Raw genomic sequence first — 111037 nt, 5'->3', positions numbered from 1 at the left:
ATGGATTAAAAAGTTGATATGATTTGTACTTAAGGCCTAATATTATAAATATATCACTGTTACAAATTAAGATACAAGTGAATTTGTAATACTAATGGGGGAGCAACAGTTACACTGAAATATTTGCCGTGTTTGGCATGAACTCCAATTTCACTGTTGAAAATGAAAAATAAATAGAGTTTTAACGAAAAACTCATGTTACTGTTTACTTTAATGAAAAACCATATTTTTATACTAAAAAGTCAATTCTGGTACCATTTACTTTATTCTTTATTTTGTCCTTATCATTAAAACTCAAAGTTTTCAAACCCTTTTAATTAGTTTTCTTAAAAATAAATGTTTTTTCTGGGCAGTCAAGCAAGTCACAGATGCGGATGAAATAAAAGTGCCATGTTATGAATTAAAGGAAATGGAATCTAATACTTGCAGCAATTCAGTCAACTCTAGATGGAAAGTCCTTTTCCAAAAAGCAACAAAGGCCGAAAAAGAATGGCATATGAATGAGCTTAAAAGAAGAAAAGGGGAGATACGCAAAAATAAAACGCGATTTACAGCTTGCGTTTGATTGGAATTTACTCAAACTTGCTTTTGCGTTTGGAGAAGCATCATGTCAAAAAACGCGCTTCTCAGCTTATTGGTATTGGGGTGCCTACTTATTAGGATTATCTTTCATCTTCTTTCCATCTCCTTTCATTCCTTCATCTTACATTCTTTATTTTATCTTTTCTCTTTCTATAAAAAATTTATATAGGATATTAACATGACTTAACCTTGACTATTCAAATAAAAAAAAATAAAAAAAAGAAAGAGAATCTTAGTCCACATAATATTTGCATGTCGTTATTGAATCTGTTGGCTACAGTATAGATCTATTAATTATGCCGTCGCATGCACGTTGGATCTATTTGAATGTCATTATCTCTTGAAGTTTCTTTCTGACAAGAAATTATTTTTTAAAACAAATTTCTCTCTAATTGTATAATAACATATGATTATTTATTTATATTTCGAGTACATTAGAAAATCTCTCATTTCTGATGTATCTTAGTACTTAAGTTTAAGGATCGATGTGATTAATGCCTTTGTATCATAGTTTTCAATTCAGTGTCATACATATAATTGTTTTTAGGATTCGAAACTAGCATAATAATTTAAGAAAGAGAAGAGATTCGAACTCGAAACGCATGGACAAAAACTCAACACCATATCAAAACTAGCATATTGGACCACATGCTTGTTAGTCCTAAAATTGACTTGGGTTATGAATAAAAGTACCTAGTAGAGGTCCAAGTTTCCAAACTTTCATGCGTATTAAGAATTGTATGTATTAGGAAGGTAGATTTATTATGTCCCGATCATTGAATTTGTGAACAAAAAGACGGTGTAGGGCGTGTCATGCCGACCGGCCAATAGACTTGATGCACAATGTAGGCTACCATGTTCCGTATTCCTCACAACTTTCATGTGCAATAAACTGTTGGCTAATAAAGTTATCAAGGAAGAACAACTGTATATGATATGGAGGTGGGGGTGGGGGCCGCACTACAGGTTCACTAGAGATTTTTTAAATATTACTGTCACAAGAGTACATTAAGTATAATAATACGATTAGTTAAAAATTTAAAAAGAAAAATTTTCAACCAATTATATTATGATACTTGATGTATAAAATTGGTTTTTGGCACACTGAAAAATTTCTCCATCTCAGCTGCTAAATCAATCGACTTTGGGATTGTTGGTTGAATGTTTATGGAGAGAATCTTTGCTTTCTCTTTTATGCAATTTGTCGGATCATCTTTGGAATTGCAATATTGCGCTTTCGTGTTTTGAAGCCAACAAGCTGAAATTTCTGCGCATTCTAGTACTATTCCTTTCCTGTCCTCCTACGTCTCTTTAATAATGTAGCTGAATAGCGAACTGATCAAATTATTTGATGGATTTAGATGATCCCAATAGGTTTTGAGACTGAAAATATATTGTTTTTCTTGTCTTTCGATAAACGAGGTTCGAACTTATTGACTTCTTTTAATTTTTTTTTATTTTTAAAAAAGGACCTTTATGGTACAAGCTCGTTAGTAAAGAAAATCATTACCTGAAGATTTTAAGTCGTCTTATATCCACTTCATTCATCTCATATCATTTGAACCGAGACTACTAGTCTCCTTCGAGTTCAAAATATAAAATAGGACTAGTATATGCCCACATATAAAGTGTGTGTGATTTTTTTTTTAATTAGAAATGATAAAATCACCTGTAGGTGAAACTTAAACAAAAACATCAAAATTTTGTTTTGTGAAATTACGTTACTGTCCTTAACTTTTTGTTGTGGTAGAAGACAAAAATTTATGTTCACCCTCTTTTGGTTGACAAAAAGAGTTCATTAATATGTAGTTTAGATACGTAATGGCTGTCCCTGACCTAAAATTTTATTAGGGTCTTTCTTTCTTTGCAATCTCGACATAGACTGTTTAGGTTTTAGGATTTACACTTCCTCACTTACTCTTTCCCTCTGCACTTTTTTATTCTAACCGTTGTATTGAATAAATCAAAGAATAAAATAAAAAAGGGAGTCCAGAGAGAAAAAACAAGATTGCAAACCAAAATCATTTCCCCATAATATGTGATTGGGTATTTGGGTGAGTTGAGAGGTGGTGGGTTCTAGGTTCCAAGCCCATATCTGCAACATTTTGTCCACAAGCATATGGAATCAAGATCCGAATTATCATTCTTTGTCTTTCCTGACAATTGCCAAAGATCGACTGTCCCGACTTGAAATTTGACGCGCTGCTGCCGGAGCGAGCCTGTCTGGTATCACTCCGGCGCAAGGGAGCAGAGATTTGAACGGAAGCGTTTGATACCAATTATGCGACAGGGCTCCTTGATCAGATCAAATACTTGAGTTCTTCATGAATGCTATGTGATTATCCAACTGAGCCGGTTATGGTGTCGGGTTCAAACGAACTTGACCAAACTGTAATGCCGTACAAATTTGTGCAACAAAATTCAGAAACATCCGATTCATAACTTCAATGCAGTGTGTAGGCATTTTCATGGTTGTCAAAAGCAAAACATTAGGGCTAGAACAAAATCCGACATCTCCGTCTTTCTACCATTGACAGCAGCAGCAGTAATGGCGAATACAAAACTACTAGCAAACCTAAAGAACAATGCAAGGTCACAAATAAATAATGGAAAATTTTGGATTATTCGAGAATTTTCGACATCATCCATATTTACAGCTTGGGAATTTTCCTTTTACCCTATTCTCCTCTAAATGAATAATAAGGAGAAAAAGGAGAAGAAACCAAGCCCTATCCAGAAGTGGGGGTAATGATATCATCACTTCTCACAATTGTCCTACTAAAACTTACACCGGACAACCCTATTTGGTCCGGTCACCAAAGAATAGAGATCATCAACGATATTTTCTGTAGCATCCTTCTGATGCACTCCATGTTCTCAACATACCTTGACAAATTGGCGGCCAATCTTGTAACGGGTTGTAAGAAAAACTATGAATTTATGCTATTTATTGTCATCAGCTGCTTCTCGACTTCTTCCCAGTTATGAACCTTGGTGACCAGGGGGTGTTGATCAATAGACTCGGTCTTGCACCAAGGATATGAGTTCTCATAATCAAAAAGTAGAACTCTGATCCCCACCTCGGCACATTCGAGTGCATATCTTGGATTGTCATCAATTAGAACCTTTGCTCCCAGGGACCTGACAAGTACACGTCATCAGAACAGAGATCGGCTATACTATGTATAGTATAGGGTCCTATGAGGAAGATAGTAGTCAACAAAACCAACAAGCAGGTAAACATGAATCATTACCGGAACAGGAAACTTGAAAAGCGGATTTGTAGGTTCTAAAAACTGAAGGAAAAAAAAGCTTTGAAAGTTGCATACTGAAATGTTTCAAATACATAACATGTTCAAAACCAGCTGAAGTAGTTCATGGGCAAACCTGCATATTTCTGACTTAGGCCTGGACTCTCCATTTAAAGCAAAGTGGTTGCCAAAGTGAATCTCCTGAAACAGCCCTGGAAAATGTTGTTCGATCCATTGAATGGTGTGGTCCTTAATTGCATTCTGCCGAGACCTGATAATGCACATAGATGCCAAAATATCAAGTTACTGAATGCTCTGGTAAAAATAATAATAAAATGAACTCAGCTAATTGTACATACGTCACAACTGACAGGTCACAAAAATCTGACAACTTATGAATGGTCTCCTGAGCACCTGGAAGTGGGTGGATCCCGGCCTTGAAATATGATGTTTTAAAGAACTCATGAACACGAATATCGGCTGCCAAAACAAAGTAATTATTACCACTGCTTTAAAGAAGGGAAAAAGGTATGGCAGGGAAAGAAGTGCAGGTAAAATTTAAGCAAAAATCTCAAAACGTATATCAATTGGAGCATACGTTTCTAATAAATGCTATCTTGCATCCAACGAATGACATAAAAATTAAAAAATAATCAAATTGTTAGCAAAACTGAGACAAATTAATTCTAAGGGTCGGTTGTTCATTCAAATGTCTGAATTAATAGAGGTGCAATAAAAAATTTGACCATGAAACCAAACAAATCCGGTGATTTAGGGCAGAGATGGACACATTTGTAGTACCTTCATCACGTGAACAGTTCCATATCTGCAACAAAAAATATGATACGTCAGAACATGTCCAAGAAAATGTAAATATTTTCCGAAGAATGCATGTTAATGAAAAGGGCAACAGAAAATGTATAATATATATTCGTAAAGCCTGCTACCAAACAGAATTGGCACCTTATACTGTAAGAACTCGGATTTCTGGAGTAACAACTCAATTCAAATAAACTCAATCAAACAGGCTAGGAGGAATGTACGAGGGAAAGCAATATTACTACACAATATTGAAGTATAAATGAAAGATCATGATGTATTATAGACTCTGTGTTGAGAATACAACGTAAACCGCCAACTACCACCAGCATACTAAACCATAAAATGCCAGCATAGTCATTTGCAACATAGCACACTCAGTCCTCAAAACAACTCATAGGTTCACTATTCCGAGATATGGCACACAAGGATGCAAACCAACAACCACACTGCATGACCGTAAGAAGTCCAAAATCATGACCCAACTAGTTGGCACTTGGCAGGCAATACCTTGAAGAACTCGTACACATGGTAATCTGAAACTGAATGGTGGGAAGAGTAACGATCAGCAATAAACCGGTTGAGAGCCGAGACAAAGTTTCCCAATACTGCTCACCAAAAACAGCATTCAAACAAAAACAACCATATATCAGCTAATACACAACTCCCAAACTCTCTCATATTGTTAAATCAAGACAAACCCTAGTTGGCAATTATGGAAGACAACACAAAGATCATAACAGAGAATGAGACTCAATGCACATAAATTTATACCCTCGTCCACATCGACGGCGACAATGATTTTATCACCGGGCAAAGGATGGTGTGGGATTCTGGACCGGCCTCCGTGCTCCTGGCAACCATTTGAGGAGGCCAATCCAACAGCATCCGGGCTGCGGAGTTCCAGTTCATGATCACGAACCAACTGAGCATTGGGATGACGCTTAATGCTATTGCCATGAGACTGATGGTGGGGATGATGCTGAGATTGCAAGCACCCCTTCACAGCAAAATTGCATCCAATGCTTGTATTCCTCAGATTCCCAGGAAAAGTACCAGCTTTCCCCGGAAAATTGGCAAACTTGCAAGAATGGTCCGCGGAAAAATGGGACGGCGGCCATTGAGCTTGGGAATGAAACCCACTGCAACCACTATGGCTACCCGTAAAAGCAGCCGCCATGGCCCCTGTAAGGTGCTGGCGGCGATGGAGGAGCAAAGGTCGGTGCTTTGAACTTGCGAAGAGGAAGCGATCGACGCCTTGCCTTCTCAACAACAACATAACGATCCCCAAATGCCCCTCACACCCAAGACCCCAACATTCACACAGATTGCAGCATAAACCCTAGAAATTGCCGATTTGGGAAATTCCCAACTCCCAAAACGTAGGGGGAAGATTCCTGTGAGTCGCCCACGAGATCCACGAGGTTGGGAAGGTGATATCCAAAGAATATTCACGTAATTTCATATAAAGCACGGAAATTGGAAGCTATCTCCGCCTTGTTTGTTTCACAGGAGCTGCGATTCAATCCTATAAATTTGGCAAATAATCTAATTTTTCTTTGTTTAGTTTTATAGTAATTTTCAATTTAAGAGGATTAATTAGTGGTTAAAGCGGAAACTCGGCCTTGATTTCCGATTTTCTTTTTTATAATTCAATTTGTGGAAGTAGAAGTAGATTCCTTCCCTCCCCCTTGTAACTTTATTTGTTCATATCTGTGTTTATCGAGCATGGGACCCACACGAATGTGATCTGACGGTTCTGATTGTGTCTCCATGTTTTCTGCTGGTGGTGGGCCATCTCTATCTTTTCTTTTCGTTTCCTCTTATTGCTTCATTTTTGTTTTCTTGGCCATTGAAGGGAAAAGGAGTCTTATTTTGGCTTTTGCTTCGGATATGAAAATTGATGTTATTTCGTGTTTTTTTAGAGTAACCCTAACCAGCTACTAGATTAGTAACTTTGTAATTGTCATTACCTCTCTGTTTACACACCCTCGCAAGAATCTTGTTAGCTTGAGGTCAATTTTTTTTATTTGTTCATTTGTTAAAGTAATGTAATAACTAGCATGTACTTTTTTAGAGAATAAGTTTTGTAATCAAGTGAATCACCTTATATCTACAATTGAGAGAAAGTCTTGGGTCTAGACGCTTGTACAGTGCAGCAAACACAATAGAGTTAGCGAGTGTTTAGCGTGTGCGGTCAGACAGTCATGTTATCTAGACACATAAGCAAAATATAAGATTTTCTCATCTAACTAAAGATGGTTAAGATTTTCTCGTACTTGTTCAATCAGGAAGTCAACTTTTAGTTGAACCGTCATATAATGTAATTAGCTAATCTGATTTATAAAACAACATCAATTCAATAGAAAGGGGATTTATATTGGCAAGAACACAAATCAAGGAAAAAAATCAACATTGATGTAATGCAAAGCAACCCTTAAAATATACAAGTGGTGGGGAAAAATTAGACGATCAATGTGGACACTAGAACAAGTACAAGTAACCCCATCATAACTTTGTAGGAGCTCTGCTCTCTCAACCCGGCAGCCGGCAAAGCAGGAGACCGTCGAGCCGGTTCGTGCTTCCTGAGATCAATCATGATCTTGAACCGGCACGAACTCCTTTGACCATTCTGAGTCGGAGTTGGATCCACATTTGTAGTGACCGAAAGACCAGAGAAGTTGCAAGCACCTTTGCGCTGGTCCATGGTTTGAAAGTACATATTGAAAGCATAAGAGGCATTACTTTTAGCATCAAGCATTCCACATGAAGATCCATATCCAAGACTTGTGCAATCTGCGTAAGTGCAAGCGTAGTTGACACTTTGAGCTAAATTTGGATCGGAAGTGCTCGCGTCGGGCGACATTACACACCATTGTCTGGCCAAATATCGCACCCCTTTCGCCGGAACCAAAGATTTTCCGCTACCAATGTCCAACGGGTATTTGATTGATCCGTCATAATTGAACATCCCCCAATGCCTCTCGAAATTCCCGGGCAGAACGCTCTTGGCATCTTCATCTATGAGTGCAAATATGTAAATTTCAGGCGCGGTTGACCTCTTTGGGGTGCCTTGTCCCGCAAGAATTCGGTTTACAAGGCCTTGATTGAACCGCCGGGCGTCTTTTATGTTGGCGTTAGGGTCACCATCCGTTGGCCATCCGATTTCTCCAACAATGACAGGCAATGAGGAGAAGCCGTTCTTTTCAAGGGCGGCAATGCAGGTGTCAAAGTTGGCATCAAGCAAGTTGGTGTAGGAGATAGAGCCATCGACAACAGGCTTCGCAGTGTTGTTGAAGAAGGCGAATTCTTTCGGGAAGTCAGGGTCGGCTTGGAGGCTGAGGAAAGGGTAGATGTTGATGGTGAGCACACCATTGTTGTCCCTTAGAAACTTCATGATGGACATCATGAGGGCGTGGATGTCGGACCGGAAGTTGCCTCCGGAGGGAAGGCCGCTGTCAGTCTGGTAAACGTCGGCGTTTAGGGGAATCGTCACCTTCACTTGTCTCGCTAGCCCTGCTTTTATGAGGGCTGCTTGAATGTTTTGGAGTGCTGGAAACGTGGTATGCAAGAAAGTGTCTTTGTAGTTTTGGAGGAAAGGTTCATTGCCTACAGCCACATACCTGCATAGATTCACATGTGAAAAATAATTCAATTTCAAATAAGAGAGGATGTTCCTTTTAGTGGTTAGGTGTGAGTATTTTCTTTTGCAGTTATTCCGTATATAACATAGGAGAAATTCTTGTGTCCGGCAGGTGGACCACACTCGCAAAAAATGCAACTCTATGATATTAGGTGGGCCAGCATAGAATCGTGTGGAACCCTTGTATAAGAGCATTTAACCTCACACTCATGACAAGAGTTTGGAATTTCAGTATATGAAAAAACGAGCACGAATATTTTGAGTCATTACCTTATATCAACGCCGTTTTTGGATATGTAGGAAGACACATTTTGAGACACCCATTTCTCAGCAACAGTAACACTACTAGCGAGTGGTGCCAAGAACTCATTAGGTATCCCTACCATAACCTGGATGCCAGACCTTCCTAGAGCTTGCAATGCCCCGACATCAGCTTCGAACAGCTTCACCTTGCTGAAGCCATTGTCCTTCAAAAGCTTGACGACAATGCTAGGCGGCAACTGATGTGTCGAACGGGTTCCCCAGTTGCATGCCAAGCCGCCAGCACTCTGCAACGCTCTCACCAACCCTTCGCCGGTTAAGCAGAGCAACAAAACCCACAAGCACTGGAAATGGAAACCCATGTTTTCTTACGCCCCCTTACCCTCAATCTTCGTGTTTTCGAGCATATTTCTACCGGCTCGAAAATGTCCTTTTATGAGAGGAAGGGGAAGGAATCAGATGAACGTTTAACTGGAAAACTGGATTCTGGGAGGGAAAGGAATAGAGTGAACTTGTTGTAAACCTACATTTTTTGTGCGAAGTACTTCCCGGATGGGAATCGAAAAACCCATATGGAAGGAATGCCTTTTTCCCAACTGGCATGTCTGTCCAATGCATTTTTCCCAACTGCATGGGGAAAAGTCCCTTTCGTATTATTCTCGCTTTGTGAAAACTGAAAAGATATAAAAAAATATAAAATTAAAAAAAGTGTTTTTTTTTGGTTGTAGGGTCGTCTTAAAACGCTTATGTAAAAAACACTTATGCTCATAAGCGATTTAGTTGTAAATGCTTTTGTTAGAAGCATGTCAAACAAATTTAAAATTTAAATGATTTTTGAAAAAGTGCTTGCAGGTGCTTCTCCAAAAAGCACTTTAAACAACGTAAACAAATGATGTTTGTAATTAATCTACTAATCATTTGTTACTTTAAATTACACCACAACCAAAAAAGGAGGAGATGATTTGGAACAATAAGAGGCCGATGCAAAACAAATATGTTTACTCTCTTTTTTTTACTTTCCTATTAACTCTACATTATACCGTTACGACAAATTTACCGGGTAAAATGAAAATTATACAGGCCCAGGTGAAAGAATATCAGCTGAACAAAATTAGACCTTCAGCGTATGGAGCAGTGATGTCGAAAATCACTTCTATTGGGTCTCTCGTGAAAGTGGCAACACGGGGAAAGTAGCTTATGGCAGAAGTGCTTTCAATTGTGCCCTGAAGAGATCACCAAGAGCTCCGCGAACGTCCATCTGAATGAATCAAGCAAATATAAGTTTTCCCGTAACATATCATAATCTCTAATTAGTAATGAAATGATGTAAGAACATGGAATGTCAAATTTAGTTACCTGGTCACAGCATACGAGTTTTGTAAGCAACGGATAGAAGTCTCTAAGATGCCGTCTGAAAATCTGTTGGTTCATAAAGCACATGCCTTTAATCACCTGAAACCAAAACAGCGAGGAAATATTCACCTGTTAATACTGCAAATATTCAAAACTCACGGGCACCTGATCCCGTAAAATATTGTCCATTAAACAAGCACAATGAGGTGAATTCACTAAACCACGAAAATTTTGTGGCTTCTAGATTTTAACAGTACGTTTAAATAGTCCAAATGGCTCTTTATACCTTGATAATTATTGGAGATCGTAATTCCAGAACCCGATGAATATCCATATTAGTAGTCTCCCCAGGACTGGACTGCAAATCAGATGCCTCCCTGAGTACCTGTTCACAGAAAGACACCAGCTTCTCTTCGGCTAATCCTTCGACTTTCTCTTCACCATTAGTTTCTCCCTCTTTGTCAGCACTAAACCCGGAGGTTGCTTTCTGTAAGATCTCCAGATATATACAAGTTCCTGCTAATTCTTGGCGGAGAAGATTCAGAGGTGGCCTGTCCAAAAGATGAAATCGTCACAAACTATGTTCTTTTGTCCAACAAACTATCGTCCTCAAGAAGAAAATTCCATAGCAAAAGAAAATAATTTGCCTACAAGATTTAATCCTACCTCTCATCATGAACTTGGTGCATGCGTGTTCTGAGATTGGTATATGAATTGTACGAAGCTGCGAACTCTAATGCAGACAGCAAAATATCCATAATAGCAATCTTTTGTGGTGTTTTCAAGTTGCTCCAGTATTTCTTCTGCAAATTGCAAGCGATTTTATTAGGCAAACAGTTCTCGAAGACTTTCTTTACAGAAACCAATGACAAAAATGAGATCCAAAAAAAAAATCCAAAATGCAAACCTGAATACCATCAATGGCACCAAGAAGTAAAAGTTGAGTGATGCATTTGCCCCTACAAGTTCCCAACAGTGAACTTTCCTCCTCATCTCTGATATCAGGTTCGACAGCCTCAGGCACCTAATGCAGCAGAAGAATCAAACACATCATAAAGGCATGGAAATCCGGAAGCATATATACACATCAAATAGCCACTAAATCTGGATGCTCTGTGGCCTAACAGCATGAACTATAAATCCTGCAGAAATTAATATCATGCTACATCATATGATCATACCCTAATTGGAGAAGATGGTACTGAAACCTCGGATGGAATAGCCTTAGGCTTAGAAGTAAGATTTCTACGAAAGAGATTGTCCATAATCCTTTGACCTATTGTTTGACTCCGTTGGAGGCTTCGACCTTCAGCAGATTTTGAAGCACTTCCTGATGGTGATGGAAGGCCTACAGTAGAACTTATCTCCATCAATCATAGTTTTAGTACAAATATTGATTCTCTAGGTTCTATTAATAGAGGAAATAAATTGTAGTAATCAGTAATTAGAGAGTTCTGTGAAGCATATTTTTTTATAAATGCAAACTACCGTAAACACATCTTAAAACCTGACCTTCAGATCCATCCGTGTTCATTTGCACCCCCGAGTTTTGTTTAACCGATACTGGATTTCTTCCATTATCACTGAATTCAAATTGACGGCTATCCACTCCCTCATAATCAGACTTTATGGAAGGGCTATCACCTGAATTGACCTCTAAATCTCCGGTTAGCACCCTATTATTGTTCTTCAGATTCTCAAATCCCAAAGCGTTTAGCAGTTCAAGTGGTTGCGTTGTGTACAAAGCATCTCTGATTGTCATAATAACATGAATAGTATTAGAAGTTAGAACAACCACGAAATATACAAGACAATAAGTAATTCAGACCTTATGCTTTTCAACAATGTATCCCAGTCGCTCTCACTAAATTGATGTCCTCCAACTTCAATGAGATGCACAAGTGCACCCAGAGATAATGAAACAACTGCTTGATCAGTCTTTTTGGCACAATCCAAAAGTAGACTGAGTAGGGGTGGCAACATGAAACATACTTCCTGCACAAACGAAATATTTCCACATTTACACGATAAATCTTTGGAACACCAACTTCAAAATGCACTAAAGATTTTTAATATTTTTTACCACCAGAACCGAGATATGATAATACAGTCTGCATTATTATTATTATTTTTTACCAATGGTCTAATACAACTTATACATCTAGTATTTAGCTCAAACTACCTTATAAAACGTGTTGAAAAGGTTGCAAAGCAACTGCAGCGAGTGAATGCTTGTTTCACGGAACCATACATCATCAGAGGAAACCGAGCTTTCCTTTCCAACATGTCTCACATGATCAAATATGGGAAACAAGACCCGATGAAAAATGCTCTCCCAAAATGCTGATGAGAATTTGCTACCTCTCTCATTCAGTAGATCAAACAAAACTTCAAGCGCACAGCTTCTGACCTCTGGTCTTGGATCTGATGTCAGATCAGACAGACCAGCCAGCATTGGGAACCAGTAATGTTCAGTCACATCAAAGGTTGTATCCACATTTACGTCAATAGGCCTCAAAGCACCACCAGGTATAAGACCCTGAAATAAATTGACCAGCGTTAAACGAAGAGATCTCAATAGCAACGTGACAAGCTATCAATACAAGCAAGTTGGAAGACACCATCGAACCACAGATCTCAACCCAACCCACAACCACCACCACCATCCACAGAAAAGAAACCCAAGAACAGTGCTGAGTGTTTTTTTTCTTCTTCTTTTTGCTAAATAGCCAGTCACCAGACTATCAATAAAGTAAATTAAAAAGCTAAGTAACCCTTTTTCTTTCTTCTTTTTTTCTTAACCACCTGCTGTGTCATGTCGTACTGACAACCTAACAAAGCTAATTGGAATATTCTATAAGATAAATTGTCAAACCCAATCATTTCAATTTATAAATTTCACCTGAACTTTTATGGATTCAATTTACTTCTAACATAGTTCAGGAATTATTTACAGTATCTGGCAAACACAAATACTGAAGGAAATATGTGAAAGCAACATGCAATGAATGAAAAGGCATTCACACAGAGGAAATGTTACTATGTTAATATACAAATGATAGGTTCAACATGCAGTAAACCAAAAAAACTAACAAACCTCTGCCAGACGATCCTCACATATGCGCAATAGTGCAATAGCCTTCAAACTTATACGGTGTGAAGTTCTATTATTAGCAAACCTGATAAGACAGTTGACACAGTCCATGAAACAATCTCCAACTACTTGATCGAAGTGTTCCAAGATAACTGCAAATTTCACCGTATCATATATACCACAATTGTGAAGATGAGAAAAAACATCAAATATGCAATGAAAAAATGTAAGAGAAATTGTTACCCTGTTCTACATTTTCAAATGCACTCTCAACAATTGATTCCAATTCATCATCTGCAGCAGCTGTAAAAATCATGAAAACGTTACGCCATCCAGACTTGATGCTCCCTATTTTGGATTTTATCATCTGAAAAAGGCAACAGAATCAATTTTGTTTGTAGCAGTCTAGCAGGATAGTTGTATACTGAAAAGGTTAATAAGAAGAAAGGAGTGCAATCAGGAAAGTAAATTATGTACACATACTTGAACAATGCAGTCAACTATTAAGCTCCTTATGGTTTCACTTCGACTATTGCTCATAAGAACAACAAAAGGTTTAAGAATGTCATTTTGGAATGTGAAATTGGCAAGTTCCGCCCGCTCCAGATACTTCATACCAAGCTGCCTCAGGGAATCTATTGCATACATAGCAATTTTTTCATCATGATGACTCCCAGCTGAAATAAAGTGGTTTGCCAAAACAGACCATATTCTAGCCCAGACCTGTAAGGCATTAATAGACATTCAAAATATGGAGACATTAAAAATAACCAAAGCACAAAACAAAATAACACTTCATGACATGCGGTTAATGATGGTCATCTTCATGCTAACAAACACCTTATGCTAAGTCACACTTCACACGTCATGAATCAATTTCCTTAGCGAACAACTTCAAGAATGAACTGAGCTATTCATGCCAACATAGAAATGCTTGAAGTGACCAAATCAAGGTGTGAGGCTTAATCTATGGACCAATCAAATAATACAAAACCCAATCAAAGGGTAAATTAGGGTTATCCAATGAAAAGAACCAATCAAATATCCAAGATAGTAGGCTGGGGTTCATATATTGATGTGAAACTAAACTAAATGAAATAAAGGACAAAGAATATCCTGATTTTCCTTAAGCTTGCCATAGTAGCCGATAAGTTTTAGATTTTTAATAAGCAAGTGGCCCACAGTTTACATTTAAAAACATTGACCCATGGTGCCAGCTTTTTCCGTTGCAAAAAGAAACTGATTGTGCAAGAAACAAAGGATATTATCCAACCCCCAAGAGGAATGGGGGATTTCATGAGATGAGACAGGGCTAACTTCATTGTTTAATCCAAAGGTGCAAAGGGCATCCAACGGTCAATAAAGGACATTAGTCAATTTACTATAGATCATCACATGACTACCAGCAACAGACTTCTCAAGATTCACCATCCAACTTACAAGTAAAATGGAGGTTTCGATAGATAAAAACATACCATGCGTATACGAGCCATGTTGTAGTAGCTGATCTCAACAAGTTTTTGCAAGCTAAACACACGAGCTGGAGTTTGTTTTAGTTCTTCAGCTGATACACCACAGAGTGCAGTGAAGAACTCCACTACAGAATCACTAGGAAGCTGAACGCTATTCACAAATACTTGTTCAGAAGGTTTTCCAGCCAACTCCCTTAAAGATTGAAGAAGAGCATCTTTGGAGATTTGGTTTGATCCTTGCATGACTGTTGCTGCTATAGAGGGATTTGAAGTAATGAACTCAAGCCGAGAAACACATTCTAAAACTGCATTCCATGTATCTCGAAGGGAGCCAGTCCCTGAGTCACAAAGAGATAGTAGAGTTCGCAGTGCTTCCACATTTTTACTACGCATTTCCTTCGGAGCATGCAAGAAAGTAAATCTGAGATCCAAAATCCAAAGCTCAATTAGCACTAGATGAAGTTTGCTTCAATTTCAAAAGTGTGATACACAACACAATTCTTTCCACGTTAAATACATATTTTTCACAATACATAAATATAATATACACATGCACACTCTTAGAATGGCAACAGAAACAACAAAATAAATAGATGCAAATATGTGGAAACATTTGGCAGAAGAAAATACAAGACTGTTTTACCTGACCAGAGATGTTAAAAAGGCATATCGCATGGTATTCATTCCGAGAACATGTGTAATGTGTATTCCAGCTTTCAATCCCTCCATACAGAGAACAACCCTCGACTTATTCTCACCCTCCTCCATTGTAACAGAAAAAGTAGCGAGCAAAGGCCAACCTACAGCTTCAACCATAGGCCTTACTAGCTCTAACTGCTGTGCAGTATAGAAGACCCCTCTTTTTGGTCCTTGGTTCCGAAATATAGCTTGTGTTTTCTTAATGATGGCTTCACTTTCAGACTTAGTATCAACGGACAGCGCACTTGTGGGAAGAGCCAGATTAAGGATACTGACAAGGCGACCTCTCTCTTCACCTTCTCGCTTATATTTTCCACTTTTCTCAAGACCAGCAGTCTCATTTTTCATCTTTATCTCTTCTTTAACAATTGAAAAATAGATTTCTTCCAGAAGTTCAGTTGGAGCACACTCTTCTGCATCATCCACAGCATTCATGAGTATAAAATCTGACTTGGACATTTTTGGCCACACCATTGGATTATGCGCATCAGTATTCAATATTATAACCGCGTATGCTAAAATGTATGCAGTGTCTGCATTTTTGAAAAGACCTGGATTATCTGCACAATATCTGCACATGCAACACATTAAACATGGCAAGCAATAAAAATGGCATATAATCTCAGTACAATGTGGATGCCTGAATCACATTCAGTCAGAAATTAGATTTTACACATTTACAAGGGATACATGAATTACATATGTTAGAATCATATACATGGGCATGCAAGCATACTCAGTATCCATTTATATACAAAATTAAGGAAACTGACAGCAACAAAACATTCAGACACCCCCAATACCTTTCTGCAAATTTCTCCATGATGCGATCTATCTTTTGAGCTTCCCCTGGAAGTCTGAATCCTTTAAGAAGTTCACGAATTGCAGTGTCAAACTTCATTCCTGAAAACTTCATGGAATCTACATAAGCATGCATCACAGCAAGGGGAAATTCTTCATGGTGACCCAAATATTCCCCAATCATAGCCTGAAAAAAAAAAAAAAAAAAAAAAAAAAAAAAAAAAAATCATTCAACTACTAAGAAGTCTGTATCTTTGTAGAAAAAGCAACATATATAAGAACAGAGCTTCCACCTTGTCCAGACTGGGAGTACTTCTCAAAAATTGGGCAACTGAACTGGGTGTATTTTCCACCAATTTATTTGATTTCAGATACTCTACACCCTTTACTGGTTGCCTATTGAACTGCATTATTATTCATGTTCTAAATCAGTTCCAGAGTGGCAACAAATCAGTTCTCAGAAAAAACATAATAATTATATGAAAATATATATTATCCAGGTTAATCAAGCTAAGAAATTTGATACAGATTAATTACCTCAGAGATGGCAGCTTCCAATGTAGATTTATGAGCTTTAGCCTTCTCAAAGTTACTAGTTACATCAACAGATTCTTTAGCTTCACCATCTAGAGACCGAGTCTTATTACTCTGGTTTTCTGATTCTACACGCGACTCTTGCCAATCAACTAGTGATTTAAGCACATTCACGAGACACTGGCAAGGTCAAGGAAAAAGGGGTCATCCAGCAACCTCTGGTACCATCAATGAATATCTAGCAGGAATAAACTTATGATAAATCTGGGAAGAGAGTAAATTGCTAAACCTACCTGAAGAGATGAACCTTTAATTGAGGTTGCCTGTGATACAGCAACCACATTTGGATCTGCGTTTTGAGTCCCTTGAGAAATTCTGGATAGAGTTGTAACCTATAGTAACAATCAGAAAACATTGCAGATGTATTAGATGAACAAGAAAAAAAAAATGGATGGAAAAAGATTGTGAAACAGTATGTAAAATTGTACCATACGCTCAAACAGGTTTGGTGCCTCAAGATCACAATCATAGTTCACAAATATGTCAACAAGCATCTGAGGATCCTTGCAAACTTTTTCAACCATCCTGCAAAGCAAAACCTTGTTAGAAGACCAGATAAGGAATAAGGAATCATGAGGTTCTCCTAAGACGTGTTGAAAGTGAATGCCATTGCCACCAAATATAAATGAGAATAACATGTGCATAATACTACAAATGTAACAACCAGAGAAGACAATATACCTAAGAACGCTTAATTTCTGGTTAATTGGAAAATCCAAGCCATCCAGTGATCGTAGAACTATCAAGGGAAAGAAGATGCCTATTTCACCCTGAACAAAACTTGTTGGTGTAAGGAACTGAAGATTTCAAGGTAAGCTTTGCATCTATTTGTCAAAATCATACACCCACCTTGAGGCTTTCTCTGAAGCGCAACAATAGCACTAAAAAAATTCCAGTTGCATACTGCAGGAAGGAAACGCGTAATCAGAAGCACTAATCTCATAGCATACTCCACTAAAATTGCATGGAAGAAAGATATTATGTAAACCTGAAATATGACAGGAGACTGTGAAACTGAAGCCCGCAACAAAGCATATGATAGGTATGCTTTCACCGAGTCAATAAAATGGAAGTTCCTAGTAAATGGATGGCCAACCCCTTCCAATAAACCCTGAAATACCATATAATTAATTACATTATTTATAAAACAGTGCACATAAATATCAAGAATGCTCCTTAAGCATATAAAAAAGCATATTCGGCATTCCCAAATCACTCTTTTTCCTTCCATTGTCTTTTAAATACTACTCTCGGTTACTTAACAATATCGCCTGTTTTTTCGTGTTAAGCATCCATCTATAAAGCATGCACATACAAGCACAAATTAAATCACTAATATAACCTGCAAGAGCTCAAGAGACAAAATCCTTGTCTTCAAAGTAACTTCATTGTTGTCTTCCTTCATCCCCATCTGCAAACAATAAATTTAAGATTCATGAAGGAGGCTAGGAATTTCTGTCGACAGCTAGAAAACATTGCTCAAAATGCCAACCTTGCAAAGCGTGCGGAAAACCAGTAAAGCATCATGTTGAACTATGGTCATGCTCTCGAGGTCAATCCCTCTACAAGAAATTACAATAAATTATGAGCAATCTAATGTAAAAAGCATTTGGTGTATATTGAACTAAGAAAGAGATATCTTAAAGTATAAAATCATATCCAAACCTGGTTATCTTTTTACCATCTTCATGTTGCACGGCTTTGTCCAGGACAGCCTCTAAGCCCTAAACAAAATAGAAGCGACAATCTTAGTAAAAAGAAAACTTGGGCTACATAAAATAGCCAGAATGGGGATACATAGTAATTGTGGAAAACACAGCTTCTTAAAGTGCTAAATTCTTGACAACATAGATAAATAAAGAAAAACATGTACCTTGATGTCAGCACCGCCAGCTAGATTCTGAAGTTCCTCAACAGATGCAATGGGCGTATCTTTGACCTGGTTAGGTTGATCTCCTAAAGTCATTTCTTTCTCACTTTGTCCTGAGGAAGTTTCTTCGGCTTCTGTATTTGAATTTTGTCCTGAAATGGTTTCTATATGTCCAACAGAACCAGTTGATGCAACCTCAAGTCCCTGCAAGAATATACAAACTTTCTAGAATAAAGGGTAAAACAACTAAAATGTATGCCTCTCCTGTACAGTTGTACGAGAGACTACAGATAAAGGCATTCAGAACTGAAAATTCAAATCCATACCGGATCAGTCTCCATTCTCCTGAATATGATGCTGATCATCTGTGTAAGCATTGCCTTTGACGTTGCTTGGTTTATGGGACTCTTGCTACAAGCCCAAACTTACATTAGCACTGCTTGAACTTGAAAATGGGATCCTTTATATAAACTTAAAATTACCTGTGCAGAGCAATATTGTAGCACACTCTGATAACTCCCAGCAAAGGTTCCCCGTGTACTGCATTTGAACAGGTTTTAAATAAAAAGAAAAATTTCTTGCACTAAAATTGCCGCAAAGAAAAAGGCACAATGAACCATTACCAAAAATGCATATGCAGTGATTGACAAAATATAAGCTGACTGTATATGCATGACTGTGCAAAGCAAGAAACCATATCCACATACTAATGATGAATAAAACATAGAAAGGACCCAGTACCACTGTACACATGAGTACATTTACAGGGATAAAAGGCCCAACTAAGAGCAGACTATAGAAGTCATATACTAAACTAGAAAAATTATACTTGATACCCAAACATCCCCAATAACGTACCTCTGAACTTCGTGGATGCCACGGCAGTAAGAAGAACCTTCAACACTTGCAGAACGGTACTGCACATCATTTCTCAAAATAAGTAAGAATAGCAAACCACATATATTGAGGGAAAACAACCAATGCACACGGCACATACCTATCAGGTGATGAGTTGTCAACGCAACTGCAAACCATGTTCAAAAGGTCTGTGAACAGTGGTACACTTTTACCATCATCTAGACCAGGATCTCCCTCTAAATGATCATATGCAATGAGTTTCTGTGCTTATGAAATTTGAAGTACTAGTTAGCTATTACGAGGTAGGTGCACGAATTAAAAAATCAACAACTATACGTAATGATAGCACAAACAAATGACTAATCATTTAAGAATGCAGACACTGACAGAACAATGAATTTCTTGATGCCTCGTGTAAGGATTCTGCAAAGTATCAATTTCTTGAAAGCACATAATGTTAAATCTACAAATCATAAAATCAAGAAATGAAAATGCCTACATGAATGCAATCCAGAGCAGGTTCTAGGACTTTCAAGTTCTTTGTCTCAAATGCAAGTCGTAGGGGATTCAAAACAAGCTCTGCCTGAGCTCCTTCTAAGGTGTTCCCGGCCTTTGCTAGGACAGTTGAAATAGTTGTGGTTGTGATCACCGGCTTGGCAACGGACTCTGCCTTCTTAGTTTGAGACTGACCTGGCACTGTATCAGTTTTTGCAGCTCCATCTTCTGTTTCAGGAGAACTACAAAATAGGAGTAATACCAAAAGTAAAAAATAGTGGACCTAAACGTCTGATCATGTCATTAATCCCATAAAAACATAATAAAAAAAATTCTGCAAGTCCGCTTATTAAAAGCAGGAACAGAGTAAGAGGGAGAAAAAATGATTAATAGTTGAACAACAAATACAGACCTTCCATCACCAGCTGAAGTTGTAGCTTGATTCTTCTCACTTGGTTCGGTTTGATGAGTCTGGTTGACCTCTTTCGTCCTATCTAAAGAGAAGAGACACAGAAACACACGTGAGGGAGAGAAATAACTGAAATTGATTACCGATCCTTAATGGAAGAAAGATCATTCATAAACAGAAGTAAAATACATCAACAAGACATCCTAACTAAAGGCTTTGGTTTCCCAATCCAAGAAGCTTTAGAAAAATTAGCGAGCACACGCATTGACGCTACAAAAGCCTAAATAGACATTTGAGTATTCAACCATTCCCAAATGCCAGAATTTGTTGAAATCAAACACATATAGGCATTACAAAACCAACAAAAACTCATTCCTAAGCTCACACTTTCCCAACATTATCGTACATTATACTATCATACGGTCATGCCAGCCCGCGAAGCAATCATCAACAAAATTTGATTTCATCCAACTCTAAATACTGCATTTCACACTAAAAATACAAAAAACAAGCAATTCAACAATCTCGAAATCGAAACCAATCTGAACACCGGATCATTCAAAGTCCCAAAAATGCATGCGAATGCGCAATGTGTATGTATAGGTGTATTCACAAGGGAATCAGACTGAAACCTAAATAAGCCTGAATAGCCTTCTGAAGATCTGCATGCTTTTTAGGAGAGCACTCCTTGAGCATAGACTCGAATGCTCTCGTCACAAAACCGCCAGCAGCGCCGCCCGCCATCTCTGAAAATTATCCAAAGCGTACGTCTGCAATTCGGATCATACCAAGATCCATTACCCATCAAGTGCAACGGTAATCGAAGATTGAATGACAGAGAGAGAGAGAGAGAGAGAATTGTGCGTTGCCTTGTTCGAATTGACCGTTGAAGTCTTGAAGATGATCACAAATGCGAAGACGTCGTCGTTTAGACTGGCGAGGCGAGAGCGCAGAAACAGAGATCTGGGAATTGGGATAAAGGCGGAGCTAGTCGAGCACAATGCGACTGTATACTCGAGATCTAATGCGTCGTCGTTCTGGACTACCGCTGCTTGTATTGATTTGGTTTACTGGTCTCGTTCTACCGGAGCATTGCCACGACGGGTTTGTGTCTTTTGAGACTTTCGCGCAAGTATAACTGTAGAAAATTAGAAATGGAAGCTGCTGATTCAGATTTCTGTTCAGGCCATATTTCGATTTTGACCCCTTGGAATTTGATAAATTGCTCTTCAGGTCGTTCCTCCTCCTCTTCGGTTTAAAAACCGGGTCAATTGTGAAAGGAAAAATTAGAATATCTTACAGTTTTTTATATCATTTAAATTAAACATCTGTGTCTTTTTAAAATTTGATTAAAATGTTTTGACCAATAGTCATCTCTATTTTTTTAAATTAAAAAAATTTTGAATTTATCTTTTTATCTACATGATGCATTTTTCCTTATTTAGTGGAGATTTTAGTAATTAAACTAAATTTTCTCTTCTTCCAAATATGTTTTTTTTTTATGCAAACATTTAATATTATTTCTTTTTTTCAAATAGTTGGTGATCAACATAAAAACTCTGTGTAATTTTTTCAATTTTTTTGTGAAATTATATTTTTTTTGTTGTTTTTTTAAGTATAGTTGTTGACGAATTATTATTAAGTACAATATATTACGTATATATTAGTTGTGGGTACGTTTATTTGCAATTTGGTACGTTTGATTTGATACATATTGTTAATATTGGTACATTATTTTTATTTTGGTTCATTTTATTTTGTACACATTGTGTATTGGTACGTTTATACTATTCTCAATCCTATTTTCTTTTAACGTACTAAAAGAAAAACTCATTTTAGTACATTTGATTTTGGGGGATTTAAAAATATTTTAAACTATTTTGAAAATAAAATATCTTCAATCGTAGATAATTATTGCTAAATTGTAGCATTATTGTGAAAATAAATTGAATCTAACCAACTATTTTTATTTTTTTTTAACAATTATGTCTAACGGAAGAGAGTGTAATCAAAAGGCTAGATTATAGGGAATTTGTTACAATATAATGTGCATATAGCACCAAAATTATGACAAAAAAAGTTTAATCAAATCACTAAAAAGCATGGATGTTTGATCTAGAAAATTCAAAATTGAGGCGCCTATATCAAAAGATCCCATTGTGAAATGGGTACTGTTGTCACCCACACATTTTCACTTATCACCTGCCTCTCCAATTTTGATCAACAATTAACAAAGGTGTCTCAGAGGAAAAAGTAAATGTGTGAATAGTACTTCAATCATAAAAAAAATAATAGGTTCATTTGAGAATTCTTTTGAATGACTGAAATCGCACTATCACTTGTCAATGCACTCATTATAAAAATAAAAATAAAAAGTGCGTGAATAACACTTTCACCAAAAGCGTTTTCAACTATTTTAAAAGCAATGTCAAACGAGCCCAATGTTTTCCCTTGCCAAATTAAAATACTAGTTTATAATAATTTTGCCAATGTGCTAGACTTCAATTATTTTTTCATTGTAAAAGATTAGTTTTTTTTTTTTTTGATGAATTTCGATATATATATATATATATTTTTTTTCAAAAGAGCCAGGAATAGGCTAAGAAGTGCAAGGGGTGGAGTTGTCCTCCTCAACTAAATCACTAATCAAAGAGGGAGTTTCTTCAACCCATATACTATCTCCTCCAGAATGGATGGCAAAACGGGCTAGCCTATAGGCTAGGGAATTGGTTTGGCGACGAATGTGGAATGTAGTAGCTTCAACGATCGAAAGCAGCAAAGACTTGGCATCCTCTATGATAGGTCCAATGAGGGACACATACGTAGAAGACCTATGTAACCCATGTAAAAGGTTAGTTTTTTTAAATACAATGCTATAAGGGTAATTATGGGTAAATTACATTTTACCCTCTCAAGTTTAAAATTGATTTCAATTCCTTACAACATCTTTGAAACATTTCAATTTCATACATTACTTATCATTTTATTTCCATTTAAAAATCTGTTAAGTAAACTGTTAACTGATGACGTGGCAAATTTGAGGTCCCCATTTGTTCTGATGTGGCTGCCACATTTGTGCCACGTGGCTAAAAACTTAATAAAATATTTAAAATATTAAAATAGTTATTTAAACAAAAGTTTAAAAAAAAAAAAAAAAAAATCAAATCCCCTACTTCCCCAAATCCCCACTCGTGCCCACCCTCCCACCCCCATCACCCACCCCCTCCCCCCATCCCCATCCCCATCCCCCATCACCCGCAATCACTTCCCTCCCCACTGCACCTCCATCTCCGATGAGAACCTCCTCGCCGAGCTCTTCCCCCAGCACACTGGCAAAACTAGCCGGCAAAGTAGCTCCGTGTCGGAGCTTGTCGAATCAATGTTTGGGGTTCATTTTTCTCCAAACTGACGTCAGAGATGAGTTCAAGGGGAAAAAGAGATTTTAATGGCGGTGTTGGTGGTCTGAAATTCGTCGGAGATGGTGGTGGTCTTCATCGACCTGATTGATCGGGATTTTCGTCGAGTGAGGGAGAGTGGTGAGAAAGAATGAGATAGTTGGGGAGAGAGAGTGATGCGAGAGAAAGAATGTTGGGGGGTAGGAGAAGAGGTGGGGGATGGGGGAAAGGGTGGATGATGGGGGAAGGGTTTGGTGATAAGGGATCTGGTTTTGTTCATTTATTTATTTATTTTAATTTTTTTTAACTTTTGTTTAAATAATTATTTTAATATTTTTAATATTTTATTAAGTTTTTAGCCACGTGACATAAATGTGGCAGTCACGTTAGTACAAATGGGGATCCCATATTTGCCACGTCATTACTTAACGGTTTACTTATTAGATTTTCTAACGGAAATATGAAATTAAAATAAAATGATAAGTAAATATATGAAATTGAAATGCTTTAAAGATGTTGTAAGGAATTGAAATAGACCTCAAACCTGAGGGGGTAAAACGCAATTTACCTTATAATTATATAGGAGAGTTGGTGACACACCCCGACCGAGATCGGAGCGTGCTGGCCGTCACACAAAGGTAACGTAGCCATGTGCACGTGCGGAAGCTAATAAAGTAGTAAAATCAAAGTACGAATAATTAAAAACTAGCATACAAGTACTAGAATAAGTGCTAGTTAGTGCGATACAAATTCAGAGCAGGTCTATAGCAGTCCAAATAAAACGACAACAGTAGTACGCCCGAAGGCGACCCTACAATGTGGAGTGTCTGTCAGAACGCCGAAAAGCTCATAAGGGAAACCTCCGCAACGGCTAAGCAACTAGAACCTGGAGGGGCGCAAAACAAAAGCGTGAGTGGGCAAAAACAAATCTTTCTAAAACCATTTGTAAAATACTTTCTAACCCCTCGCCGTAAAACCTGTATACTTCCCAGAAAATAAACATATATACGTATGTGCAAACATGCAAAACATGCTCAAGGGTATACCAATCATGCTCAAGATATGCCATGCCAAAATCTCAAAGTGATATGCAAGTGCCCAGGTATAATCATAATCAATATCATGTAATCAGGCAGCCGGAGTCACCTACGTGACCTGTACGGCTACATCTAGAGCTCAAATCTCACTCTCGATATCTAAACCTGCCCACGAGTCGGAACCACCTAAAGTGATCTGTACGACAAGCCTGGGTGTAACATATATATACGCTCTAGTGCTACGATCACGTGAAGGCTGTGCGAATAATCGCGGGTCACCTACGAGTCGGAACCACCTAAAGTGATCTGTACGACAGACCTATGCACCTAGCTTGGATCCAAGCTGAGCGTATGGTGCGGGAGGTGAACAACACGTGAAGGACTGTGCCCTACTCTGGGCGGGAGCACTAACACCGGGGGTGCATGTTATGAGCTCTCTAAGCATCTCTAACCACTAATTAATGCAATCGTTAATTAACGCTTACCTGGCACTTACCTATGCCTCCACAGCACCCACATATAAATATGTATATGCATGCCACTACTAATGAATGTGATGATGCATAAACGTTAATAATAACATGCATGGCATAAGGCAAATAACCCTTTTAAATCAATTTCTGGGAATATAAATGTATATAGGTATATACGGAAAACAAAAGCCCACTCACTGGTATGTAGAAGGGTCGTAGCCCCCCTGTCTCGCGTGTGCACGCTCGTCCTCTGGGTACGTGTCACCTAAATGCGAAACAACTATAAAAACGTTAACTTTAAAGCATATAACCCGTTTCTCGTAATAACTTCTCATACATTGCTCAAAATGGACAAATGAATATACCAACGTGCTCTACACAACCTCAGGATCACAACCATATTTTTGAAATAATTTTTTGGACCCCGCACGCGCCCCCACGCGCCAGCACAGGCACGGACCTACGCGCCCCCCACGCGCGGCCACGTGCCAGGCACACTGACGGTGTCAACAGACGCCGTCAGGAATATTCCGTTAAACTGACGGAATACTCCGTCAAATCTAACCGGATACCGTTACCTCCGTTAGGAATATCCCGTTAAACTTAACGGAATATTCCGGTTTCTTCTCCGGTCGACCCTCGCCGGACTCCGGTCGCCGGAAAACTGGGAAAAGTTTAAACTTACTAATCTCCTTCGTTTCTCAACCATTTTCTATGATTCTTGGACCAAAAGAAAGCCCTAGACTAGTAGAATCACGTTGGACCACTTTTAAAGGATAAAAATTACAAAATCTTACCTGTGCAAACAACCAAAACCGGCCAACTTCGAGTAGGACGATCCCGACGTCCAATTTCGTCCAACGAAGCACTCCGGGGCTCCTTGGGACACCACCAAGCTACCTATGAGCTTAGAAATCCCAAAAACTCAATGTATAAATTTTGCATGAACAGTACATAAATCGGAGCTTGTGAATTCGACGTGAAAACGTTGAGGTTCCTACCTGAAAATGATATATTCGTGCTTCCCTTGACCTCACGATCACGACTGCACCCTTGGTTTCCTCGATCTGTGACGGTTTGAAGGTCCTTGGTGTGTGTCCGTACACTCACAGAAGGGAGAAGAAGAAAGAAGGGGGAGAGAGACACACGGGGGAGAGAGACAGAGGGAGGGGAAGAGTGACTGTGTGTGTGAGTGTGTGTGTGTGGTCCAACTCATGCCACACCACACAAAACAACCCACAACGTGACAAAAAAAAAACGAACTAAGGGCAAAAAGGTAATTTCACACGTGCGTTTAATAATCCCGGGACGGGATGTCACAACCTTCCCACCTTAATAGAATTTCGTCCCGAAATTCAAAACAACCAACAGCAGTCCCTAGTGGCCAAAGAACAAACGAGGATACAAATCCCTCATTCGATCTTTTGTCTCCCATGTAGCTTCCTCAACGGAATGATTCCTCCACAAAACCTTCACTAATTTCACTGTCTTGTTCCTCAGGACCTTCTCTTTCCAATCTAGTATCGTCACCGGCTCCTCGTCGTACGTCAAATCTGGGTTAATCTCAAGCGGCTGAGGAGGTATAACGTGAGATGGATCAGCAACATAGTGTCGGAGCATAGACACGTGAAAAACATTATGCACTCTAGCCAACTCCGGAGGCAACTCCAACCTGTAAGCTACCTCACCAACTCGTTCTGTGACTACGTATGGTCCGATGTACCTGGGGCTCAACTTCCCTTTCTTTCCGAACCGAACAACAACTCTCCACGGTGAAAGCTTCAGAAATACCCAATCTCCGACCTCATATGTTCTGTCCGTAGCACGCCGATCCGCTAGACTCTTCTGCCTGTCCTGAGCTGCTTTCAGGTTAGACTTAATCACCTGAACATTCTGAGTAGTCTCCTCGACAATCTCTGGACCCACTAAAACTCTTTCGCCAACCTCTGACCAACACAACGGTGTGCGACAAGCTCTGCCATACAAGGCCTCAAATGGCGCCATGCCAATGCTCGAATGAAAACTGTTGTTGTAAGCAAATTCCATCAAATCCAACCTTTGGTGCCAATCGTCACCAAACTGCAACACCGAAGCTCGCAGCATATCCTCCAAGGTCTGAATAGTTCTCTCTGACTGTCCGTCTGTCTGTGGATGATACGCCGTGCTGTAAAGTAATCTCGTGCCCAAAGCTTCCTGAAAAGCTACCCAAAACTTCGATGTAAATCGTGGATCTCGATCCGAAATAATACTCACAGGGACACCGTGGTACTTCACAACCTTCGAGATGAACAACTCCGCTAAACGGCTCAGAGAATACTTCTCTCTTACCGGAATAAAATGAGCCGACTTAGTGAGTCGATCAACAATCACCCAAATGCCGTCAAAGCCATTATGTGTACGCGGAAGCTTGTACACAAAATCCATGGTGATATTTTCCCATTTCCACTCTGGAACGGGAAGCGGCTGCAACAACCCAAACGGCTTCTTCCTCTCTGCTTTAACTTGCTGACAAACAGCACACCTGCTCACATACTCGGCTATCTCCCTCTTCATACCCGGCCAATAATAAAACGGTCGAATGGTATGATACATTTTAGTAGCTCCTGGATGCATGGCATAAGCCGAGATATGTGCTTCATCGAGAATTTCTTTCTTCAACTCCACACTCTTAGGCACGAACATTCTACCTTCTAGCATCAACATGCCATCCGAATCACGAACTCTGAGGTCTCGCCTCCTTCCTTGATCTCGAGCTTGAATAAGTTCTTGAGTCTCCTGATCAGCTACTTGGGCTTCAAGCACCCGATCAACAAGTATCGGCCTAACTTGGAAATTAGCAAGTAATGCCACATCTCGATCTTCGGCTTCTAGCCTTACTCCCGTAGCACGCAAGTCCACCAAAAGAGGAACACGACTAGCGTACAACGCGTTAATACGGCCCTGTGACTTCCTGCTAAGTGCATCAGCCACTACGTTCGCACGACCAGGATGATAATCAATCGTGCAATCGTAATCGCTGAGCAACTCCAACCACCTCCGCTGACGAAGATTAAGTTCTTTCTGAGTAAAGAGATACTGGATACTCTTGTGATCTGTAAAGATCCTGCACTTTTCTCCGTAAAGGTAGTGTCTCCACAACTTCAACGCAAAGATGATAGCAGCCAACTCCAAATCATGTGTAGGGTAATTCATCTCATGGGGTTTCAACTGCCGCGAAGCATAAGCAATCACCCTACCATGCTGCATCAATACACATCCCAGACCATTCAAGGAAGCGTCGCTATAAACCTCGAAATCACCGCTATCGTCTGGAAGTGCCAAAACAGGTGCATGAGTGAGACAATGCTTCAATTGCCGGAAACTCTGCTCACACCTAACATCCCACTCAAATTTAACATCCTTCCTCGTTAACCTCGTCAACGGCAAGGCAATCACCGAAAAATCCTTAACGAATCTCCGATAATACCCTGCCAAACCAAGGAAACTTCTCACTTCGGTGACGGTTCGCGGTTGCTCCCAACTCTCTACCGCTGCAACCTTCTGAGGGTCAACCAAAATACCCTGAGCAGAAATGACGTGTCCCAAGAATGCAACTTGGTCTAACCAGAACTGGCACTTGCTAAACTTAGCATATAACTGGTGTTCCCTCAACCTTTTCAACATCAAAGTAAGATGTCGAACATGCTCCGCTTTCGACTTAGAATACACCAGAATATCGTCGATGAAGACAATGACAAATCTATCCAAGTAAGGCTGGAATACTCGGTTCATCAAATCCATAAAGGCGGCTGGTGCATTCGTCAACCCAAATGGCATAACCAGAAACTCGTAATGACCGTAACGAGTCCTGAACGCCGTCTTAGGGACATCATCCCTACTGATCTTCAGCTGATAGTAACCAGACCTCAGGTCAATCTTAGAGAACACACAAGCACCTCTCAGCTGATCGAACAACTCATCGATACGAGGCAATGGATAACGGTTTTTAATCGTCACCCGATTGAGTTGCCTGTAGTCGATGCACAACCTCAAGGTTCCATCCTTCTTCCTCACAAACAACACTGGAGCGCCCCAAGGCGAAGTACTAGGCTGGATAAATCCCTTATCCACTAACTCTTGTAGCTGAACTTTCAATTCCCTCAACTCCGCGGGAGCCATACGATAAGGAGTTAAAGAAATAGGATTTGTACCTGGAATCAACTCAATGGTGAACTCTACGTCTCGATCTGGGGGTAACCCAGGTAAATCCTCGGGGAAAACATCAGGGAAGTGTCTGACCACTCTCACATCCTCAACTCTGTTAGAAACAGCTTCATCTAGCACTACGTGAGCCAGATACCCCTGACAGCCTTTAGATAACAACTTTTTCGCTCGCAGCGCCGAAATAACGCCATGTCTCACCCCACTCTGCTCACCCACGAAAGTAACCACAGGTAGTCCAGGTCGGTGAAACGTAACTACTTTCCCGTAACAGTCAATGTTGGCACGATAGAAGTGCAACCAATCCGTGCCCAGAATCACATCAAAGTCCACAATATCTAACGGGATAAGATCAGCTGACAAAGCGACTCCCTCTACGATCACTGGACATCCTGGGTACACACAATCTACGACACAACTTTCTCCTCTAGGCATAACAAACTCTAAATCATACCCTAGAGGTGTGGGGCGGGGTTGCGTCACTTGAGCAAACGTATGAGAAATTACGGAATGTGTAGCTCCACAATCAATTAAGACTCTAGCAAAACAACCAAGAATGTTCAACGTACCCATAATCAAGTCTGGGTTGTTCTGAGCGTCCTGCAGAGAAATGTTGTGAAGACGCCCATGTCCCTGCTGACGCCCGCCACGACCTCGACTCGCCTGAACGCCGCGTCCCTGAGCACCACGCCCCTGACTGGGCTGGCCTGACTGTCTCGAAGACCCTGCACTGCTAGTGGCAATCTCCCCCTGCTGATACTGTCCTCCCTGATACCACTGTGAACCACCCGCTGGAGCTGGAGGATACGGCATATAGCCGCCTGAATACTGGGGATAGCCACCCTGGGAATAGGGATCCTGGGGATACTGATACTGCCCCGGAGCATAAGGGACAGCATCACCCTGATAGTGGTAAGCACCACCTCGACTCGTCTGGCCGTAGCTACTAGTACCCTGAATCTGCTGGAGCGGTGCAGGTGGTGGCATAAAAGTCTGCGGCGGTTTCTGCTGCTGCTGACCCTGGGGACAATTCGCCGCTCTATGTCCCACCTGTCCACACGTGAAGCAACCATTGCTACCACGTCTACACTCGCCGAAATGCCGGTTGTTACACCTGCGGCAAATAGGGGCTCTACCTCGACCACCATCGCCCTGCCTCTGGCCTCTAGCGCCACCAGAAAATCTACCTCCACGACCCTGTCCAGTGGCACTGAAGCCACCACTCGAAGAACTAGAACTAGCTCCACCTCTCTTGAAGCTCTGAGTCTGACGGGGCCCGAGCGATGCCTGACCTTTGCCTTTGTCATCTTTCTTCTGGTTGCCGTCCTTCTCTTCATCCGTATCGCTCGACATATTCTCAGAGTCCTCGATCCTCAACAAAATCTCATAGAAGTCCCGGTAAGTCTCGCTGTGGACCGTAGACGCCATAGAACGCCACTTCTTCCTGGTGCCCAAACGGAAAAGACGGAGCATCTCCGCCGGATTACCAGCGACATCCGGATGGTAACGAGATAAGTCCGTAAACTTACGGTAGTACTCATTTGCTGACATCTTCCGCTGTTTCAGTTCGGAAAACTCCTGCTTCTTACGGTCAATGTATTCAGGGGGCACATACCTTCTCCTAAACAACCTCGTAAAAACGTTCCAATCAATCCTCTGATCCGGAGTCAACCTACAAAGCTCCTGCTCCCACCAAGCTGCCGACTCCGTATCTAAAAACCAAGCGGTCGTCTCGACCCACCTCTCCATAGGCAAGTTCCCCTGATTATGCAGCACCCGGAAAGTCTTCTCTATGTGTTCTAGCCAGCGCTCTGCGCTCTCGGGTCCCTCACTGCCCTTAAACTTATCCAGCTTCAAATTGTACATGGTCTCCAGAGGAGTCCTCTGGGGAGGGCGCATCACTGCCTGAAGGGCTGTAGCAAAAGCTTCCCCCAACTGAGTAATATCGGGGAAACTAGGCTCAGAAGAGCGACGGGGTTCCCGACGAGGAGGCATAGTTCTGACAGAAGACACCAAAGTTATTAGAATACTCACAAGGACACATGACTGCCAAACCTAGGCTCTGATACCAAACTGACACACCCCGACCGAGATCGGAGCGTGCTGGCCGTCACACAAAGGTAACGTAGCCATGTGCACTTGCGGAAGCTAATAAAGTAGTAAAATCAAAGTACGAATAATTAAAAACTAGCATACAAGTACTAGAATAAGTGCTAGTTAGTGCGATACAAATTCAGAGCAGGTCTATAGCAGTCCAAATAAAACGACAACAGTAGTACGCCCGAAGGCGACCCTACAATGTGGAGTGTCTGTCAGAACGCCGAAAAGCTCACAAGGGAAACCTCCGCAACGGCTAAGCAACTAGAACCTGGAGGGGCGCAAAACAAAAGCGTGAGTGGGCAAAAACAAATCTTTCTAAAACCATTTGTAAAATACTTTCTAACCCCTCGCCGTAAAACCTGTATACTTCCCAGAAAATAAACATATATACGTATGTGCAAACATGCAAAACATGCTCAAGGGTATACCAATCATGCTCAAGATATGCCATGCCAAAATCTCAAAGTGATATGCAAGTGCCCAGGTATAATCATAATCAATATCATGTAATCAGGCAGCCGGAGTCACCTACGTGACCTGTACGGCTACATCTAGAGCTCAAATCTCACTCTCGATATCTAAACCTGCCCACGAGTCGGAACCACCTAAAGTGATCTGTACGACAAGCCTGGGTGTAACATATATATACGCTCTAGTGCTATGATCACGTGAAGGCTGTGCGAATAATCGCGGGTCACCTACGAGTCGGAACCACCTAAAGTGATCTGTACGACAGGCCTATGCACCTAGCTTGGATCCAAGCTGAGCGTATGGTGCGGGAGGTGAACAACACGTGAAGGACTGTGCCCTACTCTGGGCGGGAGCACTAACACCGGGGGTGCAGGTTATGAGCTCTCTAAGCATCTCTAACCACTAATTAATGCAATCGTTAATTAACGCTTACCTGGCACTTACCTATGCCTCCACAGCACCCACATATAAATATGTATATGCATGCCACTACTAATGAATGTGATGATGCATAAACGTTAATAATAACATGCATGGCATAAGGCAAATAACCCTTTTAAATCAATTTCTGGGAATATAAATGTATATAGGTATATACGGAAAACAAAAGCCCACTCACTGGTATGTAGAAGGGTCGTAGCCCCCCTGTCTCGCGTGTGCACGCTCGTCCTCTGGGTACGTGTCACCTAAATGCGAAACAACTATAAAAACGTTAACTTTAAAGCACATAACCCGTTTCTCGTAATAACTTCTCATACATTGCTCAAAATGGACAAATGAATATACCAACGTGCTCTACACAACCTCAGGATCACAACCATATTTTTGAAATAATTTTTTGGACCCCGCACGCGCCCCCACGCGCCAGCACAGGCACGGACCTACGCGCCCCCCACGCGCGGCCACGTGCCAGGCACATTGACGGTGTCAACAGACGCCGTCAGGAATATTCCGTTAAACTGACGGAATACTCCGTCAAATCTAACCGGATACCGTTACCTCCGTTAGGAATATTCCGTTAAACTTAACGGAATATTCCGGTTTCTTCTCCGGTCGACCCTCGCCGGACTCCGGTCGCCGGAAAACTGGGAAAAGTTTAAACTTACTAATCTCCTTCGTTTCTCAACCATTTTCTATGATTCTTGGACCAAAAGAAAGCCCTAGACTAGTAGAATCACGTTGGACCACTTTTAAAGGCTAAAAATTACAAAATCTTACCTGTGCAAACAACCAAAACCGGCCAACTTCGAGTAGGACGATCCCGACGTCCAATTTCGTCCAACGAAGCACTCCGGGGCTCCTTGGGACACCACCAAGCTACCTATGAGCTTAGAAATCCCAAAAACTCAATGTATAAATTTTGCATGAACAGTACATAAATCGGAGCTTGTGAATTCGACGTGAAAACGTTGAGGTTCCTACCTGAAAATGATATATTCGTGCTTCCCTTGACCTCACGATCACGACTGCACCCTTGGTTTCCTCGATCTGTGACGGTTTGAAGGTCCTTGGTGTGTGTCCGTACACTCACAGAAGGGAGAAGAAGAAAGAAGGGGGAGAGAGACACACGGGGGAGAGAGACAGAGGGAGGGGAAGAGTGACTGTGTGTGTGAGTGTGTGTGTGTGGTCCAACTCATGCCACACCACACAAAACAACCCACAACGTGACAAAAAAAAAACGAACTAAGGGCAAAAAGGTAATTTCACACGTGCGTTTAATAATCCCGGGACGGGATGTCACAGTTGGCTAAATCAAACGGTTTGATTATTATTTTATTTTATTTTATTTTTTGTTTGTCAATTTGATTCACATGAAGAAACTCGCAAAGATCAGTATGATTTTAATTTTTAAAAATCATGGACTAATCAAACCAAACCGCATACATATAATGTTATATTTACTAAAAATTTTGTTACATACTCTACAAGCCTTATGAATTTTGTTTCTTCTCTTTTAGTGCAACTTTAGAGCATTGAATTCATGAATTTAAAAGTTAAATACTATGGGCTACGGAATTGGTTTGGCGACGGATGTGGGACGCAGTAGCTTCAGCGATCGAAAGCAGTAAAGACTTGGCATCCTCTATGATAGGTCTAACGAGGGACACATGTAGAAAACCCATGTAACCCATGTAAAAGGTTAGTTTTTTTAAATTCAATGATATAATTATGGGTAAATTACATTTTATCCCCTCAAATTTAAGATTGATTTCAATTTCTTACATCATCTTTAAAACATTTCAATTTCATACATTACTTATCATTTTATTTCAATTTTATACATCCGTTTGAAAATCTGTTAAGTAAACCATTAAATGATGACGTAGCAAATTTGAGGTCATCATTTGTTCTGACGTGGCAGCCCCATTTGTGAAACTTAATTCCAAAAACCCTAGCCGCCTACCACTTCCCTCCTCACAGCCGTTGTCTGGCTATGGCTGCGGGCCGGTGGTAGGCCCTCCTTTCCTCTTCATAGCTCTCCCTTCTTTGCTCTTCCCCAACCCAGCCTTCCCCCTTCGCCTTTTTTTCCGATTTTTTTTTCCACCTCCCTTGTGCGTCCCTTCCCCCGACCCCTTTCCCTTTCCGGTTTATCCTTCCCCGTCCTTGCGCCAACCCCGCCGGCCCTTTTAGTTTCTTCCTTCCCTGCTTTCTCCCCCACCTTTTGCACGCATGTCCCGTGATTTCGGGTCTCCTCCCTATATCCGGGTTTGCCCTTCTCAAGGTTATCTTGATTTGGGTCTGATGGGGTTTCCAGATTTGGTTGTGGCTCCCTTTGGCTTGTGCGGTTTCGTATTTCGGTGAGTGGATGCCTGCATCCCACTGGCCGGGTGCATCGGATGTTGGTCCCTTCTCGGTTTATTTCCCTTTGATTCGCCTCGGGAGAGGTTTATGTAATTTTAGTTTTATTTAGCTTTCATAGCTTAGTCTTGGTCTTCCTAGGAAAATTGCTCTCTAGGGTTCCTAGGTCTCCTTAGGTTCTCTAGGAGAGCGCTTGTCTGAAGATTGATTACGTCGTTTAGCGTCGAGTTACCTCCAATTTGTTGGAGACATTTTCAGCTGGTGGTTCAGGCTAGTTTTGCAGCGTGTGGAAAGGACTATGGAAGCCATGGTCGCATGCTTTGCTGCATGGTTGACGCTCACAGCACAGCAATGGTTATACGCTACATGTTTGGTGGGTGGAAGATTCCTCTGATTTGCTTGGGGATATCTTGTAATTTGATTATGTATTGACATTTGGGGATAGGTCTTTTCGTTGTGCGGGACGGTTTCGTTGTGCGGGACGCTGTTTTTCTTTAGATCGGATTAAAAGCTCTGACAAGATTTCATTGAGGCACAATATGCACACTATTCTCAGCTTGTTGTCAGATTGTACTTGTATTGCTTTGCTTGCAATGAATATCAAATATCGTATTCCTCTAAAAAAAAAAAAATAATAATCAGTTGGAACTCGGGTGCAAGACAATATCATGGCTAGTAAAAAAATAAAAAAAAAATCGATTAAAAAATGAGAACACACTGACTCGACTAACTGAGTTAACTTACAATATAATTCACAAATATCTATTTATTTATTAATTTGGACTAATCAAGAATCACAATTTACACAGTAACACCTCGCTCAACCAAAATGGCTCTATAACGTAAAATTATACTTGTACAAATCAAAACTCAAGATCATCCCCAAAAAGGTAGAGCAGTCTCTCAACGGCCCAGCTGGGCTGCGAACTGCTGTGATCCCAGCTCAGGCTCTGTATCTGCGATGACGTCAGCAATGGAGTCCTACAGAGCGGGCAAGTCTTTTGATTATCCTCATCATGATTATCATGATGGTGGTGGTGGTGATGATGATCATTATACTCGAGCCACCTGTCAATGCACTCGGTGTGGAACACGTGGCAGCAGTTCCGCATCTCCCTGACCTCGTCCCCCATCTCCAGCTGGCTCAAGCACACCGCGCACGTGTCGCAGTCGCCGCCGCCGTTGATTCCGTAACTCCCTCTCCGCTCTGTGATTTCTCCGAAGGTGGTCTGAGTCAGACAGTCCCTGATCAGTTGGGTAGAAGCGGAGGAAGAAGAGGAGCAAGATTCTTTATCGTACTCCGCCTGTAGGAAATCAAATCCCTCCTCGGCGGTGGAGGAAGCGGAGGAGGAGGAGAGTGTTTGTCTGAGTCTGAGCGCCCAGAACACAACCCATCTCATCAAAGCAATTACAAAAGCCGCTTTGTACAGTACGTGGCTCAGTATCAAGCCCGACGAGGATGCGTCGTCGACGACGAAGAAACCCATCGGATCAAATGCGAGCAGCGAAGAAACCATATGAAGGAAGAAATGTAGAGCAAGCAGTGGAAGAAGAGAAGAAAAGCAGAGGAGGAGGAAAAGGGGAAGTTCCCAATGGCATCCAGCTGCTTTATAAAGAGGTGGGTTTGTGTGTTGTGAAGTGGAAGGATGATGCGCGTGGGGTCCGTTTGCTTTTATGCTTTGTAAATTGTGACCGACTGGCTGACTGGTCACCGTTGTCGTTTGATTCGTTATTGGGGGATTGATTTGTGCGTTTCTGAGTCAGTTGGAAGGGTCGGTGGCTCATAGGTTTTAAATAGGTTTGATTATGTTTGGTTTTGCAGATTAATTAGAAAGATTAGGTCGGTGGAATTAGTATATAAGTTTTGTAATGCATCATCATTAAAGGTAAAGCATGTGGATCTGACCATAAGATTACAACTAACTTTTTTTCCTTTTTTTTTCTTTTAATTTCGTCCCTTGTTTATATACCTGCTTTGATGACCAATTGTGAGATGGGTTGGCAACCGTCGTCCTATCCTATGTGTCAAGTCATTGATCTGTTGTGAAGTTCACTTATATCAGAACCTTTATTAAAAGGGATTTTTACTTTTAAATTCACTTATGTCACAGTCTTAATTAGCAAGGATTTTCATGAATGGAGACAAGTTGTATGACTCATTATATATTGAACTTCAACGATTAGATTATTTATTTTTTAAGTCCTCATTTGATTGTTATGATGAAATTTTAATGTTTGTTAGAAGATAGTGTTCGTCAATTTCTTTGAATTTATTCAGATACTTTAAATATTTTCAATTTGGCTAAATATTTTGCAAGAATTATTTATAAAATGCAACTTAAAAAATAGATAGTTTAGATCGTTGTGGAGTGGTCCCATAACTATTTCCCATTTTGACCTAAAATAGGAATACCTTTGGATAAAAGGCCTGCACTTTATATTAATGACTGACAATCACTCAAACTTTAGTATTTGACATCTACTTAGTTGTCAGTTAGCCATTGATGCATTGTAAAACCAACTTACATCCATAGTTGACAATTATTAATAGTCACTCACATGTACGTGGATGATCGCTAGTGGTTGATAGATTATTAGATCCAAATCTATCAACCCAATTAGATTAACCGCATACAAGTGATTGTGTGTGCAATTGTCACTGATGACACAAATAACAGTCGTCTGCCAATGCATTTTAATAATCACTCACATCAACGACATGAACTATCAGTCACACATCTGTTAAACATCTGTTAATGCGTATTGAGATTCACTTATATTGTAGCTGACAATCGCTTTGTCATATCGATTTCTTGTGTCATTTACAGTCTACTATTGAAATTCAAGAATACACAAGTGGATACATTTTTTCTTATGATAAATAACTTTTTCATGATACGTGAGCATGACCCTCTGCAATTTGCATGTTTGATTACCACCTTTTGATGCACCGTATCCTAGTCACATTCCACCAAGGTACAACAGTTTTTCCAAATTCCCCTTTACTTTTCACTGCAATTAGCGATAAGAATGCACCCCACATATGATCGTTGCTTTATTGCTTCCATCCTCACAAGTCACAACAAAAGCCATTTACCAAAGAAAAAGTTGAGTACAGTTTATGATGCAGCAAACACCAAATACCATAATCACAAAAGCAAAAACTTTATTGGCATAATTCGCATCAATACCCAGGATAGTGTGATCCCCCCTTTTTCCCTATCACAAACAGAAGATGATATTTCCGATGCCATCGGAGAGATCTCTTATTGACACTCCAAAAATGTAGCATTGTGTCCTTTGCCTGGCGTGTCAAATATATATATATAACAATCTATAACAGAAACCCATCAGGTACTTTGTCAGAAAAAACTTCTCGAGCGGAAACAAATGACTTGCACACGTATCTTAAAAATGGTTATACATGGCTAAGTACTGTCCTCACGGTCTTCTATTTTCTTCCATCTTCTGTCGCATTTTGTATTGGAGAGTGGCGGGAGCACAGTCCAATGGTGTTTCCCCTGTGTGTAAGAAGGAGCCAGTCAAGTGGTGACCAAGTGATGCAATATGTGAGCAAAAGTTGCCTACTAGCTACTAAAGTGTTCCCGGCTATGATCCAAATGTGAGCGAAAGAAAAAGTTCATCTATGACTCAACAGAACAACATTGATACTTGTATTACTTTTCTTTCATCTATGACTCTACAAAACAACATTGATATTTATGTTACTTCATCTAAACAGGTACCCTCTGCATGCACCCCACTTCCACGGGCGTACGCACCACGCTGGTAAGACATGCACCTTTATGCAAGGGGTAAGACAACTCATGATGGTGTCTTGCATTCGGGAAGCAAAGTGCACTTATTGTCACCACCTCTCATATCCCAGCTTTTGGGCAGATGATCGGAGAGATTCACCAAAAGAACAACCAGATGGATACAAACTAGGCTAAATGAAGCACAATTCGACCATTCAAACACAAAAATTTATGTCGACAGGACATTCCCCACTCATGCCTTGGTAATCTTTATTAGCTATCTTACAAAATAAAGTTCAGCAACAACTTAAAATCTAAGAAAACTGGGGAAAAAAAATTACCCTGTGCATTCTTGTAGTCCAGGCTTGCTCCACCATCCATGAGGGCAAAAACAATCTCAGTTTGATTAAAGACCGCTGCCTGACATTAGTGTCACAAAAAGATATATAAGCCCTGGAACCATTTGATACATGCACAGACACAACAGAGAGAGAGAGAGAGAGAACATACTAAATGTAGCAAAGAAAGTCCTTGCTTGTCATGGTAATTCACATCAACACCCTGCCAAAATGAGAGTGTTACATAAAACCCACTTTTTAGATATTAATTTTACTCTAACTGTTACCTCACTCAGAAGCTTCTTGACGGCAGCAACGTCACTATTCTTTATAGCTTCTCTCATACCCTAAAAAAGCACATAAAGAAGTCATAATCTAGAGCAACTAAATTTCTTCTGCATGATTGTACCTTTGGTGACTAAATAGAAAACTTAAAAGTTATACCTCCCCGTTGGCTTCATAATCAGTCTGGGTTTTATCAGAAATTCCGTTGTTCGCTTGACCAAGATTGAAGACAGAACTGCAAAGTTTATACAAATAATTACAGACCATTACACAGGGTACTTTGGCACCAACATCCCACATAGCCAGTTTACAGTTAAGCATAATGCAGAAACATTATTGTTTACGAACATCAATGTTTATAGAAACAAATGGAGGGAATGGCCATTATAAAATGGCTACATTTTCCGAATATAACTGCATGTCTACATTGTGAGCTTATCACACAGAAATCACATAGTAAATCAAGATTCAACCATTATCCATTATGTCAGGCCAGGAGTTACAGGTATGGCAGACAAAAACCTAGAGGCAACCAACCTCTGCTTGCTATTAGACGTGGAAGCTTTGGGTTTTAAAGCAGTTTCTGTCTTCTTTGGTTTTGGAGTCGGCCGAGGGGCAGAGGTGGATACGGTTTTGCTCTGCCACAAACAAAAATATAACCTTGAGATAAATACAATGTGCAGAAGCAACATCCAAAGAAATTGGAAAAATTATACCTGCAAGGGAGCTGCATCCACAGATGGCACTGGCGCTTCACAAATACATAAAGGCATTCCACACTTGCAGTCTGAAATGGCTGGGACAGGCTGATACTGTACAGTTGGTTCAGCCCTTGAATCTACATCTGAATCAATGTCCAATCTAGAAACTGAAGATGTTACACCATCAACTCCATCCGAAGAAGCTTGTCCATCACGTTTGGTAGTTCTGTGCAAAAACAAAACCCAAAATGACCCAATAGTAGAAAAGATTTTTCGTTTCCTTCAAAGAAAATAAAAGGAAAAATAATTGAGAGAAGAAGACCAAAGGACAAGAAGTCCCAACTTTAGCAATTCACCGTGGGGTAGCAAAACAACAATATCAGAATGGAACACAGATTAGGGTGGAAGCCTGTAAAGTGCTCAGTATTCTTCACTAACATACTTTTTGAGCAGTAGGGCAAAAGGAAAGAGTAAGAAGTACAAGTGTACATGAACAACTACGCACAGTAGGGGAAGGCATGGCATGAATCTCCATACGTAAATAAGATATACAAATGAGTACACCTGCATGATCCTTTTCAGGTTCATTAGCCAATTATTGCCACTAAAGCACCTTCACCCCTGGACAAACTCAAACACTGAAAGGGGGTTTCCTTTCCATGATTCCATTATAGCTTACCCTGAAGGCCTAGCAATACTTTATTACCAACTACTTAAAAGACCAGTAGCCCTTGAATGTTTAATACAACAACAACAACAACAACAACAAAGCCTTTTCCCACTAAGTGGGGTTGGCTATATGAATCCTAAAACGCCATTACGTTCGGTTTTGTGTCATGTCTTCCGTTAGATCTAAGTACTCTAAGTCTTTTCTTAGAGTCTCTTCCAAAGTCTTCCTAGATCTTCCTCTACCCCTTCGGCCCTAGACCTTTGTCCCGTAGTCGCATCTTCTAACCGGAGCGTCAGTAGGCCTTCGTTGTACATGTCCAAACCACCGTAACCAATTTTCTCTCATCTTTCCTTCAATTTCGGCTACTCCTACTTTACCTCGGATATCCTCATTCCTAATCTTATCCTTTCTCGTGTGCCCATAAATCCAACGGAGCATCCTTATCTCCGTTACACCCGTTTGATGTACATGTTGATGCTTCACCGCCCAATATTCTGTGCCGTACAGCATCGTCGGCCTTATTGTCGTCCTATAAAATTTTCCCTTGAGCTTCAATGGCATACGACGGTCACACAACACACCGGATGCACCTTTCCACTTCATCCATCCAGCTTGTATTCTATGCTTGAGGTCTCCATCTAATTCTCCGTTCTTTTGCAATATAGATCCTAGGTAGCGAAAGCGGTCGCTCTTTGGTACTTCCTGGTCTCCGATCCTCACCCCTAACGCATTTGGGCCTCCATTTGCACTGAACTTGCACTCCATATATTCTGTCTTTGACCGACTTAGGCGAAGATCTTTAGATTCCAACACTTCTCTCCAAAGGTTAAGCTTCGCATTTACCCCTTCCTGAGTTTCATCTATCAACACTATATCGTATGCGAAAAGCATACACCAAGGAATATCATCTTGAATATGTCCCATTAACTCATCCATTACCAATGCAAAAAGGTAAGGACTTAAAGATGAGCCTTGATGTAACCCTACCGTTATGGGGAAGCTTTCGGTTTGTCCTTCATGAGTTCTTACGGCAATATTTGCTCCATCATACATAACCTTTATAACTTGGATATATGCCACTCGTACTCCTTTCTTCACTAAAATCCTCCAATGAATGTCTCTTGAGACCCTATCATACGCTTTTTCCAAATCTATAAAGACCATGTGTAAATCCTTTTTCATATCTCTATATCTTTCCATCAATCTTCGTAAGAGATAGATTGCCTCAATGGTTGAGCGCCCTGGCATGAACCCGAATTGGTTGTCCGAGACCCTTGTCTCTTGCCTCAATCTATGCTCAATGACTCTCTCCCAAAGCTTCATTGTATGACTCATTAGCTTAATACCCCTATAGTTCATGCAATTTTGTACGTCGTCCTTATTCTTGTAGATAGGCACCAAAGTGCTCTTTCGCCACTCATTTGGCATCTTCTTCTGAGTTACTCAACTCCCCCAGAGAAGTACTCCTTTCATGTCCTTCACTAAAAAGATTATGAAAATAACCTCTCCACCTGTCTTTGACCGCGTTCTCTGTAGCAAGAACCTTTCCATTCTCATCCTTGACGCACCTCACTTGGTTTAGGTCTCTTGTCTTCTTTTCCCTTGCTCTAGCTAATTTATAGATATCCAACTCTCCTTCTTTGGTATCTAGTTGCTTATACATATCATTATAAGCCGCTAGCTTAGCTTCTCTCACAGCTTTCTTCGCCTCCTGCTTCGCTATTCTACACCTTTCACCGTTTTCATCGGTCCTATCCTTGTATAAGGCCTTACAACATTCCTTCTTAGACTTAACCTTTGTTTGTATCTCCTCATTCCACCACCAAGATTCCTTTTGGTGTGGAGCAAAGCCCTTGGACTCTCCTAATACCCCTTTTGCTACTTTTTGGATACAACTAGCCATGGAATCCCACATTTGGCTAGCTTCCCCCTCTCTATCCCACACGCATTGGGTGATTACTTTCTTTGAAAATGACTTGTTTTTCTCCTTTTAGATTCCACCATCTAGTCCATGGGCATTTCAAGGTCTTGTTCTTTTTTCTCTCTCTTTTGATATGTACATCCATCACCAACAAGCGATGTTGATTAGCCAAGCTCTCTCCCGGTATAACTTTGCAATCCTTACAAGTTATACGATCCCCCTTCCTCATTAGAAGAAAATCAATTTGTGTTTTTGACAACCCACTCTTGTAGGTGATCACATGTTCTTCGCTCTTCTTAAAGAAGGTGGTGTTGGCTAGGAAGAGATCATATGCCATTGCAAAATCCAAGATGGCTTCTCCATCCTCGTTTCTCTCCCCAAAACCATGGCCACCATGAAAACCTCCATAGTTGCCTGTCTCCTTGCTCACGTGTCCATTTAAATCTCCTCCTATAAATACCTTCTCCGTCTGAGCGAATCCTTGACTGTTTAATGAAAGAAATCAATGCCACCTTTAGAACCAAGGCAATCAGATGTAACCTGAACTGTAGCTTTTTACTGGGAGTTGCCATCTGTGGCAACTTCCCTTGAGTTTCTATTTCTAGTCGGCTACTTAAGTTGGTTGACAAATTTGCAAGCTTAGCTCACCAAGATCAATTAAGTTTTCATTAAAAATAGGATTTCAAGAGTCTTCAAGCTGCAACCAGTGATTCATTTCCATCGTCAATCAACTCCAGTAGTCACAGCAAGAACTCACAAACATCACAGACAATATATATTTAGAATATTGCTAGGTAGACCAAATTTGCAAATCATGTGATGTGACATCAATAGGAAATAAGCACGTTAATCAACACTTGAGTAATAATCCAATCATCAACAACCACGTCAAATGGTTTTTAAATTTGGTTTAAAAAGATTGTCTCCCTAGCATTACCCTTAGAATTATAATGGATTCGATGAATGAAAAACGCCAAAACAGATAAGATATACAATTCAACAAGCATGTATAGAAGTATGCGTATTCTAAAAAGTTCAATGAGGAGTAATTTACCGAGAGGAGTCATTGAAACATTCACTGCAAACTCTAACGGGTGAATAAATGCCAAACTGTGGTAAAGCCTGAGATTGCAAAAACACGATCACTAATTAAAAGTTCATCAATTGGAAGCTTTGCTGCAAAGATAAACAAAGCTTTAAGGAAAACAAACACACCATTTGGTTTGCCGAGTGTTCGTGGCATAATGTCCGCCCACAAGACCGGCAATGATGCTGCATAAATCATAAGCTAAAGAGCATCAACTGCGCTGAATAAACTACTCCAAAAATAGTAACTTTAGTTATAAGCATTTGGGTTCATTAACTCTAAAGTTGCTTGTGACAATCACAAACAAGAAATGCTGAATGCTTAAGTTGGATTCAAAGGTTGTAACTTGCGGCAAGATGATCAATCAATAATACCAATTGGAAAAGAAAAAAAAAACCCAGTTTTAGATCATCATAAAAGAAGCATCATGGCCATAAAAATCAAATTTTCAGCTCTGATCTTACCCAATTGGGAAAAATTTAACTAAAACTCTAAACTTTGAGATCCCAATAAAGCATGGGAAGCCATGGCAGTGGAAATTATGTAAAGGGGTCCTTCTGGATTCGATATGAAGGAGAAACTAAATAAAAGGGTACTCCTAAATTAATCAAATTCCATTACTTTCTGAAAGAAAAGAAAAAATCGTAGGGAGAGAGATGGGTACCCGTCGCCTGAAAGCGTTAAAGCTGCATTTGCAGACGTCGCAGCGCGGAGCTTCTTGGAACGACGGAGGCTCCATTCACTCGCATGCAAATTGTGGATCGATTTTTTATACAGACCGAGTCAATCTTCAATTTTCATGGCTTCCTCCACCATCAAGCTTCGAGCATTTCCATTTTTTCACTCGGCTTTTTCTTTACCCGGCAGATTTCGGGTTACCCGCCGAGTTTGGCTTCCGGTTTTTTTCTTTTCTTTTACTTTAGTTTCAAAGGATTAAATTTGAGAGATAAATGCTAAATAATCACAACCGTCCGGAACAGTCAACGTGTTGGACGGTGCAGATCTTCTGCAGATTCATTATTAATTTTCAGAAGGGAATAGTAACACCCAGTACATTGCAAACGATAATTTATCTTTTGAAAATTATATCATGCGATTAAAATTGTTTTTTTTGTTAGGTGATAGAAATTAATAAGATTGGCTAAAAGCGTCACGCGCATTATAATTTTTCTTTAGAGAGCTATTAAAATAATTTTTAGGTTTTTTTTTTCAGTTAAAATTCAACTTTTAAATAAAGAACGTGATTTGACTGCAAATAGTTCTAAGCAAATCATTAGAAGTACATTATGATGTTATTGGCACTAGGTAAAAAAAACATTTACACTCTTAAAGAGGATATTTTTTCTTTCATTTTTTAGTGAAAAAGAAGCTACTAGAATAGACTGGTTTAAATGAGTTTTTTAAATTCCGTCTATAATTTGCATTTACTATTTCTTACTCTAACCGTTTTTTCTTAACAAGATGGATAACGCAACGCAAGTCAAATTAACTTTAAAATAACTTTTTTTAAGTGTTAATATCAAAATCTAAGATGGTTTTATAATAAAAGTGAATGTTCAAGTCTAATCTTTAAAGAAGTAAGAAAAAAACAAAGTAAATAAATAAATGCTAAAGAGACTCTCAAAAGAGAAACTCTTTATGAACTTTCTATCACTTCTTATTTTTTGCATAATTTTCATGCTAATATTATAAAATATTATGCAAAAAACATGAAATGTCGAAAATTCTATGAAGACTTTTACTTTTAAAAGATATCATGTTGCATATCTCAAGTAAATAACATTTTATGTATGGGTAAGATTTTTCCCCGAGAAAGCAATAACCCAACAACACACATAATCAGAAAGTAGAAACATAGTTGTGACCACACGATCGTATGTGGTCACGAATACGATAACATCAACGGCGACGTACAGCACACTCCAAACGCCAGGGCATTGTCGTTAACGTTTTGAATTGCAGGAAAGCATCTGGACTTTAAACACGTGGGGAAATTGAAAAAAAAAATGGTGAAAATGAATTAATAATTGAGAGATAGGTTTAGTTGGCCACGGGAGGAAGCGGCTTTTTTTTATGAGTTGTTTTGTGCTTCTCTATATTTTCTGTGAAAGTTGTGAAGCAAGCAACAACCTGTGAGGAAAAAGCAATGGCGGAAAAAGCAGAAGTTGGTTGTGATGTGAAGCTTTCAGAGATGGAGAAAGAAATGGTTGCCCAAAACAAGCCTAACCAGACAGAGGGTGATCTGCAAAACCTCAGGTGATCTCAAATTTATGTATAAATTGCAAATTTAGAAACTTATTTTTGTTGGTTTTTTTTTCCTTCCCTCTTTTGATTCGAGCGATATTCTAATTAATTTAAACTACGAGAAGGGTGACTTCGAATTTGGATGTTCAGGAGCACTTTGTTCTAGCCAACTTCGCTACGAATTATGGGTATGAAAAGGGTTTGGAAAGAAAGGGTCAATCTTTGACTGAAATTTGGGTTTAGGAGGATTTTGTTTCTGTGGTTTGGAACAAGATATTTATTTTGCGAATTATTGGGGGTTTTATTGCAAAAGACAAGAAATTTCAGCTGCACTAGTTGTAATTTTCTGGTTTTAGATAAGGTCAATTTGGATTTGTGTGCCTCCACGGTTGCAACTTTCAGAGTGGTACTGTTCATGTTTGTTTCCATCGGATTTTCCAACGTTGTTTAGTTTGTTGGGTAGCATTTTGGAAAAATAAATGGGATTTAGTTTTTGATCTGGCTTGTTAGTTTTATGATGCTGGTAGATTGTGTTTGTGCTTCATAATTTTTTTTTTGTCAAACGATAGATTTTGTTAGATTAGGTATTAGAATAGCCACCGATGAGGTTCGAACCCATGCTGTCATGCAGGACTCAACTCCTTTCCACCACTGTGCTTCATAATTTTGGGTTGGCAGGAAATTGGATCTTTGTGGTGCTTTCTGTTTTGGAAACAAGAAATTAAGGCAGAATATATAGTAGATTTGGTTATTATGTAATTCTGTTTCTTTTAACTGTAACTCTAGATTTGGGGCTTGTTTGCTTCTGTCAAAAGCGCGTCTGCTAGAAGTGCTTTTATGAGCTTGGCTGCTTTTGGAAGAGTTAAAAGCGCGTCTGACTTGTTTTGGCAACTTGGCAGTTCTTCCCCGAAAAACATCAAAAATTTTATAAAATTCAAGTGTTCGTAAAAATGAGCTTCAATGACCTAGAGACAATTTTAAGTTTTTTTTTTTTGACAAAAGTAGTCAAAAGTGCTTTTAGCCTTGCCTTGCGCTTTCTTAGGCTCACATGAAATTTGGTTTGTCGTTGTTCTTTATGTTTGAGTGCCAGGAAAGGACCATCTGCACCAAACATTACCAGTCCTGCTCCGGCTCAGCTTACCATCTTCTACGCAGGGAGCGTTAGTGTGTTTGACGCAATTACTGCAGAAAAGGTAGGTTCTTTTCTGTCCTTAAATAATGTAAGCATCAAGCAATTTGCATCTAACTCTGTCATTTACGTACTTGAGTTTTTCTGTACTGATGCACTTAAATGCGTAATAGGTTCGTGAACTTATGCTTATTGCGGCTGCTGCTGCTGCTGCTGCTGATAAGAAGACCAGTGATGTGAAGAATACTGCGACAAGCGGTCCTCCAAGTCCACTGGTTCGTACAGGGTCGTCTTCGCTGCAAAACTCTTCTGCTCCTGGTTCACCAGTTGTCCAGCCCTACCCTGATCAGAAGAGTTCCATTAGCAAATTGGAAGCTGGTAAGAATTCAATACTTCACCAAGACATAGTAATGTCGATGCAATAATTGTAAATTCCTTAACGAGATTATTAATGATGGCTACACGGTTCCCACTTCCTTGTTTCTGTTGGTTCAGGGTTTCCCATTGCAAGGAGACACTCTCTTCAGCGCTTCCTGGAGAAGCGACGTGACAGGTACCCCCTCTCCAAATCCTGTGATGGGTTTTCATTTTGTCACCGTGCCTATGCGGCCATCTCAGTTTACACATCGATCACTGTGTTTTTATTGCTCCTTGTTCATTCTTGCAGGTTGGTCAGCAACAGTCCATATCCTACTTCGCCAGCAACACCGATGGGCGACAACGCAAAAACTAATCCGAGCAATAACGCTTCTCCGGGTGTGGGTTGCTTCAAACAATCTGCCATGGTTCAGGAAGAAACTCAACCAAGTTCGGTTGCCTAGCCAACTTGAACTTCTATGATTCTATCCTATTTTATGTCTCAGCATGTGTAGTAATTTCGCAAAGACGTACATTTAACCAGTAACTGTTGTGTTTAAATTGCCCGTTCGTGCAATCGGGTCCGCGCGTGTATAAATCATCCGTCGATTGAAACTGAAAAACAACCCTGAATGACAGATTGGTGGTCGACGATGAATTATGTGTTTGATTGGTGACGAAGAATTTGTAAACTTGTTAACCCTGTTTATGCCGAGGCGGTTTGATTGTATTCGTTATGTTATATTACGTTGTGGACTTGACTATAACAAATGACAAACTATTTGTGTTGCCTCGGTCGTGTGGTGAACATGAAGCTACTTGTTATAATAAATCCAAGTTCGCTTTGCATTCTATGGCACCGCGAAATGTATATCAATTGAGCTCGGTTCGGCAGTTTGTGTTGGAACCAAATTTGCACGGTTAGGCACAGTGGCTGAACCTCAAACTAAAGCTCCGGTGCGAACATGTACTGTATGAGCCCCCAATCGAGGGGTTCAGCGCGTTGCATTCCATTTCACGCAATTCCTTCGTTCTGCAAAATCTCATATGCTTTGCCGCACGGCACATCACAATCTTGCTCACGTTAAGCAATGTGGTGTGCCATACGGCAAAGCATATGAAATTCTTATCCACGAGGTTAAGCAATGTAGAATTCAACTCAAGAAGTTTTTTGTTTCGCTTCCTTGGATTTGAACTTTCATTATAGGCAGAAGCTACGAGCACACCACAACCACAAGCAATTTTCACAGCCAACAAATTGCTTCTTTTACTCTGAAATATAGGAAATACTGGAAGGAAACACATGCACAAGCAGATGAGGAAGCATATAAAATTAACAGTGAGTAATCGTCGATAAAACATATGAAGTTTCAAGCACCACATCTTACAACACAAAGAAAGATCCAAAATACCATACGCTAAACTCACATTTATTGCCGTCTAACTTACATTCTGCGTTTTCAGTGTGCGCTACGCAGAATTCCATGTAAGTAGCCACCGGTCATTACAAGTGACACAAGTGATACAACGCCGGCTGGAAATACCTTCCCTGACTTCTTGAAACGAGAACCCATCACTGCTAGGAGGGCAGCAGACAATCCTGGAGGTAGGAGAAAATGAAAATTAGTAAATTAGTTAGGGTTGAACAGAATCAAGAAACTCAACTGCACTTGCAAAGAGCAAAAAGGGATATCCTAGAATTGTCCGTATTCTGCGGCATCAGACAATTTAAATATGTCAAGCAAACATAATCCACAAATCAACTACTGCAGCAACTATCAACATAAGTAAATGGGATGATTGCGACGATCACTTACCAAGCCCGATAGATGATGCAAACACTGGTCTTACAGGAAGCTGAGTAGAAACATAAAAGAGTAAGGCCGCTGATATTCCCCCTGCCAACAGTGACTTCTGGCTGCCACTCTTCAAAAAGCCCATAAGGCCACCCACTGTCAAAAAAGCAACTGGACATCAATAAACTGATATGTTCCTAGGGATAATTGCTATCCATGAGATAATTATTTGATTCCCAGGATTTTGTTGTCTTGGGACACAAGAAGCTAACTGGAAGTTTAAAACCGAGGTACCCCGAGTACGAAAGACTTAGTGACATTCGGAAGATACTAGACTGTAAAAGCTTCTCGAACTAAAAGAAAAATTTGTAGACCAGTTAAAAAAACTTCGAACTTGCAAACACAAAAAGTCTTCCTATGGGAACCAACCATATCTATAACCCGACCTATATTGCAACGCTACTAAAAATCACCTATAAACTTGCAAATACACATTACAACCAGTATTCATAACTCCGTAGCCGAATCAGAGATCACCAATAAATCGGAAACCAACCGTTATACTATTCGACATCAAACACGAAATGCTTTACTTCCTTTGACATTACAAGCACAACTCAAGGCCTAGACACAAAATTTAGCGACAATCGCAACAACCCCACAGGCAAAATCTAACTATTATCTACCTTCCTAGTCAATTTTACAAGATAATCAAAGATGTTAACTTTAAATTTTACAAGCTAACCAAAGATGTTAACTTCACATTTTACAAGATAATCAAAGATGTTAACTTTATTATTTACAAGCTAATCAAAGATGTTAACGATTCGAAAGCAAAGGAATTTGATTGATTACCTCCAACAAGGGCAGCATATCCTAGGGTTAGTTTCTGAGACATCGACATCCCTTTCTTCTTGATCTCTTCAGGTCCCTCCTCGCCCTCCCCTTTACCCTCACTATTATCACCTCCACCTCCACCCCCTCCGCCGCCGCCTCCTCCCCTGCCGCCAAAATCACCCCCACCGTCTCCGCCGCCGGCAACCGGTTCGATACCGATATCCTTGATTCCCGAATCAACAGTGAATATGGTGGTAGTTTTCGTGTCGGAAACCACTCCAAGTTTTTGAATCGACGTGGTGTAGCTCAAACCGCGAGACGCTCCCAATCCGTGAAAGGTGAGATTGTTGTTGTGCTGCAGGCGCCTAGCTTCGCCGCCGCCGAGGAGAAGAGAAATGGTGGTGTTGTGGAACGCTCCGATTTTGGGGCGTAGGAGGAAAAGGGAGGACTGGGAAATGCACAAGTCTGCCATATGCGTGTGAGCTTTTTAATTTGGTTTCTGGATTCTTCGTGTGGCTTTAGGTTTATTTCTTCCTTTTTTTACCTTATTGACAATAAATCGTGGGCACTACATGCTACTCCATGTTGCATGTCCGAAGAAGAAGAAAATATTTGAACTTTTTTTGCTATCCATTAGGAGAACGCTAATCACTCGTTTATTTTCTACATAATTGAATTGAAGAGTAATCAAAATTAAATTTATGTTAAAAGTTGTTTACTAAACCATTTAGAAGTGGATTACCCTTCGTGTAAATAATATCGTTTGTTAAAAAATAACTACGTAGAATCAAAGTAAAAATGATGTTTATTTCATAAAAATTGTTTACTAGTTCACTGATGTAATAAAAAACTAGCTTGATTACTAAACTGTTCCATTGTAAAATAATATATTTTACATGCTAATTAATTGTATCACTAATATTAATTAAACACCCTATACAATTTTTTTTTACCAAAACTTTAATTATCCTAAAAATACGTAATTGTTGTAAATTACACTTATTATGTGGCCGTTCACTTGCCAATATGTAACATGTAATTAGTTAAGATATTTTTTATGCAAATTATGTCTCTAGGGTTAATTACACATAACTCCTCTAAATTTTTTGTGTTTCACAAAGCCTCCTCGTGTTTTCAACGTATCACAAATACCCCTAACGTTTTAAAATCATTTTACAAATCTCCTTCCGTTAGGGTTCCTCTAGTTTGATGCTGACATTAGCGTAAACTAATTTTAAAATAACAAAATTAACCTTGTATAGCTATTTTAGTTAGAAATATGATATCACACTTATGGCCCAACACTCCAATTCACCAATCGCCTACATTAAACATGCTATCCTTTCCGCTCGGTGCTCTCTCTGTCCTTCAATTTTCTCTGGTTTGCTCTCACTTCCTGTCTCAATTGCAATTCGAAATTAGTTTTATCAAGTTATAAAAAGTTATTTTTTTATTGAAAAAAAAAAGTTATGCATCGTCACTTCTTCATTTTCTAGGAAACAAGTTGACCTTCTTTGTAAAGGCCCAATCAATAAAATTAGGAAAGGCCCATTAGGCCCAAGATGAAGCTTCCTCACCAGTTCCACTAGAACAAACCTCACTCACCCACAGCAAATCACAAACGAAATCAACACATCCTGCTTCCCTTTCCGCCAAATATAATCAACTATGCAGCGTTCGAAATCCCGCCAATTCGATCCCTGAACCGGTGAAATCCAAATCGGCCCAACTGGGATCATGGGTCGAAGAATCATGGAATGGGCTGCTCGGTCCGATCACATGGGCGGCATTCCGAGGAAGATGGTGATCACGGCGGTTGGGGGTCTGGCAAAGGCCGTCGTCTCCCTCATCAACTCCACCACTGTCCACAATGCCGACACCCTTCTCCGTCTGGTCCGGTCTCGGCCTAATGGGGTCCCACTCGTCACTGTCAGCAACCACATGTCCACCATGGACGACCCCTTTTTGTGGGGTTTCAAGGGGTTCCCCAGCACTGATGCGAATTTGGCGAGGTGGGTTTTGGCCGCCGAGGACATCTGCTTCAAAAATTCGGTGCTTTCTTACTTCTTCAGACTAGGTAAGTTGAATTTTTGTTTCTTTTCTTTGTTTGATTTGGGGGTTTTTGCACATTGTATCTGTTTTTTCGAGGTGGGATTTGTTTTTGATGTGCTGATTTGGTCAGGGAAGTGCATTCCAATTACGCGGGGTGGCGGCATTTATCAAGAACACATGAACGAAGCTCTTGAGAGATTAAGTGAAGGTTCATGGGTAATAATTTCTTAGTCTTATGTTTACTGTTCTAGTTTCTGCTCAATGGGTCAGTCTAGTTTCACTTACTGAGCACTTCTGGGAGATATTCAATCATTGTTCCCTAGACTGTGAATGTACTGAATTGGATGACATATGTCGTGTTGCAGATATCACTCACCTGAGATTTTTATGTAAAGTTTGGAACTTTTGGGGTTGATGGGTTCTTCAGTTGTAGTTTGTGAAGTGGAATGTTACCTTATAGACTCGGTAGTTTTGAAAAAGTTGTTGACTTGTGCTGTGAAGTGTATATCTATGTGAAAGCTTTAGTTATTTAAATTCAAACTTTTGGATCTCTGATGGGCAGTTGCATACATTTCCTGAAGGAAAAGTATACCAGGAAGATGCACCTATAAGACGATTGAAGTGGGGGGCTGCTAGTCTCATTGCTCGTGCTCCTGTAACCCCTATAGTTTTGCCGATTGTTCATACTGGGTTTGAACAGGTAATTTTCTTTTCTTAGGATTCTTCCTCTTTATCTGAACATTTGTTTCGACCAATTCCATGTGTTTCTTTTAAGATTTTGACTAGATTGCTATTAGATGTTAGTTCCAAAGATGGAAACTTCCCAAGCCCCACCCCACTCTCCCCAATGAAATGCGATTCTGACATGTTTTCTTAACAATGCATTATTTACAACAGTATCACAAGCTGTCTGATTGAATATTCTTTTTCGATTCCTTGTGAGATGTATGACATGAACCTGGGTATTAGTTTCATCCATTTAACATGATGGTCCTTGGATGGATTCTGATTTGCATTTCCTTGTCTCTCTCTATCCAACATACTCTTTGTCATTTGTATTCAGGTTCCGATCAATTGACTGAAAACTTGAGCCATAACATTGTAACCTGACATCCAAATGGCTAGCTGTGTAGTTTTGGGAATGATTGCTTCACAGAATATCGTTGTAGAAAATTTCAGCTTTACATCTTTTTGGGGATATTAGAATTTCAGTTTGCCTCATAAGCTTATGGATTTGGCGGTTAAAACTGTTTCTGTTATGCATTCAATATGTCATGAAAAAATTGCACTACTGACGTATGGTGTATTACATATGTTGACATTACCTAAGGTGCACCAGAAAATCTAGTTAAATTTGCTGATATCATGAAACTCTGCTGTGCTTTTCAATGATTTTGTCCACTTTTCGTTATGCATGTCTTGCTCTTTGTAAGTCCTGCACAATGATGTAGTTAACTGGAGCTATTCATATAACATAACTTTATCATTTTTGCATTTACACAGAAGGTAAAAATACGTATAAACCTTACATTTTTGTGATCATCTTTTGTTTTTGGTTATTTAACTTTACCAATACAGATCTTTTGCGACCCATTTGTTCAACATTGCTCATTTCCCATTTGCTACTATTTAAATTTCCAGGTGATGCCTGAGAAGTTTTATCGTGGTAAAAGGCCTCCATTTCCGTTATGGAATAAGCACATTAAGATAATAGTTGGCGAGCCAATGGAATTGGACCTTCCTGAAATGAGGCGGATGGCAACCTTTCTGTCTCGTAATACATCACATTCTACTCTAGGATGGCCAAGCACTTGCTCTGGTGGTTTGGACGAGGCAGCACAAAAACATCTGTACAGTGCAATTTCCGAGCAAATCCAAAATGTCATGGAGCGCTTACGGCTGTTTGCTAAAAGTTTTTCAAAGTCCAAAGATCAAAATCTTTGCTAGCATAAGTAATTTTTTGAAGTATGTCCAACAGTTGGAGAATTGCATTTCAATCACCTTGAGATATACTCCTAAACGGGAAGCGTATGCAACCCTTTACTCCAGCGTTCAATCAGTGAGTTCCGGTTCTATCTAAGTAACAGGATCCTACCGGCTTCATTCTACGTCATGCAGTTGAATAGTTAGTAGTTAATTTACAAAACTTGTATTGTTTTATGAGGTTCGTTTGTATCATCGTCCATTTTGTAGTTGATTTTACGAACCATTCTTGTACCATTACTTCTTGTATGTTACAACATAAAAGGGATCGAATGACTTCAAATTCTCCTCTTACTGTTACCATGTGTACAAATTTTGAATTCGGCGCAAAATTGTCTGCAATAGCGTTTTAAAATTCATACAACCGATCCTGCTTAGTGCAATAAGACATGATCGTTGTTGTATTTATATATTTGTAAACGAATAACTTTAGAAAATTTGCATTATTGCCTCTTTTTTTTCCTTGCTAATTCTTTAGTGATGCTAAGGGCTACAACAACACTTGACCTTAAACTATCTAAAGAAGATGTCTTTATAAAGGGGAAAAAGAAACACGTGTGGGCTCATTTCACATGTTGCTCTACATTTCGACCAAACTTTTGTTGTTGCTGCACATGCTTTGTAGGCTTGTCCCAGATACAAGTAATAGAATGTATGTTGGATACTAAGATACTTAGAAATTGATTTGTATAAAGGATTCGGACGCAGAACTTGCAACTCTTAATTACTTGAGCTACAAGTCTCTTACAATCATTGCAAAACTAACAGCTCTTAATTATTTGAACTACAAATTTCTTACAATCACCGGACAATATTTAGAAAATAGAGCCGAACTAATGATAACAGAATTGGTTAGGTGGTTTCAAAATGTGAGGATTAGGGTTGCTTAAATTAAAAGGTACCATCATTGTTGGAGGGAAAAAATTGTTGCCTTGATGGGACTGGAAACTGTTAAGTGCTTTGCTGTCTCAAAGCAGAGCAGAAAAAGGGACCTTCTCTCTTTACCTGCTGCTATAAATAATTTGGTGAACGGCAGTTGGTGGCTTTTACTTGGTTGTTCTCATTAGGCCCATTTGTTTGTGGGACTTGCACACTTCTCCTCAACTTTCTCATGATTTCCCTTTAATGCAATTTTTAGCTCCTTGACTTGTTCACCTTTCTGGGTCTTCGTTGTTTGCCTTTGCCCTTTACAACATTTTATATAGAACGCACGTTCTCTTGGTCGTTTGGTAACTAAGAATTCATGGTCGTTCACTTTTAAATTTGTTGTTGAGAGCTGAAACCAAAATAATAATTGAGTGACTATGCATTTTTTGATCACCTGGTGACCACAATAACATATTTGTGATATGAAAAACGTAAATTTAATAAATTAAGCAATAAATTCATATATCTAATTTGTGTTGCTAAGCCAATCAAGTGGCAATACTCGTGGGTTGTATAATTGTATTAACTCTTGTTCTACATTTGGCATGAGGCGGCAATGCCGGCTAGCTTCTTGAGCAGTCATCATCATATGTTGGCATAATTTGGCTTTTCCATACAGCAAAGCAAGGTACTTTGCATAACCATTTTGTATAAATATAAATTAATATAGGGACCCAATTTCCTTGTTTGAAAAAAAGAAGTCGATGAATGTTAAAGATGCAGGCTCCACACTTAGATGTATTTTGGGACATGGCACCAACCTTCTAAGACATGGGGGTATTCATATACTTTTAGTTGATAGATTTTTAAGGCGATAAATCGACAAAAAGACGTATAACTATAAATGTTTTTAGTAGTGAGAATAGTCTTTTGTTATCAGATAATTAACTTGTTATGATGTTAGACTCTAAAATCTATTTGAATCACATCATTACGTTTTTTATGAGGGTTGAAATTTATTCAACAAAGAGTTTCGCTACCTTAAGACCATTATAATTACGGCCGTTCAAAAAGTAAAAATATAATCATGGTCGTTTAAAAACTGAAATCATGTCCAAACATGTAGTGCTAATTGAACTTAAACAAGATGACATATTATGAAAACCACAACTAAAAGTGTTAAATTAGTAGAAAAATCTTTTAATAAGTCTAATCAAACTTATTAGCATGTAATATTATGTTGTCAGATTATGAATTCCATTTGGACCCTAAGATGACGGGGCAAACAAAATAACAATTATTTAAAAAGTGAAATTATGTCCAAATAGGCAAATATGTAAGTATAAATTAAGCTTTAACAAAAAGATATTATTGTTATTTTTCTCTCTTTTTTCGGTAAAAGCAAGTAAAACCACTAGAGTAGGAGACTTGGAAGGTTAAAGTTAGATTGATGGGCCCATCACAAAAAGGTCCCACAAGTACAAGCTTTAGCGGATGGAAGGCCCAAAAGTTTGGGGCATTTCCCGCCCCAGGACACTCTCCAAATTACAGTACTGCCATTCCGTACATTTTCAAATTATACATACATCATATCAAAACTTCCTCCTCGGAAAAATAAATGATAATTTTGAATTGCAAATGACCAAAGGTAGAAGAATATAATGGTCATTTCAAATGTGGAAAACTCAAAGGATTGAAATACACACGAGGAAGCACCCGAACGCGCAAAAAAAGCAAAAGCTTTAAAAAATAAATGCGTGATGAATTTACGTAAATGGCCTTTGTCTTTTATAATAGTCCCGTGATTCTCTCTGCTTTCACAGGAAGCAGTGGTGTCTTGAGGATTTTTGTAGCTCAGATCTCTCTCCTCTCCGTTCGTTCAATCGTGCAGAGGTCAGTATCAAAGAGAAAGAGACCTTCTTGTTTTCCTGTTTCATTGATATATGAATGTCACATTACATTTGATTTTCTTCGGGGTTTGTTTCTCTGTTCGTTCTATCTCTCGATCTGTTATCTCCTCAGAGCCAAATCCAAAGACCCATTTGCAGGCAGGCAATAATCTTACCAAAGGTTGGTGCTTTTTTGATTTTTGAGGTATTTTATTTTCTGGGTTTGCTCGTTTCTGGCTTGATATTGCTGCCTTACCATGAAAGTTGTCGGCTTAATGCGTTGGAAATTATTAGGATGAACTGATTATGTTTTGATTGTGTAATGTTTCGTATGAATGTGTTTTTTACTTGTTTTTTTTTTGTTGCATTTGTTTTTCTGAATTTTATAGGCAGGGGAGATAAGGTTTGTTTGTTTTTTTTTTTTTTGTTCATCTTAAGGAAGATAACCTCGTACTTGAATGATTTGAGGAGCTGAAGCTGTTTCTGGGAAGTGAGTGTGTGCCTCTGTCTGTGGGGGTTGCGGTGAAATGACAATTGACCTGAACCCGTCAATGTCGCAAAGTGTCAGAACAACTAAGTCTTCTTTTAGCTCTAGCAATGGAAATGAGGATTCAACTCCTTTACACGGCTCTGCTGCTGCTGCATTTTCGAATGGGGATGATTATGACAGTGATAGCTCCAGCTTGGCACCGCAGTAAGTTCGCTTGCATATTCCTCTTGATCCGTGTCTTCAAATTTCGCATTGAATGCCTTAATTGTTCTGCTTACGAAGTCATTATGCCTGTTTTGTTTGTTAGCAAATTGTTGTTTGAAATCAGTCTTAATGTCTCATTGTAATAGTACTATTACAAAAATGGGTTCTTAAACATGCTGGTTAGCAAAACTGATGAGCAGTTTGCAGTTAAACTTGGTATGATGCCGTCCTACCTCTGACTGCAGCATTCTTTCCTCATGTTAATTGCAGAACACCAAGGACCTATTCCATGGACATCCCGGCAGAACTTGCTGGTGCCATACCCTTGATTGATAGATTTCAGGTAGGAGCATATATTCTCTCATAATCAAGGTGATATGCTTGTACAAGCTACATAACATGTGTGCGCATACATTTCAATGTTCATTTTCCTTTGGGTTTTTTGTTCCTGAAATTAAATTACTCGAAGTACATAGATTACTTATTGCTCATTGTTTTAGGGCAATAAAACAGTTGTTATGTTTTTCATGTAAATTATTTTCTTTTGAAAATAGGTTGAAGGATTTTTGAGGTTGATGCAGAAACAGATTCAGTCTGCTGGAAAACGCGGATTCTTTACAAAAAAATCCGTTGGTCCTCAACCCCGAGAGAAGTTCACTTTTGAGGATATGTTGTGCTACCAAAAGGTAACTACATGCTATGTTTCCTAATGCTTCTTTTTATTAAAATATAAAACCCTTGAAGAACTAAATTATGGGCTTTTACAGGATCCAATACCTACATCATTACTGAAAATAAATAGTGAACTGGTAAGCCGGGCAACAAAACTGTTCCAAATCATTTTGAAGTACATGGGAGTTGATTCATCTGATCGAGTTACTCCAGCAAGCTTAGATGAACGTATAGAGCTTGTTGGAAAGATGTTTAAGCAAACATTGAAGCGAACAGAGCTTCGGGATGAACTTTTTGCTCAGATTTCAAAACAAACAAGAAATAATCCTGATCAGTATGCATCTTTTTCTTTCCAGTCATAGTGTTTTGTTTCTATGATTGATATGATTTGGGTGTGTACAAGGCAGTGGTAAAACTATTGTCAATTCTATGCTCCATGAGTTGACTTAGTTGGTTTTGGTATAACAGGCAGTATTTGATCAAAGCATGGGAATTAATGTATCTGTGTTCGTCCTCTATGCCTCCGAGCAAGGACATTGGGGGGTATCTGTCTGAGTATGTCCACAATGTTGCACATGGTGTGGATATTGACTCTGAGGTTCGAGTCCTAGCAGTAAATACATTAAATGCTTTGAAGCGTTCTGTGAAGGCTGGTCCTAGGCATACGATACCAGGCCGCGAGGAGATTGAAGCGCTTTTAACTGGTCGAAAGCTAACAACAATTGTGTTTTTCTTGGATGAAACCTTTGAAGAAATCACATATGATATGGCAACAACAGTGGCTGATGCTGTTGAGGTAGGCTTATCAACTTTAATGGGAACACGGGCCTTGTGGTCAAAATTAAAATTCTAAGCAAACAGCTTTCTGGTAAAGTAAATATTTCGGGTGGTACAGTAGCAACATACTGGGTGCGTTTGACACACATTTGAAGTACCATAAGAGGATTGGGAACTGATATTTAAGAAATTTTGTTTCAATCGCTTAATAACTTGAACCTTTTTTTAAGTCCAGTAATTCTGACTATGGCATAATGACTCTGAAGTCTGAATTATCCACTATGAATGGGTAACCAAAGTTGTGTTGCTGACTGTTGTCTAAGTCACAAGGTCTTTTGCCACTGAATTTGTTTAGTTTATATTTCTGATTTGCAATTTCGATCCATCACCTTTAAGTACTCATAGGATTGTAATAATAATCCGCCCCAGTTTCTTACTGTTAAAAAAGTTCTTTATTCTTGTTCTGTTATACGCAAACTATAACAATTTCTATCTTCTCTATTATGTTTTTTAATAGTTTTCCATGTCACTTTCAGGAACTTGCAGGGGTGATTAAACTGTCAGCCTTTTCTAGCTTTAGTCTGTTTGAATGCCGTAAAGTTGTAACTGGATCAAAATCACCTGATCCTGGAAATGGTAATTCTTTTATTTTCGTTCCTGATGGTTTCCTATGTTAGGGTTCACTGAACTTGATCTATTTGTCACGCAGAGGAGTATATTGGGTTAGATGACAACAAGTACATAGGGGATCTATTAGCAGAATTCAAGGCAGCAAAGGATCGAAGTAAAGGAGAAATATTGCATTGCAAGCTGACATTTAAGAAAAAGCTGTTTCGGGAGTTGGATGAAGCTGTCACAGATCCAATGTTTGTGCAGTTGTCCTACGTTCAGGTGCGTAATTTCTATGAAAGTATTACTGAGCTTCTTAATCCATTGTTTTTTTTCTTCTTTTGGTGAAGCTCATTCAAAAAGAATTTGAGCATTGTTTGTTGACCTGTTGGTTTGTCATTGCTTTTTGAATGACATCAAGGAAAATGTTGCTTTCAAGAGCTGAAGTTGAATCGTGAACATATGACTTCTATCTTAATGATTGCTACGGTAGTATTTAACTACTGGGATTAACCTCCAAAGTTTTTTTTATATGTTGGTATGTTATAGTTGCAACATGATTATATACTGGGAAATTATCCTGTTGGAAGAGATGATGCTGCGCAGCTTTCTGCATTGCAAATCTTGGTTGACATAGGATTTCTGTGCAATCCTGAATCATGCACGTCAGTGTTCTCGCTACCTTTTTTTTTGTTCCATATTTGATTTGGCTTCTTGTTATCTGTTATTGTTTTAGAGTATGTCACATTTATAGTTGGCCTTTCTATCTTGACTTGAGGTTAATATTTTTCAGTGACTGGAATTCGCTTTTGGAACGCTTCCTACCCAGACAAATCGCAATCACACGAGCAAAACGAGAATGGGAGTTTGATATTCTTTCACGTTACCATTTAATGGTAAGTTACCGCAGAGGGGTAAAACTTTAAGTTGCTATTCATTGCATGGAAATCTGTTGCATGAGTTCTTATATACAGTTACATTAAAAAGGAAGACAAATCTTGATATCTGATTTGCTTGTCCGTGACTCCTTTGATACAAGACATTGTTATTGTATTGTAGGAAAGTTTGACAAAAGATGATGCAAGACAACAATTTTTGAGAGTACTGAGACAACTTCCTTACGGGAATTCAGTCTTCTTCAGTGTTCGCAAGATTGATGATCCCATTGGACTTCTTCCAGGGAGAATTATTTTGGGCATCAACAAAAGAGGGGTGAGTTTTATACAAATATAGTATATGTTCCTGTGTGCGCACCTCGTTTTAACGTGATAGACATTATGATATCACATTCCACAGGTTCATTTTTTCCGTCCAGTTCCAAAGGAATATCTACATTCAGCTGAGCTAAGAGACATAATGCAATTTGGTAGTAGCAATACTGCTGTTTTCTTTAAGATGAGAGTTGCAGGTGTTCTTCACATATTCCAATTTGAAACAAAGCAGGTTTTGGCACCTCTCTAAATTAGCTGTTTGTTGATTGATCGTTTTTGAGGTTTATAGGCCTCTTCACTTAAGTTTCTTTGACTTATATTATATGCATTTCTCCTTTCCTTGCAGGGTGAAGAAATTTGTGTTGCTCTTCAAACACACATAAACGACGTCATGTTGCGGCGCTACTCTAAAGCTCGGACTGCTGCTAGTGGTTCAACAAATGGAGATCTTTCTAACAATGTTAAGCCCTCCGATGGTGAAGTGTATGGAAAACGTGTACAGGATTTGTCAAAGGCTGTTGGAGAGTCTCAGAGGAATGCTGATCAAGTAAGAAAATAAGATTTAAATGTGCTGAAATGTTGATTACTGCTATTATCTGGTGGTTGAATGAAACTATGTTAATTCAGTTGCTGGAAGAATTGTGTGAAAAACAAAAACAAGAAGCAAAAATGCAAGAAGAATTAGAAAGTTTGAAACAATCCTTGGCATCTGAGAAGCAAAACCTGACAGAAGTTAGATGTGATCATGATAGGCTTAGGTCATCGTGTGACGAAAAGGATAAGGCGCTTCAGGTCAGTATCACTAATTTTCTAGAATCAGTATTTGCACTCAATGTGCTTTAAATATTTTAACCGATTCTCAAATCTATTTAGGCTGCACTTCTAGAGAAAAAAAGCTTGGAAGCAAGGCTGCAGAACTTGGGTAATCAAGTGGCAGAGAAAAGTAACAAAACACAGCAAGTTGGTGGAAATAACCACGTAAGTTTTTGATGAAAATAAATTTTGGTATCAATTTAGTTAAGTTGGTTCTTTCAAGTGATTTATGATAAGGCACTAGGGAATTTGAAAACAATATCTTACACAGGTATTGCAAAAGCTCGAAGATGAGATAAATCTTCGTGGTGAGGAGTTGTTAGCAAAAGAAAAAACTATAAGGAGACTATCTGATGAAAAAATATCATTGGAGCAAAGACTATCTGGGCTTGAAAAGGCTAAATCTGTTGAGGTGATGCCCTTGACGTCTTAATTTGGTGTTGGTTCGTTGCTTCTTTTTTAATGTTTTTATTGTCTATGTTTCTGGTAGCTGATAGAAGAATCAAATATCTTAGTGAGTGTTGATTATGCAGATTGATTCTATTGAGAAAAAATTTGAGCAAGAGCGCAAAGTGTTAAAGCTTCAAGTGTTCGAACTTGAAAAGAAGCTTGAAGGAGTTAACCAAGAATTAGCAGGTCTTAAGTCAATTCTTGCCACCAAAAACTCTGAGGTTGCTGAATTACAAAGTAGCTTAAAGGAATTGGAGGAACTGAGAGAAATGAAAGAGGTAATGATCCTGTACAGATTCTTTAATGAAGCTTTTTCTTTCGTTTCTTATATTTATTTTATGTACAAGGTTCCGGTTTTGAAAATGGTAAACATTGCCAACAAATTCATGTTTGATTTCAGGACATTGATAGAAAGAATGAGCAAACTGCTGCCATCTTGAGGATGCAAGGAGCTCAACTAGCTGAGATAGAAGCGCTTTACAAAGAAGAACAACTTTTGAGGAAGCGATATTTTAATACTATAGAAGGTTGTCATTCCTTGAAATCTTTCCAATATTTAAGCAAGCCTTTTTTTTTCTTTCCCTTTAGCATCACTGACGTGAGGTTTTTTCCATTTATCTACTTTTCAGATATGAAAGGCAAGATTAGAGTCTTCTGTCGGTTAAGACCTTTGAGTGCAAAAGAAATTACAGAAAAGGAAAGAGATGCAGTTAAAAGTGTAGATGAGTTCACAATTGAACATCCATGGAAGGATGACAAATTGAAACAACATATGTATGATCGTGTATTTGATGGTAATGCCACCCAAGAGGATGTATTTGAAGATACAAAGGTAAGTTTTTTTTGTATTAAACAGTTATCATCGAAAGAGAGCTAATTTTTTTTTTTAATTGATATGAATATACTTTGTAAATCATGTCTAACATGTTTGTTTATGTGCACATAATGCAGTATTTGGTACAATCTGCAATTGATGGGTATAATGTGTGCATATTTGCGTATGGGCAAACCGGTTCTGGAAAGACATATACCATATACGGTTCAGAAACAAATCCTGGACTTACTCCACGAGCTACTGCAGAGCTGTTTAAAATATTGAGGCGAGAGAACAACAAATTCTCATTTTCGTTAAAGGTATATCTTGTTGGTTCTGTACAATGAACAATTTTAGTGGTTGCCACTTGCAATCCTTGCAAGAGCAAGATAAGATTGTTAAATGCTTTCTTTTCCTATGAACATGTGAAACTTCTATATAGTAAGTACAATAAAAACGTCCATATAAATAGAAGAAAATGGGAAAAAAAATTACAAATTGGACAAGATATACGAATTACATTCATTGTTAAAAAGGTCCATAAGTTTAACACCCTAAAAAAATATACGAATTACATTCATTGTTGTTGTTTAGGCTTGGTGATGGTTTTTTCTTTTTATTAATTACTACTAGGTAATTTGATCCAAATTATTTTTGCGCAGGCATACATGTTGGAGTTGTATCAAGATACACTTGTAGACCTTCTCTTACCGAAAAATGCCAAGCGTTTGAAATTGGAGATCAAGAAAGATTCAAAGGTAATCTCCTTACAAATCTCTAATACTTTGTAATTCTATAAGCATGTGTCTTCTGATTAGACTGAAGAGTATTTTTGCTTAATCATATTTGATCCTTAATGCATGTTATTTAATTTTTTTCATTTATTCGGATCTGATAATTAGTATCACATCTTTAAGGTCACTCAACGGTTAATTTGTGATGTTAGGGTATGGTCACGGTTGAGAATGTAACAGTTCTCTCAATTTCATCACACGAGGAACTGAAAAGTGTCATTCAAAGAGGTTCTGAACGAAGGCATATTTCCGGAACTCAGATGAACGAAGAAAGTTCAAGATCACACCTCATAGTTTCTGTTGTCATTGAAAGTACCAACCTTCAAACTCAATCTGTTGGAAGAGGAAAGGTATGTCAGTATATTTCAAATCAAATGAATAAAGGCGATGCACACTGGTTTCCGTTCACTTCAGGTCTAGTTAATCATTTGTTTTAAAATTATGTTGGTTAATATTTTTCTTTCACATAATCATGTGTAGCTAAGTTTTGTGGATCTTGCTGGTTCGGAAAGAATAAAGAAGTCAGGCTCTTCAGGTAGTCAACTTAAAGAAGCTCAAAGCATCAACAAGTCACTTTCAGCACTTGGGGATGTTATTAGTTCTTTATCTTCTGGTGGCCAACACATACCGTACAGGAACCATAAGTTAACGATGCTAATGAGTGATTCACTTGGTGGTAACGCCAAAACGCTTATGTTCGTAAATGTTTCTCCCGCTGAATCAAATGTGGAGGAGTCGTACAATTCTCTAATGTACGTCATGTTTCTCTTTATTGTTTGCTTTTTCCAAAATCAAATCATTTGACCCTTAATGTTTTTTCCAAAAGGTAACGACTACTATTTTTGCACTCCTTCATGCTAAATTCAGGTATGCATCAAGAGTACGATCAATCGTGAATGATCCAAGCAAAAACGTTTCTTCAAAAGAGATCATGCGGCTGAAGAAGTTGGTTGCATATTGGAAAGAACAAGCAGGCAAGAGAGGAGACGACGATGATTTGGAAGAAATTCAGGACGAGCGACCGGTGAAAGATAGAGGTGATGGCCGCTATTCCATGTAACTTTGCTGAAACTGGTTTGGCGAAACTTGTAGGGAAATCCTAGCATTACAAGTTTCTTGCCAGAATTTTGGAATGTAAGCTTTAGGGTTTCGGCAGGGTAGACCACGTCGAGCGAGAGCATACAATTTGGTTCAGTATTCTAGTTGATATTATATTTTTGGGGTCCTGATTCTCTCGTTTAACATTGTGTTCAGATGAGAAAAGGTTGTAACTGGGTTAGGAGGATATGAGTTGTACAGTGTGGATGGCATGTATATGACGGTTCCTTGGGCTAGCAATGCCACGATAATAGTATCGCAAGCCAATCTTATAACTGAACCATCATATGATTGGTGTTGCTATATGCAATGCAGTTTCTCAAGCCAATTCCGTTACTAATCCATCACATGATTGACGTTGCTACATGCAATGCAATATCCCAAGCCAATCCCGTTACAAAAGCATTGTGTGATTGGTGTTGCTACATGCAACAATGCAGTATTCCAAGCCAATACCGTCACTAAACCATCACATGATTGGTGTTGCTACATGCAATGCAATATCTCAAGCCAATCCCATAATTTGTAGATCCCAAGCCAATCCTGTCACCGAAACACCATATAATTGGTGTTGCTACAGGCAATGCAGTATCTCAAGTCAATCCCGTCATTAAACCATCACATGATTAGTGTTGCTACATGCAATAAGCCAAACCTATCACTGAATATCACATGATTGATGTTGCTAATTTTTTGTTCATTGCCAAATCATTCTTTGCTATTGGTATATAAGAGTCTCTGTTGCAATTTGGTTTAAGTTTCTTGTATATTTCTCATATATTGTGTGAATGTACAATGACACGTATATAGGAAAAGAAGGACTAGTTACAACCAACCATCCTTAGACTACACCCTAGAGACCGGCTATACTCAATTGAAGGGATTACACCAAACACAATGCTAATAAGTGATTTACACTTTTCTGTCTAGGGACACAAGAGGGGCTGAGCAGCCAAGCAGCCAAAGTTGACAAAAAATGCCATGCCATGATTTTTTATTGGGATACGTTATCCACACATCATATTTTACTTCTCATATATCTCTTGATAATTTTTGTTCGTTGATTTTTTCAATTAGTATGATCTGACGGTTGAAAATTAGAAAAATGTGTGAGAAGGAAAATGAGGGGTATGGATATCACACTCCTTTATGATTTCTTATCAATCTAGAATTGGTAAGTCTCAATAGTCTGTGATAGAAAAACGAGAAAGCAAAATAAAAGCCCAAAATCAGAGGAAAAGAGTTGCTTGCAGACCGGAGGTCGCGGCTGCTTGCGTAAGGTACGAATTAGTAAGAAGGTAGGAGTAAAGATATGGGAGCTGGAGATGAGGATTGCAAGACAATCCCAGCCATTAATCTGCAAAATTTTCCAGATGAAGAAGAGTACAGGAAACTGAGGGAAGCTTCAGAGACATGGGGATGCTTCAGGCTTATGAACCACATGATCCCAGTGGCCTTGATGTCAGAGATGAAGTGTGTGGTCAGATCTATGCTGGAGCTGCCCTTGGAGATGAAGGAGCAGAACAAAGATTCACTAGCTTTCACTGGCTACATACCTCCCAGCAAACTCAATCCTCTCTTTGAGGCTTTCGGTATTTACGACTTGGCCTCACCTCAGGCTGTTCATGGCTTTTGCTCTCAGTTGGATGTCACTTCCCACCAGAGGTTAGATTTCTACTTGTAACCTTAATAATCTCACAGAGGCCATTTGGTTTAGACTTTTAGTGACACTGAGCTGCGGCTTGCATAGAACCGGTGTCCGATGAGCGTAAGATCCTATTGTCTATAGTCATGACTCTACGTAGGACGATTTTCAGTTCGATTAGTCCGATTTGTTCTAAATTCGTTAAGAAATATAAATTATTTTACAATTATATTGTATAGTTATTATCATCAAAAGATGAAAACACGTCAAAAAGAATTAATTTACTTAATTGGTTTAATAAAAAATAATAAAAATGTTCTTATAATATAAAAAATTTTCATATGGATAAAACCAATGTTGTATTTTTAATATAAAATATTTTCATGGATGTCAGTTTGAGCACAAATAACTAAGAAAACATGTTATTGTTATAAATACTACGTAAAATGTGTGATAAATTTTTTTATTTTTAATTAGAGATATATTAAAATTATATGTAGATGATGTTTTGATAAAAAAGTTTTTGATTGTATGAAATTACATATATGCTCTATATTTTTTTATTCATGTTATCTTTTAATTAAAAAAGTTAAACAGATAATTTCATATTGTTTTGATTTAATAAATATAAAATATTTTCATATTGATAAAACCAATGTTGTATTTTTAATATAAAATATTTTCATGGATGTCAGTTTGAGCACAAAAAATAAGAAAACATGTTATCATTATAAATATTTGAAAATAAAAAATATTAAATAAAACAAAATTTTCAAATTGGGCCCACATCAACACATTCCCTCTCCCAGTTCTCATAAATTCCAATCCCACCATTTCCACCTTTTCCACTTTCGGAGCCACCGCCACCGATTCGGCAGTACTGATACGGGATTGGGATGGTGAAACACCGTATCCGGCAACTATCAAATCTCAACAAAGTCTTTGCATGAATCCAAATCTCACAAATGAAAAAAATAAAAATAAAAGTAATGACCTTAATAATAGCTATGCCTACTTGGACCAATGAGGTTCAGTCTTCATTGCGGTCAAAACTCTACGAACGACAGTCTTGGATGAAAAAGAAAAGGTTACACCTTACTAATCGCACCATGACTTACAAATTTGCTTATTTTAAGAGGTGGACGCTCAAATTAAATCTTGTAGCCCACTAAGCAAAAGTACTAAGTATCTCGCCTCGTTTAGAATTTATGGGATCCTCCCTTGACGACAGTTGTTGAATGAAAAGAAAGCTCCAACCTTCTTAACCTAACGTGAACTGGTAAGTTTATCATTTCTTTATCAATAATATGTTATTAATGTGGTTCTTAAAGTCGCATTTGTTACTAAATGTGCAGAGAGGTGATAGAGAAGTATGCTCAAGCAACATGCGAGCAGGTTGTGGACATCGGGAAGAAGTTGGCAGAAAGTTTAGGGGTGGCCAACACTGATTTCCACAAGGGATGGCCTTGCCAATTCAGGATGAACAAGTACAACTTCTCTCCTGCATCAATGGGGTCCCCTGGTCTACAAGAACACACAGATTCTGGATTTCTAACAATTCTTCAAGAGGATGAAGATGTTGGTGGTCTGGAAGTGATGAACAAATCTGGTGCCTTTGTGCCTGTTCATCCTTGCCCTGGCACTCTCTTTATCAATCTTGGGGACTTCGCTCAGGTCTTACGTCGATACTTTATTTATGTCATATCAAGACTACCTCGAACTATTTGCCATAAATACATCAGGAATATATCGACGTGACTGTTTGATACAGTAATATTGCTATTTGATAACAGTGTCGTTGATATTTTTATACCAAGGTTTGGAGCAATGGGAGGCTGCACAACGTGAGGCATAGAGTGAAATGCTCGGAGGCTAGTATTCGAGTTTCAATCGCTACATTTCTCAGCGGACCAAAAGAGGAAGCGATAGAAGCTCCACCGGAACTGGTAGATTCGGACCACCCACGTCTCTACGTCCCTTTCGTTTACGACGATTACAGAGTTAGCAAGTTCAAACTGCTCAAAAAATTACAGGCTGATAAAGCCCTTGCACTTCTACGTATCCCTTCCTAATTTGGTGATGCGTGTGTGGCAAAGCTTAGCTGCCATATATAATAAAGGGTGTGATATCTTCACATCTTATTTTACTTTTAACTTATTTTTTTAATTTTCAACCGTCGGATTGGATGAATTAAAGAAGATCAACAGATAAAAATTATCAAAAAATATGTGAGAAGTAAAATGAAATGTATAAATAGTATACTCCATAATATATCATCCTCCCTTTTAGAGAATCCCCAATAAAAATGTCAAAATTTCAAAAACATGTCTAATTTGTATTTGATGACTGAGTTGACATTGAAGTAACGTCTTTAAATTTTCCTTCTTCAGTTGAGACGTCAGTTTCCGATTTTCTTTGTTCAAGTGGGACCTATGCATATATAAAATATGTTATATTAAATTTTTGGGGAGATTCAGACCAATGGTAAATAAATAAGTTGCTTTGGAAGTGGTGGAGATATTTTAAAAATCAAAATGAAGGATTTGAAGCTAGCAACTTGACGTCAAATTCCACCTTAGCTTTATCAGATCAGTTGGAGAGACATATACTGTAAAATACTAATGTTAGAGCCTTCACTTTGAAATTGAAGTTTTGGTTGGAGATGCTCTTATGATAAATATATAAAATAAGTGTAAATCAAAAGGTTTGTAAGTACTTGAGGTTTAAAATTCAAATCCGACTCCTTCAGTATCATTTCCATAAAACATATTGAATTCTAAGTCATGTACTAAGGAAAATCTGTTTTCCCAATTCTCAAACTTGTAAAATAGTTACCACTAGTTAGACTGCCTGTGCGTTGCTACGGTGGCGTGTTGTCTTGTGTGCTATTTTTGCAAAATGTTACGTCCAATAAGTAACAATGAACCGAAATAAATGTTAATGAACGAAGGAAAATATTGAAAATGAATAGGTTTTAATAGGTTTAAACACTGTATGGCAGGGCTAATGATGAAGGAGAAAATGGTGTGAAAAAAAATGAAAAAAGAGTTTAAAACAAAGGAGAAGCAAAAGAAGAAGAGATGAACACCCTTGTTCAGCAGATGAGGTTTTTTAGGTGGTTACCATTTTTGTGTAGAAAATAACAGCACCCATTTAATTTTATTTATTTATTTTTTTTGTGTGTTTTCAGATCAATCTGAAGTCAAGAAATAGCACAGGAAATCTGTATTCACAGCAGAGCGACAAAAATGTAAAAGTTTTTTGTTTTATGTGACGTTGGTAAAAGAAATACCCTAAACCGTTCTGCAAAGAAAAATAAGAAAGACTTAAATGTTAACAAAAAAGAATGTGTTTTTTGTTATGTAAACGATCATACCTAGGGCTGGTTGGGGTCGGGATTCCGAACCGAAACCCCTAATCCGAATTCCAAACCAAAACATTTCGGGATGAGATTTTATATTTCGAAACCGAACCGAAACTATTCATTTCCCAAAATTCGGGATTCCCAAAAGTGTTTCGAGATTTTCGGGTCACTTCAGGATTGGGCCTGTATATCCGATCTTGCTATGTTGCTGGAATTAGACAAGGAAAGCTCTACTGTGGTCTACTTCCTTCTACAAAATTTCTACTTCAGATCTTCCTCAAGTCGTTTGAATATTGGTGAGAATGCTCCTGCAATTAACATAGAACCATATCTTATACATTTTCCATTGCAAAACATTTGGAGAGAAGATACTTTGACAAAACACATAGAACCTTATCCTGCATTTACCCACCCTAATTCGAAACCCACAGTCCTCAAACCCTCACACATTCGACAAAATACTCAGAAATCAAGTTAATCAACATGAAATTTGACCCTAAACACTAAAGAACAGAACCCCAGTGAAAATTAGAAACCCTTACCTGGATTTTGGGACTCGATTGGTGTCGGATTCGAGTCTTCCTTCATGCGTCTGCGTGAGTCCATGGAGGAGCGGCGTGAGTCGATGGAGGACGAGGAGCGACGTGGATTCGACGGAGGAGAGGAGCGGCGGGACTGTGAGTGAGAATGTGAGAGTGTCTGAGTGTGAATGAGTGAGACTGAGAGTGAGCTAGAGCGATTGAGAGAGAGTTTGAGAGACCTAACAAATGGCCTAACTCAATGGACGGTTGGATTAGATCTTAACAAATTCAATGGTTCAAGTAATTTCAAATAAATAAATATATATATATATATAAAATATTCAGTTCGGTTCGGGATTACCGAATGCTTTCAAAGTTGTGGCCGAATCCCAAACCGAAACTTTCGGGACGGGTTAGGTTTCGGGAAATTTGGTTCGGGCATTTTTTGGTCAAATTTCGGGACGGTTCAAGATTTTTGGGAAAAAATTCCACCCCTAATCATACCAATATGCCCTGAATAAAGGTTTTTTTGGAAATGTAAAAGTATAAAAAGTTCGAAAAGAAATTAGAAGTCGGGATCGATCAATCCCAGCTTCAGTACAGGAAACCAAAACAGATTCGATCTGTAAACATTTTGGAGGAAGGATTGGATACAAAGAGATGCAAATATTGTTTACAATGAATAAAAATGAGTGCAAATATAATTGGTTCGCATATAATAAGCCAGTGAAAACGATGGAGGACATATTGGGATCTGATGATGACATGCTGAGAAAGTCAATACCACTGATCAATACAAAATTTAAAACGTTGGTGGTTGACCCTGAAACACGAAGGACTAAATCAAATTTTGATCCTAAATTTGGTTTTAAAGGTTGAAAAAAGTGATGGAGATATGCTGCATAAACCATAACGAAGCTACTTTTTATGTTTATGTACTGTCTAGGATGACATTTATGGTATAGTTAAAGGTTCTTTACGTTTTAGTAGTAATTAAGTCTGGTCTCAACGCAGCCACTTGAGAAAAAATGCATTTAATCTCTCCAAAGAAAGCCTTTCAATAAACTGCTTTAGACAAAGTTAAAAAAAAAAAGAAAAAAAAAAAAAAAAAACTTAATGGGAATGAATGCAGATTGGGAGAAGATTTAACCGGTTACAGCATCTTAAAAGTAAGCTGATTGGTTGAATATAGATGGGGTGATTAAATCTATGCAATGAAAGATTAGAAACTGAGGATTGTGGGTTGGATAAAATTCTAATATAAATGGATGAAAAGCTAAAAAATAGGAAGAAGAAGGCAGCCAATAACAAAACTAAGAGAATATGCATATTGCAAAATGGTTAATATATTAAAAACTAAATGTTTCAATAGATTATATACCTTGAACAAAAGGTCAAAATTGAAACATCAACGGTTCCTAAAAGCGAAGAAGAATGAAATGAGACAGCGACATGTAGCATCTGATTACAGAGATAAAATCTGCAATGATAAAAAGAAAATTTAAATGTAAAATTTATCTATAAATCAAATACCCAAATAAGAAAAAGAATAAATAAAGAAATGGGGCACATGGAGAAAAGAAGGCTTACTAAAACTTGTTTGCATGCCAACTCAAAACAACTGTGGTTCTCAACTGAAACTATATTCAGCACGATGTTCAGAAGATGTAAATATAGCATCACAAACTATGAACATCATTGAAAACAGACAGGTTGCATAAGGCTTAAAAACGAAATGTTTAATTTGTACAATATAGATAGAAAAGATTAAAGGTTGTTGTTTACGTACCCAAAAAATATTGCAGGCATCTGTTGGATTTTAGCAGCTGGAACTGCCTTTCAACCACAACCAGCATTAGGATACAAAAAATTGGCAAATGCTGGTTTATGTACAGGCATAAAATATTGTAAAGTTCAGATCATAAATATATTTACATGACAGGGAAATAACATAGATATTGTTCGATACATGTTAACAAAAAACCATCAGGATTTTTTAGTAGTGGAGGTAACTTATGTTACTGCATTGTTCATTTTCAACAAACCTAGGTAAAAAAAAAAAAAAAGTAAGAAGAGTTAGACGGCTGTTAAATCCGCATTGTAATAATTTTTTAGCAAAAAAATAAAAAGCCAAGATTAAAATATAGCGACCTAGCTTTTTTTTTTTTGGTAGGCCAGCATCTGATTTTCCACCAGTTGGGGATGAGTTCTTCTTGAGTAATTTGATTGGTATTTCATCCAACTCTCTTGGATCCATGTCTGAAATTTCGTCTACTCCACTGTTTTGAATGAGCCATCAATGTTAAACATCATGATTACACACAAATTTGAAATTTATACTTCCAAAAGTGGTTATGAGACAAAGCTTTGTTCACCGTCGGTGAAAAGAGCTCTCCTGATTAATTCCCTCTTTCGTTTAAATGACTGCTCATTGGTTTCAGCTATTGAAGTCGAAGATGAAATAGTGGTGGAAGACACTACAATTTCTCTTAAGAAAGGCTGTGGAGTCGCTGGCTGCATGGTTGTATCCTCAGTCACGTTATGAATGAGGATATTATTTGAATTTAAAGTATTCCTCTTGTTGTCAAATTGCAGGTGAAAAATTTTCTTTTGTCCAATAAGCCTGAGAAATTCATTTGGCAACTGCTGCTCCTCCACCAGTCTTTGATTTAATACCAGGCCTTTACAAGGCATGCCAAAAAGCTTTTTACCACATTTACCGATTATCAAAGCATTCATTTCATTTGTTTCATCTTCAAGAATGAGATTGACTTTGTACCTACATTTACAAACTCAACTGCTGAGATTTTTGAGAATCACAGGTTGTCACAAACATAATAGGTAAAAAAGCTGAAACAAAACAAATTACAGATGTGAAGTAATGCTATATATTTATATGGCTATCACGTGTAACCAAATAAGAGAAAAGACAAAAAAAGAAAAAGAAGCAAAGAAAGTATTTTCTTTGTCACAACAAGAAAAAAACAATAAAATTTAGTTTTACATAACTCAAGTTGAACAAAAACATAAAGTAAAGAGAGGACAATGATAACAAAAGTTTTTCTTTAGAACACCATGCTTGGCAACCACTGTGTACGACCTGGTTTGGTACTGAGGTGATTCTGAAAAAAGCTGCTATCAAAAAAAGCTGGGAGCTGTTTTTGTGTTTGGTAAACACTCAGCTTCAGCTTTTTTTCACAGTTTTGGATGAAAAAAAGCCAAAAACAAGAAGCTGCAAAACCTAGCTTTGAAAAACCGGCTTTTTTTCACATCTGTTTTACATAAAAGTTTACCAAACACTCTAATACTGCTTTTTTTTTTCAAAAGCACTTTTACAAAAAAGTTTACCAAACACTCTGCTGCTTTATTTCACAGCTGCTTATTCTCACAGCACAGCAGAAGCAGCTTTTTTTCAAAGCACAGCAATACCAAACCAGCCCTACATCCATTATAAAAAAGTTGTCCTAAACTGAATTTTAATTTTTTTTTAAGTGTGATCACATAAATTATTATACCAAAATTGTAAATTTTGTACTCAATGTGAATAACCCGCACTGTATTATTTGTCTAAATTGGTTAATGAAAACAAACAATACGGTATGAGGAAAGACTAAATTTTTTGTTGGCTTTGCTTCAAATATTGATTTAGCATTACCACGGGAATCTAGTTTGGATGTCTTTGGCAAATTAGCTGCCCAGTGGCTGGATTCTTCTGCATTTGTTTCACGCATTTCGGGCAAACATTGTACCACCAGTTGAACTGTGTGTCAAAACGCTTGATAGATGCTCAACACAGAAATGTATCATCCTGTGATATGTTTTGTCACACATCTGCAACAGCGAGAACAACAACATAATTCAATTTCATTAAAAAAGTTAAAATCCAATGGTAAGAATTTAAGAAAACACAAAAAAAAAAAAAAAAAAAAAATGAAAGTTAGGTTTTATGCCTAGTGCAAGTCTGGATCTAAAAAAGCCAATTCATCAATCGTAACTTTTTTAGCAGTTTGCAAAATTTGAGCTTCGTTTCCTTGGTTTGAAAAGGGAGGAAGTATTTCCAGAGCTTCTTTACAATCAGAAAACCCGGAGGATTCAAAACATCTTATTAGTTTAACAAATTTTTTTTAAAAAAAAATAATAGAGCATTAATGTGTTTTAACAACGAAAAATATACTCACACTGACTTATACACATTCACTTCGGGAATGTCTAGGTCAATAAAAAACAGGAACGAACCAGTATTGTTCAAAACAATTTTATCTGTGCGTTCCAACCACATCACACATAAAAGATTAATAAACACTATTAATAACATTGACAAAGTTATAAAACAAAAAACAATGAAAAAGAGACCAAGCAATTCAGTCGCAATAGAATATCAATCATTTTGTAACCGTTAACAAAAAGCAAACATGCTTAAATCAACCTAGTGCACATAACTGAATGAAAACATAAATAAAGTAAGAAAACGACTAATAGCAGTGATCGACCACTGATAGATCAAGACATTTGTAAATTAACTGGCCAAGAAGAAGGGAAACATATAATAACAAATTGGACCAAAGAAAGACAATAAAAATTCACAACGGCAAAACACCCAAACAATGTAAACGAAACAACATGTGTATACACCAAAAGAAACACGATAGAAATAAGTTTTTTGAAAAAACGGAATACCGAGGTAGATCCTGAATTTCAAACTTGTGAAAATAACAATGGAGCAGATTGTTTGCCCTTTTGTTTGGGTTCATTTCCCATCCTCTTCTATTTTGTGCAATCATGGTTAAGTCACGTCAATATTTTATATTGATTTTTTTTATAGAGATAATTAGACAAAAAACAATAGAAATATAAAATGTTGATGTGATTTAACCATGATCGCACAAATAAAAATGAATGAAAAGGGTACCCAAATAAGAGGGCAGATAATCTGCCTCCAATAACAATGACTGGCAGAGAAAATACCTCTGTTGACAAAGAAGAAAAAGCTTATCCAACAGCAGCCCACAACGTAACCGTCAACTCCTCTTGTCGGTCGATAAAGAAACAACAACAAAATTTTTGATCTTTTTATAGCAGCAAAGCAACAAATATTGAAAACAGTATGAAAGCATAGGCATAAGAAGTAAAAAATAACTTTATATTTTGGTTAAGCACATCACATTTGTATGCAATCCTCTTATTTAATCTGTTTGGGTTCAAACCGTTGCACAACACTTGTACGCAATCCCTTGATTAATCTGTTTGTGTGTGGCAAAGCTTAGCTGCCATATATAATATATCATCTTCCCTTTTAAGGTATCTTGAATGGAGATATCAAAATGTCAAAAACATATTTCTAATTTGTGTTTGATGGCTGAGTTGACATTGAAATAACATCTTTAAATTATCCTTCCTTCAGTTGAGACGTCAGTTTCTGATTTTCTTTGTTCAAATGGGACCTATGCATATATAAAATATGTTATATTTAATTTTTGGGGAGACTCAGACCAAGGAAAAATAAATAAGTTGCTTTGGAAGTGGTGGAGATATTTTAAAAATCAAAATGAAGGATTTGAAGCTAGCAGCTTGATGTCAAATTCCACCTCAACTTTATCAGATCAGTTGGAGAGACATATACTGTAAAAAATTAACGTTAGAGCCTCCACTTTGAAATTGAAGGTTGGGTTGAAGATGCTCTTGTGATAAATAAAATAAGTGTAAATCAAAATGTTTGTAAGTACTTGAGCTCTAAAATTTAAACCCTACTCGTTTAGTATCGCTTCTATAAGACATATTGAATTCTAAATCTTGTACATATTAATTCTACTAAACAATTTTATAGTATTAGTGGATTTGACGTCAGTATCAAAATGTTTGTCACATTATGTAGTACTAAAATGTGGTATGACGAACGATATTGATATTTAACACGTATGATTCTTATATAATCCGAGAAAATGAAAAAAGAATGATATTGGCACTCCAAATTGTATATATATAATGTAACTTTAGTGCCGTCTCTGAAAGAAGAGTGGTAAATTTACTAAGGATTATAGTCATAGCGATCCTCTAAAATAACTAGTTAATTCAAAACATTATGCATGTAGGATGTAGCAATGTAGTGGCTAGTGGATGGAAATTGGAAAAGTCCCAAACCGCATCATGGTAGCGAACCATTATTGTGTTAAATGGGCCACATATAATCAGAGTAAGATTTTCTTCCTTCTTTTTTTTCCTTTCTCTCTCCCTTCCCTTTTATTTGAATAATGGTGATTAAGTCACATCAACATCTTATATTAATTTTTTTTTATAGAGAGAAAGACAAAATGAAAAGTGTAAGAGGAAGGGCGGGAAGGGAAGAAAAATAAAAGAGGAAAAAAATTCTACTTGCATATGACCTTCTTAGTAGGAGAGATTTTTCAGTGTGACCGATAAATAAGTGGTACACCACGTGTCATTATATAAATGGTGAGATATGTGTGCTAAGAAGTTAATCACCTAAAAAATAAAATTTCCTACCATTTCTATTAAAACACGTGGTATACTACTTGTGTTCCCATTACAATGAAAAATTTCTTCCCTAGTAGGGGTTGGACCACGAGTAGGTCCGACGCATACAAAAATACAGACAACATCCTAGTTTTTTTACGTGTGGCCGCACAACGGTAGGGGGGCAAGGATTTTTCTTCTTTGCCGACCCCTTACTTATGACTGGTTTGGTATTGTTGTGCTTTGAAAAAAAACTACTTCTGCTGTGCTGTGAAAATAAGCAGCTGTGAAATAAAGCAGCAGAGTGTTTGGTAAACTTTTTTTGTAAAAGTGCTTTTGAAAAAGAAAAAAACAGTATTATAGTATTTAGTAAACTTTTATGTAAAACAGATGTGAAAAAAAACCGGTTTTTCAAAGCTGGGTTTTGCAGCTTCTTGTTTTTGGCTTTTTCACCCAAAACTGTAAAAAAAAACTGAAGCTGAATGTTTACCAAACACAAAAACAGCTCCCAACTTTTTTTTATATCAGCTTTTTTCAAAATCACCTCAGTATCAAACCAGACCTTAATCTTGCCTTAAGTAGACAGATAGAAATAAGCATTTAGAGACGTTCCTTAACATTTATCTTTCTATCTGAAATCTAGAGTTCGATTCCTTCACCCTGTCGCTTGTATAAATGGAGGAGAAATCAAAACAAATCCAAAATTCAGAAATGGGAGATGGAGGGGAAGATTGCAAGACAATCCCAGCCATTGATCCAAAAAAATTTCCAGACGCAGAAGAGTACAGGAAGATGAGGGAAACATCAGAGACATGGGGATGCTTCGGGCTTGTGAACCACATGATCTCATCGGCTCTGATGTCGAAGATGAAATCAGTGGTTTGATCTTTGCTGGACCTGCCCATGGAGATCAAGAAGCAGAACAAGGATGTCACAGCGGGCAGTGGATACATGGCTCCCAACGACGTCAACCCTCTTTATGAAGCTTTGGGGCTATATGACTTGGGATCGCATCAGGCTGTCGACAACTTTGCTCTCGGTTGCAGTGGTGAATCTAGGTTGCAGTGGCGAATCTAAGATTTCAAAATCAAAAGGTTCCAACATAAAAGGTTTTTTTTTTTTTTTTTTAAATGATTAATTTGGTTCTATATCATAATTTTCTATTGAATTTAGTTTATTGAATAAATTAAGATTAATCTCAAAGGTAATAAAATCAACAAATTCTACATAACGCAATTAATGACTCTACAAATTAGGCAGCTAAGGACGGTGCCAATGGTGGTAGGGAATAAGGTAACTTGGATTTAAAGTTAGAAGGTTGCGATGATTGGGGTTGAGAGTTCTTAAATATAATTTGGGGATACTGGAAAAGATCAGGGTTCTCGGGCTCTGTAGAAAAAATACAGATATTTTAGTTTTTAAATTTTTTATAATGACCTGGCTCAAAAATGCTGTCATTTTGGTTAGATCTTTTAAAACAAAAATTAAAAACCTTTTCTTCTTCTTCTTTGCTATAAGCATTACTGCTTGCACATCCATGAAGGCAACAAGCCTCTCCACTGCACCTGCCCAAATTGTTGGAGGGTCCCGAAAATCGATCACAAGTGTTTCTTCGAGCTTTCAAAGGGTCCTGGGTCCCTATATGGATCTGCCACTGATAGTGATTATCTCAAGGGATGGCCCTGTCAGTTTAGGATAAACAAGTACAACCTCACTCTTGAATCACTTGGATCCTCTGGTGTACAATTCCACACAGACTTAGGATTTCTAACCATTCTTCAAGACGATGAAAATGTCGGTGGGTTGGAAGAGATGGACAAATCCGGCGCCTTCGTAGCCGTTGATCCTTGTCTAGGCACTCTCCTCATCAATCTCCGAGATGTTGCTCAGGTACTTTATTGTCTATTTAGTGTCTCTTCAGCTCTACATTTTTTTTTTTATTAATAATTTGTAACGAGTTTTGTTTATGCATAGTCGCTTACGTTGATATTTTGTATCAAGGCATGGAGCAATGGAGGCTGTGCAATGTGAAGCATAGAGTACAAGGCAGGGAGGCAACGGTTCGAGTCTCGATCGCTACATTCCTCTTGGGACCGAAGCGGGAAGCAGTAGTACTGGAAGCTCCGCCGGAGTTTGTGGATTCGGAGCACCCTCGACTTTATGTCCCTTTTACTTGTGAAGATTATATAAAGCTCAGACTGTCCACAAAACTGCAAGCTGGCGAAGCTCTTGCACTCGTACGCACCCCCTCCTAATTTGGCGGCTATGTGGCACAAGAAGGAAGTGAACCTATTGACAATTGCTATATTAATTTACAGATCATATTATATATTCAAATAAGTGAATTAATGTTACAAATTGTTGCCTAATTGAACTGGTTAAACCACAATTTTACAATTTGTTAGAAGCATTGGGATTGTTCGTTGAAAGAACAATGGTGACATGGTTTGGATCTTAGAGTGATCAATCAACCAAACAATTTGATTTTGAAGGCGGGTCGTACCTGTATTGAAGGAAAAATCGATATTGATTGGAATATATTTATTTGTTTCTACAACGCTTATTATGTAATCTGACGTGATGGATACGATAGACCACAAGAAAATATATCTCTATTTGTATAATCATCTCTTGAAGACTTTGAAATTGTAAATAATTACACCCACTACAAAAGAAGATTTAAGGCAATACATTAACTCGTAATTCACAAAATAAGTAGTGATCAGTATGCACTAATCACACAGCTTTCCAAACTTAAATTGTACACTTCTATTACATGATTCATAAGGAATATAAAATTAAGATCTATACATTTAATATTAACAAAATTTACAAACTATGAAATTCCTCAAGCGAAAAACAAAGACAATTTTTTTTTTAACAAAAAAAAAAGAAAAAGGAAAAATGGGAGAATGTGGGACTGACGACAAAACAAGGATCTTAAATCTAGAAGCTGTCACTATGTTGTCTTGTTCCTCCATTGCTATCCTGGCTGTCGTAGCGCGGGGTCCAGTCAGAAGTACCTGCCACCGATATCTCAAGGGGCCAGGACGACGTCGTACTCACTGTGTTTGCTTCGCTACTCACTCCCTCAGGCATATTGCTGGAGGGCCACACGAAAGCGGGTTTAAAGGGTGGGACCTGGGGCACGGGAACCGACCCGGAAATAATTTGGATAATAGTTTGCGTCTTGGGCCTCTCGCCCGCGATCGGGTGCATGCAGGCCAGCCCAAGAAGCAAAAGCCTCTTGGCTTCCTCCGCCACGTAATCATTTCCCAGCCTCTCATCGACGGCATCCAGCACGCGCCCTTCTCTGTGCAACGACCAAACCCAATCCACAATGAATTGGAACCCTCCCATTTTGGTCCACGGCCGTTGACCACACACGACTTCTAGGAGCACGGCCCCGAATCCGTAAATATCGGACTCGCACGTGGCTTTCCCCGTGTGGAAACACTCGGGGGCTATGTACCCCATCGTGCCCGGAACACCCTCGAGCTCAGCGTACGAGGTCTTCTCGTTGTCTAGGGCACGCGCAAGGCCAAAGTCCCCAAGGCGGGAGTTGAAGTTGGAGTCTAGCATTATGTTGCTGGCTTTTAGGTCTCTATGGACAACTCGTTGGTCGTACTCATTGTGGAGGTAGTGTAGGGCGGAGGCTACTCCGGCAACGATTTTGTACCTCTGGCTCCAGCCTAGGGTTGCATTTTCCGTCTCGCCAAACAGGTGGTTGTCCAAGCTGCCGTTGGGCATGAACTCGTAGACTATGAGTAGCATTCCATTTTTGTGGCACCATCCTGCATATTTGTAACTACTTGTTAAAATATAACAAGTCGTACCAAAGTTTGACCATATCAAACAAAGAGAGCAATACATTTGGCCATTACATATTTTGATTAGTGTAATCTACAATTTTAATTACTTTAAATATCGAACTGCGACCTTTGAAATAACTTATAAAAAAAATAAAATATGTCGATAGAGTTGTCTTGTACGACAAGACACATAATAAAGTCACTGACCGTACATTTTATAAATCCAAAGATGGATTTGACCAGCCAAACTATTGTTCTAGTTTTCTTTCAGTTCTTAGTTGAATGCTGACTTTTGAGAATTGGCATGCCCATGTGCTAAATACATATTCCTCGGTCCTAATTGGCATAACAGATTCGGTAGGTGGCAATCGCGGCTGATTTGTCATTATATAAGTAATGAAAATTTTTATTTTTTATATTATTAATATTTTAATATAAAATTTTCATTATTTAAATAAAAACACGTAATATATTATGATATATTTTTGATACATTAAAAAATCTCTCCACGCTAGAAGAGCAGAAAACGACGTGGCGTCACCAACGAACATGGCCCCCCCCTTGTTGGGTGATAATTCAGGCTTTATCATAGGCTTAGGATTTATTTGTTTAACTAGACTCAGGCTGTTTTCAGGAGCCGCTAAATAATAATTTATATACGCCTATCCACCTAGGATTATTGTTAGTGAATTTATTTATTTTATATTGAATAAATTAATTTATAATTGGGTAAACCAACCAAACAAATAAATCTTAAGCCTTAATTAAGTCATTGACAAAGAATAAAGCCTTAATTAAATCACTAGTGTTGTTTATGCAAGTTTCATGTTGAATATGACATGTTATCACTTATCATATTGATAATTGTTCTTACATGATTGATGACGGAAGCAAGCAAAATTTAATACGTATTAGTATTACGCGCAAATGCATTGTAGATAAATGTTAAGGAGACTTTATCAAAATGGAACTACTTATGAACTCTTTATCATATTATGTTTTAAGGTCGATTTATATACTAACATTATAAAACATTATGTCAAAAATATAAGATGTCAATGAATTTATAGAAAGTCTCATTTTTTTTTTAAATCTCAAATTTGAGATAGTCTTTTTAGCATTTCTTTGCAATATAATGCTAGTAAGTATTCATTTTCACTTGTTAAATTTGAGTCTCATAAATAATTAGTTTGGATATTTTATTTTAAGTCGTCCATTGTATTTTTTTACAGGAATAGGATCCTTTCCGGATTCATTTTGTGGAGATTCCAGGAATTCCCACATTCTAGCCGTTCATCGTACATCGTGCGGTTAGTTTTCGTTAGGTACTATTTGTATTTAATTTTAAATAAAAAAAAGTTAAATAATTTCTGATCACATAATGAATAATGAATGATTAAGATGCGAAGATCTAAGATCTTCTCAATTTGGTTCCATCGGGATCCAAATCCTTTTTTACGTTTAGCTGAAATGCTCTCAACGGGGTCATGTCTAAATAAATTAATATTTAAGAAGAATGGTGACGTACCCAGTAATCGGACGAGATGCTTGTGCCGGAGCCGGTTGATAATGGTGAGCTCAGCCAAAAAGTCGTCCTTGCCCTTGAGATTATCCCGGGAAAATTTCTTCACCGCTACCTCCATGTTCTCTGTGGGCAGCACACCTCTATACACCACCCCAAATCCGCCTTGCCCCAGTTTGTGCTTATCGTCGAAATTGTTCGTTGCCTTCTTCAATTCCTTGAAACTAAACTCCCTCGGAGTGCCCGGAAGACTCTTGAGCGCCCCCAAAATATTCTCGTCCGACGCCGCCGCCTTCCGCCGCTTGTACAAATAATACCCCAACCCGCCCAGGCCCAACAGCAACAGCGCCACCGCAGGCACACCCACCGCCAGCCCAATCTTCAACCCCTTATTATTCCCACCCTTACCACCTGGCAGAAGCTCCACCGTCAGATTCCATCTCAACACACAATTGAGCTCGATCGCGCTCCCGGTCGACGCGGCGAAACCGAAATAGGATTTCTGTTTCACTATGTCCTTGAGGTTGAGATTGGCGGTTAGGACTGGGCTTGTGGGCCTGGGCCGGATAACGAACCCGGTCTGCGGATCCCCGTCTTGCTCGGCCATATAAACGTCTAACTGGTGCGACTCGCCGCCGTATTCGATCCAGACCATGTAAAATCGGGTACCGGGAGGCGCGATCTGGATATCCACATCCGAGAGCGAAACGGTCTTGTTGGACCGGATTGAATTGATGTTGATGCCCATGTGGTTGTCGTCCGGGTCGAAATCTTGTTTAAATGTGTCGAGCTCGACGGCGAGGAAGTGGTTGTTGGGGTCTCCGTCTGTGGTGGCGTTGGTCAAACCGAGGTATTGACCGTCGCTGGCCGCCGGGAGGGTCATATTCGGCGCGATGAGGAACGCCAGGCCCTCGCCTGGGACGGCGGAGCCGTTGAGACGAAAGACGTTAATCAGGAACGACGAATTGAAAGACGCCACGTGGCTTCCGTTTGCTGCGGAATCGGGAGAATCTGAATCCAAATCTTTCCAGAGCGTGAAAGATTGGTTGTAGAAGATTCTACCTGAGCGGTTGTAGAGGGTGAAGTTTCCGGCGGAGTCCGGCGTGATCTGGAGCGCCTGGTTGCTGATCGTCGCCGGCAGGAGCACCGCGAACTTGTTGTAATACGATTGGTCGAAGGGGCCGAACTCATTTTGAGACGTACTGAGGGTGTCAGCATCGGAGAAAGCTGCCGGCAGCAGCAGAAGCAGCAGGAGAGCCGTCGCACCGGCTGATAGCTGCTTCAGCTTCATGTGGCAGCTGGAAGAAGAAGACGACGACGTCGTTGCACGCTCGCTCATGTGAAATTGTATGAGACGATTGCAAAGGGAGAGGGATTCTATACAGCTGTAATTAACTGACTATAGTTCTTCAGCAAATGCACATCTCTTTATTTGTTTATAATTTTCAAATTTTTATTGGTTTTTTTGTTCCTGCGAAATCGATGAGTTTTTTTAACCTTCGGTTGTCGCTTCCGTGTCATAAATTTGAAATTTCCAGTTAATTAATTGGTTTTTTTTTTTTTTGAGAAAGAATTAATTGACCTTTTTAATTAAAATTTTAATCAATTAATCAAGAGTCAATATTTTTTAAGTTATTTATCGATTTCATCCAAAGCTTATAAAGAATTGCTAATTTTCTCCTAATTTTTATTTTAGTCAATTACTTCTATGAACTTTTATTTCTCCCTTAACGTTAAAATTTGGAATTTTCATCCAATTTTCTATACATGTTGATTACATGACAAACGTTTGAAAAAATAAAGTAATTTTATCTCAAACGTGGACAACATATTACTTTTTTCTTCTTCTCCTTCTCTTTCGCTAGTTGATTTTGTACACTTTCTATTTGAATTAGCTACAGGAGTCCAATTAGTGTTTCAAAGCATTGGCTTTGCATCCAATTTACCTAAACAAAATTACCTTTTCGCTTTCATCTAGTTGCATGTGTTGTCCGCTGATCAAAATGGATGAAAAATTAGATTAAAATTTTTAAAATTTCAAAATCTAACACCATGGAGAAATTAACTTTTTATAAAAATTCAAAGACGTAATTGACTAAATTTAAAATTTGAAAAGAAAATTGACAGTTCTATACAAATTCTAAAACAAATCGACAAATAGGCCATATTTTTATATGTTTTTTAGAAAGTGAGGATTAGATTCTATGTTGAACCATTTTTTAGCTTTATCTAGCAATGGGTCAGCCGCAGCGTGAGGCGCTCTTCCTTATCTAGCCACCTCATTTTTTTACTTTGATGTACATGTAACATGGACAGGTTTGTCTTTTTGTTTTCTCTTTTGTATTGTTATGGTTAAATTCTTTCCAACTTCATCTCATGCAATTTTCATTCAATTTTTCGACAAGACAGTCATATTGTTGAGTAATGTTATATTAATTTGCTTTTATTCTGGGTTTATCAAATGTTGACTTTGTCGTTTATTAATAATTTTTTCAAGTTGATGAATGAGTAATAACACATGATCATGTGAAAAAATTATTCCATGCTGCGATCATTAGATGATCTAGATTAATTTGAATTATTGCTTTTATTGTGATTTAGGACCAGTTTGGGATTACTGTGCTTTTAAAAAAAAAATTACTTCAGTTGTGCGTTAAGAATAATCAGATGTAAAATAAAGCTGATAAGCGTTTGGTTAGCTAAATTTTAAAAGTGTTGTGAGTATGAAAAGCAGTGCAAAAGCATTTGGTATAATTTAATATAAAAGTGATATAGGGGGCGACAACATCAGGGGTGGTAATGGTGGTGGTGCTAATAGTGGGAAGTGTTGGTTGGGTTGGAAATGTAACAATGGTGGTAGGGCGGTGGCAGTGGTGGCGGTTGCGTTATGGTGGTGCCGGCGATGGCGGCAATGATGGTGGTAATGACAGTTGTGGTAGTAATGGTGGCGGTTGTGGTAATGGTGGTGGTGGTGGCGATTGTGGTAATGGTGGTGGTGGTGGTGATGATGGCATCTATGGTGGTAGTAGTGGTGGTGGCAATGGTGGCAGTGGTGGCGGCGATAGTGATGGTGGTGACAATAATGGTAGTGATGATAGTGGTGGAGGTTGTGGTTATGGCCAATGAGGGTAGTGATGACAGTGGTGGAGGTTGTGGTTATGGCCAATGAGGGTAGTGATGATAGTGGTGGAGGTTGTGGTTATGGCAATGGTGGTGAAAAAAATAGTGGTTGTAATGGCAGTGATAGTGTAAAGTTAGTATTTGTAGTGGTAGGTGGTAATGTTTACCTTATTATCTAAGGGATAAAATGTGTGTGGAAGGCTAAACAATGTCCTTTAAAAAAAAAATTAATGAAGGTATTACAACAATTAAAAATAATTATTAAAGACCCAACTCTGTTTTTTATTAAAGTAGCTTTTAAAAGCAACCTACAGACTGCTTTTAAAAGCTCCTATCTATAACCCATTGCTTTTAAAATAAGCAGGATATTTTATTATTACCAAATATTTTTTTACTGCTTAACTTTAAAATTAAGCAATTTTTAGTGAAAAAAACAATACCAAATGGGGTCTTAATGCAAACAAATTTTTAGCCGATTAAGGTAATTAATCTTATTTAAGAATTTGCACGCGTAACTCATGACCCTTTTAAAATGTATATGGACCCAACTTCTCTGCCTTCTTAGTTCCCATATACTTTCATCCCCTCATATTTTGTGCGATTACGATTAAGTCACGTCAACATTTTATATTGATTTTTTTTATAGAGATAACAAGACAAAAAGCAATAGTGATATAAAATGTTGACGTGACTTAAATAGGAATGAATAAAAGTGTATGGAAACTAGGAGGGCAGAGAAGCCAAGTCCAATTTATATTGGCCTTTGACAAAATGAAAAGACGTTTGACTTTATTTTTAAAGTATTATTTTTTCAAATTTAAGAAAATAATAAATGATACGTGTTTTCAAAGTGCCGATAACTTGTATCAAGATCTAATCCATAAAATAATTTTTTTGGAACAGCTTGAAATAGTTAATGAGTTTTTGTTTGTACAACATTAACAAATCTAACTCTACGTGATGATAATATTTTGGAGCATCATAGAGCATCCTAGAGTTTTCATTTAAACAGTTGTTGATAATGATTTTGCTGACCAAGATCCCGACATTTACCATATATATTTTTCTTAACAATTGATATTATTTAGAGAAGTAAGCTTAATTGCACGATAGGTTAGTAATAATATGATTTAAATTCATTTTTGATGAGAATCGAACTTAAAATTACTAAACTATAGTACTAAATAATACATTTACTAATTAAATACATGGACAACCAATTTTTCTAAATAATTGGATTAAACGAGGTTTTGGAAAATAAAAAGAAAAACGAAAAAAATAACGAGAGAAATCCAATCCAAGTAAGAAAAGGACTTCCCAGCCAGAGAAACCATGACTTTCTTTAATCATGGCGACCCCAATAGTGGAGTCAAACAGTCGCCCACAGATCACAGATAGCATTATATAGCAAAAACAACAAAGCCCCAAAACGCAATCGCTCCAAACGCAAAACGGTGCCGAAAACCCCCCAAGTTCACAGCTTCGTCTTCAGGTACTTCCTCCTCCACCCCCTAGTTGGAATCTTATTTCTCTTTCCGTTGATTGCAATTCTTCAATCAGTTACTTTTCGCAGCTGGAAACGAATTCGAATTTGAATTCCCAAATTTGATGTATTAAGTCGATGGAATTCGAATTTTAGGGTTCATTCAGTTTTTTGTTGATTTTACTTTTTCTGGGAAGAAAGATTGTAGCTTTATTGTAGATATGCATGAAGATTAATGTCTTGAATTGGGTTTTTAGGGTTAGGGTTTTTCGTATAATTGCATGGAGTTAGTTAAATTTGGGAATTCCGCAGAGTTAAACTATAGGCTTTGAGGGTGTGATTTGAAGTTGAAACCTTTGGTATTTGAATTTTCAATTGTGAAGGATTTGGGGGACCAATGAGGATTTGCTAGGGGTTCTAATGCATTCATCCTTTGTGTACTGGTGATTGCTGTTAAAAAATATTAGTATTTTAGGTATTATATTATTTGGATTTTATTATAAGTTTAGTTTGGGCCTAGCCTGGTAGTATTAGGGTTAGGTTTGTTCTCTATAAATATAATGCCTCGTAGCTATGTAGAATAAGTTTGTAACAATGTAGCCTCTTGAGGTTTTATAGCCGTTTCGGCATACTAATTTGTTTAATAATATTCTTATTATTTTGTAGTCTTGTTCATCGGGTAATTTGATATTCAACTTGGTATCAAAGCAAATTCAATTCATCGGAATTTAATCTGTTCTGGGTAGGTATCAATTTGTTCATCCGTTTGCCCGCTGCATATCAGTTCGTCATGGCATGTTTTGTTGGTTTGTCAGTCTTGTAGTAGTTAGGGTTTTGTTATATGTAAACAAAAAAAAAAAAAAAAAAAAAAAGATTGAAATTGCTAGAACTCTGAAGTTGAGTCACCAAGCCACGGGTACCGCGTCGCTCTGAAGACTAGAACCCCACTGCTGCAATTCGCATATTGCCGGTTTGTCAGCATTTTTGTTGACAAATAATGTTATGTGACTCCTGTCCCTTGTAGACCGGTCACGCCTGCACGAACCCGCCATGCTTGCACCACTCGAATCGTGACCCGCATCAGATCTGCCACACCTGTTCAGTTATACCAGACTCGCATCACACCCTCTTGAAGCCGTACCGATGCAAACTGCAACCCAGATCCATCCTGCCACCGCACACCTGTCTGCCAGCTGCTCTCGCCCACATCAGACCTGCTACGCACCACCACCATCCTCACGATCTGCGTCTCTTGCTGCTGCAACCAAACCACCACTGCTGCTGCCTGTTTCTTCTGTTGCTGCTAATTTTTCTTCCTGCCAAGTTGCATCTGCTGTGCCTTGTTGATCTGACTATTGGTATGGTGTTTCCTGTTTGATTAGTTTGGTACCATGAAGTAAACAAAGAGAAAATAAGGAGCAAGGAAAGGGAAAAAAAAGGCAAAAAGAGAAAGGAAATAAAAAAATTTGTTTGATGTTGCTTTAGGCAAACACGGTCAAAGGGAAAAAATGGTTAAGTTTGTTTTTAGGTCCACATGAGTTGTTGGCCTGTTTGGAATTGTTTTGTGACCGTTATTCGAGTGCTTGGAGTGTTGACCACTCGAGTGATAGTTGCCAGAATTTGTTGACGTTGTTCGTTTGTTGGTACAACGGAGATATGAAAATCTTGTCCATTTGGTGACGGGGAGCACTCATGTGATTTCTTTCCATACTGTCAACATTAACATGTAAGAATCGGAATCACTTTGCAAGTCAAGTCAAGTTTGCCAATTTGCTAGTCGAGTCCAATCAGGTCAAGTCAAGTTCAGTTCGCTTGTCCGCCTAACGGAGCCAGTCCGCTCTGCTTGTTTGCAAACCCATGTCATATACCGTTTGATGGGGGGTGTTGAAAAATATTAGTATTTTAGGTATTATATTATTTGGATTTTCTTATGAGTTTAGTTTGGGCCTAGCCTGGTAGTATTAGGGTTAAGTTTGTTCTCTATAAATATAATGCTTCATAGCTATGTAGAATAAGTTCGTCACAATGTAGCATCTTGAGGTTTTATAGCCATTTTGACATTCTAATTTGTTTAATAATATTCTTATTATTTTGTAGTCTTGTTCATCGGGTAATCTGATATTCAACTATTGCAACATCTAGTGATAAATGCAGGATCCGAAGATGTCGCTGGCTGATGAGTTTTCAACTCCTAAGCTGAAGAAAAAGAAACCCTCAACCAAGAAGCGCCCCTTGTTTTTGCAACAAGGGAATGATGCGAACGGGGCTTCTCCACCTCCGGTAAAAGCTGGGCAGAAAGGAACCAAAAGAAACATGAAGAACGAAGTTTCTCCATCCTTCCAGCAGCAGTCCGAGAGGTTGAGCTCAGATTCGTTGCCTGACTCCTCTCCATCTGGAAGCGGGTACCGTGCACTGAGGCTCAAGTATTTGCTGCTGGAGGAAGAGAGCTTTGCATTGGGGAGCGATCTAAGAGCGGTTGAAGATGAGGTCAAGACCCTTGAGGACGAGAAGCATGCACTTTTGGACAAGCTTGTTGTGTTAGAAGGCCTCGTTGATCCTTCGGAATTGCATTTGTCGTAGTTTATCTCTTGATATCATTACCGGTTTTTGTGGTTGATTTGCACACTTGTAAATTGTAATGCTGTATGATCTCAAAGATTAAAGAGTGGTGTTAAATGTTAAACTTGTTTGGCATACTTCGATGTTCGAAAAGATGAATGATATATGTTTACAACTGTCTGCCGGTATTTGTTTGGTGTTAATGTTGTTAGTCAGAGAAATTTCATTCGTCGAATGCAAAAATTTACGTTCCACATTTCACAGAACCGAAACATGATAGCAGACTCTCCGTTGGATACAGAAAATGCCGGAGGAAGCGAAAACAAAGAAATTGTGCTATAATCCAGAGTGAAGGGAGAAAATAACAAATAAATATTTCCTTGATATACTTGGTTTAACAAATAATCTCATATCACCCACAAAAATTACAGATAATCTGATAATAATTCTGCATTGGTTTCTTACTGTGTACGGTTTCTATTATCTGCAAGGATAACAAAGGTCCTAATCTAATTTTCGGGGCGGGTTGTGGGTTGTTATCTCAGCAGCCCTGAGTTCGAATGTGCAACTCGGACAACCAGGGGGCTGGTAACTCTTGATCGTCCACTTACCCATGAAAAGAACCCGAATGCATATCCCTTCGATGGTGGAGCAGCCACCTTGAAGTTTACAGTGAACTGTATCTTCTGGCCAAACCTATTGAAGATTAATCGATTTGGGACAATAGTAACATTGATTCCAACGGGTGAGGACACCACAGCTTTATATATACTCTTTGGCTTACCAACATTGGTCACTGTTCTAGTTACCGAGAAGTTACCTACAAGATACGGCACTGTGATAGATGGATAATTCAGGTCAGATGCTGTTCGAAATGCCTGCTTACATGTACTGTTGTCTTGCGTGATTTGATGGACTGCTTTCTCCTCATAACCAACTGAACAAAGGAATTCTACGTAGTCTGCTGAATGCAGGTCGTAGACAAGACCGGGGTCAAGGACTCTTTTCGGGTTCACAAAGCCTGAGCCATAATCGAATGCGTTACCCCTTCTTCCTTCAGGGTCCACTAGGATGGGTTTGTGGTTCTTATCCAGAAGAGTAGCTGGAATTTCATTTGTTGTCAGATTCCTCAGTACAATCTTAGGCACAAAGTGGGATAACTTGAAAACTTTATGTTTGAGAATTAAACTGACTGCAAGTTTAGTGTAGTTTCAGCTAATGAAATCATACCTGTAGTCATGATTGCAGATCTAATAGCTGCTGGGGACCATGATGGATAAACAGCTTTGATCAAGGCAGCGATTCCTGTTACATGTGGGCAAGCCATGGAAGTACCAGAAAGAATGTTGAACTGCTTATTCCCTGCTGCTGGGGACCAAGATGCTAGTATATTCAGTCCAGGAGCTGTGACATCGGGCTACAAAGCAGAATAGTTATAAGGTTTTCTATAACATAATGGATTACAAAGCCAGTACATTGTGATTTCTGATCATCAGTTATAATTTACCTTCAAAATCTCCGGTGTCAAAGAATTGGGGCCTTTCGAAGAAAACGCAGTAACACGAGGTGCAGGTTTCAGTCCCAGTATAGTCTTTGCGGGCAAAATTCGAGACATGGGTTTCCTGTTCACAATGGTCGAATCAGTTAAACATAAAACTCAAATACAGAAAATTTGAACCTTCATGTTTTAGTTTATAAGACTAACCGTGTGCGTTTAATATAAGATAAAATATGATGCCCTATCCTCTGTTCAACAATAGCTGAAGGGATGACAAATGGGACAGCAATATCCTTATCTGCGTCATCAATGAGAACCATCCCGACACCACCAGCTTTTTTCACTAGCATACTTTTAGTGAGCTTTGACTCTGTTGAACTCTCAGCATGTCGACAGACCAGAACCTTCCCTCTGGCCTTGGTTCTATTCAAGGAACTTTCTAAACAGTAACTGCAACAAAAATTGTAGTAGAGAAAGTGTGACTTAAGCACACTATGCATCGACATCTAAGCAGAACTCACTTCCAAGTACCTTTTGATTCACCTGGATTGATACGGAGTAAAAAACCCTGCATTGGCTTCAGAGGCGGAAATAATTCTTGCTGAGGCTTTCATTTCAAAGAGACTGAGACTTTCACCCTAATCAAGCATTCAGAACTTATAAGGCTTGTGAAAATAATCACAAATCTCTCAAATATAAAGTAGATAGAATTACCGTGAAATTAGCACCATTTTCTAGTATGATATCAGAAGTGAAATCCCTATCTGTTGAACTTGCTGCAACAGTGAGCATCCATGGGGCTAAATTTGTTGCAGAACCCGGGTTTCCTTCATTTCCAGAAGAAGCAACCACTAAAATTCCATGCCTAACAGCATGAAATGATCCGACAGAAATGGCATCACTGAAATAGTCTCCCTGAGGAGCATCAGGACCAAGAGACAGAGACATGATATCAACCCCGTCTCTGATTGCATCATCAAAGGCCGCTAGTAGGTCAACGTCATAACAACCAGAGTTCCAGCATGTCTTGTACACTGCAATCCTAGCCATTGGTGCACCTCCTCTTGCCCCTCCAGCTGCCAATCCCTTATAAGTCATGTTTGACACATACCGACCAGCAGCTATAGAGGCTGTGTGACTGCCATGACCGGAGCTGTCCCTTGGTGATCTGAATGACACTCTGGTTGTTGACTCTTCCTCAGCTACATAACCAGAATTATAGTATCGAGCGCCAATCACTTTCCTATGGAAAAAAGTTTTTAACCATTTGAGATTACCAATCGTAAATGTCCATGAAACAAACTAAACAATCCATTCAAACCACGAAACAACCTGTTGCAAGTTGAAGCAGTGAATTTTTCTCCTGATTGACAACGCCCCTTCCATCTAGCTGGCACCGGAGGCATGTTGGCATCATCAAAACTTGGAGATTCAGGCCAAATTCCTGCTCATGACAGTGAATAATAATATTATTGACGGAAATATTTATTTCCCTTTAAACAATTAGTGTCATAAATAGCTTCAATCAGGCCAAAAGCATTCATGTGTACAGAAAGCAAAAATGATGGGGCATGTTCATGCCACATGAGTCATGTGAAAGGAGATAAGACGCCTTATAATATAAACAAAACAGGGACTTAAGTCAACAAATGGGCCATGAATCAATGATAGTTGACTGAACAACCATATTTTACTGAATAGAGATTGTGTTATAGATCTAGATGCACAAAAGCAAGAGTAAATTGGTAAATATAATCGTAAAAAAAAAAAAGTGCTCAGAGCTCAGTGCTTACCAGTATCAATGAAACCAACAATGACATTAACTTGGTTCTTGGTGGAATACCCAGAAATCTCCATAGTTTCTTCACCCAAAAGGCCCATGAAATCCCAGGAATGAGTGGTGTGCAAGCTTCTTTTCGAATTGGGGAAAACCGAAACAACTCCCGGCATCTCTGTCAATTCAATTTATCATGTTTTTAATCACAAAGTCAAGGATTTTTATTCACATTATAATTCGTAGAGGTGGATTGGGGAACTTACTGGAAATTTGGAAAGCTTGGAGGTCGGTTAACTTGGCAGCAAAGCCTCTGAAGCCATGTCTGTAACTGTAAATGTGAGATGCCTGAGCTTCCTCCATGCTGTTCAAACACCATGGATGCAATTCACCAACACAATCAGAGATGAACAAGCAAACCCAAATCAGTAAAATACACATACATATATAGAAACACACACACATGATTTTTATTTAAATGAAAGAAAAAAGGAAAGGACTTTCTGAAAAAACTGACCTTCCAGTGTGCACAGAAGCAAGCATTTCATGGTTTTGTGTCAAAATCTCATCTGGATCCTCACCATTTTTGCTTCCCATATAAACAACATACACCTAAAAACCCAGGAAAAATAAATCACTGAAAATTACCAAAACAGAAGAAAAACATAGAATTAAAGAATCCCAGAATTTAATTTACCTTGGATGAATGGCAAATGCTAATTTCAGCAGCAAGAACACATAAGAACAGAAGAAGAATGCTGCTGATTCTCCCACTACAACAAAAAGACCCCATTTTCTCAAGTGCCCCACTTTTTTTGTTTCCTTTCCCAAAAGAGAGAAAAATATGAAGAGGGAGCCAAACAGTTGGATAAGAGAGGGAGGAAGAAGAAGAAGAAGATGGCTTTTTATAAGGAGGGACTAGTCTGCTCTTTTTATTTAAAGAGGGAATGATTGCTTTTGCGTAAAATTACCCAGTTACAAAGCAACCGCCGATGATGATAAAACTTGAAGGCAAGATTAGTGGCAGGGGTGAGAGTGTGAGTGAGTGGGTGAGCGGTGGGAAAGCCAGAGAGAACCAACCTCAAAAAGTGAAACCCTGAAACCCGGACCGTTGAAAAAGTGAAAGAATAAAAAGCCGGCAAACATAACAGTTGAGGTAGCACTCGCTCAAGCAACTCACTCCATCATCATCATCACATTGTCTAGATTGATGAGACCATATCGTTTACTTACCGTTTACATTGATTAGACATATCTTTTTTGTAGACATGCTCAACTACTAAAGTCTATGATGTCAATGATCCATTTTTTTTTTGTACAAAATGAGATGTGCTACTCAATTAATTAATCGTAAAAATATGTAGATATGAACGTAGCTACATTATTAAAGCAATGTGTTTTTCATATGCACTTGAGTTTAAATTCTTCTTCTTGAAATTTAGGTTAGTTTGGGTTAGTCTAATGTTCTCAAGAACTTGTATTCGTGTTTCACTTTAACTTTTAATTTTATTATATCAATTGCCTCACGTGTCGCACTTGAATTGACAATTTTACCCTTTAATAGACGGAAAGAATAGGACATGCAATACAATTGAGGAATTCTAATATTTAACACCTTAACTGAAGCACCAAAGTGAAACATGCGCATGAGTGTAAGGATCACTATCAAAATTAACCATAATAAGTTATAAAGTGGATCTAACTTCTACGATTGCACTTTTTTTTTTAGTTTAAGCGATAAACGACACTAATTTACACTAAGAGAGGGAGTAGATTTGAACTCGAAACAATATGAGCTGAACAAAAAGAACCTAATCACTAAGACAATCCACCACTTACTATGCACATTCTAATAAAATGTGAATCATGACCAAGTATGATTACTTAGGCCTATTTGGCTCTTTCCATCATCATCGTAACCAACTTCCTCATGGATTCCATAATTATCTTATCTTTAAGATTTGTACACCCGTGGCCCTTTAAATAATTACTATATAATTTACACAACAATTATGGGGTTTTCACCCCAAATATAGAATTTGCTTTGCCCAATATATATATATATATATATATATATATGTATGTATGTATATTTATTTATTTATTTATTTTTCATAATTAAGTTAATGGGGTTCAGTTCACGATGTAAACTTGTGATGGTAGTTCTTTAACTCGTTAATTAAAAAAATAATGGTGGAATATGTAGATTAACGTGCATATGCTGCAATGTTCTGCTTCTGAAGCTTCTTTTCTGCTGAGAAAAGGATTGAAGGAATCTATAAACTGCAGAATAAATTAAGCCAATTAAACAGAGTAACTAAAAAGGGGGGAAATTATAATTTAATCCCCAAATAATGATTTAATAATTCTTTTTTATTTGCAGAATTATATGGACATGACTAGACAATTAGCCTTGAATTAAGGAAACTCAACCGATACCATTAACAAATAATAAGATCATATAATCATCGTTAATTAGTATAATTTTTATCATTTTCCTTTATCAGCAACTATCGTTTATGTGATCGAAATTTAGAACTTCTTCCACCAAATTAAGGCCTGCCATGATAGGAACTGTTCATTCCTTTGGAGGGTCAATACATCACTATGAGGTTCTTGAAAGCTCATCTACCAAGCAAAGTATTGGACGCAGTGGCTGAGCTGATGAGGGTGATTTGCACACAAAGATGTATCTACCTACTCAATATTACTTACTAAACTCAACTACATCAATAACTTTCTCGTCTCTTGATAAATCATACGAGGAGAGAGATAAAAAGGTAAAAATAAAAAACACGCAGAATGCAACTTTCTATCCTCAACCACGTTCACAACTTAGACCAAACTGAAACGAATGATAATCATAATCGAGGCTTAAAGTTATAAGCTCTACCTAACTAACAGCTCATACAAAGTTAATCTTGAAGTTGAAAAGTAACCACGTATTATAATTATTGATTTGCAACGATAAAAAAATCTACCAGAAGCATGCCAAATCGAGTAAAGGTAACACTTTACCGTGAGTTTGGTAATGATGGTGATTAAGATCACCATTAATTATGGTTATGATGAATATATATTATATAATTGTCAAATGATAACTTGATATCGTATGCACAATCATTGCTAATGATGTTCTCTCCGGAAAGGGATCCTCTCCGAATCTCTTCTTCTTAATCCACCAAATCAGTGGATCTGTGTTTTTTAAATTTGATCCAACGACTGAAGTTATTATAACTTTTAAAGTGGGCCCCTGCTTGTAGTCGTTGAATTAAATTTCAATGGCACGGATCTACTTATTTGATGGATTAGGAAGAAGAGATTTGGAGAAGATCCTCTTCCATTTTCTCCCAAGCAATAAGACTTGGAAGGCATCCAATCTCACAAGTTGATAAAGATGAATTGTCAATTCACTAATAAGGCAAGCAATTATGTTAATATTTCCTATTGTGTGTTGCTTTAATACTCTATTGGATAATGCTAGAGAGAACAAATTTTTTAAACCAAATTGTCACATCCCGGCCCGGGGCGGACCCTTTCCCGGGCTCGCTCCACCACCGTAGCACGATATTGTCCGCTTTGGGCCTTGACCACGCCCTCACGGTTTTGTTTCTGGGAACTCACGAGCAACTTCCCAGTGGGTCACCCATCATAGGATTGCTCTAGCCCCATTTTCGCTTAACTTCGGAGTTCCTACGGAACCCGAAGCCAGTGAGCTCCCAATAGGCCTCGTGCTAGGTAAGGATGAGAATATACATTTAAGGATCACTTCCCTGTGCGATGTGGGATGTCACAATCCACCCCCCTTAGGGGCCTGACGTCCTCGTCGACACACATGCGACCAGGGTTAGGCTCTGATACCAATTGTCACATCCCGGCCCGGGGCGAACCCTTTCCTAGGCCCGCTCCACCACCGTAACACGATATTGTCCGCTTTGGGCCCCGACCACGCCCTCACGGACGCTTCTGAACGAAAACCTACTTGTAGCCAACAGGCTTCATATGTGGTGGAGTAAGAGTTACAGGTCCAAACACCTTACGTTTCACAAGTGAATCAAGTTTAACTTGGATTACTTGTTTCCAGTTTGACCAATCGACCTCGACATTCATCAACAGAACAGGGTTCAATGTCATCCCTCAATATGATCTCAATAGCTACTGTATATGCTAATGCATCGTTGAGGATCATTTCATTTCTACACCACACATCATTTAAGCTAGCATAATAGACCTAAAATCATACAATTCTCGGAAGGTGGATTCGTTTCTTCAAGGATACTTCAGTAATCTTAAATTTCCTTATGAGTTGGATAGAATGAGTAAGCAAAAATTGGATTCACGGTAGGCTCTTCAGGTGTTTGTGCCATGGGTTTCCTCTTCCGGGGATGTAAATCCTTTAAACCAAGATGTCTGTCACCCTTATGTGTAGGGGCAGATGATTGGCTAGCCGTTAATGTACGTGGATCACCAAAGTTGGCGTTCTGGGCCTCCAAGAGGGAAATTCGTCGTACATTTGGTATATCTATCTTTACAGGCACATTCGCAGCTGAAATATGTGATCTTGTCACTCACACTAGATCGGTGAAAGCATTTGGCATGCTCTGAGCTATGCTCTGAAGATCTAATATGCGATGCACTTCAGTTTTAGACTTAACGGTACGGGGATCTAAATGAGAGAAAGTGGGAGTCGTCCACTATAATTCGCGTCGTTCTTTAGGAATGTTGACGTTCTTATCTCTCCCTAACGACGGGAAAACTGTCTCATAGAAGTGACAATCCGCGAAACGAGTGGTAAACAAATCGTTTGTCAAAGGTTCTAAGTAACGAATGATTGAAGGAGAATCAGATCCAACATAGATTCCTATCCTTCGTTGAAGCCCTATTTTTGTACGTAAGGGCAGCGAAATTGACACGTCGACCGCACAACCAAAAAACGCGCAGATGCTATATGTCAGGTTCGTATCTGGTAACCAACTGAAGAGTGCTATATGGTTGGGTTGCAACAGGCCTTAGGCGAACCAACATGGCTGCGTGCAATATTGCATGGCCCAAAGTAGCGATCGGAAGTGTGGTGTGTATAACCAACGTCGAGCAATCATTTGTAAACACTTAATGAATACCTTTGCCAGGTCGTTATGGGTGTAAACATGGGGTACCAGATGTTCAACTTCAACCCAAACCAACATACAATAGTCATTAAGAGTTTTAGATGTGAATTCTCTAGCATTATCCAATCGAATAGATTTGATCGGATAATCAGGGTGGTGAGCCCCTACGGTTAATAACATGAGCCAACAATTTGAAGAATGCAGCATTTCTTGTGGACAACAAGCATACGTGTGACCAACGTGTGGAGGCGTCAACCAAAACCATAAAATATCTAAATGGTCCGCATGGAGGGTGAATCTGTCCATAAATGTCCCCCTGAATCCTTTGTAGAAAAATAAGAGGATTCAAACGAATCTTGTCATAAGAAGGCTTAATAATAAGTTTTCCCATAGAACATGTTTGACATGTAATTCCTTGAATCGAACCTAAACTTCGGGTTAGTGGATGCCCGTGTGATGATTTGAGGATACGGAGCATCGCTGTTTGTCCAAGGTGTCCCAAATGATCATGCCAAAGTGTAATTTCATGCGCAATTACAGAGGTAGGGCCGGCCACATAGTGGCTTTCTATGAGGCGTAATGTTGTATTATACAGACCACTCAGGATATGCTTCTTCTTCTCTAGAATATGCTTTTGGCCATATTTGTAGGAAGTTATGCACAAAAATTCAACTCCAGTTTCTACATAGGTTTCAGCATGATAATTATTATCTCTTATGTCCTTGAAACTCAACAACGTTCTTTCGGAACGTGGAGAATAAAGTGCCGTATCAATGGTCAAAATTGTACCATTGGACAACATTATACATGTCTTACCATATCCTTCAATCAGGTTGTCAGAGGTGCATTCTTAGGTATGAAGCTAGTGAAATAGATGCATTCACGTAAAATGGTACAATTTTGAATCGGTCACATGCATAAAAGTTCTAAAAAGAAATATCCATTCAAAATAATTTTAAGTATTCAATGATGGTAATTAATTAAAACATAATGTCCAAAACAAATCGCCAACAAATAATCCAAACATAAAGGAAAATTGTTCAAAATTAACCAAAAAACACAAGGGAGGTTCGACCACTAGGTGGAATTCGGCCCCATTGTCAAAATTTCAACTAGAAAAATAGTTTATGTTTAAGATTCTAATCTTCCATAGGTGTAACGGCCTCTTGAAAATCAGAAACCTCCATCTTGGTATTCTATGGTTCATCCACTTGCACAAAGTTGGATTCAAACTTTTTACGACGAGAATGATATTCAACTACAACCTTCTGAGGAGTTCGGCAACATAAGACCAATGATCCTTTGAACCACAGCGATAGCACATGTCCGCATCCATGGTTTCAAGTGCTTTACCTTTATTCTTGAAGTTTGGGGCTTTGGGAACGAGGTTAGGGCGTTTCTGGGCTTCATTTCATTCTTCAGATGGGCCTTGGCTTTGTTGACCTTGACGGGGTGGCTTCTAGCAGCCCTTACTACGCCTCTTTTGGTGTTTTGGACATTGGTTCATGCTATAGTGTGCTTCAGGCACAACAGTCACCCCAGTATGTTGAGCTTGATAATTCTTCATCAACAGCTGATTCTGCTTTTCAGCGAGAAGTAATACAGAGATCAAATCCGAGAACTTAGTGAACTTCTGAGCTCTATATTGTTGTTGCAGGACAATATTAGTAGCAGAGAAGGTTGAATAGGTCTTCTCCAGGATATCCTATTCGGTCAAAATTTCTTTACAAAACTTGAGAAGTGATCGGATTTGACAAACTTCAGAATTATATTCATTCATAGACTTAAAGTCTTGGAAGCGTAAATGCTGCCAGTCATGTCTTGCTTCAGGCAAGAAGATGTCCTTTTGTGATAAAAAAAGATCAGACAAAGCGACCTATAATGCTTGTGGATCCTTCTCGGCAAGGTACTCAGTTTGCAGTGCATCATGAATATGTCTTTGGATGAAGATCATTGCAGTGGCTTTCTTAGCTTCGTCAACTGGGTTGTCCGTCACATCTTCAATGATGGGACTAAATTCTTTGCAATGAGGTGGAGCTTCACATTATGGACCCATTTGAGGTAGTTCATTCCAGATACCTCCAAAGCGGTGAAGTCAAGTTTGTTCAAATTTGACATGTTCCTATCACAAAATAAAGGACAAGATGTGATTAGTGTAATGGAGAAAAATATCAATCTATTCATGTAGGAGTAGAACACTCATGTTCTAATAGACATCTATTGGTTTAAATTCGCATGAAAAATCTTCAGGTTTTCATGGGTGATGTTTTTAAGGAAAACTTCAGGTTTTCAAACAAGGCATGTTTCTAGAAACTTTAGTTTTGAAATAATTATGAACTTCAGGTTCATATGTTCTTGCAAACAAACGTAAATATATATATACAGAAATATACAACACGAAAATATACAAACAGAACTTTAGGTCTATAATTATAATTGAATTAATCATTTGGACTTCAGGCCAAATTTAAAGTGTGGGTGAAAAAAATATAAAACCCAAATTGTCAAAAAATAAACAATTAAGCTCGAGGCCCAAAAACATGGGCTAAAGCCCACGGGTGAGCTGAGCAAATGTGTATCGTCATGTCTAGGCCAGTGTTCTAAAAATTAGCTTAGATGGTGCCTAGGTGTTGGACGGCAGCCAACCACCCCGATTTACTCCTAATCGGCTACAAAATCGGAGAGCAGATTAGGCAAACGCGGGATGGGATTAGATGGGACTAGGCGGAGATATGCAAGTCTGGGCAGGGCTAGGCAGAGCTGAGTGGAGACTAATTAGGCTTATGTGAAGACACTAAAACAACGAAATCTACAATTTTTTTTTTGTTGCAAAGTTGGCACCATGAAGAAGTCGATTATGTTCCCAAACCTAACTTTAATTCACTATTTCAATTAAGATGGTCCCACCATCTTTTTTCTATAGTTGCAGCCTGCACATTTTATTTGAAATGGTCCCCACCATTTTTTTTTACTACTTTTTATATCCTTTTTCTTTTCCACTTTTAACCCTGTTATTACTTTTCAATTTTTTTGTTGTAATGTTTTATTATTCCTTTTTTTTTTTTTTAAGATCACACCATATGTATTTTTATTATGTACTTAAAATGCTATAACTCTTGCTTTAAAAAAAAAAAAAAACTATTTAATGTTTGAATTTGATTAATTTATAATTCCAAATGAAATTATGTATTTTTTAGATACGAACAAACACTTATTTATAAGATATTATAAATTTAATTAAATCCACCTAGTTCGCCTAGGCCCTAGGCCCCAACCCACTACCCAACTAGTGCCTAACGTCTTTTAGAACCTTGGTCCATGCCCAAAATTGGGCTGGGGTAGGCACGTGCTGATCATGCCCCAATTAGTATTTGGGCTGCAAGCCCAGTAGCAGCAAACAGGCTGCAGCAATAGGCCCAAAAACGAGAGGCCCATATGGGCACTGATTAGGTACAACAAGAAGCAAACTGTGGCTATAAGCCTACTCGGAGGCGCACTCCGGTGCTTTGCGATGCAGTGTACTGGTGTTCCAACTTCGGGCTGAAATTTAGTGTGACGCAGACGTAAGGACACAGGCTAGTGTCATGTTGAGGGATAAGCCATGGCTTGGGCCTCATCAGGCGAGCCCAGTCACAAAAAAAAAAAAAAAAAATCCTTTATTTGTTTTTCCACAGGCTGAGAGGCCCAGCCCAATTTGGGCTTGGGTTTCAGCTGAAAATATCCCAGCCAGAGCTGGGTGCACTCGTCGAGGAAGAAGACTGGTGCCGCTACTTCAGGCAGCTGTGTTTTGGAAGATGGTTCTCAGTGCAGGGCCATGGGTTCGACGATGAGCAAATTCCTAGTGACGGAAGGGGTACCTCGACATCGAGGGGAAGGAAAAAGGAAACCCATGAAATTCAAATTGGAATTTCATCCAAATTCGATGGAATTCTTCTGGAATTTGAATGATATTGGTTCAAAAATCACAACACCATGTTGGATTTTGCCAGAAAATTGCACAACAATGTCGTGGTCTTTCTGCAAATGAGTTGGGTTTTCTGGGTTGAACGCCATATGCGTCGGGTTTCAGTGGAGGTTGATGCTCTATGTTTGCTCGGGGTCACGGGTTCGAAGAACCCAAATTTTTTTAATTTTTTTTCAGATTACAAAATTAAGTTGCATGCATATTCAATTCAATAATTTAATGCATGGACATATATTTGATGTAATTCATGGCAATATCAAATTCACATAATTCAACAATTATGGATATACTGTATACACAATTTATGTAAAATCTAAAATTTGAAAAACGTAAAGTTGGGTCATGCATTATGGTGATTATTCATGCTATCAGGGTTGCAAAAATAGCGAGATAAAAACCGTTGTTTGGGAAGAACATGATTGCGCGATGATATTGAATGAATTGGTTTGATGTAGAAAACTTCCACGTCAGATTCCTAAGCGCAGCGGTAGAAGCGTGTTGTAGCCTATGTTATCTGACAGGAAAATGGGGCCGGGGCAGAGAAAGATATGTGTTTGTAGGGTTGTGTAGAGGATGTGTTATTTCCCCCTCCACGTAGTGCCTTTATTTATAGTAATAAGGGAAAGAAAAAATCATTCATCCCCAAGGAATACAAGTTCATGAAAGACTAACTAGAATCAAATCTAATCTAAAATTTACACAATCACACTTAAACTATAAATTTTATAACAATATAGAGCTGGTTATACTCAAGTTTTTCTTATTCATCAACAATAAACTAATCGCAATTAGATCCATATTTTGGAGTGCAAAAATCATGGATGATAGTGGATTATCATAGTGTGTATTATAATGAAAGTTTAATTTGACGAACTGGTGAATCATACTTAGTTTGGTGTCAAAATCCATAATATCTATTTACGTCGGATAAGGATTGATAGTGAGGAACCATTCTTGATTGTATTCAGCCGAAGGTGATGGAGGATATGAATGCTTCACTCCTTGTACTGGTTTCTCTAGAGGATATTAAGGACGCTGTTTTTCAAATGGGCAAATTAAAAGCCCCGGGCCTCGATGGTTTCCAAGGTGTTTTCTACTAGCCTTTTTGGGATAATCTTATGGCTGATGTTAATGGTATAGTTCAAGGTTTTATGTAGGGGTCTCCCTATTTACACCGCATCAATTCCACACATGTTGTGCTCATTCCTAAAGTTCCAAATCTAGAGTCTATTGCCCAGTTCCGACCCATAAGCCTATGTAACTACTCTTATAAAAATTTATCCAAGGTCCTAGCCAATCGTCTTCAACCATTGCTGCCGGAGCTGATATCTCGTTCACAGAAGGCAGATTCAAGATAACATTGGCATTGCACACGAGTTCTTCCATTATCTGAAGACATGGAGAACAAAAGGTAAATTTGAACTTGGGGTTAAATTGGATATGCATAAGGCTTATGATAGAGTTGAATGTGATTTTCTACTGGCGGTCATGGAAAGGATAAGGTTCAATCAATGGTGGTGCCAGTTGATATTTGGTTGTCTTTTGTCGGTTGATTTTGTTATTCTGATGAATGGCCAGCCTGGTCGGAAGTTCTCTCATTCATGTGGTCTCTGGTAAGGTGATCCCCTATCCCCATATATGTTCCTCATTGTTAGTGAGGTCATTTCCTTATTAATTTTGCAGGCGTGGGATGAGCGATTGATTTCAAGGGTTCAACTTAATCCTCATGGACCTGTTATTTCTTATATTTTCTTTTCTGATGATACACTGTTCTTTTTAAAAGCTGAGGTGGAGAACTATCAAAATTTAGTAAAGCTAATACAATAGTACTGTTCAGCATCCGGACAACATGTCAATTTTCATAAATCTAGTGTTTTTTTCGGAGCTAATGTCTCGAGGGCCTTGTCAGATGATCTTGGCCGCATCATGGGTATGCTAATAGTAAATGATCCCGGAACTTATCTTAGCGTGCCAGCTATGTAGGGAAGGTCTAAGCGGAAAGGTTTGACCTATGTAAAGGAGAGAATTTTGGGGAAACTCCAGCGATGGAAAAAAGTTACCCTATTACAGGCAGGTCGTGAGGTTATGATCAAGGTGGTGGTTCAAGCAATTTCGGCTTATCCGATGAATCTTTTCAAATTTTCAGATATCATTTGTAAGGAAGACACTCTGATTACCAATTTTTGGTGAGGACAGGACATGGAGAAGAAACACGTTCATTTGGTCTTTAAGGCTACTCTAAGGCTGCCAACGATGAAAGGGGGGCTTGGGTTTCAGAACTTTATGGATTTTAATGATGCTTTCCTAGCGAAACAATGTTGGAGGCTCATCCACGAGCCAGATTCACTGTGGGCAAAGGTATTGAAAGCCTGTTATTTCCCCCACTGTTCTTTTTTCACTGTGAAACTGGGTGGGTGAGCGTCATGGGTGTGGTCTAGTTTACTTATTGGACGTGATTTTTATTACGGGCAACTCACTAGAAATTCATGAGTAGGAAGGCCATTCAGATCTGGGGTGATCGGTGGCTGCCTTTCATCTAGGTCGAACACTCCACTTCAACTGCGTCGGTGCCAGTCAGTCGTAACACAAAGGTAGCTTCTTTAATTAATCAGGAAAGTGGTGAATGGGATATTGAGTTCTTAAGACCAATTATTCCGCCAGAGGAGTATGCAGTTATCTCGGCAATCTACCCAGGTGACCCTGAGCTCCCGAACCGGTTAATATGGCATCTTACTAAGACATGCTCTTATTCAGTCAAATTGGGTTACCATTGGTTGTGTTCCGGGGCATTACCACATACTAATTTCAGCTCCTCCTCATCTTCTTCCATTCCGGAACGGCTGTGGAAACTCATTTGGCAACTCAAATAACCTCCTAAGCTTTGGTGCTTTATATGGAAAACGATGCACAATGCCCTACACACTATACAGTCTCTTTACAAACGTCATTTTGCCTCCTCATTTCTATGTCCCATTTGCAAATCGCAGAAGGAATCGGTGTAACACCTTTTTCTCCTTTGTCTATGGGTGGCAACTATTTGGTTTGGGGGCATCCTCAATTATAGAGTTAATAAGGCTGAAATCACTACATGGCTGAATTGGTTGATGGGCACTATCACGGCCTTTGAACATTCGAACGCTGATAATGACCTATTTTTCACTTGGGTTGTGTTTTCTTGTTTGTATATATGGAAGGCCAGTTGCTTCCTCTTTCAGCAGCAACCAATCGTCCTTCACAAATGATGCTAGCTATCTCAACCAACGTCAAGGCTTTTAGTGCATCTTTGTGCAGTCATTCGGGAACTATAGGGTAGGGTAGTATAAATCATAGAACTCATGCTCATTAATCGCAAGAAAGATGGCAGATGCCATGCCATCCCACCGTTAAAATTAATGTTGATGCGAGTTGGGTTGCTACTTCGCATGATGGTTTTGTTGGGTTGGTGGTGAGAAACTCTATGGATGCTTTCATTGCTGCTCGAAATATTCCTATTTTGGCCCCTACTGCTACGGCTGCTGAGGCTATCGCCATTTTAAGGGGTTGTGAGTTGGGTCATTCCATGGGTATTCACAGTGTGGTTGTAGAATATGATTCATTGAGCTCCATCTCATGTTTAACGGGTACACTCACAAATGGCAGGTGGGAGGTGTTTCCAATCTAAACACAGTGCAAGAAACTTGGTGCTTCCTTCCATGACTGTCGATGGTCTTGGGTTCCAAGATCAGCCAACCTGGCAGCCAACCTGGCGGCTGACCGTTTGGCGTTGGGAAGCTTTGTGGAGATGTGCAACTTTACTTGGGTCAATCGACCCCCATCTTCACTTGTTCATGTACTTCACCATGATGGTCTACCTTACCCACATTAATTTTGTTTGGTCGTGCAAGGGGTGACACTTGTTGTTCCCTTTAGTGTCGGGTTTTCTCCCCTTGCACTTCCGGCTTTGTTTTTTGGTTGTTTGTCTCGTGTGGGCTTCTGTTGTACTTTAGGCATCTTTGCTTGGTTAATATACCCAATTTAAAACACACAACCCCCCCCCCCCCCCCCCCCCCACCCCCCCCACAAAAAAAAAAAAAAATGATATCTATTTGATTTGACTTAATAGGGAATAAATTTTATTGATTGAAAATTAGAAGGAATCCAACTAATTAAAAAATAAAAAATAAAAAAAATGAAACATGAGAGTGAGGGAGGCACGTGACCATGCTAGATAATTAAAATAAAAATAAATAAAGAATGAGAGAGAGAGAGAGCATCTGGTGCAAATAAAACAGAACACCAGCAAGAAGGTAAGCTCTCTACGCTCCTCCCTCACCTCTCATATATTCTGCTTAATTTTCTGTAATTCTTTCAGTAATTATTATTTTTTCTTTCTATTAAATCATCACTAGTGAAATTTCAATTGGGTTTTGAATTCATTGCAAATTGCATCTGCTCAAAATTCAGCTCAGCTTAATTGTAAACATAATCAATGAATTTTGATGTGCTAAAATTCACGTTAGTGCAGAAAAGTTCTTGTCTTGACTTTCTGTTCAGATTTCAGTCACTTGGGAAGAAGCTTTCTTTAGTACTTGTACTGGACTGACTAACCCACTCTTATTATAGTCAATAGAATAATTAAAAGCTCTAATCTTTCCCTCTTTTTTAATTGAAAAAAGATAAAAAAAAAATTCTCATTTCTCTTGCACTGAGTTCAATTCCCTTTTCGATGTACATTAGAGTAGTTTAGAATATCGGATTGTCAAGGAGAAAAGAACAATTTGATAAATTTTGTGTTATTAAAGATTTGGCCTCATCATTCCATGGATAATCTTCTAATCTAATGAATGATTAAGATGCATCTAAGTCACTCAATTGGTTCGATTTTCATCAAAGTTTTTGGATTTTGGTAAAGCTAGAAAGGCGATGTCCACCTTTTTGGGTGGTTTGGTCATCTATAATTGATTGAATTTGTGGAGCTTGTTAGCAAAAGAGCAGTGATTTCACACCCCCAATTTCTCCTTCTGCACTCCTCTTTTATTTTTGTTCGTTGATTCTTCTTTGATATATTCAATTGTATCCGTAAAAAAAGTAGGGGGAGTGCGAAAATCCCTACTTCTGCAAAAACTTAGACTCAGAACCACAGTAGAACATAGGTCTGAGTTTTACTAGTGTCACTCACAAGCTTGGACTACTGATCATGCAAAATATATAGCCGCTATGTGTTATCCGAAGGAGAAGATGGCACAAGAGCTTAGCAATCTTAATTTTTGGAAAACCGCCTTAGAATTAGTATTGTTTTGCTGCTAACTATATTATGCTTTTTAATATCTTCAGTAACAGAAAGAGCAGAACGAGGAAGAGGAACAAACTATGGCCGCAACCTTCTTGTTTGCGTGCAATTTTAATGTAAACCATGGCTGTATGAATGATAATCCGTTACCCAAACTGTTCTTGGGTGCTGGACACAGAATCCGGGATCAAACTCTTTCAAATAGAAACCAAACCCATCAATGCTTTCTAACAAGGAAGTCCTCTCGTAGGTTTTCCATTTCTGCTGTCACCAAAGGTTCCGCGAAATCAAGCAAGTCTGATGAGAAAATCCCCTCGTGGGCTAAACCGGATTCAGACGAGCCTCCTCCTTGGGCACAGGATGAAGGCAAGAAAGATGATGCACAAGAGGGATTTGAGGTTCCTTTTTTTGTTTATCTACTTGCCTCAGCGATCACTGCAATTGCTGCAGTAAGCTCCCTCGCCTGGTCCTTTTGAAACTGTATATGTCCCTTTGATGTGGTGTATAACAGGAAAAATAATGTTGAATTGCAGATAGGTTCTGTTTTTGAGTATGTGAACGAAAAGCCAGTCTTCGGAATCTTGAGTTCAGACAGCATATTTTATGCTCCAGTCCTTGGATTTTTTGCATTTACTGGCATTCCCACTTCTGTAAGTTGTTCTGTTTCTTTTGATCTTCTTAATTCAGTTTCAAGGTTTGATCTATTCATTTACTGATCCTCTATCATGAACCTATCATTCTGTTTAACTATTGTGCTATGCTAAACCATCGAAAAATTCATTTCAAGGGATCAATAATCTGGGGTATAGATGATTGTGTGTGTGGATGATATGAACTCAATCCCCTTGGCTTTGTAACGTGGATGTTGAATGCAGGCATTCCTGTGGTTCAAATCTGTTCAAACTGCTAACAAGGAAGCAGAGGAACAAGACAAGAGGGATGGATATCTATAGGGTAAGAAACAGCACCTTTAATGCATTAACCACCATATAGACTTATCTCTACAAAAATATTGGATTCTCTTTCTTAATCCTATGTTATGGTCTTAGTTATTTGATTTTGTTTATAACGGTCCATCTCAGAGCTCCGAAGTAGCTCACAAAGGTAGATGATACCGATGATTCTCCATTAGTTTTCTAATTTTTTCCAGGAAAGTGGCATGATTGATGATTCTATATGCTGATCTTGTCCCCGTTGGTTGTCGTAATATAAACCATTAGATGTATCTGATGGTTACTGTGGCTTTAGTTATTCCAGTCATACAGTACACTTGTGAAATAAACTATGCAGATCACACATCGCTGTTGTAGACGTCTCATTTTACTAAATCAAGTTCTTTGAATAGCTAAAAGTTTAAAATTCAGAATTTAACCTAATGCATCTTTTTTCTTCGGTTTTCAGCATTGAATATCTCGGTGAGCTCCACATATGCAATCCACAGAAACCAGCATAAGTGTTTGCAGATGAATTTTTATTTTTTTATGACATAGGAACGCAATCTACCAATTAAACATATCATTTGTTGTAGTTACCTTCAAACAAATGCATCTCATATTCTCATGTATGAGAAAGTATATATGCCTCTGCACATACCCTAGCATGAAAAGATCTATCAAAACTTTTTCTGTGGAAAATTGTTGCTGTTGAACAGAAGAAGTACGATTTGTGAGCCTGTCGGTTGAAACGAGCACTTAAGAGTATGGAATATCCTTAAAGATGCAGCAAAATAAGTTACTTGGTACCTTAGGAGAGATGAAAAACGACACAACAGATAAAATAAAAGAAGAGAAGGTAGCAACATAGGTAAGAATCTTTCCTTAGAAAGCAATGAGATGTGACAAAAATCATAGGTTTAAACGTTTGGGTTCCTTGTCATCTTCAACGGAACCACCTAGGTTTTTTTTGTTCGTTTTCGCTCATCAAATGTGGGAGCCTAGACATTTGATTTATAACACCACGTGTTCCTCCGAGCTTGTGGAAAATTGAGGAAGCCACACTCCCCAAATCCGATTTCTGCAGTAAAACTTTTCCATCTCTTTCCCATGGATACTTCTCGTCATACACTCGAAACCCCAGTTGAGCACAAGCTTCCTGTAACTGATGATGAGAAATACGCGAACACAAGGACCGAGCAAGTGCAGAGAGCTCAGTGGCTCAGAGCTGCTCTCCTGGGAGCAAGCGACGGGTTACTGTCAACCACGTCCTTGATGCTTGGTGTCGGGGCAGCGAAGGAAGATCGTGGGACGATGGTCTTATCCGGCATAGCCGGAGCTGTTGCTGGAGCTTGCAGCATGGCTGTGGGGGAGTTTGTTTCGGTATCAACACAAAGAGATATTGAAAGGACTTCTCTTTTAAGACAGTGCAGTTACAAAACTGAGATGGATAAGAAAGAGATGAAGGAAAAATCTAACCTAACCATTTCAGTTGAACTGACTCCTTCAACAGGACTCCCATGTGGAAATTCAGCATCCAAGCCGCCGGAGCAGCCGGAGAAAACGAGGAAGATTACTGCCATTGAGATCACACAAATTAATGAAGGGAAGGAGTCATTGCCAAGTCCACACAAGGCAGCAGCTGCATCAGCCTTGGCGTTTCTGTGTGGCTCACTTGTGCCTTTACTCTCAGCCATGTTTATTCCTCAAAATACTATAAGAATGGCGGTGGTTGTGGTAGTGGCTTCACTAGCTCTGGCTCTCTTTGGCAGCGTGGGAGCTCGTATGGGTGGCTCCCCGGTGATGCCATCTGCTATTAGGGTTTTAGTTGGAGGGTGGATAGCAATGGCAATCACTTATGCCTTGCTCAAGCCTTTTGAAAAGGAAAGTCCCAATGAAAAGGACTGATAGTTTTTGTATCCAGAATTTACCACATAATATATATTTATGCATATATTATTGTGCTAGTTGAGAAGAACTTTCGGCATTTCAGTTGTAGTTAAGTTTCTATTGTGCAAGTCCGGATTTTTATAGAAAATGGAGGTTGAACTTTTTTTTCTTGTTAAATTATGAATGTAACCAAGTTTAGAATAAATTATAGAACAAATAAATAAATTTCTTAAACAATTCCAAGTGGGTATTGTTTATTATGCGAATAAGCGATGTAACAAGTTTAGTGATGAAATCTTGTAAACATTGAACCTAATTACAAGAAATCATTCTATTTATAAGCCTCACATGTGACCTAATATCCCACTAAATAGGGTGTTGAGTTTTCACCCAGCTGTTCAGAGTTCGGAATTTCTTCTCCCTAAATATTGTAATAGTTTCAAATCTTTTCCATCTTCTTAATAATTAAAAAAAAAAAAAAATTTTTGGTAAACTGGATATTAATCCAGGGCATAGCCAAAGTACAAGTAGGGATGGCAATTATAACCGTTAAATCCGATAATCGTGAATAACCATCCGAATGGATTGGATTTGGATATGAAAATTCAGGTATATTTTGGGTATGGGGAAAAACCGTGATTATTATTCGGTTATGGTTATAGGGGTTCCCAATCCATATCCATCCCCAAATCTGAACCGAATAATATATATTATCTATAATATTAAAGTATTAAAAAATAATATATATATATATATATATATATATATATATTATTCATCGAATCCATTATCTTGAGAATACAAAAATTGCATTGTGTGAGTTGCATTTTGTGGAAAAAGTTCAAAAATTTTAATATGAATCAAAATATATGAGAATTCAATGGTACTTATAGGAGATATCAAAAGATCAAACCAACATTATACTTTAATTTTTATGCTTCACAAGATCCATTCATTAAATCATTTTATACATCAAATATTTAATGACGAAATTAATATTTACTACATTATCATGCGTCAATTGAATGAATATTTTTTTTTTATTGACGAAAATGGATATAACCGTTGACCGATGACGAATTCGTTACCCTGCGGGTATGGTTATGGATAATACCCGATGGTTAATTTGCGGTTATGAATATGGTTAGTTTTCATGATTATGGGGATGGATATAATATTTTCATCTTCAAACCGAACCGTTGCCATCTCTAAGTACAAGGCCAACAAAGTAACCAGAAGGACACAAACTTACATACTGTCCAGACCAAAGTACGTTGACAAGCAAAATGGACCAGCCAAACAAACCAAAGCCCAACCAATAGCGTGGGTTATAAGCCTAATTATAGCTTAATATGCATGCATAAACTTGTCATGCAAGGTGTAACAAGTCTGAATTATATGAAAAACTTACTCGAAAAAACTCAATACAACTGTAAACTGCCTTTTTAAGAACATCCGATAAAATTAGAATGATACATATAACATTAGCATGGCCTTGCGCAACTAAATAATGTCAAAGCTGCCGCAGAGATTTGATTATGCACCAAGGAAAACGATAGCGGATCCGTGCATGTGAAACAAGC

General features: G+C 38.6%; 14 protein-coding genes and 2 pseudogenes across 24 annotated transcripts; 8 read left to right on the top strand and 8 right to left on the bottom strand.

The window, feature by feature from the left end:
* Positions 1-3002: 3002 nt before the first annotated feature.
* Positions 3003-6337, bottom strand: LOC137745823 (uncharacterized). Its single transcript, XM_068485843.2, has 6 exons — positions 5427-6337; positions 5163-5260; positions 4635-4659; positions 4193-4313; positions 3970-4104; positions 3003-3723 (listed from the first exon to the last, which is right to left on the bottom strand). Exons 1-6 carry the CDS (start codon positions 5929-5931, stop codon positions 3513-3515), a joined length of 1095 nt encoding a protein of 364 aa, XP_068341944.2. The 5' UTR covers positions 5932-6337; the 3' UTR covers positions 3003-3512.
* Positions 6338-7010: 673 nt separating this feature from the next.
* On the bottom strand, positions 7011-8981 carry LOC137726121 (glucan endo-1,3-beta-glucosidase 5). Its single transcript, XM_068465028.2, has 2 exons — positions 8566-8981; positions 7011-8275 (listed from the first exon to the last, which is right to left on the bottom strand). The coding sequence occupies exons 1-2, from the start codon at positions 8916-8918 to the stop codon at positions 7117-7119; spliced, it is 1512 nt and encodes a 503-aa protein (XP_068321129.1). The 5' UTR covers positions 8919-8981; the 3' UTR covers positions 7011-7116.
* A 457-nt stretch (positions 8982-9438) lies between these two features.
* LOC137742072 (brefeldin A-inhibited guanine nucleotide-exchange protein 5) lies at positions 9439-21481 on the bottom strand. Of its 3 annotated transcripts, XR_015956516.1 has the most exons (35): positions 21066-21372; positions 20834-20971; positions 20205-20286; positions 19797-20034; positions 19437-19558; positions 19298-19356; positions 18922-18979; positions 18766-18850; positions 18443-18643; positions 18235-18293; positions 18062-18131; positions 17912-17980; positions 17558-17680; positions 17419-17472; positions 17251-17339; positions 16998-17094; positions 16803-16901; positions 16513-16689; positions 16269-16379; positions 15978-16162; positions 15119-15745; positions 14479-14896; positions 13487-13726; positions 13247-13370; positions 13007-13155; positions 12092-12448; positions 11738-11904; positions 11422-11660; positions 11091-11257; positions 10817-10933; positions 10576-10712; positions 10196-10460; positions 9913-10008; positions 9671-9814; positions 9439-9631 (listed from the first exon to the last, which is right to left on the bottom strand). XR_015956516.1 is itself a non-coding variant. In XM_088685492.1 (34 exons), the coding sequence occupies exons 2-34, from the start codon at positions 20943-20945 to the stop codon at positions 9752-9754; spliced, it is 5256 nt and encodes a 1751-aa protein (XP_088541618.1). In that variant the 5' UTR covers positions 20946-20971; positions 21071-21481; the 3' UTR covers positions 9439-9751. The 3 variants fall into 3 exon arrangements, 2 of the variants coding, with proteins under 2 accessions (XP_088541618.1, XP_068337922.2); XM_088685492.1 differs by having other exon boundaries at positions 9439-9814; positions 21071-21481; XM_068481821.2 differs by having other exon boundaries at positions 9439-9814.
* A 13946-nt stretch (positions 21482-35427) lies between these two features.
* On the bottom strand, positions 35428-36275 carry LOC137717220 (RING/U-box superfamily protein). The gene has a single exon (XM_068456516.2). It carries the CDS (start codon positions 36191-36193, stop codon positions 35540-35542), a length of 654 nt encoding a protein of 217 aa, XP_068312617.2. The 5' UTR covers positions 36194-36275; the 3' UTR covers positions 35428-35539.
* A 1542-nt stretch (positions 36276-37817) lies between these two features.
* LOC137709976 (uncharacterized) lies at positions 37818-44367 on the bottom strand. Its single transcript, XM_068448953.2, has 10 exons — positions 44101-44367; positions 43565-43621; positions 43404-43471; positions 39774-39984; positions 39595-39695; positions 39217-39292; positions 39060-39119; positions 38945-38995; positions 38776-38854; positions 37818-38197 (listed from the first exon to the last, which is right to left on the bottom strand). The coding sequence occupies exons 1-10, from the start codon at positions 44173-44175 to the stop codon at positions 38118-38120; spliced, it is 858 nt and encodes a 285-aa protein (XP_068305054.1). The 5' UTR covers positions 44176-44367; the 3' UTR covers positions 37818-38117.
* Positions 44368-45360: 993 nt separating this feature from the next.
* On the top strand, positions 45361-47908 carry JAZ12 (jasmonate-zim-domain protein 12). Of its 2 annotated transcripts, none has more exons than XM_068471511.2 (5): positions 45361-45692; positions 46771-46873; positions 46983-47187; positions 47305-47362; positions 47477-47908. In XM_068471511.2, the coding sequence occupies exons 1-5, from the start codon at positions 45583-45585 to the stop codon at positions 47628-47630; spliced, it is 630 nt and encodes a 209-aa protein (XP_068327612.2). In that variant the 5' UTR covers positions 45361-45582; the 3' UTR covers positions 47631-47908. The 2 variants fall into 2 exon arrangements, with proteins under 2 accessions (XP_068327612.2, XP_068327605.2); XM_068471504.2 differs by having other exon boundaries at positions 45395-45692; positions 46765-46873.
* A 574-nt stretch (positions 47909-48482) lies between these two features.
* Positions 48483-50383, bottom strand: LOC137732192 (protein FATTY ACID EXPORT 2, chloroplastic). Its single transcript, XM_068471494.2, has 3 exons — positions 49818-50383; positions 48984-49118; positions 48483-48766 (listed from the first exon to the last, which is right to left on the bottom strand). Exons 1-3 carry the CDS (start codon positions 50269-50271, stop codon positions 48627-48629), a joined length of 729 nt encoding a protein of 242 aa, XP_068327595.2. The 5' UTR covers positions 50272-50383; the 3' UTR covers positions 48483-48626.
* Positions 50384-51401: 1018 nt separating this feature from the next.
* On the top strand, positions 51402-54134 carry LOC137713898 (Phospholipid/glycerol acyltransferase family protein). The gene is made up of 4 exons (XM_068453252.2): positions 51402-51876; positions 51982-52067; positions 52414-52551; positions 53493-54134. The coding sequence occupies exons 1-4, from the start codon at positions 51537-51539 to the stop codon at positions 53796-53798; spliced, it is 870 nt and encodes a 289-aa protein (XP_068309353.2). The 5' UTR covers positions 51402-51536; the 3' UTR covers positions 53799-54134.
* Positions 54135-56309: 2175 nt separating this feature from the next.
* Positions 56310-64802, top strand: LOC137739816 (kinesin-like protein KIN-14E). Of its 3 annotated transcripts, none has more exons than XM_088685754.1 (25): positions 56310-56594; positions 56724-56771; positions 57029-57284; positions 57555-57627; positions 57839-57970; positions 58052-58290; positions 58425-58752; positions 59270-59369; positions 59443-59624; positions 59892-60007; positions 60136-60238; positions 60402-60554; positions 60639-60785; positions 60900-61100; positions 61181-61345; positions 61427-61531; positions 61638-61778; positions 61900-62094; positions 62217-62343; positions 62446-62648; positions 62768-62950; positions 63293-63388; positions 63577-63774; positions 63905-64176; positions 64292-64802. In XM_088685754.1, the coding sequence occupies exons 3-25, from the start codon at positions 57118-57120 to the stop codon at positions 64482-64484; spliced, it is 3819 nt and encodes a 1272-aa protein (XP_088541880.1). In that variant the 5' UTR covers positions 56310-56594; positions 56724-56771; positions 57029-57117; the 3' UTR covers positions 64485-64802. The 3 variants fall into 3 exon arrangements, with proteins under 3 accessions (XP_088541880.1, XP_088541881.1, XP_088541882.1); XM_088685755.1 differs by having other exon boundaries at positions 56510-56594; positions 57033-57284; XM_088685756.1 differs by having other exon boundaries at positions 56521-56771; positions 59461-59624.
* An 897-nt stretch (positions 64803-65699) lies between these two features.
* Positions 65700-68301, top strand: LOC137739806 (2-oxoglutarate-dependent dioxygenase DAO). Its single transcript, XM_068479524.2, has 3 exons — positions 65700-66187; positions 67523-67841; positions 67985-68301. Exons 1-3 carry the CDS (start codon positions 65835-65837, stop codon positions 68237-68239), a joined length of 927 nt encoding a protein of 308 aa, XP_068335625.2. The 5' UTR covers positions 65700-65834; the 3' UTR covers positions 68240-68301.
* A 9125-nt stretch (positions 68302-77426) lies between these two features.
* LOC137728708 (2-oxoglutarate-dependent dioxygenase DAO pseudogene) lies at positions 77427-78778 on the top strand (annotated as a pseudogene).
* A 418-nt stretch (positions 78779-79196) lies between these two features.
* On the bottom strand, positions 79197-83314 carry LOC137709238 (putative L-type lectin-domain containing receptor kinase S.5). The gene is made up of 2 exons (XM_068448336.2): positions 81864-83314; positions 79197-80317 (listed from the first exon to the last, which is right to left on the bottom strand). The coding sequence occupies exons 1-2, from the start codon at positions 83194-83196 to the stop codon at positions 79470-79472; spliced, it is 2181 nt and encodes a 726-aa protein (XP_068304437.2). The 5' UTR covers positions 83197-83314; the 3' UTR covers positions 79197-79469.
* A 2966-nt stretch (positions 83315-86280) lies between these two features.
* On the top strand, positions 86281-89199 carry LOC137749542 (uncharacterized). Of its 5 annotated transcripts, none has more exons than XM_088686169.1 (3): positions 86281-86469; positions 87485-88186; positions 88603-89199. In XM_088686169.1, the coding sequence occupies exon 3, from the start codon at positions 88609-88611 to the stop codon at positions 89038-89040; it is 432 nt and encodes a 143-aa protein (XP_088542295.1). In that variant the 5' UTR covers positions 86281-86469; positions 87485-88186; positions 88603-88608; the 3' UTR covers positions 89041-89199. The 5 variants fall into 5 exon arrangements, with proteins under 5 accessions (XP_088542295.1, XP_068345753.2, XP_088542296.1 ...); XM_068489668.2 differs by having other exon boundaries at positions 86283-86469; positions 87485-87818; XM_068489652.2 differs by lacking the exon at positions 87485-88186.
* Positions 89200-89368: 169 nt separating this feature from the next.
* On the bottom strand, positions 89369-93544 carry LOC137749531 (subtilisin-like serine-protease S). Its single transcript, XM_068489643.2, has 11 exons — positions 92989-93544; positions 92809-92903; positions 92558-92655; positions 92311-92469; positions 91850-91961; positions 91232-91760; positions 91061-91155; positions 90725-90967; positions 90527-90641; positions 90250-90436; positions 89369-90121 (listed from the first exon to the last, which is right to left on the bottom strand). Exons 1-11 carry the CDS (start codon positions 93082-93084, stop codon positions 89556-89558), a joined length of 2295 nt encoding a protein of 764 aa, XP_068345744.2. The 5' UTR covers positions 93085-93544; the 3' UTR covers positions 89369-89555.
* Positions 93545-105556: 12012 nt separating this feature from the next.
* LOC137747208 (uncharacterized) lies at positions 105557-108266 on the top strand. The gene is made up of 5 exons (XM_068487277.2): positions 105557-105649; positions 106677-107081; positions 107166-107282; positions 107508-107586; positions 108034-108266. Exons 2-4 carry the CDS (start codon positions 106713-106715, stop codon positions 107583-107585), a joined length of 564 nt encoding a protein of 187 aa, XP_068343378.2. The 5' UTR covers positions 105557-105649; positions 106677-106712; the 3' UTR covers position 107586; positions 108034-108266.
* Positions 108267-108418: 152 nt separating this feature from the next.
* Positions 108419-109615, top strand: LOC137747201 (vacuolar iron transporter homolog 4 pseudogene; annotated as a pseudogene). The gene has a single exon (XR_015957307.1). The product of XR_015957307.1 is annotated as a vacuolar iron transporter homolog 4 pseudogene (transcript).
* The last annotated feature ends 1422 nt before the right edge of the window (positions 109616-111037 follow it).

The sequence above is a fragment of the Pyrus communis genome, chromosome 15 (assembly GCF_041283825.1).
Source record: "Pyrus communis isolate YQ-2024b chromosome 15, ASM4128382v1, whole genome shotgun sequence".
NCBI classification, from domain to species: domain Eukaryota; kingdom Viridiplantae; phylum Streptophyta; class Magnoliopsida; order Rosales; family Rosaceae; genus Pyrus; species Pyrus communis.
The sequence above is the reverse complement of the archived record's forward strand: the minus strand, read 5'-3'. Positions and strand labels throughout refer to the sequence as shown.

What these genes read in the sequence shown, in the direction of transcription:
- LOC137717220 (XM_068456516.2), bottom strand. Translation starts at nt 36,193, where the DNA reads ATGGTTTCTTCGCTGCTCGCATTTGATCCGATGGGTTTCTTCGTCGTC.
- LOC137742072 (XM_088685492.1), bottom strand. Translation starts at nt 20,945, where the DNA reads ATGGCGGGCGGCGCTGCTGGCGGTTTTGTGACGAGAGCATTCGAGTCT. An exon ending in CTGCTCTGGATTGCATTCAT is followed by an intron (nt 19,559 to 19,796) that starts GTAGGCATTTTC and finishes TCATAAGCACAG; the next exon opens with AAACTCATTGCATATGATCA. An exon ending in GTGCCATTGATGGTATTCAG is followed by an intron (nt 10,713 to 10,816) that starts GTTTGCATTTTG and finishes TGCAATTTGCAG; the next exon opens with AAGAAATACTGGAGCAACTT.
- LOC137749542 (XM_068489652.2), top strand. Translation starts at nt 88,609, where the DNA reads ATGCAGGATCCGAAGATGTCGCTGGCTGATGAGTTTTCAACTCCTAAG.
- LOC137749531 (XM_068489643.2), bottom strand. Translation starts at nt 93,084, where the DNA reads ATGGGGTCTTTTTGTTGTAGTGGGAGAATCAGCAGCATTCTTCTTCTG. An exon ending in GCTTCTGTGCACACTGGAAG is followed by an intron (nt 92,656 to 92,808) that starts GTCAGTTTTTTC and finishes GTGTTTGAACAG; the next exon opens with CATGGAGGAAGCTCAGGCAT. An exon ending in TGACACCGGAGATTTTGAAG is followed by an intron (nt 90,437 to 90,526) that starts GTAAATTATAAC and finishes TCTGCTTTGTAG; the next exon opens with CCCGATGTCACAGCTCCTGG.
- LOC137732192 (XM_068471494.2), bottom strand. Translation starts at nt 50,271, where the DNA reads ATGGCAGACTTGTGCATTTCCCAGTCCTCCCTTTTCCTCCTACGCCCC. An exon ending in ATATGCTGCCCTTGTTGGAG is followed by an intron (nt 49,119 to 49,817) that starts GTAATCAATCAA and finishes CTTTTTTGACAG; the next exon opens with TGGGTGGCCTTATGGGCTTT. An exon ending in TGCATCATCTATCGGGCTTG is followed by an intron (nt 48,767 to 48,983) that starts GTAAGTGATCGT and finishes TCCTACCTCCAG; the next exon opens with GATTGTCTGCTGCCCTCCTA.
- LOC137709238 (XM_068448336.2), bottom strand. Translation starts at nt 83,196, where the DNA reads ATGAGCGAGCGTGCAACGACGTCGTCGTCTTCTTCTTCCAGCTGCCAC. An exon ending in GCATCTCGTCCGATTACTGG is followed by an intron (nt 80,318 to 81,863) that starts GTACGTCACCAT and finishes ACAAATATGCAG; the next exon opens with GATGGTGCCACAAAAATGGA.
- LOC137739816 (XM_088685754.1), top strand. Translation starts at nt 57,118, where the DNA reads ATGACAATTGACCTGAACCCGTCAATGTCGCAAAGTGTCAGAACAACT. An exon ending in TCCAATTTGAAACAAAGCAG is followed by an intron (nt 60,786 to 60,899) that starts GTTTTGGCACCT and finishes CTTTCCTTGCAG; the next exon opens with GGTGAAGAAATTTGTGTTGC. An exon ending in AATTCTCATTTTCGTTAAAG is followed by an intron (nt 62,951 to 63,292) that starts GTATATCTTGTT and finishes ATTTTTGCGCAG; the next exon opens with GCATACATGTTGGAGTTGTA.
- LOC137713898 (XM_068453252.2), top strand. Translation starts at nt 51,537, where the DNA reads ATGGGTCGAAGAATCATGGAATGGGCTGCTCGGTCCGATCACATGGGC. An exon ending in TTCTTACTTCTTCAGACTAG is followed by an intron (nt 51,877 to 51,981) that starts GTAAGTTGAATT and finishes TGATTTGGTCAG; the next exon opens with GGAAGTGCATTCCAATTACG. An exon ending in TTCATACTGGGTTTGAACAG is followed by an intron (nt 52,552 to 53,492) that starts GTAATTTTCTTT and finishes TTAAATTTCCAG; the next exon opens with GTGATGCCTGAGAAGTTTTA.
- JAZ12 (XM_068471504.2), top strand. Translation starts at nt 45,583, where the DNA reads ATGGCGGAAAAAGCAGAAGTTGGTTGTGATGTGAAGCTTTCAGAGATG. An exon ending in GGTGATCTGCAAAACCTCAG is followed by an intron (nt 45,693 to 46,764) that starts GTGATCTCAAAT and finishes TTTATGTTTGAG; the next exon opens with TGCCAGGAAAGGACCATCTG. An exon ending in CTGGAGAAGCGACGTGACAG is followed by an intron (nt 47,363 to 47,476) that starts GTACCCCCTCTC and finishes TCATTCTTGCAG; the next exon opens with GTTGGTCAGCAACAGTCCAT.
- LOC137739806 (XM_068479524.2), top strand. Translation starts at nt 65,835, where the DNA reads ATGGGAGCTGGAGATGAGGATTGCAAGACAATCCCAGCCATTAATCTG. An exon ending in GATGTCACTTCCCACCAGAG is followed by an intron (nt 66,188 to 67,522) that starts GTTAGATTTCTA and finishes CTAAATGTGCAG; the next exon opens with AGAGGTGATAGAGAAGTATG. An exon ending in ATCTTGGGGACTTCGCTCAG is followed by an intron (nt 67,842 to 67,984) that starts GTCTTACGTCGA and finishes TTTTATACCAAG; the next exon opens with GTTTGGAGCAATGGGAGGCT.
- LOC137726121 (XM_068465028.2), bottom strand. Translation starts at nt 8,918, where the DNA reads ATGGGTTTCCATTTCCAGTGCTTGTGGGTTTTGTTGCTCTGCTTAACC. An exon ending in AAAAACGGCGTTGATATAAG is followed by an intron (nt 8,276 to 8,565) that starts GTAATGACTCAA and finishes GAATCTATGCAG; the next exon opens with GTATGTGGCTGTAGGCAATG.
- LOC137747208 (XM_068487277.2), top strand. Translation starts at nt 106,713, where the DNA reads ATGGCCGCAACCTTCTTGTTTGCGTGCAATTTTAATGTAAACCATGGC. An exon ending in CGATCACTGCAATTGCTGCA is followed by an intron (nt 107,082 to 107,165) that starts GTAAGCTCCCTC and finishes GTTGAATTGCAG; the next exon opens with ATAGGTTCTGTTTTTGAGTA. An exon ending in TTACTGGCATTCCCACTTCT is followed by an intron (nt 107,283 to 107,507) that starts GTAAGTTGTTCT and finishes TGTTGAATGCAG; the next exon opens with GCATTCCTGTGGTTCAAATC.
- LOC137709976 (XM_068448953.2), bottom strand. Translation starts at nt 44,175, where the DNA reads ATGGAGCCTCCGTCGTTCCAAGAAGCTCCGCGCTGCGACGTCTGCAAA. An exon ending in TGTTTCAATGACTCCTCTCG is followed by an intron (nt 39,985 to 43,403) that starts GTAAATTACTCC and finishes GTTTTTGCACAG; the next exon opens with AACTACCAAACGTGATGGAC. An exon ending in TCAAGAAGCTTCTGAGTGAG is followed by an intron (nt 38,996 to 39,059) that starts GTAACAGTTAGA and finishes TCATTTTGGCAG; the next exon opens with GGTGTTGATGTGAATTACCA.
- LOC137745823 (XM_068485843.2), bottom strand. Translation starts at nt 5,931, where the DNA reads ATGTTGTTGTTGAGAAGGCAAGGCGTCGATCGCTTCCTCTTCGCAAGT. An exon ending in TGTGACCTGTCAGTTGTGAC is followed by an intron (nt 4,105 to 4,192) that starts GTATGTACAATT and finishes GTGCATTATCAG; the next exon opens with GTCTCGGCAGAATGCAATTA. An exon ending in CCTAAGTCAGAAATATGCAG is followed by an intron (nt 3,724 to 3,969) that starts GTTTGCCCATGA and finishes TGTACTTGTCAG; the next exon opens with GTCCCTGGGAGCAAAGGTTC.